Source organism: Chelonoidis abingdonii, chromosome 7 (genome assembly GCF_003597395.2).
Source record: "Chelonoidis abingdonii isolate Lonesome George chromosome 7, CheloAbing_2.0, whole genome shotgun sequence".
NCBI lineage: Eukaryota > Metazoa > Chordata > Testudines > Testudinidae > Chelonoidis > Chelonoidis abingdonii.
In genome coordinates, this window is record NC_133775.1 from 93,815,519 (window position 1) to 93,959,697 (window position 144,179).

A 144,179-nucleotide genomic window follows, 5' to 3' on the forward strand; every position below is an offset into this window, starting at 1 on the left:
AAAATAATGGTCTGTGTAGTGTGGTAGACACCTGCTCCTGCCCTGAGGGGCTTAAAGCCACCCATGGGAGAGGGCTGAGAGAAAAGCTGTGCTGATTGGGAGGCAGCCTCAGCTGGAGGACATGCCCCAAACAGACCCAGCTGGCCCTATAAAGGTCAGGGCAGCCAGGAGTTCAGAAGGCTCTCTCTGGTTGGACAGGGAGCAGGTCCTGGAGGCCAAGCAGAAGGGGTCTAGAAGTGAAGCAGGGCTGGGGAAAGCCCGAGAAGCAGGGGAGCTCCTGGCTGGCAACTTCCCAGGCCGCAAGGCCTGGTTTAAGGCCAAAGGGTACTAGGTGGTAGAGGAAGGCAGCAGGTCCGAACCCCATTGCCTGTGATTAGTGGCTTATACTGCAGTCTGCCCCAGGAAGTAGGGCTAGATGGTGACAGGCAGTAGCCCAGACTGAGGCAAGGTTGGGGGGTGTTCCTCTGGGTGGGGAGACCCAGAACCTGAGATTGTGGGGGTATTGCCAGGGGGGCAGAACACTGAGATAAAGGGGCACTGGGGTCCGAGAGGGACACGGGGGCCAAGTGGCAGCAGAACAACGGCCTGCAGAGGGTGCTCCAGAGGGCTGATGAGCTAATTCCTGTGGATGGCCAGCAGAAGGTGCCACCTAGTGAGTCTGCACCCGCTTGCAGTCTGCTTAAAAAAATTGGTGTTACATGTAGGGTGGACATTGGCTGTGATTTAGGTGTACCACTGCTCAGCTACAGGTTACTTTTACTGGACGACATTGCTTAGAAAAGCTAACACACTTCAACACTGTAGTAACACTGTTACTCATTGTAGTATTTGGGCTGTTACTGTAAAATGTGAACAGCAGAACCTGTCTAATCCATATTTCTCATTTTCTCACACACTATGGTGGTTGCTAAATAGGCATTTAATTCAGAATTGTTAAAACTCAGGAGAATCCTGAACTAAGACATGAGATCCAAACACCCCGATCTCTACAAAACTCTGAATCTGAACTTCGCTTCTTCTTGAATGGGCATAACCAAACCACAAGGACAAGCACCCATCAATCTTAGAGTAGTCAGATCTGGATTTGAATCCAGATAGTATTTTACTGTAAAGGTCCACCTCTTATTAAAATCGTAATTATTTTGTATGAAGATAGGAACTATAATCATTGTAAAAAAGAGGACCATATACTGCACACTCATTCTTCAACACAATTGTAATTCATATTAATTGGAGTCCTGTGTACAGATCAAGAATGTTGTAGTATATAGTCCACAGAGAGTAGTAATCAAACACACAATAGAGCTCTCTCATGTAGATTTGTTTGTGTGTGGTAATATGCAAGGAGATATATATATGTATACACACTTAAGTACATATATTGCTCTTATTGGCCCTGTCACACAGCCAGGGGTGAAAGTAACTTAAAGGACTTACTGGTATGCTGGAGTCCTGAGTAGGGGCATGGCCTCAACCAGAAGAGGTGGGGCCTTTCAAGATTTGAAGGCCCCGGGGCTCCGGTTGTGGCTGTGAGCCCCAGGGCCTTTAAATTGCCCTGGAGCTACCAGCTGCAGAGGCGGCTGAGAGCCTTGTGGCTCAAGGGAGAATTAAAGGGCCCAGGGCTCCAGCTGCTGCAGAGTTCCAGGCCCTTTAAATCACTGCGGGAGCCCTGCTGCCGCTACCCTGGGGTGGCAGGACTCGAGTGGGGATTTAAAGGGCCCAGGGCTCCAGCCTCTGTAAGGAGCCCCGGGCTCTTTAAAGCACCATCAGAGCTCTGGCAGCGGGGCTCGGGCGGCGCTTTAAAGGACCAGGGGCTCCCCCAGGGGCCAGAGCTCAGGCCCTTTAAATCGCCACCCGAGCCCAGCTGCTGGAGCTCCGTCAGAAGGTCCCTTGGGAATCATCATCTGTAGCACATGTTATAGTGACTCCTAGACAGCTGTCAATTTCCCTGCTGCTGAGGCCATATAGAGAATCAGGGAGCCCTAAATCTAACTGCCCCCCCCCTTTTGTTTTTGTATCACTGTGCTGCAGAGAAACCTGCCCCACGTATTATTCCCAGGAAAACTGGACAAAAGTTATTTTCACTCCATGCTTGCTTCTGTCGATATAGCCTAGTTACTAATTCATTGGACCACAGGAGTCAAAAACCGACCTTTTAGTTAAATAACACAAGCTGATTACTATTTTAAGCCCCTTATCATGCAGAAGAATCTCAAGCACAGATGCACACTCACTGTATAGCAGTGAGGTAACTATAAAGGCTCTTTTCCTGCCCTACTGTTTGACAGTGCCTGAGTTTCAGGCAATTAAAATCACTTCAGATGTCTCTAGTGTCCCTGTTCTAGTCTCCCTGCACTCAGACCAACACAATTCAGACATGAAGCAGCAAATGAACTCATGTCTGCAGGAGGGCTCGTGTATGTGTGTGCGCACGTGTCCAGGTTCTTTTGCACAATAAGTGCAGAGTGAACATTTCAGACAGATTAATTTAATTAAATGGCTTGGAGTTAATATGCTGCTTTGGGAAAGTAAAAAAAAAAAAATGTTGCCCCACACTGGTAAATGATGCAGATAAAGTACTTGTTCTTTCTTCTATCCTTTGTAAGAAAGCTGCAGACTTTCCCTCAAGCTTTTCTTGAACCAATTTAGAAAATGCTGAGGATGCTAATCCTTAATTTCAGATTTGGGATGTGCACAGCAGCTGGGTTGGTCCCAACGGCCAAAGAAACCTGCCTACATTTCAGTTGAGGAAGGTAATGTTGATCTGGGCTAATTTAAACTTACATTGCCATTAGTGATAGGCCAAGCAGTAGTTTCAGGCTGTTCTAAGGAGTGAGGTGAATTAGTTCAAATAAGAATTAGTTTTAATTACAAAAGGACTAAATTTTTATAGGTCCTAATTCAGGAGAGTGCTTAAACATATGCTGAACTCCATCGCCGTTCAGCAAAACATTTGAGCATATGCTCATGTCCCACTGCTTTCAGTGAGATTTAAGCCCGTGCTTAACATTAATCATATACTTTAAGTGTTTGCTGAATAGAGATGGAATTCTAGGAGCACTCTCCTGTTCGGGTGACACACAAACCCAGGAACTTTGACAAAATTCAGATTGGATTTGAACCTGAACTTTGTGACTGGCCCTTGTCTGTACAATGGATAAAAATGTCCTGGACTTTGGAAAACTGTGGAGCTGAATCTGACTTTGAACCATGCAACTCAGGCCCATCTCTACTCCCTCTAGGCTAGCTAACTGCAGCGTTTGACTGGCATATCTGGTCTCGAGTGTGAAGTGTGCGGTTTGAGAGGCAAGAAAGAAGCTGATCCTGTGAGTCCCTCATAACACTGTATACTAAACAGCTCAGCCGCTTTCCCACATGTAGCTCTGTTGTCACAGGAACTATATAGATACCTTCTGATAATTTAACTCAAAGTGAATCTATCGCTGTCAAGCACAGATGGAAATATACTTGGGTGAAACATTTAAGTTTGCATTCGGATGCCATTCTCACTGAGCTGTGGCTTTTACTGCAACACCTTGCAAAGGGGAGTTGCAGGAAAGCAGGCTATAAAGCAACAGAAGCATGAATAATCTGTTCGGCATATTCCTCTTGAGAAAAAGATGCCATATTACTGCTTCCCAATGCTGCTCCAAAGATGGATTCAGTGGCAGCCTGGTTGCTAAACTGCTGTTATAAAAAAGACAGAGTGCAGTCTATGATTGAGATGACAGGAAACCCCAGTGACAGACATGATACAACTTGAAAAAGAGAACCTGTACACACACACACACACAAACACACTCTCTCTTTCTCTCTCTCTCTCCACTTTGTTAGTCATTTCCATATTCCCCATAGAAGCAAAATGATACTTTGGTTGCCCATACATCCCTGCAGTGCCACTGAAGATATTTACAACTGAATTATTGTTCTCTGCCTTGCATCCTATATTTTTCTTCTGCTCCTTCCTGCAATTATGCCTTGTTTATTTAATATTGCATTTACTAGACTGCCATGCAAAAAATGCCACAGTATGACTTCTGTAGGATCACCTGGAAGGAATGATGGGAGGGATAAAGTCTGTATTTAAAAAGAGAAGGTGAAATTCATTCCTGGTATAACACCACTAACATCAGCAATACAGTGGAGCAGGGCCGGCTCCAGGCACCAGCGAAAGAAGCAGGTGCTTGGGGTGGCCAATGGAAAGGGATGGAATGTTTGGGTCTTTGGCGGCGGGTCCCTCGCTGCCTCTTGGAGCGAAGGACCTGCCGCCGAATTGCTGCCGAAGAATGAAGTGGCGGCAGTAGCGCTGCTGCCGAAGTGTTGCCGATCGTGGCTTTATCCTTCCCCTCCTCCCACCCCGCTTCGCTGCTTGGAGTGGCAAAAAAGCTGGAGCTGGTCCTTAGCCGGGGTGGAGTTATGCTAGGAATGAATTTGGTCCAGCGGTGTGATGACATGTGAATGGACATTCAGCTAGTTATATGACTTCTTTGCGCTCAGTCAGCTCATCTGGAAAACTGGCTCTAAAAAACCAAGAGAGAATCAAATGGGGTATTTGAGTGGTGCTTCCTGGTGTGAATAAATGAGACCTGCACTCAGAATGACAGTTATGCAACTACTCATGGTTTGCTCTTACAGTGTGAACATACTCTTCTTGGGGGGCGGGGGAGGAAAGGTACCTCATTTTGTTTTAAAAGCCCCTTATTGTTCTAGAAGATCCAGAGGAAAAACGTACCCTTTGTTTCAAACATTCTGTCTCATGCCTTTGTGCTTCATTCTGTTTTTCAGGCAACCTCACCTGTTTGGAGCACAGCTCAAAATGCTGCCATTTGATATTTGTTCTCGCTTTGGGATAAATGCACTGTTCCTCTTTGGTCTATTTCAACAGGAAAAAAGACTTCATGATGCTCTGATACCTGCAGATGCAAAGATTTAAAAATAGGCATGCACCCACCTGCTCTTACTTGTGACCCTTGAGAAAACCAGGATGATTGGGTTAATCTGAGAATTCCTGACATTGATTTTGCTAATTGACAGCAGGTAGGTTCATAATGCATTTAGTAGCGCTTAATTTGGTTTTGAAAATTCAGTCAAGAAGATTCAAAACAAGAGAAAGCAAGCGACCCAGCTGTACAATAGCTAATTTTATGTTGCAATGTAATTTAGATAAATTGCTCCTGTGGGTTCCTAATAAAAGCAAAAAGTTGGTTTATGTCAAAATTAGTGTATGATTCTGATAAGAGGAGCAGCTATTTTTAGTTTTACATTAACCTAGTTCAGTCTTACATTGTTATATTAGAATTAGAAGATACAAATAGGATTCATGCTGGTTATTCATTTGCTTCAAAACATGCCAGAAACATCTCGTCTACTTTGCCTAGTAGGTGAGATAAATCAGTAGCTGGAAGGCAAGTTATTTGTCATGTTTCAAGTATCAATTATCACCTGGCATATTAGTTAACTGGTGTGGTAGCATTAGTTAAAGGAGATGGCTCAAAACAAATAGCTAGTATGGCAGAAGGGTCACAAGTGCACAGAGCAAGGACTTAGCACAGACACAAGATTAGTGAATATATTCCACAACTGAAATTGGCAAGTTTAGTTTGCTGTTCATTGTAGAATCCTATTATTAGCAGTTCACAGGTATTCAAGCAGCCCCATGGCCTTTATGAAAATGTTTGTCAAAGTTCCAATTCTAATCTGATGTGTTCTCACCAGAAGTGAGTGGGCTATGAGCTATTCTTTAGCATCTGTTTTAAAAGTTTCAGTCACCTATACAGTGAGAAGAAACAACCCCTCATACCTGAAGTGACCAGCCACTTGCCAGGAGCAACGAATGATCAAAGTAAAGTATTTTCAGACACTCATATTAGTCCTAATTAGTCTGAAGTTGGCCTACCAAGCATTCTGCGAAATCCTGTATTGAAAGCATTTTAGGGCATGTTCCCAGGGGTTGGCCCATGAACTTGGGTTTCTTGTTTTTCTTGACTTACTGAGTAGCTGAGTGTATAGTATTATTTAACACCACTGGCTGGCAGAATTAATGTGATCTCATTCACAGAATTCAAAGCCAGAAATGACCATTAATAACAAAAACTGAACAACACAGACGATAGACTTTCACCCAGTTACTGTTTGTCTGAGTATTTTATGCTTATCTGCTTATTTAAACCAGCTATATGACCCCTTGAGACTACTGGAGGTGCTGTTGTGTGTTATGGCCCAGGATCTGGCCATGCATGTGCATGTGTGTATGTGTGCATATATACACATATGCACACACATTGTTATAGAGGAGGGAGAGACAAACACTATATTAAAATGAATTTCACTGTCAGCACTTGACTTGTTCATCCATTCTTGTCTGCCGAAGGGAAATGTTTCCTATTTTATTGATATCTCTCATCTGTTCAGTCCTTTTTCCTCCTCTTGTTTTGAAATGTAAATTATGTTTTCTTGCTATAGGAATGAACATTTTGCTTTAGTCCCTTTTGATAAACTTATGCACTGTCATTACCTCCAGCTATGCTGGGAAAGGAGGAAAATAAAACTCACCATTCTAACTTTTTAAGGAAACAATCCACTGGCAAAAAATAGCATTAATCTCAGTGGTTAATTGTGAGACTTATCTATAAAAATAGACATCACTCCACCTTCCCCTTAAGGTAGCACTTGAAAAATGTATTGACAGGGAGAGCTTTGCAGACACACAGATCATGGGTCCCCTCTTACACTGGCACAAACTCATTGGCTTCAAAAGAGCTGCGCTGATCTGACACAGGAGAATATGACTCATCCAGTTAAACCCTGTCTCATTCTGTTCCAAAATGTTGAAACTAGAAGTGTGGACTTGAGAAGAGCTTAGGCTGTTCTAGTGCATCTATCAGTGATCTCTAGCCCCAAGAAATAGGATGGTCATTCTGCTGAGGGTTTGTGTGTTGCCTGCCCTTCTCCTCTAGAATACATGCTGATATCTGGCAGCAGATACTGCAGGGAGTTCTTGCAGCTCCATTCAGGAGCAAAACAACAATTAGAGTTGTTGTTGTGTGCTTCCCCTCAGGCTGTGCTATGCCCGTTAAGTCTGCATCTGCCCTGAGCCTGTAGGTTGCTACGGGACCCTGCATTCAGCTGATATTGCTCTTTCTCTCCTACCTCTAGTGTGGTTTGTATGTTTAATCTGACATACAGAAACCTGAGGTGGAAAAGGCCTTCAGGGCCAGCTAGTTCATTCTCCTGCCAGTGCAAGATTGCCCCTTCATTATGTTTTCTAATGCTTCTTCCAATCCAGTTTGAAATGAGGTTTCAGCCCTTCCTCTGGGAGACACCGCATGGTCTAATAGATTTCACTGCTATTCAAGGATCTTTTTCTGAGATAGTATTTAGATGTAATTGTTACTTTCAGCCCAATACTCTTACTTAACTCCCCCTAGTACCACGCTAAGCAGGAGTGCTACTATTTTGGTGTTTAAACCCGTAATAAAAAGGTATGTGTTACTGAGTATACATCACATATTGTGGAACTGGTCATTTTTATCATAAAAGTATTTTTATTACTTTGCATGATGCAAAATGTCACAGTGCTTCTACTCTTACACAATGGCACTTAAACGCAATGCTGACAATTATTCAGATAGTTGGCAACTGTTACTCAAGTAGCACTGTATCATCACCATTTTCTGGAGCCAAACGTTCTGGTTCTACAGGAAGTATGTGTATATGCAACAAATATATCCTCTTGAGCTCGTTCAAGTAATATATTCAACAGGAGATGAAAGAGAGACGAGTATATTGACATACCTCAAGTTTCCCAATGTCCAACCTCACCCCCCCCTCCAAAAAAAAAGTTCAAATGCAAGCTGGCATCTCAACATAAATAGTATTCACACACTGTATCTAGGATTATGGGTAGCCAAAGAAATTACCTGCTCCATTTAAGATAAACAGAGACACCCATATAAGAGACCTATTCCCTTCCTACTCACAGCAAAATACTAGGATGTGCTTAACGCCAATGAACATTCTAACTGTTCGTTCATTTATGAATGAATAGAAAATTATTTTGTCACAGCTTTATAGAGAAAATAAAATGATCTAAGGCAGTGGTGAGGAACCTGCAGACTGTGGGAGCCCATCAGGGTAATCTGCTGGTGGGCCACGAGACAGTTTGCTTACATTGACCGTCTGCAGGCATGGCCTCCCACAGCTCCCAGTGGCTGCGGTTCAGAGAATCATAGAAGTTTAGGGTTGGAAGAGACCTCCACAGGTCATCTAGTCCAGGCCCCTGCTCAAAGCAGGACCAGCACCAACTAAATCGTCCCAGCAGGGCTTTGTCAAGCCTGACCTTAAAAACCTCTAAGGATGGAGATTTCATCACTTCCATAGGTAACCCATCCCAGTGCTTCACCACCCTCCAAGTGAAATAGTGTTTCCTAATATCCAACCTAGACCTTCCCCACTGCAATTTGAGACCATTCCTCCTTGTTCTGTCATCTGCCACTGCTGAGAACAGCTGAGCTCCATCCTCTTTGGAAACCCCCTTCAGGTAGTTGAAGGCTGCTATCAAATCCCCCCTCACTCTTCTGCAGACTAAACAGGACCAGTTCCCTCACCCTCGCCTCATAAGTCATGTGCCCCAGCCCCCTGATAATTTTCATTGCCTTCCGCTGGACTCTTTCCAATTTGTCCACATCCTTTATGTAGTAGTAGGTCCCGAAACTGGATGCAGTGCTCCAGATGTGACCTCACCAGTGCCAAATAGAGGGGAATAATCATAGAATCATAGAATATCAGGGTTGGAAGGGATCACAGGAGGTCATCTAGTCCAACTCCCTCTCAAAGCAGGACCAATCCCTAACTAAATCATCACTTCTGCTAAAGCTGCCCAATATGCCCTTAGGCTTCTTGGCAACAAGGGCACACTGCTGACTCATATCCAGCTTCTCATCCATTGTAATCCCCAGGTCCTTTTCTGCAGAACTGCTGCTTAGCCAGCTGGTCCCCAGCCTGTAGCGGTGCATGGGATTCTTCCTTCCTAGGTGCAGGACTCTGCACTTGTCCTTGTTGAACCTCATCAGATTTCTTTTGGCCCAGGTCTCCATTTTGTCTAGGTCACTCTGGACCCTATCCCTACCCTCCAGCATATCTACTTCTCCCCCCAGCTTAGTGTCATCTGCGAACTTGCTGAGGGTACAATCCATCCCATCATCCAGATCATTAATAAAGATGTTTAACAAAACTGGCCCTGGGACCAACCCCTGGGGCACTCCGCTTGATACCAGCTGCCAACTAGACATAGAGCCATTGATCACTACCCATTGAGCCTGATAATCTAGCTAGTTTTCTATCCACCTTATAGTCCAGTCATCCAATCCGCAGGGACATGCTGGCTGCTGTTTGCACAGCTCCCATTGGCCGGAGACAGTGAATCATAGCCACTGGGAACTGCGGGCAGCTGTGCTAATGTAAACAAACTGTCCCACGGCATGCCAGTGGTTTACCTCTGGGAGGATTTGAGGACTGGCACTGGCCCTAAGGTAAATTGAATTTGAGACCATCTGCTCTTAAGGAAACAAAATGAGCAGAGAAGATCCATCACACAGTGTTAACTTTGCATAAAGGCTGTAAGGATAGTGTGCTTGGTTCACCCCTTTAAAAACTGATTCCACTCATCTAAGTGTACCTGACATACAGAAACTGCAGCAAAATGAGCAGCCCACCTCTTAATTAAGAATCTATTTTAGCAACATTGATGGTACAAGCATTATACTGTATTTAATGTTACTAAGTAACTTATTACTTGACAGACAAGGAGGATGTGGTAATATCTGTTATTGGACTAATTTCGGTTGGTGAGAGAGAGACACTTTTGAGCTTACACAGAGCTCTTCTTCATCTGACTTGTAATCCCATTAGTGCAATTACATGAGGGAGCTCAGCAACCTGAGCAAGGAACTTGTATTGATGGGACTGCACAGAGGTGTTTATTGACCACTCTCCAGAATGTGATGGTCTGTCCCATTACATGGTAGGCATATGGCATCCCAGTCAGCTCACTGAAGAGCTGCTGATCAGACAGGCTGTTTCTTTTGTGGTGATATGGTTACACAGCAGAAAGTGAATATGCAGGACTGAAGTCTGTTCCCATTGAAGTGGTAGGAATTTTGCCATTGACTTGAATGGACATGGGTTGGTTCCAGAGTATTCACCACATCTATAACTTATGGATGTCCCGTCAATGGAAAGAAGTTTGCGAACAAGAGCAGAATTTGTTTAAAAGATCTAAAGGGAGATTTTCAAAGGCAATCAGGCCAGTTAGACACCCAACTGCCTTTGAAAATCAATTAAAGTTGAGCTCCTAACTCCCATTTATACCTTAGAAAAATTTCCCTGTGAGTTTACTTATAATAAATTTTAATTGTATCATGTTTGTTGTTAATTAGGTAGGGATGAGCAAAACAGTTCTGATTAAAAAATAAATTAAAAAATCTTCGGCCAAAATTCTGACCAACCAAAAGCAAAACTTTCTTTTTTGTCCAGGTACAGTTTTGACCAGAAAAGTGTCTATGAATGTACTTAATAGATCCTTTCATAGTGAGTCTTCCAGGTTACATCACCTCACTCCAGTAGTGTTACTGCTTAGCTTTTGCCTTCTCTCCTTATCTTTTCAAATGCATAATGTTTCCATCCCAACATTCCCTTCAATGATCAGGCATGGAGATGGAAAAGCTTTGGAGAGAAGAAAAATATTGCAGTTTTAAATCAGGTCTGTATAACTACTTCTCTTCCAGAGTAATATATTCCCTTGAAATGTAGTGCTTTAGCCTTCAAAATGTTCATGAGAGTTTGCTGAATTGTTAGGAAGTATGAATCTAACATTTTTTTATAAGGCAGCATTTCATGTGATGGGCATTAGGTATGTTTCATAACACTTGCAATTCTTCTGTTTAAGTTCTGGATTGTCCCAGAAGAGCAGTGACTTATCAGAATCTGATGTGCATGAAAACAGTATATCTAGGTTTTTGTTTTATCATCTCAACTGTTAAAAAAAGAAATGTTCTCATATGAAACTTCATTTTCTCCCAAAGCAACTTAAATAAAGGGAACTCGATATATAGAAAAAATCCAACCAATTGGCCCCTTTCCATAGGGAAATAAGCTTTGTAGCGCTGCTTAGATTTTATATATCAGTTTAATTTTGTTTCAGTGATTCCTTTTCCTGGTTTTGAAGTATAGAGTTGATATCTTATTAAAAGGTAGCTTTTACATGTTTCAATAAGGTTATCAGAATAGTTAATTTGCACGTTTTTGTCGTCATGGGAAAAGTATGACTCTTCCTCATAACTTTAGTGCAATAGTCCAACTATGTAAAAAGTATCTTTAGAAAAATTTGGCCTATGACATTTAGGCTGGATTTACTGCATTGGTGAGCAAATTAAAAATTAGTGTAAGTTCTCATTTTCAATTACTAGGTATCAAAAATGATATTAATGATGTTAAAAAATAGGCCAACCTTTTTTAAAAAGTGAGTTCCTTTTATGTGATTGAACTGAATAAAAATGGGAAAAACTCAGATTACTTCACTTTACTTTTTCTCCCATGAACTGATAAAAAATGTTAACAATTAAATTATCTCATAAAACCAATGGCAATGCTGCCTGAGACTATGCAGTATGCATGTGCTGAGCCTTTCCTTCTTACAAATACGGGGCTAGATTCTGATCTGTTATACCAGTGTAAAGTGGCCTTGTTGAAATAAAATGAGTTACGCCTGATTTACACAAATTTAACTGAGATCATATTCTGCTCCATGAAATACTGTGCTACTGATTAATATACCTTTTTCAAAATCTTAAAGTACAAGTGAATGCAATTCACAAAGCACAAGAATTGAGATGGTTTGGCGTTGCAGTTTGCCTTTGCTTCTGTACTTTCAGGTATTATTTATTCTTTCTATTACTCTAGTAGTGATCAGGGTGGGGGCCCAATTGGGCTAGGTACTATATAAATATATAGGAAGATACAGTACTTGCTCCAAAGAGGTTACAATGTAAGATGACAATAAGCATATGAGGTATGGAGAACACTTACACATGTGCTTAAATTTACTACCACGAGTAATCCCATCAATGGGAGTACTCACAGTAGTTAAATCAAACATGTGCTTAAGTGCTTGCAGGACCAGGGCCAAAATTAGTTTTATTAATTCCTGGAAGATGCCAATAGAACACCTTGAGGATATAGAGTAACGCTGCTTGTAGAAATGATACCACTCAGAAACATGTATTAGTATGCTATTGACTAGCAGTGGAATATTTAGTAGATAATACAAGGAAGGACATGAGTGGAGGGACCCAGAATATAGGGACATTCCTGGAATTCTTTAGGCCTGGAGAATTTTTCTAAGGCTTTTGTGGCTAACTTCAAGAGCTCCTGTATTTGTTAAATATTTTCCCACTGAAAGCCAATATAGCATTGACAATGGAAATGCTCATGTTACATTTGTTCACAAGGCCTTCTTCAGTTCAGCTCCGTTAGAAGAGGTTAAAGCAAAAGTACCTGGAATGAATATAGCAGAATTGGGCTTTTTGCTTCTGCTTCTACTTTCACTCACATATCTCTGCACTAACTCCAGTGAAATCAGGGACATTACACCAGATTTACACACGTTTAACTGGGAGCAGAATCTGGCCCAACTTGCATTTGCCTGTAAAGGGCATGAATGACTTCGAAACTGTGGGCAAAACCCTGGAAGGTGCTGAGCAGCTGGTGAACATTTACAATTCCCAGTAATGTCAATGGGATTTGCACATGCTTAAAGTTGTTATGCATACCTCAGTGTATGGCTTCTCCTTGCCTGTATTGTTATAAAGACCTAGCTCATACCTGTTAGCTTGTCCTCTGAGAATGAGATTCCACACTGGAGACGAGAGCGGAGATAACCCTTTCCAAGTCCTGCAAATGGAGTTGCAACAATATCTCCTATCAAAGACAGCCAAATAGTGTCACATCACCATATTTAATTTTTTAAGGCATGTGTATTTTTCCATTTATAGGATGTTCCATGTTTCACCCTTTTGCATGATATGTTCAGATGGGGATTTCTCCATCTCCTTCTACTGCAGAAAACAAAGATATGCCTTCATTCCAGAAGGGGAGAGAGTTTTAACTGGAATAGAACAGTGTGTGTCAACAGTTTAACAGCTGTGAAGAAAAAAACCCAGAAGAGATGAGAAAATAGCTGATATTAAGTGATGGAATAATCTCTTATCCCATAATAAAAGCCCACCTAGCTTAAAGCAGTTCTCTTCACCCAATATCTGTCAAGTACTAGCAGGAGTGTATGGTGACATTATGAAGTCTCCAGAGATATTTTCATGTCATTTAGCTGATTGGTGTCATTTGATAAATTGCATGTTTGTAAAATCAATATTCATGATGGTATGTTTTCTTCTGAGTGTCAAAGTTCTGTGCTAGAAACAATAATAATAACTCATATAAGCTATCACTTCCCAATAGTAAATCATTGTCTTATTAAAAACCCTCTTGATTTTTCAGCATACTTAATGTTGCTGTAAAAGATATTGATGTGTTGCTTGAAGCTACATAAGCTGTAAATTCAGGTAGCTATTTTCTTAAATGGGAGGAAAAATGGAAAATTAAGTGCTAGACAAAGCAAAGGCATGGAGTTTGATTCTCTCATACCAGTTTAACACTAGTATAAGTCTGCTAATGTTAATGGAAGTGATTATTCCTGCTTTACACTGGAGTGAGAGGAGATTCAGGCCCAGAGACACGGAGACAGGCATAACGTAGATGGAGATTATATAAGCTTCCACACACAGCTGAGCCACAATACCACACTCCAGAACATATTCTGGTTCTTCCAGTGCTGTTTCCCTTGAAAAACTCTACCAGTGCACTTCAATCAGAACCTGCATTATTCCCCTGTTAGTCATTTCTTGGGGCTTCCCTTGAGGTGAGAGACAATCAGTTGTATAAAATTGTGTGTTTAGTTTATGACGCTAATAAATAGTCACTAGTGACTGAGATGATTCCATAAAACTCATCACCCATTGGGACCTAACAGGTAAGATTTGAACCTAGGTCGCCAGAAGTGACAATATATTTGTATAATGTGGCAATCAATGGGACTAATAGATGGGAGAGACAGAGTTAGGAGTTCAGCACCATGTACTAATTAATCTTAGAAAGAATTAGAGATCCAGAAGTGTTGCCTCTCAGCCCTTACCCTTCAAAATGCACTTGAGCCAGTGACTTTTATAATGTCTTTAATACCATGATGATTTTGACTGCTTTGAAAAATTCAGATGAAGCCTTGTAGTCCTGTGTATCACAAGCATAGAGTAAAACTATATAATCTTTGCAGTAAGGAACATTTTTTATTACATTTTCAAGATGTTAATGTCTGTATGTGCATATTTCAGGACAAATGTTGTAAGTTTTTGTTTACATTTCAGAAGTTTCAAGCTCTGATGTTCCACTGGTAAACCATGACTTTAAACATATCTATTGTGAAGCAACAGTAACTTTCCCTTTACTGAGCATCTATTTCAAAGTCATTTAATCTTTCCAGTAGAATATGTATTGTGAAGTTTTATGTAGCCCAGAATAATTTCTTTGTAAATGTACAGAAGACATGCTGTATAATCTACCAAATAAGAGTGCTTTTCTATAAATAACATTCCATTTTAAAGATTAAATATTTCTAGTCTGTGTTGCTTATCTACATGACTGTTTGATTGCTGTGATGGTTCTTACTCAGCTTATTAGAGCAACTACTCATGCTATAAAGTTATTCCCCATCGTACTGATGATAACATAGACACTTTCCCTGATGGTTCATAAAGATGAAACAGGGCCTGGATCCCAGAAGTTTTGAGAACCTCTGGACAAACGCTTCTTCTCAGACTCCCCAGATGGGCTTCAAGGACTCAGAAGTGGAACGATATTCTTCAAACTGAGCATCCTTCACTGAGGCTTGCTGGTCTGAGGCTCCTTGTAGATTTGGTGCCCCATATAGAATCTCTCTGATCTTGGGAAGTAGACTGAAGATGGTCTGAGGACTCAAGCCTGCAAGCTTTATCTCACATGAACAACCTTTACTCATGTGAGTAAGGGTGTGCAGTCCTTAATCTACTTAGTTATTCTGTGATAGCAAGTTATAGTTGTTATTGGTATTACTATAATAACTTGGAGCCCAAGGCATGGACCAGGACCCCATTGTGATAAGCACTATACGAACACAGAACAAAATGATGGTCTTTGCCCCAAAGAGCTTACAAGCTATGTATAAGACTGTCATAACTATAAAGGGAAGGGTAACAACCCTGCTGTATACAATACTATAAAATCCCTCCTGGACAGAGGCACCAAAACCCTTTTACCTGTAAAGGGTTAAGAAGCTCAGGTAACCTGGCTGACACCTGACCCAAAGGACCAGTAAAGGGAGAAGATACTTTCAAATCCTGGAGGAGAGGGGGAGGCTTTTGTTTGTGCTCTTTGTTTTGATGGTGTTTGCTCTTGGGACTGAGAGGGACCGGACATTAATCCATGTTCTCCAAATCTTTCTGAACAAGTCTCTCATATTTCAGACTTGTAAGTAACAGCCAGGCAAGGTGTATTAATTTATCTTTGTTTTCTCAACTTGTGAATATTACCTTTGCTAGAGGGAGGTTTATCCCTGTTTTGTTGTAACTTTGAAACTAAGGCTAGAAGGGGTTTCTCTGAGCTCTTTGAATCTGATTGCCCTGTAAAGTTATTTTCCATCCTGATTTTACAGAGATGATTTTTACATTTTCTTAATCCTTCTTTTAAGGACCTGACTTTTTCCATTGTCCAAAGGCCCATGGGTTTGGGTCTTTGATCACTTTGTAACCAATTGATTAGGATATTATTCTCAAGCCTTCCCAGGAAAGGGGGTGTAATGGCTTAGGGGATATTTTGGGGGAAGAGGAACTCCAAGTGGTCCTTTCCTTGTTTCTTGTTAAATCGCTTGGTGGTGGCAGCGTACCAGGTTTAACCTAAACTGGTAGAAATAAGCTTAGGAGGCTTTCATGTGGGTCCCCACATCTGTACTATAGAGTTCAGAGTGGGGAAGGAACCCTGACAAAGACAAGAGACCACAGATGGATACAGACTGACTGATAGGGAAGTGCAAGGAACCAATGAGATAGTATTAGTAAGCATGATAGACAGTGGTCTCAGCACACCAAGTGCCTAGCTGTTGTTAACTTCTGTTGTAGGCGTCACAGCAAAAGAGAATTTGGAGGAGAGGGTTTTGAAGGTGGATAGAGAATTAGTTTTGCAGCTATTTATAAGGAGCTCCTTCCAAGTGTGAGGAGCAGCCTGGAAGAAACCATGAAGGTGCTTGTTAAAAATTTTTACACGTGGATACAGAGGCCAGCATCCTGGGCTGATTGGAAGTGGGCATCAACATCTCAATAGTGACTGAGAGATGGTAGATGGGGTGGTTATAGACTACAGAGGGGCCTGAAAGTAAAGACAAAGTAGCTTATGTTCAATGAGATAAAGAAGGGTGTGCCAGTGGAGAGATGCAAAGACAGTACTTGTTCTTTCTTCTATCCTTTGTGAAAAAGCTGCAGACTTTCCCTCCAAGCTTTTCTTGAACAGATTTAGAAAATGCTGAGGATGCTAATCCTTAATTTCAGATTTGGGATGTGCACAGCAGCTGGGTTGGTCCCAAAGGCCAAAGAAACCTGCCTACATTTCAGTTGAGGAAAAATTAGGGAAAAAATTGTTTTCAGTCAAGCTTAACATTTTGTTCAACCCAAAATAAAATGTTTTGTTTAGAGTTTGAACATTTTCTTTTTTAGAAATCAAATTAAAGGAAATTTTGAAATGAAAAGTCATTTTGAGTGGAAAAATCAAAATGTTTCATTTTGAAAATGTCAAAACATTTTGATTTTTTTTGGAATTTTTTTTTCAACTGAAAGAATTTGGTGAAATTAACATGAATTTGTTTAATGTTTTGGTGTAATTGAATCTGCACGTCTTGCTGAAAAAAATATTTTGACTGAAAATTTTTGCCCTGCTGTAGTGAAATTGTCAAAGCAATGGGCTAGGAATATGACTTTTGCAGTAGCTGCCTACAACCAGGGGAAGGTTACCTTTGTCAAGGCCAGAGAGCAGGATGTTGCAGGAATCGAGAGGAGAGATGATGAGAGCCAGGATGAGAATTTTAGCTGTAGGGAAGGACAGGAAAGGCCATATTTTAGAGATAATACATAAAAAATCTACAAGATTTAAACATACTGCTCACCATAATGAGAATATTTCTAAGGTGATCAGAGAAAGCTGAAATCTTCGCTAGCTGGTTGTGACCAGTCAGGACACATTTGCTTTCTCATCAATAGCATATTTAACCTAAATGATAACTTACATTCTGTTGCTTTTACACAGAAGAGTGACACTTTTGGACATGTGGCTGCGCTATATCTTAATTGCAGCCTCTGCCATAAAGTTAGATTAGATTATTTGCAGTGAAGCCACAATAGTAGTTTCCACTTCTAGAAAATACCATGTGCTTATTTATTAATTATTGCCTTTATCAGTAATTTTGATAGCTAGTTTCATTCTGTGTTAATATTTGTGTGTGACTGTATATGCAAAAATATATGTAACGTATAATACACATACAGGTAGGAAGAGGTGTGGTTTTGTCTATACAGTACATTGCTGCTTGACCATCTATCTGTCACCTTAAGAGTTCAGTGTGATTAATGGACCATTGGACTATACTGTTTCTGTTATGATAATTCCTATGTTCTTATAATAGCATATGCAGTTGTCACTAGTTGGGATAAAAATTACAATTGCCATAAATCATCATGCCTCAGGGCTTGAGCTGATCACCAGCTTGGGCCAGGGAAATATTTCCAACTCTTGGTATACTTGTGCACAAGTTGCCAAATGCATTATGGGATTTTTTTCATTGCTTTCTTCTAAAGCATCTGTTGTAGCCCACCATCAAAAATATAGGAAATAGATGGACCACTGAGGCTTAGCTATATTCCTAACAACACTATCTTTCTCAATGAATCAAGCTGAGTCTCCAAAAGACTATAGGAAAAACTGTCTTGGCTCTGTATCTGGTAATGACTGGTACATAGAACCTCAGAGTTATGAGCACCTCAGGAATGGAGGTTCTTCATAATTCTGAAATGTTCGTAATTCTGAACAAAACGTTGTGGTTCTTTCTAAAGTTTACAACTGAATGTTGACGTAATACAGCTTTGAGACTTTACTGTGCAGAAGAAAACCGCTGCTTTGCCTTTATTTTTTAGTAGTTTATGTTTAACACAGTACTGTACTATACTGCATTTGCTTTTTTTTGTTGTTGTCTATGCTGCCTGATTGTGTGCTTCCGGTTCCAAATGAGGTGTGTGGTTGACTGGTCAGGTCATAACTCTGGTGTTCATAACTCTGAGGTTCTGCTGTAGCTGGGAATTAAAGCAGACTTTATTAACTAAGGGAGTCTTTTATCTGGAGGCTGGATACACTGAGGACAGAGCCTGGCACAGTGAGTTGCATTTTGTACAATAATACAGCCACCCCAACAGGCATCTCAGTGGTCCATTTGCAGCATGTATGCCCACTGAAACACAAGGGAGCCCCTCTTTAACTGAGTGGAGCTCCTACTGTTTAAGTCTGTAAGTTTCTCATCTAGAAGTTTGCAGCATTAGAATATGTTGCCTTTTTACTACACCATGGCTGCAGTCTACTTCATACCAGAAACCACTTCTGTTATTTTTACTATATTTGCCCAGACAAGTGGTGAGTCTAAAAATGTCAAAATCTTTACAGAATGTCTGAGAATGCTGTCACAAGGTGTTAGCTCAAGTGTGAGTGATTGTTGTTTATAAAAACATTGGAGTGGGTTACATTGAAAGGGTCAAATTCTCCTGATTTGCATCTTATGCATCCTAAATTGGCTTCACTGGGGTTCCAGAGGCTGTAACCCATGGACGAATGTGGGCCACTGTTTGTCTTGTCTTGTGTGTTTTGAGACTGAAGTGTAATTCACTACATAGACGTCAACAGGAAGACCAATATGCCATACATATATTTCAAGAAGTGACCAGTAACTCTTGTCGTAGTGGAAAATCATATAGACAGTTTACCCTTGAAAGACAGTATTGTAATCTGGGGGTTCAGAGCACTTGCTAAAAATTTAAGTAGGCTATATTTCCCTTGGTTTGTCAGTTGACTGAAATATTGTGAGCCCAGTACTGGTCTCTAGACAGGTGTCACAACTCTTATCCATCATAGATCCCAAATAAACTAATCGCGTATTCCGTTCTGCTCTGTCAGCTAAGGTTCTTGCTGGAGTTTGATTTTTCCTGACATCACTTGTATATTGCTGAGTGTTCAAATTCTTGATGACATGAATGCTGCCTCTGTCCACAGGATACTCATGATATTTGTTCTACTGTCCCCTTCTACATACATGTATAGTCCTGAGTACATGTATCTCCTTGTCCACAGAGCTATAATTCTTCTCCTTAGATAAACTCTGAGGTTCTCCAGCTTAATTTTGTAATGGCCCTCAGCATTCAAAGGAGAGGGAGAGCATGCACAAGTGATCTTTCAGATCCCAAGATAAACTGTTTTCATTTGCATTCTCCTTGCAAGTATTTGTTACTATTAGACATTCCGAAACTGATAGAGACTCAAAGCATGTATCAGCCATCACCAACAAGTTACTAGTGGTCTAATACTTTAAGAAGCCCAACTAAGGTAGTTCATTACATCCATCTGTATGATGATTTGCTAATTCTAAACCTCTTCAACATAACCACCAACTTTATCTCACTCTTATTCTTCATTAAATCTATATAACCTTCAAACTGTGGCAGCTTAAGTCTATCTATTTTAGGGTTATGTGTTGGTGCAAGATTAACGCAAGTAAGATTAATGAAACAGTTGCTATGCATTTCTAGCAGAACTCCTTTAATGTTACACCAGCTCTTTAGAAATAGCTTATTCTGACACACTAGTCTCTGAACACCAACCTCTTGCTGTGAGTTTATAGCAGCAGCTAAGATTTGTTTGATAAACAAAGACTAAAACAATACATCTTAATGAACATTAACATGTCATTAGTTGGGGGGGATGAATGGTTCAGAGGGTTAATGATGGGTTACAGATCCGTTTATCTTTAGGCCACTAGAGAATCTAGTCTGGGTCAGTACTGACCAAAATCATTACCATCTGACAGCTGTTCCGCAGCCTTTGTGAAATGAGTTCATGGCCTAAATGCAGTTCCTAGTGGACAGGTATCTATATAACACAAACTAGCATCATAATTGATTCTGCTCTGTACCCTTATTGAGAATCATATCAGTGTCTCAGCTTTCACTGACGCAAGGAAACCAAAAGTAACTCCACTGATGTCAGTGGGATTACGCTAGTATAAAATCAAGCCAGAAGTCTTCCAGTCCTGCTGGTAAAATGAGTGGAGACATAGGAAAATGAACAAAACCTGTATCCAGTGCTTAATTTGTAATGAAACAGGTGCAGGGGCTCAAGCAATTTTTTTTATATTCATAACTGATGTGATAAGCCCAGATATGCCACTGGCCAAGTCCTGGCACAAATTAAGCACTGCCTGTATCCCCGGGTCATATTTTTTGAGACAGAAAATATCTCAGCATTCATTTTCTACTTAGCTTTTCTTGTTGCCTATAAACTTTTTCTTGTATGGGCTTTTTTGCCTTAGGATACAGCAGATCAGTGTTCGGCTCAAAGCTTGCCTATCTGTTTTTTTCTAGTTTCTTATGCAGTAGTGTAAAGACTTGTCTGCTTATGCGGCACAATGTTCTGATTTGTTTTAAAAAAAAAAAAGATATTTTATTGCAAAGTCACACAGTACAACATTTCTGTTAGGTAGCATGTCAGATCATAAATAACTTAGCTATATAAATGTATATTGAGTACTACCTTTAATAAAAAAGGCTCCTTTCTAGGCAGCTAGTGGCTAATTTTCAACAAACCATCAGTTTTGTTTGTTGAGCAATGCTCCACAGCTGAGATAACATAAACAAGTGTTTCTCAAACCGGTTTGTTTACCTGCCCCGTCCACAGGTCCAGCCGATTGCGGCTCCCACAGGCTGCGGTTCACTGCTCCAGGCCAATGGGAGCTGCTGGAAGCGGTGGCCAGTACATCCCTCGGCCTGTGCCGCTTCCAGCAGCTCCCATTGTTCTGGAGCAGAAAGCTGTGGCCAGTGGGAGCCGTGATCAGCTGGGCCTGCGGACGGGGCAGGTAAACAAACAGACCCGGCCCGCCAGGGGCTTTCCCTACACAAGCAGCAACCTCAGTGTGAAAAACACTGACATAAGCTAAAGAATAAGTCAATCATTTCAACATTCAAAATGAATAGACTAGGCACTGTATTGTAATTTAATTGGAGTATTTGAATTTTTCTTTGCCAATCCCAAAAAGGAAGAGGACAGAATGAAAAGTCCAGGAATGATCCATTGGATAATTTACATATTTTATGAATTCATCAACTATTTATTCATCTGTCCAACCCTACAGCTTTTCCTTTCTCCAGCAAACCATAACTTTTTTAAAAGGTTGGCTATGTCCTTTCCACTGTTGGCCTGTAGGAGTGTGGAAGTGGAAAATAAACTAGTCTGTCTTGCTAGTGACCACTACATCTCATCACTGAATCAGAGGAGGCTTGTCAGTCTGTTTTCACAGGAAGGTTAACCTGAAGATATTAAATGAAAATGAACAAAACTCATCTAGTTGACTTGGCTTCAGGGGTTGGCAATGTGTCTGTGGTAAAAATGTTGACGTCCGTGGTAATTTTTCAAAAAATCGAATGACTGAATGACATACCCCTCCCCCCACCCCCTCCATGTCCGTCACTAAGTATAGTAATTTTGTCAAATGTCCATTGCACAACATGGTGGCGCCAACCCCTGCTTGGCTCTTCCTTGGTGAGGCCTTTACATGTGTGTACATACACACACAGCTATTTTTCTTGTAGGTTGGGATGAGAGAGAGAGAGATTGTTGCTGTTACTTCTCAATTATAGAGAGATATTCAGATAGGGATGAGGTCATAAAGGACTTAAGGACATAGAAAGAGAAAAAAAGAAAACAGAAATCTCTAAAGACATTTTGGTTAGATAGCCAAGAGAAAATTACATTCTAGCTTTCAATGTGATATGGTAGCAGAATAGGACAACATGACGATGGGCTGCATAAACAGAGGTATAATGTCAGGGAACAGAAAGGTGGTAGTCTCTCACTCTGTGGGCCTGGTGACACCACATCTAGAAGATGTATTCAGCACTTCAGTCCCAGAAAGATGGAGATAATTAAAAGAGCAACAAAAATGATTAAAGGTCTGGTTGGATTTATGAGGAAGGTCTAAAAGAATTCAATATGTGCAGCTTGGCTAAATGATCACGTAAGGGGAAGTAAAACTTTTTACAAGTATTTGAAGATTGGAAATATCAAGGCTGGGAAGAGTTATTTGGCAGATGTAAAAGGTATAACTACAAGTAAGGGGGTGATATTAAGAAAAGGTAAATTTGCATATACCTGTTTGATCACATGATATTGGAAAATAAAATTTAACTCCTTAAAGGTGAGAGAAACATCTTAGTTTATATAGTGCTTTTCATTTTCAAGGACCCCAAAAACTTTTAATATACATTATGAAATAGCTTTACCTTCTATGCAAAGGCTGGCAACTCTAGGGTGGAACACAGTGAATATTTAACAGCACACAGCAACATTACAAAGAGTTCAGACCAGGAAGTGAAGACTAATAGGATATCCAGTTGCAATAGAATTCTAGCAAATGTAGATGAGTTTTGGTGCAACTGCTTCAATTTATTTACAAGGTCATAGCTCTGTGATACCAGCACTTTATAGTTTTATGAGTTGAAATTGTAACCAATTATTTTATAGGGAGCCTTAATTTTGAAGTTCTCATTAACTTCATTGTTCTACCTCTGATGGGGTGTTCACCCCACACCAGCCCTGAAGGGGTTAAGATGGCACAGATAGGGCCAATTGACTTTATAGACTGCACTTGGGGGAGAGTGGCTTGACTGAAAATTACTAATGGCTGTTAAAGCCCAGCTGGGGGAGAAGCTGGCTAAAGGCATAAATTCAGGAAAGGTTGCAGCAGGAAGGAGCTGCAGTGGGGAAGCTATCAGGTACTCTCTGAGCTTAAGAGGAAACCCAGGGAAGGGAATAAGAGCTAGCCAGCCCTGGATCCTGGTCCTGAGGGAAGGATTTACCCAGAAGGGTGAAGAAGAAGAGCCTGTGGGAGATGGAGTAGGAAGCAGCCCAGGGAAAGAACAGTGAGGCCAGAAGACAGAGATTTGTAGACTTTGGTTGCTGATTGTAGGGTCCCTGGCTGGGAACCTGGAGTAGTGGAGTGGGCCTGGATACCCTTAGCAGCACCGGAGAAGTGGCACAGGATTGTTGGATATGACAGCTGATCCAGAAGGAGTTTAGTATCGCAGAAGGGGGAATTATATAGGGTACGTCTACATAGCAATTGAACACCCATGGCTGCATTGGATCAGCTGACTCTGGCTTTCAGGGCTTGGGCTGTAGGGCTGAAAATTGCCATGCAATCATTTGGGCTCAGGCTGGAGTCAGAGGTCTGGGACTTTGCAGTGTGGGGAGGTTCCCAGAGCCTAGGCTCCACCTGGACTTGAATGTCCACACAACAGTTTTTAGCTGCACAGCCTGAGCCCAAGCCAGTGGAACCAGGCAAGCCACAGCTGTGCCATGTATCTTTTATTTTAGTGTACTAACCTAGCTGGTGGGCTGAGTCATGAAGAGAAAGCACTCCAAGTCACAGAGAGAGGCCATGGGGCAAGTGAACAACAGAAGGGTCACCAGATTGGATGAGACCTGATTCCCCAGACAGCCACAAAGAGGCACCCTAGTGGTGAGTGATCCCCGTGACATGGCTATGGAAATGTGGGGCCTAAACTCTTATTCTTCAGTCTGTAACATCAGGTCCAAACTCTCTCCTTTGTTGGTTCTGTTTTTGGGAGCACTTTAAAGCACCTTGCTAAGATGTGATTTTTGTGATTGTTCTGGATGGATGGTTTTACTTCACAGCTCAATCCCACTGTTCAGTACTGTTTCCCCCCCCCCCCCCCCCGCCATTACAATTTTTCTAATGTTAATAGCTCCTCGTTATTCTAAACTTCCTGCCATTATCATTTTACTTGTCAGTAGCTGGCTGAGTTGGATGTGTTGATGAGATGTTCTCTCATTCTTTCCATTCCAAATAGCTTCACTCTAATTTCTCAAACATTTATTAATATCACTGTTTTGTATTTGTTTAGTATTGATATTAAGGTAGGGCTCTGACAGTAGCCGAGATCAGGTGCCCGTTGCACTAGATGCTGTACAAATAGAAGTGGACGTAGTGCCTACCCCAAAGAGCTTATGTTCTAATCACCCTATTTTGTAGGTTGGTGAAACATTTAGAATAAATATGAGAGAGGTAATCAGCCAGATGTGTTAAGATGGAAAGTGCCCTATCATTTGGCTACAAAAGACTCTGATGTAGGTTGGCTCAGGGCCGGCGCTTCCATTGAGGTGAACTAGGCAATTGCCTAGCATGCCAGGATTTTTGGGGGGTGGTATTTTGCTGGGGCGGGCGGCAGGCGGCTCCGGTGGACCTGCCACAATCGTGCCTGCGGAGGGTCCGTTGGTCCGCGGCTTTGGTGGAGCTGCTGCAGGCATGCCTGCGGACGATCCACTGGTCCCGCACGGCTCCGGTGGACCTCCCACAGGCACAGCTGCGACAGCTCCACCGGAGCCATGGACCAACTGACCCTCCGCAGAAATGGCTGCGGCAGCTCCACTGGAGCCGCAGACCAACAGACCCTCTGCAGAAATGGCTGCGGCAGCTCCACTGGAGCCGCGGGAGCGGTGCGGCGAAATGGCCGTGCTCCTAGGGCGCGAAAAACTCTAGCGCCGGTCCTGGGTTGGCTATGAAATCAATAAAGTATTAATGTGGTGGCAGACATGGGTTTGAGAATCTGTTCACTTACAGTAGCATATTCCAACGAAGTTACTTTCCGATTACTGTAATTCACTTTCACAAAGCACTTTTTATGCTTGACTTGTTTATGGACTTCAGTCAGAGAACTGAAAGTAGAAGAAAATTCTGTTTGTTTTTAACCATGAGCGATGACTCTGAATTCAGCCACATCAGCTAAAGGTCTTTCAGCTCCATAAAATGGATTGAATCCGAGTCATTTCTGAATTATGCCTTAACACAAAATTAAGTGACTGGGAAAGGGAACAGTGGCATTTTCTAATGATCTGGAGCACAGGAATGGAAATCATGAAATCTGAGATCTAGCCTTGGCTCTCCAACACTTGCTGAATTCTTGGACCAGTCAGTTAATCTCCTTGGGTCTCATACTCCATTGCTTTACACCCAGTGTAATAATTTATACCTGTGCAAAGTGCTACAAAATCAGTATTTACCGCTCATTTGCACCAGTAATAACATTTTGCACCTATGTTGCACAGATGTGAAGATTTGCACAAAGTTCAAGGTAGAAGAGAACCAGGAATTCTGCCTCCTTTTTCCAATCTGCTCAACTGAGATGATACCCACCTTTGTAAACTGCACAACTTTGATCTTCAAAGGAAATGTATTTTTGCAAATTATTTGATTACTATATGTTGAAATTACGGTAGGTCCACATAGTTAAGAAAACATGAAATAACCTGTAAGACATTTCCTATAGCATCCATAGGAAGAACCATGCAAGATTTTATGAAAAGTAAGGTTACTTAGTAAGATACTAGATTAAAACATAGCTAGGTTCAGAGACCATTTGGCTCATAGGACTGATAATGGAATGGAAAACCTTTGTAACTAAAAAGGCCAAATTAATTCTTGATGTACTACTGATGGACATATACTCTAATTCCACTATTAATTAATTTGGGTCTATGCTACTAGTTAAAATGCTGTTGATTTTGTTGTGACTGGCAGCTGATTTAGCTGTTTAGCCCTCTCATAACCAATGGCCAGTGATCTAAATGGATGGTCTGTGTTCATTTCTAAGTGAGCAGCTGCCCATTTCAATATTTATACTAACAAGTATCCTTGCTGGCAGTATCATCAGAGAGCCCAAGGATTGAGTGAATACAGTGGATTTGATCTATTCTCCACTGAAGTCAATGGAAGTCTTTCACATTCAAGTCAGTACGAACAACTCCTTTACTCTTAGAGGTTGTTGCTCCAGGACAGGCTCAAGGCATGTTGGCAGGGCAGTACGGGGAAGCAGGCACTATTGTGTTCATCTTACTGATAAAGAGAAGAATTAGTCACTAGAGGAGCTAAGCCAACACCTTTAATAAACTAAGTTTAGGTTAAAAAATGGGGGGAAAAATTAAACTGGTGGTTCCATAACAATGATAACTTTTCCTTTCTCTCTTTAAAAAATGAACCCTTTGTTTCATTGTTCTTTCATTTAGATAGATTTGTCAGCAGCTAACTTTTTGCTCCTATGTTTTTAATGCCATTTTCCTGAACTCCCTTTATAATAGATGCTGGACAGAGACAATGAATCCTTACTGGAAACAGTGTCTCTGACAGCTTCGTTATTGGCAAAGAGGCTATTTAAATGAGAAACTTTTGTGTAAGGGATGAACTAGCTGCCCCCATGTAATGGCAATTGGAAACTGATGAATTTTGCATAGGCAAACAGGTGACCTTTCTGCTTTCCACTCAAATTACGTCCCTGTCAGATGTTTACTTAGAGTGACAGGGTCCCAAGTCCCCAAAGATCTCTGTTTTGTCTTAAAAGATTAAAGGGTGGCAACTACTTTCAGTATGATTATCATCATTATTTCAGGGATATTTTATACTACAGAAGTCAAAGTCATAATAGCTCAGCATACAACAATTATTTGCAAATTGCCTTAATGTATTTTCCAAAAGCACTTTTTGCGCTTGGTAATTTGTTTATTTGCTGAAACCATTAGCGCACTAAAATAACATTTCCATGAACCAATATGAAGCCATTTGCAATACAGTAACTTACCATAGATCTTGCCACTTCCCCCACGCCCTATACCCATACACATTTCGTATTAAAATACATTTTCCCCTTGATTATGTATTTACTGACCTGAAAACAAAGTATCTGTGATATTACAGCTTGAATTAGCTCTATTTTCTGTGACTGTGCACTTGGCATTTAAAAAATATTAACTTGGCCTCTGTTAAAGCCCTTTTTGTGTTTGCTTTCTGTCAGTGTTGTAGAAAATGATCTACTGATGGAACTGTGCATGGAAATACTCAGTTTTAAACAAATATTAGTGAATATTCTCACAAAGAAAGCATTGAAAATCTAAACATGAGTGTTTTCACTGGAGACATGAGTCTGAGAGCCTAATTAATCTAATGAAGGAACAAAAACAATATTGTCAGGTATTGGAATAGAGTAGTATTCCTTTAAATAGTATGGTAGCTGTCCATTGGGTTGTCTTCTTTTCTTGTAGAAACCACCAGATCGTTACAGAGCAGCAGTGTATATACATGTATCTAGGCTTTGTATGCTTGTATATAGCTAGAAAATACAACTATTTAGAACTCAGTTGTGTCTTTATGGCTCTTTTTTATTCTTACTTCTTATATAGAAAGTAGAGACACATGACCTGTGTGTTCAATCAAAATTAACCAACACAGCTTCTGAAATGCTCCATCCTTAGTCAATTAGTTGAATGTACAGACCGTGAATTATTTGCAAATTTTGAATAACAGATAAACTCAAGAAAACTGTAAATGGCTCACAGTTTTAGAACAGAAAAAGGAGGCTCAATTCACTGAATAATTTAATTATCTATAGATTATTCACTCACCTCTAATGTATAGTATGCTGATAAAAGCTTGTGCAAATATAAAAGCTGCTCCACAGCTTTCATTAAAATGTTGCTGCCTATCGTTGGATAGGAGAGAAATGAGGAATCAAAGGGTATTTGCATGATTATAGCACTACGTAAGACTTATCACAGATCTCACTTTTAAAGCATTTCACAAATAACTCCCAACCACCTTGTGAAATAAGGAAGTCTTATTATTCTCATTTTACAATTGGGAAAACAAACATAGCTAGATTTTGGCCCCTCTTGTAGGCCTGCAAGGAATTACTTCCCTTGCCTGATACCCACATCACAGGAAGCAACAGTGGAGTCCGTAGGGGGAAGCAGTTGCCTCGGACTGGATACTCTCTCTTCTACAATGGGGCATAGGGATTTGAATGAGAGGCTCAGCCTCCAATAGCAGTGTGCCAGGGGATGTACAGTGCACCACAGATAAGAACTCGAGCAAGGTATCTCATTCCAGTCCTGCTCCCTGTAGCTGGGGCAAATCTAAACTTTTTGAGTATAGTCTGCTTCTGTAACCCACACAGCTCCTGGGTGTGGTGTTCTGTCCCATCTAGTGGCACTGAGACCCCTTTGAGAGAGATATTGTGTCTGCTCTACAGCCTTAGCTCAGGGCCAGGTGGCTTTTAGCTCATGAGGTAGAGGCTCATGCACTAAGCTCCAGAGACCACAGATTCGATTCCAACGACCGAGGGCTATTGGTGTTACAGTTTCTGTCTGCTCCTAGGGCAGTTCACCTAGGCTCTGCCCCATATGACATGTCTTGTGACAGGCCTTAATTTAGCTCACAGAGAAGTAAAGAGATTTTGCCTAAGGCTGCAGACTGACTCTGGCAGAGGGCAGTCTAAACTTAAGGTTTCGAGATTCCAAACCTGTGCTTAGAACATGACACTGCACTTCTCTCCTTTTGTAGGATCTCCCTTACCACCAGGAATTTTTCATGCTGAGACAAAAAAGCAAAGCAAAACAAAACAACCCAAAGCGAATTTTATGTCGTGCTAAACAAAACGCAGAACAGCAGATGAAACCAGAAAATCAACCCACAAGCCCATTTGACAAAGTCATGCCTAGTAAAAAGGAGTTATTTTTCAAGACCCAGATTAATTGCTTCATCTTCACTGTCTATCGGTGCCATAGAAGACTGCTGTGGTGGCAAAACATTGTTATGCAAGGGCTGACCTTGCCTCATGGGGTCCTACCGTTACCAGAAGAAATGGACACTGTTGTCCAACTGATCCACTATTTTATAAATAGCTCTAGCTTCTTAATAATAAAAAATGGCCTGACCTGTTAATGCAGGGCAAGTAAACATAAAGTACATTTCTGTATTTGATAGAACTCTGCAGAGGTTAAAATAATTTGTAGCTCTTTACAGATTAAAAAAAGCTTATAAAATGTCAATTTAGTATGATTTGTCTATGAATCTCAAACCATAAAATCTTGTCTCTTACTGAACAAGACCAATTTACTGTAAGTCTTTAACTATCAGCAGATTGTTTGATTTGGCCTGGCCAGGTGCCTCAGCCGTGTGTCCTTGAGTGTAGCAGAGACTTGTAATAGTGGGACAGCTTAGAACAAACTACATCCTGTTAATGAAGTTTTAACTAGTATCACTTGGCAACGGTTTATGTACTGTCTTTCTAAATTTTTTAGGCTGCGTTCTACATCCCCTCACTGTTATTTAGAGCCTGAAACATTTACACCATGTCTATGTGCACAGCTATGTGCACAGCTATTGTAAAGAAATCTATAAGTCACTTCCCAGCTAAAGGAAGAGATGGATATAGTACTGTAAGCAGGGTGAGAGGTGGATGTCACTGCTGGTATGTTCCATTGAACAAGTGACATCCTCTGCTCAGTTGGTTTACCAAAAAAAAAAAAGAGGGAAGAGTTTTCCTGTGGTTTGATAAAGTTTGACAAAGCAAAACAAAAATGCAAATATCAGTGTTAACCACAGTGTTTAAGGACTTGGGGTCAAATGCAAAGGGACAAGCTGCTGTCAGTCACAGGCACAAACAAGATACAAATTGTGGGGAGTCAGTTTTTACTGGTACTCTAACCAAACAGGTTACTTCTTTCTCCAGAACAACTCCTCTCAGAATATAGTGCATGAAGTAAGCTTACAGTTGTAATGACCGAAGTCAGTCACTCAGGGGCACTCTAACTGAAACAGTAAGGCTCATGTATATTTCCATACTTACACTGGTAAAATGACCATTTGTCTAACACAGATTGCCTACACTCTGCTGTGAATTTCAGCAAGACAGGGAGGCCCAGTAGGATGGAAAGGGTGTTACCTAGTCAAAGTGTTTTTCAGAGGTTTGGGTTTGGTTTGATTTGATTCACTATCTTCAGTTCTGCTTAATTATTTTGAGGCTGTTTCAAACCCTACCTTGGATTCAAACTTGCCACATTTCCATCAAATTACACTAGCATAAAGAAATTAGAATAAATGTCTTTTCCAGACATGCCTGAAGCCATACAATGAGTGATTTTATTTATATACAAATCTAAATAGATCAGAGTCTTTGTCTCTATGTTCAGGGAGGTTAAATCACAAGCAGCACTGGCAGCAGCACATTGTACACAGAGTTCTTCAGACATAGTGTCATTTCTTTATATTATTATACAATGCAATTGACTCTAAATTACATTTTCTTGTTTTAATTTATTTGCATGAAAAAGATAGCATAACATAAATCATCTTGTGCAGGTTGTCGAGTTATTTGCATGGCAAATATTGTTGGAAAGGAATTTGCAGACTAGGGGCTTTGGAAGACATTTATTTTTAGTGATCGGTGAATCTCAAAAGGTGATGAATGAGGTTCAGTTCAGCTGGGAAAAACATCCCAAAGTTTAGGTGATTAGCAAAAGCTTATCCGAGACGTCATAGGAAACTTTTGGTAGCTCCATCTGTTAGTAGGCTATCTTACACCAACTCTTTCCTCCTCCACCAAATAGCATTGATATGTGACCCTCCCTTATTTATTTTGTTGAAACATCTTTTGGGGGTAGACATATGTCACCCTTGCTTCCTACCCCTTGTTTTCATGGGCTGGCCTAGCAGCTTCTCCGCTAACCATGGTTGATTGCCTTTAGGTGAAGGCCAGGAGGAATAGCTAGCATTTCCATGAGCCAGCCATCCATCCCAAAGATTGTCTCATCCCTTCCCTGCTATCATGCAGCAGGAACTCAGCAATGACACTTTCATTATGGCTCCTGATCCTAATGGCTTCAGATTTCACCCTGAGCTAATAAATACCAGAATGAGATGAGAACTCCTCTTCCCCAACCCATGAGAACTCCTAACGTCATGGGGAAGAGATCGAAGGAAGAAGGTTCTCAGATCCTTCAAGCTTTTCCTGCCCAGGCTGCATTAGGGGTGTAGGTTGTGCCAAAGCATCGGGGGCTTTACAATGTTGAGTGCTCAGATCAGTAGGCCCAGTGGAAGATACTAGAACCAGCAGAGCAGTAGTGGGCAGTTGGGCTGCTTTAGGAGAGATCTAGCATGATGGGGACACAGGTTTTCTGGTCTCTCCCTCTGAAGATAATAGGACTTGGGTTGGTATCATAGAAATGTAGGGCTAGAAGGGACCTTGAGAAGTCACCAAGTCCATCCCCCTGCTCTGAAACAGAACTAAGCAACCCTAGACCATCCCTGTTCTTAAAAACCTCCAATGACGGGAATTTCACAACTTCCCTTGGAAGCCTATTCCAGAACTTAACTACCCAAATAGTATCATAGTGAGCAGTGGGCTGTTTTTTTTTCAGGGATACAGTAGAACCTCCAAGTTACAAACACCTTGGGAATAGTAACTCTGAACAAAATGTTATGGTGGTTCTTTCAAAAGTTTACAGCTGAACATGGACTTAATACAGCTTTGGAACTTTACTATGTAGAAGAAAAATTCTGCTTTCCCTTTATTTTTTTAGTAGTTTAACACAGTACTGTACTGTATTTGGTTTTTCCCCTCTGCTGCTGCCTGATTGTGTACTTCCAGTTCCAAATGATGTGTGTGGTTGAGGGGTTAGTTTGTAACTCTGGTGTTCATAACTCTGAGGTTCTACTGTATATCAGAGTATGTTACTGGGAAAATTGTAGGATTTGTAGGTCATTGTTCTGAAACTGGCAAAGTATGGTAGAAACAGAAATTTGTCACTGAGGGCCTGTCTGAGTAAAATGGTTGATTTCAGTCCACTTCTGAGAGAAAGAAGTTGTTCACAATGCATTTTTTAAAAAAAATTAGCTCGTCATAATTTGCCCCTTTAGCTTTGGGAGCTGAGAGAACAAAGCTACTCTGTACTGCTCTAGCAGTGCAAAGCAACCTTAAAGCCATCTTAACTGGCCTGGTGTGGCAGTTAATTGGCATAAATCCTAGGGGCCATTGAAGCCTGGCATAATTGCGACTTGCCAACCCCAGTCAGTGAGAAGTATCACTAGAGTGCAAACCTGACTCAAAGCCCCACTTCCCTCCCCAAGCACAGCTCTAATGCAGTGGAGATTGTGTTCCGCAAGGGGATGGTGGCAGTCTTGCACTGTATCTCTTCTGGGGGTAAAGAGAGGACTTTTAGGGTATGTCTACACAGCAATTAAACACCTGCAAGTGGCTCAGGTCAGCTGACTTGGGCATGGTCTGTAAGGCTGTAAAATTGCTGTGTAGACATTCAGGCCTGGGTCTGGGACCCTGTGACAGGAAGGCTCCATCCCAAGGCTGAACATCTACATGGCAATTTTACAGCCCTGTAACCTGAGCCCTGAGAGCAGAGGTGCGAGTAGGGTGGTACCCTCCAATACACAGTACCGGCAAGAGATTTTTAGCAGGTACAGGATACTAGAAAGGCTTGGGGGCTAGCCCCCTATCCGGGGGTGAGGGTGGGGTTGAACTCTGCTCCTTAAAGGAGCGGAACACAGCTAAGGAGGACATGCATTCTTCATATGGCTTTAACAGCACAATAATGTGCTAACAAACTTAAATAAAGGCTTTGTTTAAGTTTGTTAGCATATGTATTGTGCTGTTACATTGATCAGAAGTCCTCAAGAGGGGAGGGGTAGGGAGAATGGAAGATGTTTAAACATTTTTTTTTATTCTGTTTCTCCCCATTCGTCTGAATTATCTGTGACATCCATACCGCATCACATCAAGTCCAAATCATTAGAGGAATGTCTCTGCTTGCGCTGACCAGAGGATGTTTGGATTCTGATGTCAGCCCAGTCCTGCAGCCTGATGGGAATCAGGTGTTGTTCCCAATGTACCTAGAATTCTTGTTTGCAGCCAAACTAGTCTAAAATGCATTTTGGTAACTGGAACTGGAGCAGTAAAACAAAGAAAACAAATGCCTTATTTTCCAGCTTTGTGGGTGAGGGAACTGTAAACCCGCTGCCTCAGGAATCTGCCAAGAACCTTGCTAAAAATATGTTCCTCATCTTAGCAACAGAGCAAAGACTTATCACACATCTGCCCACCATTATTCAAATAAAGCGCCTTCTGATCTGACAGCTCAGGCATTGTCAGCTTCATCCAAAACAATTTACAAACTTGGAACCTAATCCCATAAACCCTTAATCATTTGATCAATCCCACTGAAGACAGTGGGACTATTTGCATGACAATGGACCACTTTTGTGGACCGGTAAGAGTTTCAGGAGTCTGTTCCTATAAAAGAGGTTGAATCCCCCGTTGAAATGCAATATTTGGTTACAATACCATAAAGCAGTTTAGAATACAGATCTACTTAAAATTTGTCTTTTAATAAGTCATACATATGCTGAAATGGCTCCTCATCCAACTCCCATATTCCGTATAAACAGATTGAAATACTACATATTTGGGGGGAAAGTGAGTAGTTAAGTGTGTTGATGTTTGTGTATACAAAGGGGGTGACGGAGGGGATGGCAAGAGTGTGGGGGCCCCAGGCTGGGGTGCTATGGGCCGGAGTCATCTGAGGAGGTCACATGCCTCCTTTGTATCCCTTTCATGAGTGCAGTACTGGCAAGAAATGATTTCTACTTGTACCACTGCCTGCGAGCCCAAGTCAGCTGACCTGGGCCAGTTGTGGGTGTGTTTGCTGTGTAGACAGACCCTTAATCTCCAAGCCTGTTGGTCTTGACACTTTTCAGAAGCACTAATTTTGCTTAAAAATAGAATAATTTGAGGCAAGATTTCAGTGCCAAGACTATAGTCTTAGAGGTGTTTGCGGCTAAAATAAAAAAGCTATCGTACTAAGCTTTTATCTGTTCTGCTGTGTAGGAACAACTGAGATCGAGGCTTAAGGAAGCTGCTAATGATTTTTTTTCTTTTCGAGTGTTTTTATTATACCTACAGAGTGAGACAACAATGGGAAGTTACTGTTAGACTTGAGCCAAAGCGAAGAGGTGAAATTCTGCTCTCGGTTATGTTGGTGTAACTCCAGTGAAGTCACCTTGTATTTACAACAGCAGATTCTAGCTCTAGACTTTAAGGGCAGCTGCTGAGCAGTTCAAAGAATGGAGTGGGCTGGATTGCAGTTCAGTGGAGGGAAAAAGCTGCTCTTGTGGAAAGAGCGAGAGAGAGTTGAAAAACTGACACGCCCCTTCTGAAAAGAGAATAATCAGACACAAGGCAGCATATTTTCCCCAGCATTCCCTTCCTGCATTTGCTGTTTGGTTCTCATTAGAATGTTTGTTTAGTAGCATCTGAGGCAGTAAGAAGACTGGGAAACTTTAATGAGCTCTGGAGGTGACTGCTTCCCAATTGAAAATCTGATGAGATGTATCTTAAATCCAACACAACAGAATGAACACAACAGCAGAATAAAATGTATTTTATTGATGAACCAAGGCTGGGCATGAAAGAACCTTTTAAATAATTGAAATGTTAAAATGCATCCTTTCCCTTCAGGAAAGGAAGTATTCATAGGGACAGGGTTGATGAACTGAGTTTATTAAATTGACGTGGCAGCGATGAAAATAGTATTGATGAGAGGACTGTGGTATACTTCAAACACACACTTACTGCAGTAATGAACGTAAAGCCCTGTTCTGGCAAAAAGTTAGAATTGCTTTATGTACTGATGCAGGGTCTTCAGCAGATGGTCATCATCCAGAGAGGAGCACAGTTCAGGAGTCAAAAGCACTATGAAAAAAACAATAACAAGCCTCCTAAAGTGGATTGGAAACTGAAGATCATAAGAGCCAAAGCTACTGCTGGTGTAAGCAGGGGCAACTCAGCTGCACCTAGAGATGAAAGCAACCCATTGGCAGGGCTAGTCCAGTTGCCTGCTGATATGGGAGATAGTGGTTTTGAAAGCACAGTGATGTTGCTCATTCTGCTGTTATGCTTCTAGTGGTTTTATATCCGCTGATTGATTTGAACTATTCACTTATCACTGCACCTTAGTTTGTTTACCTGTAAACTGGATCTACTATCCAATACCTCCCAGGGATATGGTGAGGCTTGTAAAGTACTTTCAGATCCGGGGCTGAAAGGGACTATAAGTGTTGTGACTAAGTTCCTCCTCTACCTTGGTGGGTCCTGCGCTTATTTGGCAGATTTGCTCACCTCAGTGATCTTCCCCACAGTCTGGGTCAGCTTCTCCTGTGTCTGATCAGGAGTTGGGAGGTTTGGGGGGAACCTAGGCCCACCCTCTACTCCGGGTTCCAGCCCAGGGCTCTGTGGATTGCAGCTGGCTATAGTGCCTCCTGTAACAGCTGCATGACAGCTACAACTCCCTGGCTACTTCCCTATGGCTTCGTCCAAACACCTTCTTTATCCTCACCACAGGACCTTCCTCCTGGTGTCTGATAATGCTTGTACTCCTCAGTCCTCCAGCAGCACACCCTCTCACTCTCAGCTCCTTGTGCCTCTTGCTCACAGCTCCTCACACACACTTCCTCTCCTCTGGCTCCCCCTCACCTGACTGGAGTGAGCTCCTTTTTAAACCCAGGTGCCCCGATTAGCCTGCCTTGATTGGCTGCAGGTGTTCTAATCAGCCTGTCTGACTTAATTGGTTCTAGCAGATTCCTGATTATTCTAGTGCAGCCCCTGCTCTGGTCACTCAGGGAACAGAAAACTACTCATCCAGTGACCAATATATTTGCCCTGTACCAGACTCTTGTACGCCACTGGTTTGGATCTGTCACAGTGTGCAATTTTATATATGTTTGCAGTGTTGTTGGTTGCAGGAGATTAGAGAGGTGACGTGGGGGAAGTAATACATTTATTGGACCAACTTCTGTTGGTGAGAGAGACCAGCTTTCAAGCTTACGCAGAGTACCTGAAGAAGAGCTCTGAGTAAGCTCAAAAGTTTCTCTTTCCTTAACAGAAGTTGGTCCATTAAAAGTGTGCGTGTGTTAGAAATTTTGATGGTGCTCCAGTTGTCTGCCACAGGCGTCGCATGCTAAAACTTGCCAAATTGTTTTTCCTTTGAACTGAATATTGCCACACTTGGTTTCTACCTGAAAAAGTTCCCTGGGATTTGGAGTTCCAGCAAGTTGCATTAGTACCAGGGAATGGAATGCATTGCTTTCAGCTGCACTGGCTATTGCTGCCCACCGAGAAACGACTGGAGGAAGTGGGCAGCTTGACTTTTCCACCAGGGAAGCAAGCCCATATGTCTCACCATGCTTTCATGCAGGCTTTCTATGACCTTGCCTTTCGGTGTGGTAGCACTGTACCATTTCCATTGCATTGCAGAGTATTGGCAAGCAGGGGGCAGAGAGGGGGGATTTAGGAATTGAAATGTGTGATTTTTAGGAATTAGATTGGACAACTACTTCATGTGTAATTTTTGGACAATTAAAACTTCTTGGAGTGAGACTTGGTAATTTTAGACTTCCCTAGGCATGGGAATGAATCATTTACAGCACAGGAAACTGGCTTCCTAGGTTTACAGTGGTTCCTATACCTGCTCTTGTTATGCTTATAAAAAGCACACGGGGTTTTTTCAGGGGAAAAGACAATAAGCTGCGTTTATTGAAAATACAACAGTTAGCATATGCATTCAATCACACACGCACACACAGTCCTGCAGATGGTCTTATAGTTACCAGTGTGTCATAGCTCGAGTCAATCTAATGGCCAGTGAGCACGAGTGAGGAGCTGGGCTCTGTGGGTCACAATCCAATGCTCCAAGGCTTTGCAGGACTGAACCCAGATTTCTATTGCAACCTCCCCAGATTTACACTTGTAAATTCCCACTTTAGTGTATGGATTTTGCAATGTCATTTTGTAATCATTAGTCCTTAAGTGGTATTAATCTTGGGGTTTTCCGCTGTTATCTTTTATTTGTCTCGCCTTTGGGGTGGTATTTGCCTCACCACTGAGGTTGTCAATGCTGCTAACTCGTTTAGCATCAGATATAATGGATGTTTTCTGATTGTTTCCTGCTGTCTCTCCAAGTCTCTCACTTCTTCTTGGCCATCTGGACAGTTGTGATGGCTTTCACACTCAATCCTGAACCATGCACACATCCTTTACTCACACCAAACAATTTTACAGAGCATTTCAGACAGGATTACATTTTAGAAAGGGTTATATGGTTACTAAAGGGATTACAAAGGAACCTTACACGACTTCATTTGCAATGCAGATAAGAAACGAGACCTTATAGCAAATACTGTAATGAAAACTTATCCTAAAACAAAAGGTGACCATAATCAGCCATAAGGACTGTTCTGGTCTGTTCCTGCCTTAACATCAGTTCAGACACAGGCAGCCTGTCTGATGTGTTTTTACCAATGGCCCCTTAGGCCGTTCCTTTCTGCTGGTCAAAAAGGGTGGCTGGCAGGATATGGTCAAATCATACATCAGTACATGCTACATTATTTTATCCTTCATTCTAAATTATGCAAAATATAAACATAAAATCTTATTATTGCACTCTGCCTCCTCTGGTAGTGACACAGTTGACTAGGTCAGTGTAATATCTTTTCCTCAGTTCTATGCACTAACTACTTTGAAGTTCTAGTCATGACTGCACCCCTGAGCATAGAGCTTCTCTCTGTATATGAACCAGGCCTTAACACCAGTAGGGCTCATCTTTGACGAGGAAGCTCTTTTATTACTCTTCTTTAGTACTGGTCCTCCAAAGACTGAGAACTACAGAGAAACTGAGATATCTAATTTGCTCTGTTTTGTAAAATGAATTCTTAAATTTGTGAAGGTTTGTCCACTCCCTGTCTGTTACTAAATGCCTTAAAGTTAAAAGGGATTTTTGGTAAATGAGGGGGAAAGAACTAAATGAAACATTTACACTTGAAAGAATTCAGAGCTAGGAGAGTATACTAAATAGGTTAGCTGCCTTGTCATTAATTCAGTTTCATTATGAAATGGCTTTAGAAACCCACACACAAACAGAGATCTTCTAAACTGACTGTTTAAAAGTTTTACCAATGTCATTGTTGCAAGTAAAAATACAGAGATGCAATTTTCTACAGACACAAGATAGGTGAGGTAATATCTTTTATTGGATCCACTTCTGTTCGTGACACAGACAAGGTTTGAAATCAAAAGGGTGTCTCTCTCTCCAGCAGAAGTAGATACATATCAGATTTCATGCTGGGAGATGGGACAATCTGACCCCACTCAAGTAAAAGGCAAAACTCCATCTGAAGGTCCAGTGCACGGAGAACAGAATCGTAGCTACATACCATCAGATATTCAGACAAGCCCCTTAGAAATACATTCAATACTTCTAATACTTGTTTGTTTAATGGTAGGCACAAAGTGTATGTTAAGCATTACTGAAAAGACAATAGGAAACCTACGGAGATTACTTACCAGATAGACCCTTACAAGGCTGAGAGCCCAATGAAAGGTTAGTTGTTTGGGGTCACCCATAGGACCTGTCCATCTCTCTGTTCTTTTTTTTTTTTTTTTTTAAATGGCTGTTACATAAGGTTAATAAGGCCTCAGATAGGGAGGAGACTTCTGGGCCTTTATTGCATGACTAGTATGATTATGCCTGCTGTCCTCTAGAAATGTATTTTAGTGTGGTTAATTAATTAGCAATAGAGCTGCCTCAAACTTTGGTTGTTCATGAACAATAGAGCTGCAACTAGCTTTGTCTGAAGGCTGGTTCAGGTGAGCTGCAGAGGTTTAACATTTTCCCCTTCACTCATTAGTCCCCTGTCCAGATCAGTAACTTTTGCATTGCTTTAAAAAAAAACAATCTTTTTTTTCTGCATCAGAATCCAACAATTTCTTTCTGGCTCCTATTTTTTCCTCAAGATGCTTCTATGAAGGGAGCTGGGGAGAATTTATTGGAAGAAGTTGCGTTAGGCTCATTTCTCAAGATGATCTCTCTTTAGAAAAGAGAGGCAAGAATGTAAATCTGTTCCCTTATGTACAAAAATATGTATGATGCCTTCACCAGCATCTGAGCAAGAGGGACTGGCAATGCCTGGGGAAGCAAGAGCAGGCATATTACTTTGGGAGCCTTCAGGAACTTACTCAGCAGCAGGCGAATCCATTTTTTTAAAACAGAGTTCAGTGTTTTTAAATTTAAATCACTATTGGGAGGACTGAACCACCTATTGAGTTTCGCTGTGGCATCCAGCCCCGCCCCCCCATGAAAGCTTCCAAAGCTATTCTTAAAATGCTGAGTTTCAAGCGCTCTAGAGTGGCTGCTAGGTTTCACCGAACATCTCCATGTGGAGCAGGAGGGCCTATGCTAATGTAGCAGCAAGTACTGTAATATTAAGTAAATCTGTCTGTACTTATGAATGTACAGAATACTTCTCAATTTCCTATCAATTGCCCATGCTGTTTCTGGCATAGGCATGTTATCTTGTGATGCTGTATTAGTGTCGCTGTGAGGATGAGAATGTTACTTTTCTTATTTTTCCACTTGTTTGTATTATTATTAATTATTATTATTTTATTTAATCATGTTTACAATAGTGTCTAAGAGCTAACCAAGAACAGGGCCCTGTTGTGTTGGCCATTGTACAAACACAGACCATTAGATGGTCCTGCTCCGAGCTTACAATCTAAATAGACAAGACAGACACAGCGTGGGAGAAGGGGTAGAACACCTCAGGAGAAAGAATAACTTGATGGCAGAAAACATTGTTAGTTCTATGGTGTTGGGTTTTTTTCATTTTGGCAGAATTAATATTCCCTGAATTGCTGTGTATACATTTTTGTACTCTTTGGTGCCTGGAGTTATTCCACATTAATCTTGGATTTTATTAGATCTTGCAAGCTAAGCTGGTTGGAACCTGGCCAGTACTTGGATGAGAGACCTTCTTAGGAAACTCATGGTACTGAGAGAAATTGTTTGTGATGGGAGATGACATTCTTTCTTTTGAGTCAACACAAACAGATACCCCAGCATGGGCTAGGTTTACTATGAGACTGCATGTGCCCTCTTTCAGAGGAGAGGTCAAATTAAAGTTCCATGAGATTTTTCTCAAGAGTGTTAGTCTGCATATCCTGGTCAACATCTAATTTGTATAATTGTTATTTTAAAATTCCCCAGGAAATATTTCTCTTCACTTCCTCTCCTAACCCATTGTGAATTTTTTCTACGCACAGCTGCAGGAGTCTCTAGAAGGACTGAATGAAATATTCCTGCAGACAGCCCCAGAGTTTCAGCTACTCGCATACATTGGCATATACCTAATTTATTTGTTTTCATATATGCCTACATGAATCAGATATTTGCATGCATCATTGGCCAGTGAGATTCCTCAATAGTGGTGTTGGCATGCAAATTACTAATTGCGCTGGATACTTCTGTGCATGTTAGGTACAAACAAATATGCAAACGCAACTGCCAGAACCTATCGCCCCAGCCCTGCACTAAGCTCCATATATAGGTGTGTCCATGTGAGCATTTGACTTTGTTACTCTGCACCTGTGCAGGTGTGTGGCAGAGCTCCTATTAAAAGGGCTGACCATCATACTGGAATGTACTGCAGGACTCAGAAGATGCTGTGCAGAACAGAATGCTGCCTGCTCAGCGAGAACTGACTTTGAACAATAGATTTCTTGTGTTAAGGTGTGGAGCTCACTTTGGAAATGTAGCTGTAATTTTTAAAGCATTTGTGGCTCTTTAGCTACACTCAGCAAATGCACTCGGATGCCAACTAATACGCTAACCCTCTTACTCACATTGAGAAGTAATTACTCATGTGAGTAATCCTATTGACTCCAGTTGGTCATTTGCTGCAGTTATAATTCAGCCACTCAGCAAAGAACTCTTTTGTTGTTCGGAATACAAATGCTGCTGGGGCTAACTTTCTAGTTCATTAAACAAAGCATTCTGAGAATTATCAATTGCTTAAACAAGTCCAGGAAAAGTCAGCTTTCAAACACAAAGAACCCCACTCCAGTGAAAAAAATGTTATTTATATTTATTTGCTGTTTATTTGAAGAAACACACATTTGACCAGGACATACTAAGTTTTCTGTGACTTTGCAGTAAAAAGAATATTTCATATGGAAAGGATAATGTATTTTTAATTCAGGCTTGCAAATCTCTCATGAGAGTTTGCTAGCACCGGCAAAAACTCTGTTCATTACTACGATGAGGCTGATATTGGAAAAAACAGATTTTACTTGCCCATCAAAATAATGTCACAAGCTCAGGGTGAGGAGAATTTTGTAAAGTTATTTTAGTGGATAGTTGGCTGTATAAGCCTTCTATTGTACCAATAGCTCAGATGAAGGAACTTTTTTATTTTAACTATCAAATAAATCTTGAACCTCTCCTTTATTCCAGCCAACTTTACGAAATGTAATATTTTACCATACCTGTCAGGCATGTTTCCTGTGTTGGTTCTTATTTCCAAATATTCCGGAGCTAAACAGCAGAAGTTCTTCACTTTTTCACTTACAGTCCATTCCTTGTGATTCCATTAACTGTGTGGCTTCTGGCGGAATCAGGTGGTGCCTCTCTTTTAATTAAGAGTCAGGAAAATCATCTTGATGGGAAAGAAAGTAGGAAAGGAGCTTTTAAAATTTTAGTCCTAAAAAGCCCAATCTAAACCCCATTGAAATCAATAGAATTCCTTCCATTGATTTCAATGAATTTTTGCACTGGGCCCTGAGTGATTTGTAAATTGATATTGGGGGCTTTCTACTTAACTCACTGATTTTTTTAGAAATCCTCACCCAGCTACCTAACTTCCAGCCCTGCAAAATCATCTTGGAGTCACAATTCAAGTTGGGATTCTTTCTGAACTGAGCAGCATCAGACCTCCTTCCCTCCTTTTCCAATTCATGTATGTCTTTTGCTATTTTATTACTGTAACTCCTCACCCTAAAGTGCCATGTGTATGAAGTATTGTCTGGTTTTGCAGCTTTGAGTAGTCAAATAGCATAATTCTACTGGACATCCTGTGAAGCAGGCAGACAACACAAACAAGCTGTTAAGTCCTTCACCTTTCTGTATTTTTCATCACTTGTTTCTTTGTGATTGATTAATTTATTGATTTTTATAAACTCTCCAAACAATAATATTCCACAGTTGGAACTTGGTTAACGATTCTATTGAACATGGAGGATGCACAATAGAATCCAGCTTGCTCTTCAGATCTGTATTCAGGATTACTGGCATTAAAAAGAGAAGCTCATTTTAGTCATAAAGTAGCAGATAAAACTCCAGCCAGTCACTTAAGACTGTCCATTCAGCAAGAAGGGACTATTTTTACACAGATGCTTTTCAGAGTAGAACAGAAAGTTTACATTCAATAGCAAAGTTTTAATCAAAAACATTATATATTTTTCAGTGCTTCTTTGGAAGTAGTTAGAGAACAGAGTCCTGGCCTAATTCCAGTTTGGGTAATTATATTCCACCTCCCTAAATTTCCTCTGCAGTTTCAGTTGGATCAGACATCCTTCTTCATTTCTTGTCCTTGGTAGTTATGTAATATTGCTGTGTGCTGTCAAACTGCTGCTGTGCTGCATTCCAGGGGAACGTGAAATGAGTCTTGGGTATATAAAGTTTGTAGAGTGCTTTGGAATCCTGCAGGATGCTGAAACACTCAACATTGTTGTCATGGACTAGAATGGCAATCTGGACAGGGCCAAACTAGTTTTGCCTGGTTTTGAACTCAACTGAATGTCGTGGGTTTAAAAGTTTGGATCAGACCTGAAAGTAGTGGAGATGGGGTCAGGGGAAGGAACATAGGGTAGTATTCTCAGGTCTATTGCAATGATTTTGTGCTGGTCTTCCAAGGTATGTCTACACCGCAATAAAACATCCTCAGCTTAGGGTGACTATTTTCCCAAAGGGAAAATGGGACATGGCACGGAGCCAGCCTAAGCACGTCCTCCACATGGGTGCGAGCCCACCTTTTTCCATGCCTCATGTCTGAGGCCCTTCTTTCTCGCCTGTGTGAGTCCAGCACGAGCTCCCCTGCTCCTGCTGCCGGCATGGGGCCAGCCTGAGGCCTCTCTCCCTGCCTCCACGTGGAGCAGACCCAAGGCCCTCCTGCCGCCCGCCCGTGGGGCTGGTCTGAGATGAGAATGAGCCCCACGGCCAGTGCTGGGCCAGCCTGAGGCTGCCTTCTTTCTCCCTGCTCACAGGGCCTGCCAAGACCCCCTGCTGCCCACCTGCACGGAGCTGGCCTGGCCCAAGCCGCTCTCCCGATCCCTCCGTCCTGCACAGGGCTGGCATTGCCACTCCCCCTGCACGTTTCTCCATGCCTCACTAGGAGGTCACGCCTCAGTTTTTTGGTAAAACTGGGCATTTGTCCCAGTTGCTCTTGCCAACTAAGAGCAAACGGGACAAATGCCCAGTTTTGCCAAAAAGGTCAGGATAGCCGGGACAGGGCTTAAAAAAGGGACCGTTCTGGCCAAAACAGGATGTATGGTCACCCTCCCTCAGCGGGCCTACATCAGCTGACTTGGGCTGCTGGGCTATAAAATTGCAGTGTTGACATCTGGCTTTTGGAGTTAAAAAAAAAAAAAATTCTAGAAGATTGAATTGGTTTAAATAATGGGGAAATCCCCAACCCCAATTATACAGCATCCTTTTGTCCTGAAGAAACCCAGTTCAACTGTGATCCATGGCACAGAATCCCCATGTGCTAGGTGTAGATGGCGAAAAAAGAAAATCTCTGTAGCAAAGCAGGAAGGAAAAGAAACTGAGGCCTTGACAGATTGATGGCCACTTCCTCTGCCTAAATCTTTGTAGATTAGCACATCTGTTTTCTTTCCACAGATATATTTGTTAGCACTGCATCATCAAACCCAATCTGTAAGGGAAGGATATATAGCCTAGCACTACTGGGCAGTCATATTGTTCACTTGTCATCAAGAATAATGGGAAGGATGGGTAAGATAATTTCAACTGTATTAAGGGCTAACAGATGACCATGAACATGCCAGTAATAGGACACAGGGATATGTTAAAGCAGCAAAGAATCCTGTGGCACTTTATAGATTAACAGACGTTTTGGAGCATGAGCTTTCGTGGGTGAATACCCACTTCGTCGGATGCACCCTGTCCTGTTGCATCCGACGAAGTGGGTATTCACCCACAAAAGCTCATGCTCCAAAACGTCTGTTAGTCTATAAGGTGCCACAGAATTCTTTGCTGCTTTTACAGATCCAGACTAACACGTCTACCGCTCTGATTCTTGACAGGGATATGTTGTTAGTCTCAGCTTAAAGCACAATTAGACTGAATCCCCACACATAATGTGAATAAGTAAAATGCATAAATTGATTATTTTGTGGAAAAACCTCCTTTTTACATTTTCTCTCTGCAGTCCAGTTGCAAGAGGGTGGGTGCCCAGGACCGCTCAGGACAGGGAGTAAGTTACAGTCCTAGCTCAGTCACTACAACTTCTGTTTCCCCATCTTAATACTCTTCTATATCACAGGGATGTTGTGTGGTTTCGTTAATTCATGTTTGTTGAGCGCTTTGAGATCCTCTGATGAAAGATTCTTTGCAGATGTAAAGTTATTGTTTTGATTTAATGACACTATATCTTTCTTTCTGACACACCATACATTTCTCTCTTTTAACTGTCAAAACACCCAGTTTTACGTTTGTATTGAGCTACTCCAGGGAGATATGTGCGACAGATACACTGAGCTGAGGTTTTTATTGAACAGGTCTCTTGTGGGTTTATTCAGGGAGCATTAACTTAAGATCCTAGTTTTATGGGAACTGTGCTTCTACTAGAATATTTTGGCTTAGATTATTTATAGGCTAGGGAGAATTTCTTAGACCTAGAGTCTCATAAGACCGATTTACATAGGAGAGAAGAGACAACTTCTAGAACAAATTCAAAATATCTTTTAAAGATTTGCTACCGCATTTTAAGAAAACCCTAATCCGATGCATATTTGAGTTATTTTTTTATTTGCTGGCCATCATGGTTCACTTTAAAATCAACCTAAGAAAACCCTAATCCGATGCATATTTGAGTTATTTTTTTATTTGCTGGCCATCATGTTTCACTTTAAAATCAACCTGAGTAGTCTCAGGTGCTGATGTAACAGTAGAATGAGGTTCGAAATGAAAATGGAAGAGACTGGAATGTTGTCGGTCTCAGAGCTATACCTACATCTCAGTGCTCCTTCAGATAGGCCCAGTCTTAGCCCATTGTTACACTAAGACAATGTGGTAGAGATTTTCAAAGGCAAGGACAGTTAAGCAACGAACTCTCATTGACTTTCAATGGGAATTTGGATACCTAACTGCCCTTCCCACCTTTGCCAAACTTGCAGCATTACCTTGAGCCCTAGATCTCTAATTCTCTGTAGTCCCTCCTACAGTAAAGAGACTACGAAGCCCACAACAGAGCTGGTGAAGCTTTGGAATGAGACCATTCACCAACAATTAGCAGTGCACTTTTAACCTTTGTAGACTCCAAGATCTTTTATGTCGTAGACTTTACACACCAGTAACTAGTCAGGACAGATTCCAGGACCAAAGATGAGACTGGGCTTCAAAGAATCATTCCCGGGTTTTATGCTTAGACCAGTATATGTGTGGACAAGATCTTATTAGTCAGTTTTGTGTGATACTTGATCTGAGTCACACATGATCAATCAATATCTCACCACAAAGGCTCAGAACCTTATTTTAAGCAGCTCCCAGCAACCGTGGCAAAATGGGATCACTTCATTTTTCTTTATGAAGCTGAGGAGTTAAAGGACTATCCCTTTTCCAGTCTTCCTTTAGGGTGCTGACTACTGACTTCAGTGGGAATAGGAAGAAAGTCCTGCTGACTTCCATGTGCCGAATCAGAGCCTAGCCTCCATCGAGATGCACAAATTAAATTAACAGGGGCATTGTGGGTGGGGAAACTGACTGAGGAAAGGGTGTGAAGTACCTGTTTGCCTTTGCAACCCGCTGGTGAATGTGTGTTGCATCCCCCTCGGTGCTGATCCATGGAGCACATGAGTTATCACCGCTCCTGATTACAGAGCATTGGCTCTTTTAGCTCAAGCTGAAGCAGATCCTGTAGAGGTTCCCCAATTCAGTCCCCAGTGCATTGGCCAACAGGGTGACTGACGTATGCAGTTTATGGCGTTAGCCACAGTTATTCAATCTTCTTTCTCTGAGCACCTGCAATAATTCAATATCTTTTAAATCATAGAAAATGCCCCGTTCCCTGCCTGGTCAACCTCTTCCCCCACCTGTCTTCATAATGAGGTTCTACTTAATCTCCTATTAGGTAATCCCTCCTCTGTTTCAAAGGCATAATAGTCTAAAACAAACTATCAACTTTGTGCTGATTGTGAGTAAACAAATTACTTAAGGCAAATGTGTTTCTAATTACTCAATTACCTTTAAATGTAATGTTTGCAAATACTAACTTAAGATGTAAGCAAATGCCTTGTGAAGAATTAATTTGCTAACTAATTCTGATGCATGTGATTGTTTTAAAATGAGAGGTGCTGGAAATACTCCAGAGCTAGTAAGAAAACACTTTAAAGTAATTGTGTAAATAAAAAATAGCAGGTAGTGGAGTTTGTTTAGATGACTGTATAAGGCCATCTGATTTTAGTCATGCAAGAAATAAACTACTTAGAAGGCTTGTCATACTGAAAGGGATTGTGTGCAGGATCTCAAAGAAACTTGTGGTGCTACTGGAAATGGTGCTGCTGAAGTCAGTGGCACTTCTGACTTGAATAGGGCAAGGAGCATTTGTCCCTCAGTAGGACAGTAGAACTCTTTATAATAAGAAGTAAACTTTATTTATTATTTGGTAATTAGTGCTCAGAGGTCCCAGCTGAGATTCATGTCCCATTATTTTAGGTGCTGCACAAACCTAGTCCTTGCCCTGAAGAACTTGCAAACTACACAGATAAGATAGAAAATGAATAGGGTTGGAAACAGAGGCTCAGCGAGATTGTTACTTGCTCAAGGTCCCACAGAAGTCAGTGTCAGAGCTGTGACTAGAACTCCTGTCTCCTGACTTCCAGTGCCCTAGCCATTGTAATCAAGGCAGTGTCTCTTTAAAAAATAAAAAAAATAGGACAATTAATCTTGGGCAAACTTCAAACTGAGTAAAGGCTTGTAATGTAACTTTATAACTTCAAAGTGTATCTCTATTGAGTTAAATTCCATGTGGAGCTTTTGAAACTGGACTTTTAAAGTTATTTTGTGTTTGTACTTTGATGTAGAAGTTGTCAATACTTTTGCCTCACAACATTTTTAAAAAGTCCTTATGAAACTGAATTTCATCTTCCATATCTGTATGTGCAAACAAAAAATGATTATGAATCACTTCCAGTTGATGTAAGGAATTTATTTGTCCATTTATTTTATTAGAATGTCAGCTGAAATTGAAGTTCTTGATTAATGATCTATGGGAGGGAACACTTGTGAAATCTGCTGTTGCAACCATAAAAAAAAATTACCAAGGGACTTAATAGATTATATAATATATGGGTCCTAACTGAGTGCAAGAAGATACATTGTATTTATGTGAATGGACAAAACATCATGTAATGGTAATGCTCACCCACAACCCTAAAGTTCCCCTCTTTCCATCTATTTATATGGAAATATGCCCAATAAAGTTGTTGAGTAATTGAGTCGTCAGAAATAACCTTTAAAGTAATGCTGCCAGATGTAAAATTAACTCTAGATTACAGGAATAACTTTCAGTCTAGCTTAGTAGAGGAGTTTGCTTTTAATCACTAGCAGCTTCCCTCCCTAAATAAAATTGAGGAGCTGGGGCCAGTGATGAGTTTTATTTTCAGTGAGGAGAATAATAGGAAGAAAGAGAGGAAAAGCAGCTGGAAATTAACCTTTATGAACATGATATGCGACAAACCTGTAGCTCATTCTGCTAAAGTGGAAGTTGTAGATATGCAAGTCATGTTAGGAAAAATAAAAAACAAAAACTCAAGCAATTTTATAGCTGCTGGATGATCCAGGAAAGGACAACTGCCAAGATCATGCCAGGCACTAAAACTTGATTCTCCTAGGCTGAAATCCTTGCTAATTTTTTATTTTGGCTCCGATCCTCAAAGGTATTTAGGCACCTAACTCCAATTGTTCTTAATGGGAGTTTAGTGCCTAAATAACTTTGAGGATTTGGGTCTCCATTCTTAGGCAAAACTCGAATGGAACTGAAGACTGCCTAATAAATTCTAGGTCACGATTATAAAAAAGAATTGTCTTATTTATGGAGAAATTTTTATGAAAATGCAGAAAATAAATAATGATGAATACTTCATCTCGCTCTTCATTATTGATACAAATCACACTAACTTGAGTCTTATTTGCATAGAAGTTTGCACGCAGATATAATAAATCTTAGGTGAACTAAGGAATCCTCATTGCCTCATAGCTCAATGACTTGCCACATCTTTTGTTCTGTGGATCAGTATGTCAGATTCTTTTAATGCCCCAGCCCTCCAATATTTAGCTCTCAAAATATTCTGTGGTCCATGGGGAAGGACTCCACCAACTGGTAATTGTACATAGACCATACTTTGAGAACCAGCTCTATAGCCCTTTTATTGAAGTCCCTAATTAGTTTTTAATTGTACTCAATAATCCCTTTTTTCGTTGGTTTAAAAAAAGGCTTACACATTTTGAGCTTGCCTCTTGCAGTTGCAAAGTATCTGACTACCTGCATAAGCACTTGCATATACAGTAGGTAAGTACATATGAAAACTGGTTGTTAGGCATACAATTACATATCCATGCATATACCTGTTTGCACAGACAAGTAATTGTTTGCATGCGTAAGTGCAAGAAGAATAAGGAAGAAGACTCAGGCTCTCATGGTTGAGCCACCATGCATGGCTTTCCACAAGGACAGTCACCTTCAGGTCTCACCCCAAGTTCTTCCCTAAGGCATTCTCCAACTTTCATATCAACCAAGCTATTCATCTCCTTGTCATCTTCCTAAATCACACTCCTCTGTGAACAAAATGAGACTTCACTCATTGGATGTTGTAAGAACCTTGTTGTCTTATTTGGACAGGACTAAGCACATTAGTTGCTCCTGCAGTTGAAAATTTGGCTCAGAACATTTCTGTTGCATAGCAAATTTAACATCTGAAAATTCCCATGCATGGTATCACACTGTGTAAAGATGGCACATTTCACTATCCAAAGTTATTTAATCTTGTTAAGGAGGGTAGTTTCATTGATATTTATCTTTGATCACTGGGAACTGAGATGGAGTAACCTTAAAACTCTGATCCTACATAAGGCAACTATAAAGCAATTTGGCAATTTCCAGTTTCATGAGTCTGACTTTAATGAGAGCAAGGTTAGGTCCATTTAATGTACCTGGAAAATGAACAATTTTTACCTGTGATGATAATTATGTAGTCTATCTAAATCGAGTCCAGATATATGGATTAGAGCTGATTGAAAAATGGGGTTGTTTTCTGCAGAAAACTTTCATTTTAAAGTGGCAATTTGAATATGAAATATTTTTATTTGAAAATGCTACTATGGTGCCTCATGGGTGCTGCAGTTTGAGTGCCTCAAGCACTCATTCCCCTATGTAGGTCAACTAGGGAGTCCAGCCTATAACTCCCATGATGCACCTTTACCTTTATCAACTCTCATCAATAAAAATAAATTCTTAGTTTGACAGGATCCATTTTCCGCAAATCCATGTTGATTGGCATTAACTATACTATCCTCCTTTAATTCTTTATTGAGTTACATATCAGCTGTTCCATTATCTTGCCTAGGATCATGTCAGACTGACAGGCCTATAATTACCCAGTTTGTCCCATTTAATCTTTTTAAAATATTGGCACAACATTAGCTTTCTCCTGGAACTTCCCCTATGTTCCAAGAATAATTGAAATTAAACAATAGTGGTCCAGCATGTGCCTCAGTCATCTATTTTAAAACTCTTGGATGCTGGTTATCTGGACCTGCTGATTTCTAAAATATCTGACTTAAATAGCAACTGTTTACCATCTCCTTGAATTTACTGTTGAAATGGAAAGTTTCATTATCATATGATATGACTACATTCTCCCAATTAAGTTTTTTATCCAAACACAGAACAAATATGTATTGAACACTTCTTCCTTTTCTATATTATTGACTATTCTACTATTTCCATCTAGTAATGTCCCAATTCCATTGTTAGGATTCTTTTTTTATTCCTAGTATACTTTAAAAACCACCTCCTTATTGTTGTTAACTCTGCTAGCCATAGATGTTTTCTTGTGTCCTTTTGCTCCCTTTATCAATTTTCTACAATTCCTAGCTTCTAATTTATACTCATTACTATCATTTCCCTATCTTCCTCTTGTTTTTTGTCACTTAATTTTTATTGTTGACCATTCCCTTCCCTTCCCTTCTGAGCCAGTTTAGGTTTTTAGCCAGTGTGGCTTGCTTTCTTAGTTATAGCTTTTGTAGTATCTAGTGAAGTATTCTTAAACCATTCCCAATTATCATTCACATTTTTCTATTTCCCAGATGATCTGGCTCATAATTGTTTTCAGATTTGTGAATCTGGCCTTTTAAAACCTATATATATAAAATACTAGTTTTTTACCAGTGCTGCCTACCTGGTGAAATGACTCCTCCATATTCTGTAATGCATATAATAGCCTATTTGTCTATTTCCTGAGGTTGCAACCATTCTGGTTGAGCAGGTCCTGTGATGTCAAGGCAATGCTATGTGAGGAACTTTTACAGAGTTCGAGATAACTTACTCTATTAAAATTTCTGTCAAAGATATCCTATAGCAAGACAACAACAAAATTAACGTATGCATGAAAGAATGAGAAACACTCGGGTGTCTGCTGGCTTGCAGCTTGAATATGGTCCCTTTGCACAACAGTGATTAAACTCACTTCCTGTTGGTGTCATGGTATTTCAGGGGCAGGGCTGGGGAAAGGAGCTATGGTTGTAGCATTGCGGCACTCGGACAATTCCCGTTGACAGAACTGCTGCTGGTGGGCTGTGGCAGCTGGACTTAAAGTAGCTCTAAACTACTTTAAGTTTTGCTGGGGACCAATCTCCTTCTTGGCCAGCCCAAACTGAGGCCTGGGCTTAGATTATTCAGGTTCTATAGTCTGGAACTATTTCAATAGACACCATGGAAATAGTGCCATTGTTGGGTGGGGCCATCAGAACACCATGCTCTTTTGATCCATAGGCACTGGAATCTATCCACCTGGGAAGGAATAAAGGATTCTTTATTCCAGGTCTGAACTTCCTGAAACATTAAGTGTGAATAGGATGGTTTGTAACACTTGAGGATGACTAAGAACTATTGTCTGTCAAAATAGCTGTGCTCAAACCTTAGCCACTTCAACTTTAAAACTATGAGGCTAGAAAGGAGGATAAGTGGCAAGAATGTTTCTAAAATAGTAAAGATTGTAAACAAACAAACGCCACTTTTCCTATTACAAGTGGCTGGGCAGCTAGAGAATTTTTAAAAAGTCATTTTTGGGTAGACAACAGGTGTTTGAACATTGGGATTTTATAATGTAAACTATTTTGAAACTTCAAGTACAGCAGTCACTGCTCCTCAGTATATGAAAACAAACTCTTGTTCTATTTAAACACGTGTGTGTGCGCACATATATTTTAGATTAAAGTTGAGAGTTAAGGAGCAGACATATGGTGGTGGGCATATTTACATATCTCTACTGCACAGCTATCACTTACCTACATATCTGAAACAATTTTGCTGAAGTTATAACCATGCAAGCTGTATAACTAGGAAAACTAGAATATATCTGATGTGTATGAGCTATACCCGATTCCAAATGAACAACTGCAAGGAGAATATACATAATAAGAGGTTGTGGAATGCTATCATAGTTTTTGGCTGAATGTGTATAATTTAATCTTCAATCAATTTAAAATATAAATAATACAGCACCTGCTAATGGGGCTTTTGGTTGGTCAAGTGTCAAGCCAGATTGCACAACACAGTCATCATAAAGAGTCGTGAGGAACAACTTGCTTAGTTATGTAAGTCTGTTGTATTATAAATAAAAGATTTTCTCTTACTGCCAACTGTTTTTTTCCTATTCTAAGCTTTCTGCAGTTGAACTTCCTTGTAATTTAAAATATGCCAGCAGTTTAAAAGCAGCCTCAGTCTCTTAAACAAAAAGTAGCTAACTTATGCTTTCCATTCAACTTTTTTTAATGTTAAAAAAACCCTATGAATTCTGAGGAAGAAGCATAATTTAAGAATAAAATCTTTACTTTCAACCAATGATACAGATTCCCAATAAACATCTACTTAGAGTAACAGTTCATTAACTTTCATTTCCAAAATGCTGAGAGCCACACAAAGCTTCTTTGAATGTTTTATTTCACCAAATGAATTGTTTTCCTCTATGCAAGATTTTGACAACTTCTTTCCCCCAAAGTATTTTACATTTTTCATCCCAATAGCATGTATTGCCACAAAATTATTTTCATACATTTGTGCTCTGGAATGATACCATAAATAATGCAGCTGCATGGTCTTGCAGATGTCCCAGTGCACTGAATGGTATATTTCCTAAATTTCTGAAGCTCTGCAGAGTTTTAGTCCCTTTGCACCCATTAAAGTCAACAGCAACACTGAAATCATGCAAAATACTTTGAATTTGTAATTTGCTCAAGTAAGCATCTATACTAAATATATATAGCCAAGAATTCTGATCTCTTTATGTGAGAGACAAGGTGTGTGAGATAATATCTTGTATTGGACCACCCACAGCTGCTACCTTCCTCCAGGACTTGGGGGTGCTCAATACTCCACTCTGCCCCAAGCCCTGCCCCCACCGCACCCCTTCCCCTAAGCCCCCATATCTGCCACGCCTCTTCCTGCTCTCCCACCCCACCTCTTCCCACCCAGTTCTGCCCCCTCCCCTCAGAGTGTCCCATCCCTATTCCTCCCTTTGGCGCCCCAGCGCCTCCTGTATGCCTCAGAACAGCTGATTGTAGCAGGCAGGAGGCACTGGGGGGCGGGGATGAGTTGATTGGGGCCACAGACAGGCAAGAGGTGCTGGAGGGAAGAGAGGAAGGTGGCTGCTGGTGGGTACTAAGCACCCACTAATTTTTTTTCTGTGGATGCTGCAGCCCTGGACCATCTATGGAGTCGAAGCTTATGGGACCACCTTCTGTTGGTGAGAGAGAAAAGCTTACACAGAGCTCTTCTTCTGGTCTCTCTAATATCCTGGGACCAGAACAGCTACAGCATACGTATCCCTTTATTTAGCAAGCTAATCTATTCTCCTCTAGCTTTCTCCTTCTACTACTTGGATTTCTGTATCAAACTTAACCCCATCAATAGCTGAGAGAGACTCCCCAGAAAGGGGCAAACCTGACAAAATTAGGGATTGAGATTGGCAGCCAGTCAAAGGTTTGGTGAACCCAAACCTGACTGCAAGCTGCATTGTCATGTGATAATGGTGGGTGCCTTGAAATGTTATCAGAATCTATGTTTTTATTAAATAACAAGGATACCAGGACTTCTGAGCAAGAATCTAGTAGCCATTATTTCATTTACATCTGGATCACCTGGGATGGAGTTTGCAATATCTGTGATCCCTTTTGGTGGTTCTACGCATGCTCGACCCTTAGGAGTTTGCATTGCTGTATTTTGTTTTCAAACCAGGTTTAGGGTAGCTTAGTTTGTGTTGGCAATATAATATATCCTGGCTGAGATTTTTCAGAACTGCCGAAGAGGTTTGGATACCCCATTCCTCTTTGAAAAAGCCATCCTCTAAGTACTTTGAGTAACGTTTTGGCCCCATGAAAGTCTATGGGCATTTGCCATTGAATTCAGTGGGACCAAGGTTTCTCTCTTACTAGCAAATAAATAAAATCATGGAAATTAATGGAAATTTTTTGTACTTACTAGAAGAGTGGCTTCTTGATTTCTTCCCCTCCATGCCCCCGTGGAGCCCAGCTGCCCTTATTAAGTTTCTTATGCACAAAAAGAATTACTTTGATGCTAGGCAGAGAGTGTTCTGAATAATTAAAAATTCAGCATATTTTTTTTTAAACAAACAGATGTTGCCCACAGGTTTCAACCTACAACAGAACTGATTAAGAGTGAGGAGAAGGTAAGCCTATCTCTGGGTGTCCACAAACAACCCAATTAAATAGAAGTCAATAGTAATGAAATACTACATGCATTTTTTTAAATGCAGGGATCCTTTTTATAATGAATTTTTTTCATGCCCGAACATCCTTTAGTTGCAGTATCAGGAAAACATATGTAATTTCCATAGTCCAACCTTTGTCTCATTAAGATAATGATTACAGTTAGGGTAGCATTTTGATCCCACGATGGACTGAGCTAGTAGATGATTTTCTCCCCATCTCTTTCCCTCCCTAGCCGCCTTCCAATTTCTATTCTTATACGGCTGAGAAGCAATTTCAAGCAATAGGCTAGTCCTGACCTCAGCAGTGTTCCTCACTTTATCTTCCACTAGATAAATTAGTCATGAAGTAAATAAATGATGGCGAGAGTGTAAAAGGTAGAGGGATGAAACATTTTTCTTTATCCGTTGATTGCCGCATTAGTGGAACAGTCAGCGTGTATGGCGTAGTAGCTCTTGTTGGCAAAAGGAAATGCAGCAAGGTTAAAGATGGAATAAAATTAGAGCTCCTTTCCTACCAATCACCGTCTCCACCATTACCTGGGTTTGTAACCAAACCTTCTATCACCTTCTGAAAGGCTTTTGTAGAGATAAATACACTTACTACTCTTTTGGTCCAGCTGGTGGGACTGGGATAGGAAGTGTCAAAATCACTATGTATGCAGTTTTGTGATAGCCATATCAGCACCAGGATATTACAGAGACAAGGTGGGTGAGGTAATGTCTTTCTCACCTACAGAAAAGGTAAGCTTTCAAGCTACCCAGAACTCTTTAGACCTGAAGTACAAGAGCTTTGGGTAGCTCAAAAGCTTCTCTCACCAACAGAAGTTGGTCCAATAAAAGATATTACCTCACCCACCTTGTCTTTAATATTACTATGTGGCAAGTGGTGTTTGCAAGTGTTTCCAATAGAGAAATTATTAGGAATTTCATTCGGAAGCTTACTTTCATGAGACTTCCAATCTAATTTTGCAGACTACCGTGTTTTGGACAACCAACATCACAAAAGCCATTATTTTTCAGGATGCATATTTGAACCAAACTCCAATTTTTGAGGCTCAGAATTCAGGACTAAGCATGTAAAACTGTTTACTCAAAAATCTATGTTTGTGGTTTCTTTTGACTATATGTGTAGTGCTAATGATCTAGACTGAACTTTTAGAGGATCATTCTCCGTACAATATAGGCTATCTTTGACTGATGCAAAGTATATCTTGAAGTAACCAGAGTTTGCTGGCAGGGTAGACTGAAAAGATACCTGTGGTAGATTTTCTGGCTGGGAGCTTTGAGCTTTGCAATTTTTCTTGCATCAGACTGAAAATCCTGTTATGAAGCAAGAAAAGTGTGAAATATTCTCCTTTGGTCTCTACACAGGACCACATTTGAGATTATTTTTTCTGAGATTCTACATAAGATCACTGACACACGTTGGGTGTGTCACACCTTTTTTTATTATTATTATTTCAAGGTAGAGGGTAAAATGACAATAGATGCTCATTTAAAATAAATATTCATCTGATCATTGTGCAAAGAGGATGCCATGTGATATGCAACTCAGACAAATCGAAAGATGCCAAACTTTTAAAATGTATTTTTTTCTGAACCAGAGGTTAGAAATCACTTCCTGCCACTATTTAATAAATTGGCATGATCATGTAGAAGAAAAATATATCTATGGCCCTAATCAAGTGTAATTTACCAGGATGACAGAGACACTCTATAATTAAGTTTTATTATCTAAATATGGTTGAATAGGAGAGAGGAGATGGCTCTGGGAATTGTTAATGGGAGATATAGCATTCTGATTCTGTACCATCAGTTTAAATCTGGTCTGGGTTGCTGGGGATCTGTTTAATCAGTTGAGGTGTTGGTGTCAGTCTCGTTCCTAGCATTCACATCACTACATAAGTGGCATTATTGCCATTCTGGATGGTAGTTACAGAATGGCAGAGAACTGAAGGGCCCAGAGAGGTTAAACTGCGTTTTCACCTCTGGGTGTGGTCTTTCATTTTCAAAGTAGTTTAGCTTAATTATATTTGTTTTGCACTTACAATGTGATCAGTTTTGTACAAGATGCAAATGAGACTCTTTGCCTTAAAGAGTGTATAATCTTAAAGAGTACCCCAAGAATACAAGCCACAATGAGAAACTCAGAGGAAGGAAAAACTTGGATGGTGGATTTTTTCTATTATGGGCATTTTGGAAGGAATGAGTCAAAATATCGAAGGAGCAGAACGTGATGGCTTGATGAGATTTGGGTAGTTCTGGAGGGGTTGGCATACAAGAAGTTTACAGCTGAGGCCTCAGTTTGGCAAAATTTGTAAGCAGGCTGAAATTCATCCCTATTCAGCAAAATGCTTAAAGTTTAGAGTTGGGATTTGTGTGATATAATGTGGAAAATTCTGCATTGAATGTCTCGTGAAATACACATGAGAATTTTTTAACAATCTCTATACACTTGGATAATGTGGGAGGAAAATTAATTGAAAAAAAAATATTGCAGAATTCATCAAATAATTTATTGGACAGATATTTAACCAGCTTTATCCATGTTGTACCTTTTTTTCCCCCATAATCTTTCTGATTCAGCATCTTTATTCATAGATTCCTAGGTCAGAAGACTCCTTTGTGATCATCTAGTCTGACCTCTTGGATAATACAGGCCATAGCACTTCACCAAAGCAATTCTTGGAGTACAATTTAGGAAAAGACATCCAATGTTGATTTTAAAAATTGTCAGTGAAGCAGAATCAACCGTGATCCTTCATAAATTGTTCCAATTATTAATTACTGTCAGTATTAAAAAAAAGTCTTATTTCTAATCTCAATTTGCCTAGCTTCAACCTCCAGCCGTTGGATCATGTTATACCTTTCTCTGCTAAATTGGAGACGATTATTAAATATTTGTCCTCCCATGTAGATTCTTACAGCTTGGAATCAAGATTCCAGCTCCTTAAAGACATCATCATAAGGCAGGTTCTCTAATTCTTTTAACTGTTCTTGTGGCTCATCTCTGAATCCTCTCCAATTTTTCAACATCCTTCTTGAACTGTGGACACCAGAACTGGACACAATATTCCAGCAGCGGTTGCACCAGTGCCAAATACAGAGGTAAAATAACCTCTGCTTGAGATTCCTACTATTTATGCATCCAAGGATCATGTTAGGCCTCGTGGCCAAAACGGTAAATGCACTCATATGCCTTTAAAATAAATAAAAGCCCTATCCTAATTTCATGGTAACTCAATAATCTTTCCAAAACCTCTGTTAGTCTATAAGGTGCCACAGGATTCTCTGCTGCTTTCAATAATCTTTATTTTTGTGGTAGAGAATTTTACAGAATTTTCCTCTACAATCCAAAGGGGGCAGGTAATCCTTTGCAAATAGAATTACATTTAAACTTAAAATGTGATCTGTTTCATTCTTGTAAAATACTGTTTTTGTTTCACTGCCTTACGTTTCACTAATGGCAAGCTTCAGTGGCTACAGCAGTTATAAGTGAAAGAGCACTATAAGGGTGCTCTTCTTATGTACTTTTTCCTGGTGTTTTCGGTTCCCAACAAGAGACTACTGGAGACAAATACAGTCTAAGGGTCATTGAACCTTTTCTCTGTTCTGATTAAGATCTTCTTAACAAAGGGTTTTGCACGAAGCCCTTGTTCCCCTTAGAATTTTTTTTAAAATGTTCTTCACTTTGGGCCTCATCCTCCTGAGTATCCTCAACCCATAACTTCTCTAGGCGTGATGCTTAGCATCTCTTATGAGGTGCCCAGAACTTCCCAGGATTGAGTGCTCAGGTCTTGGGCTGTGCACAGTCGCATGTCCCCAAAGGTATTACACCAGGGCTCAAGGTCTAGTTCAGCTTTGCTTTCCTTTTTTTTCACCAATGCAGTTTCTTAATTTTAGTAAAGACCGCATTCAGAGACATGCAGATCCAAATCTGCCATCTTCTCAGCAGGCCTTTAATAATTCATTTGTCATTGTGACTGTTTTGCTGTTTAATGAGAACCCTACATGAAGAAGCAATATAATCCCTGTTGGATACAGGCAAAAGTCGAGTAACACTAATGAAAACTGTAAGGGTGGTAAGCTGTTTTAGAAGCACCGCTAGACTTTAAAAATGTAATTTCCCCTCCCTTCCTTTCCTGCCTATTGCAAACTTAGAACTGGCATAAAAAATGGAGATACTGTACGTCTATGGAGAGCAGTGTTCCCTCGAATTTTTCCCACACACGTGTAGAATGAATTATGTGCACCGATATGGACTCTCCCCAGCTCTTTCTCCCCACAGCAGCACCTGGGCTGGTGGGGGGGGTGATGCGCTTCTCCCCGCTGCGGCAGTTCCAGGGCTAGGGTAGCAGGATAGACACTTCTCCCCTCACTGTGGCAGGTTGGGGCTGGAGGAGGCATGCCTCTCCTCCTGGTCATGGCAAGTTTGGGACTGAAATGGGTTAGGGCAGGCAGGGAGAGGCATCTCTTCTCCCGGCCGCAGCAGGTCCTCCAGGACTGGGCCTCTTACTGGCACAGCCTGACCGCCTGTGTGGCTGTGCAGCTTAGAAGGCACTTAGATGGAGAGTACCCTGTATTTTTGGAGAATCGAGGATAATATTTTTAGAAAGATTTGGGATCCACATTATATACACATGGGATATGGCTATGGCTTGTTTCCCATTGGCATTTATTCTAAAATGAAATGCTGACACTAAGTATTATTAGGTATTATGGTAGTGACTGACAGTATTTTATGTATTTAGTAACAAATTAGGGTTAACAATTTAAAATAAAAAAAGTGTATAATAATAATGAGTCTAATTCTGATCTTACTTACACTGCTGTAAAGCAGGAGTAACTCCACTAAGACTATGGAATTAAGCTCATATAATCAGTGTGACATCAGAATCAGGCCTAGTAATTAATGAAAGTACAGTAAATTATTCATGCTACTAACTTACCATTATAAATCCTTATTTTATTTATATAAAAAAATAAAAAAAAAATTCCTCTCTCACCCCTATGGGTGGTATGTGTCTTCCTCAACCTCGGGTCCTCTACCAGAGGCCTGGGAGTTTGAGGGTTCTGCGCAGTATCTTAGCTGTTCCTAGCACTGCACTCTTCTGGACAGATGCTGTTCCTGCCTGCATCTTACATCCTGCCACTATGTGTTGGACTGTCTCTGAGGCCTCTCTGCACAGTCTGCACCTTGGTCCTCTCTAGTGTGGTAGACCCCTGCTTCAATGGATCTGGTGCTCAGTGCCTGTTCCTGTGCTGCTATGATCAGTGCCTCAGTGCTGTCTTTTAGTCCAGCCCTTTCCAGCCACTGGTAGGATTTCCCAATGTCAGCCACCTCAGCTATCTGTCGATGGTACATCCCATGCAGGGTCTTGTCTTGCCATGGCACTTCTTCTGCTTGGTCTTCCTCCCATGTCTGCTGCTGCCTCAGGCATTCTCTCAGCAGCTCATCTTTGGGGGCCATCTTACTGATGTACTCCTGGATGTTCCGGGTTTCATCCAGGACAGTGGCTTTGACGCTCACCAAGCCCCGCCCGCCTTCTTTCCGGCTGGTATACAGTCTCTGGGTGTTGGACTTGGGGTGGAAACCTCCGTGCATTGTGAGGAGCTTCCGGGTTTTCACATCGGCAGCCTCCATGTCCCTTTGGCCAGCTCACTATACCGGCAGGGTATCTGATGACCGGCAGGGCGTATCCGTTGATGGCGTGGATCTTGTTCTTCCCACTGAGCTGGCTCTTCAGGACCTGTCTTATCCTTTGGTGATACTTGGATGTTGCTGTCTTCCTTGCCTCCTCATCGTGGTTTCCATGTGACTGCGGGATGCCAAGGTACTTGTAGCTGGTCTGTATGTCTGCTATGTGGCCCGCTGGTAGTTCCACCCCATCAGTCTTGACTACCTTCCCTCTCTTCACTACCATCCGGCCACACTTCTCCAGTCCGAATGACATCCCGATATCCTCACTGTAGATCCGCGTCAGGTGGATTAGCGAGTCGATGTCTCGTTCATTCTTAGCATACAGCTTGATGTCATCCATGTAGAGGAGGTGGCTGATGGTAGTTCCACTCCTGAACCTGTACCCGTATCCAGTCCTTGTGATTATCTGGCTGAGGGGGTTTAAGCCTATGCAGAACAGCAGCGGGGACAGTGCATCACTTGGTATATGCCACACTTGATGGCCACTTGTGCAAGCTGCCTTGAGTTGACTTCTAGTGTTGTCTTCCATAGTCCCATTGAGTTCTTGAGGAAGGTCCTTAGTGTCCTGTTGACTTTGTATAGCGCCAGACATTCACAGATCCACGTGTGCGGCATTGAGTCATAGGCTTTCCTGTAGTCAATCCAGGCTGTGCTCAGATTGGTCTGTCTAGACCTTGAGTCTTGGGCGACTGCTCTATCTATGAGCAACTGGTGTTTTGAGCCTCTGGTGTTGTTCCCAATGCCCTTCTGAGCTGTGCTCATGTACTGGCCCATGTGGTCCTGTAGCTTGGCAGCTATGATGCCTGATAGGACTTTCCATGTTGTGGGGAGGCAGGTTATTGCCGGTAGTTGGCCGGTTCTGTCCCTTGCAGGGGTCTTTCATGATCAGCACTGTCCTTCCTTGTGTTAGCCAGTTTGGGTGGGAGCCTGCTGCTAGCAGCTGGTTCATCTGTGCTGCTAGGCGTTCATGCACTGCTGTTAGTTTCTTTAGCCAGTAGGTGTGGATCATGTCTGGTCCAGGTGCTGTCCAGCTCTTCATGTTTTTGACCCGCTGCTGGATGTCTTCTACTGTGATGGTGACTGGTTTCTGTTCTGGGAGATTGCTGTGCTCTGTTCTCAGGTCCTGCAGCCACTTTGCACTGGTGTTATGAGTCTTCTCTTTCTCCCATATGTTCTTCCAGTACTGTTCAGTTTCTGCTGCTGGTGGCTCTGCTGTTATTGTGTTGTTGCACTGCAGTTGGGAGTACACCTTGGATGGTTCCTTGGAGAACAGGGCATTTACTTTTTTGGCCTCTGCTTCTCTAGTGTATCTCCTTAGCCTGGTAGCCAGTGCTGTGAGCCTTTGTTTAGCAGTCTCTAGGGCTTCAGATGGAGTCAGGCCCTTGTATTTTTTCAGTAGCCGAGTCTTATCCTTAATCTCTACACCCTTCTGTAGTTCCACCAGCTGACTAACTTCTCTCCGAGTCGCCTTGATCTTATCCTCCAACCTCATTTTCCAGGGTGGGTACATACTGTTGTTCTTCTTGATCGTGTAGCCAAGCATCTCCAGGATTACAGAGGCTGTAGCGTATACCAGTTCATTGGTTTGAGTTATGGTGGTAGTAGGGATTGTGATGAGGGCTCTATTGGCATCTTCTAACATACTATCTGATGGTACTTCTCCACTGAGCCTTGGTAATCGGTCTCGAGGATTGACTGTAGCTAGTTTTCCATGATCTTATGCCTCATATCAGCTGCTGTGCTCTGCAATGGAGGGGGTGACAGTGAAGTTTCAGCTTCAGGTGTGGGCTGCACATCCACCTTGTTCTTCCAAGTCTTCTTGAGTCTGGGATGTAATGTGGAGTTGGTCTATCTCAAGCTGTGAGAGCAGCTTCCTCTCTTACTATGTTGAAGCGTTGGGTAACTAGCTGTTTCTCAGTAAGTGTGGATGTAGGTCTTTTGTCCATCCACAGTCCCTCATACGTTTCATATATCCCCTCTCATTAGGTCTACTGTTGTAGTAGCATTCCATCAATTCCAGGTTCTCTTGTCTCATCCATGAATGGTTTGTTCCAGTAGCCCACTTATCGTCAGATTGTCCTGGTTCCTCAACATCTGGCGCGGACCTTGTTAATCCAGGCGACGTCCGAGCCGGCATGACTCTCCTAGTTCGTGTCACTCTCATATTTATATATCTCATATATATATCTCCCTAAATGTGCATGGCACTTTATAAACAATTAAGACAATAGTCCTATCTGCCACAAATCATTATTTTACACAATGACAGACCAAGAGCATGTGAGGCAACTCAGTGATCTGCTCTCAAAAAAGGAGCTACATTTGTGAAATAATGTACAATGAATAGTTCAGTCAGATTTAGTGCGAAGAGTGTCACAGGCAGAAACCAGGGGTAGAAAAACATAGAAGCAATGAGCTGAACTGCTGTGTTAGACTACCACCACCACCATTATAAATGATTTTTCCAGCTACTATTCCAAATTGCAACACTATCAGCAGCTTGGTGTGTGTGTTTTCTTTCCCAGTTTCCAAGATATTTAGAGGAAGGATGTATCCATTCAGCCTCTTACGGAAACACAGAAGCTTATTTAAATAGTCTCTGTGGTGATTGATCAATGTTTTACACTGGAGGTCTGCAACAGTTTAAACTGTCGCTTTTCAGACCTGACACTAAATCTGTGGAAATAAATCACTTCAGAAAGTCCATTATTTCTTAATTACAGGACGTATTATTGTCTAGCTTTAGAAAATCCCCAGTGGGTTAAAGGAACGTTTGGTTAGAGGGGAGTTTTCACTTAACCTTCCTGCTGTGTCAAACATCAGTGGAACATAATTATCAGTTAGAAAAAAAGAGAGAGGGAAACATAAGGACTAAAGAGAGTGACAGAGCATTCCTCAGGATTACTGACTGGGGGAATGGCCATGGGAGTTGGAATGGGAAATTTAGAGATGTCTTCCAAGGAGAAAAGGTAAAAGGAAGGGCACGAATTAAGTAAGGGGAAAAGTAAGGTGGCTGACGATTCCCTTGAGGCTCTGACCATCTTAACTCCAGTTTCTACTCCCAACCATCTGCACATTCCCATTCTGTGGGTCTAATCCATTGAAGTTCCCATTAATGACAATGGGAATTTTGTTGCGCAGGGGCTGCAGGATCAGGACTGTTTATACTTTTACATTATCCAAGATAAAATGCTTTCCTCCCTGCCACTTGGGAATTCTGTGCTCCTTCCTCTGCACTTATTCCTTTCCTAATTTATCCTCTGCTTTCTGAGGATAACATCCCTTATGTGACAATAGGTAACATACTCGTGGCCGGATACCATACCACAGTGGTGAGGTCCGTCTTTGTAAATACAGAGAAGGAAAGAGGAGTATAGTGGGGCGAGTTAAAAGCAGCCCTGGAGAGGGCTGTGGCTGGGATAGAGGAGTAGAAGCAGCAAAAGTAGGCTGATCAGAGAAGCAGCCACAGCTGTGACTGTGCCCAATCAGGGCCCAGCTGGCCCTGATAAGAGGGCTGGAGGACAGGGAGACAGAGAAGTCTTTCTCCAGCCTCACTTAAAATCACTACAAGTATCTCAAAGCAATTAGCTGTGCACAGATCCTGCTGACTATGCCACTGTGACGGGTTGGTCAAGTATTAACAGATGGAACAAAGTGAATTACCAAGAAAAATAAAATAAAACACGCAAGTCTAAGCCTAGTACAGTAAGAAAACTGAATACAGATAAAACCTCACCCTCAGATGTTTCAATAAGCTTCTATCACAGACTGGATGCCTTCCTAGTCTGGGCACAATCCTTTCCCCTGGTACAGCCCTTGTTCCAGCTCAGGTGGTAGCTAGAGGATTTCTCATGATTACATCCCCCTTTGTTCTGTTCCACCCATTTATATATCTTTTGCACTAGGCAAGAATCCTTTGTCCCTCTCTGGGTTCCCACCCCTCCTTCTCAATGGAAAGACACCAGGTTAAAGATGGATTCCAGTTCAGGTGACATGATCACATGTCACTGTAAGACTTCATTACCCACTTACCAGCACACGCGAATACAGGAAGACTTACAAGTCATATTTCTAGTTTCATATGCAAGAATGACATATTCATACAAATAGGATGAACACATTCAGTAGATTATAAGGTTTGTAATGATACCTTACAAGAGACCTTTTGCATGAAGTATATTTCAGTTACATTATATTCACACTCATTAGCATATTTTTGTAAAATCATATAGGGTGCAGTAATCACTGTAGCACAGTAATCACAAGCATGTGTGTATTCCCCCTCTGCCTCTTTGTTCAACTGAAATTATAATCTGTGTTCTCCCTTCCTTTGCTATCAAGCACTTCACATTAATTCAACAACATCCCACAATGTATATTTGTCATATGAATAGTCACTTGACAGTCCAGCTCATGAAATGCATTTTGTTTGTGTTCTATGACTTTCACAGCGTTTACAGTTTTGTTTTACTCTATAAGTATTTGTTTAGAATATTTGTCTTTGCTCTGAAGAATTTTCCATCAGACTGCTTCATGTTGTGCTTAGTTGTTTGTGGCCTAAGCATATTACTAAGAGAAAGAGAACACAGGCAATGAATCTCCACTGAGAAAACAGATGGTATATGGGGTGTTTAAAAAAAAATGCAATAAATCTTAATACAGGAGACTTGAAGCATTGACAGGAAAAAAGCCATTAACATACATTTTTAGGTTAGGTACATCAGAGTTCCAAATCAATGAAGGATTAAAAGGCATAGATGGGCTCACTTATGTGCATGTGTAATGTATTGCACTGGATGGAATATGTCCCATGTTGTCCCACGGGGAGAGGCAGTGTGGTCAGAGCTGGTGCAAGCATGTTTTGCACCCTAGGTGAAACTTCCACCTTGTGCCCTCCCCCACAGCGCCCCTGGCCCTGAGATCCGCCCCCCCTCACGGCAGCTCCCTCCCTCCACCCTGAGGCACCCTCCTTGCGGCAGCTCCCCACCCTCCACTCTGAGGCACTCCCCCCAGCCCCAGCTCACCCCTGCTCCGTGTACGAGCACAAGCACCTGCTTCACTTCTCCCGCCTCCCAGGCATGCGGCACCAATCAGCTTAGGCGCCGCATGCCAAGTCTGGGAGGCGGGAGAAGTGAAGCAGCTCACCCCTGCCCCGCCTTCTCCCCAAGCACACCGTTGCTGCTTCACTTCTCCCGCCTCCCAGGCTTGCGGAGCCAATCAGCTTAGGCATCACAAACCTCAGAGGTGGGAGAAGTGAAGCAGCCACGGCGTGCTTGGGGAGGAGGCGGGGCAGGGGTGAGCTGGGCCAGGGAGTTCCCCTGCGTCCTGTTCCCCCGCCCTTACTTGCTGCAGGCGGCCCTCCCCGCACTTCTTAGCTCCCTCTGCCTAAATGCCAGTGGCGACCGGGGCAGCCAAAGATCCAGCCACTGTGGTCGCTGCTGAAGAAAATGGCGCCCCCCAAATCCTAGTGTCCTAAGCGACTGCCTAGGTCGCCTAAATGGTTGAACCAGCCCTGCGTGTGGTCTAATATATTGAGCTTGGGACTAGGGGACAGTAACTTTAGTTTTAATTTTATCTCTGCTCCTGACTTGAGACCAAACTGAAAGGAGTCTATGTGGAAACTGGGGACTGGTCCTGTTTTGAGCAGGGGGTTGAACTAGATGACCTCCTGAGGTCCCTTTGAACCCTGATATTCTATGATTCTATGAAACTAAGGGACTCTAAGTGAGCATAATGGACACCATCTTCTGACCATCTGGATTTATAATTTAGACTCTCATGTTCATTTAGTTTCACACCCATTTGTGTGATTTGCACCTCATATACGGGATTTGTGTCTAAGGGACTCTTGAGTTGCTACAATTTAGATGCTGAAGAACTGGAAGGAAGTGTGACTGATTTAACCATGCACCTCCTTTACATCCTCCTGTTAGTAACATTTTCTGCTATGGCTCTCTCATCCAGCACTATGGCGTAGGGCACCCTATTTTACACTCCCTTAAATTCCTAATCCTAAACTCTTGGGCCTAATTTAAGGAGTGTAAACTGCACATTGGCAGGAGGTTTGACTCAAAGGGAGCCTGATTTACAAATTGAAGGAACCAGAAGAAGGTGTGAGTTACAGTAGCTAAGTTCTTACATTCACTTAAATGCACCTTTGTATTGGTTTCATCTCTGAGACCTTCAGCAAACCACTTAGTCTCAGAACCACAAAGGGAGTTAGACCCAGATTTAGATTCCTAAATTCCAATTTTAGGCACCACTGCAATCCACACAACCCCCACTTGGCTGCCACCTAACTTTGTAGACACTCAAACTCACTAGGCCCCTCAATTTTCACTCAGAACGTCCCCTAAGTGCCTAAGCTGCTGCCTCAGGCTATGTTTGCTGCCTCAGGCCAGCGGCCGGATGTATGTCTCTCCCCAATATGATCCTCAAATTAGGGGAAGATTGTCATTCATCTGCAGGACCTGATATTAGAGGTGTGATCTGAGCATGCTTAACTCCACACAAAATGGACATGGGTGAGGAGGATTCCTGTAACTTTTAGCTCAGGGATGTGGGAGACCCTGGTTCAATTCCCACTCTGCCTGATGAAACACCAGTGTTTAAACAGAGATTTCCCACTTCTCAGACGAGTGCCTTCTACCACGGGACAACAGAGTGATTCTCACGCTGTCTGGCCCATTGAATATTTAATTGCTTACACAAAGGGAACAGCTTCAACAGGAGAGATTCGAAATGACTTGCATCAGAATATCCCACAGTCCAGTCGTTAGGGCAGTGCAGAAGTCCCTTTCTGGATTTAGGCCTTAACCTCGCTGTGTGTTTCACCATTTGTAAACTAGGTATCATTAAAGGGGTGGTGTAACAGTGTAATATTTTTATGTGCTTTGACACTATAGGGTCAAAATAATGTCTGGTTTAACTTCATTAAAATCAATGACATTATACTAAGGATGAATTTGGCTCAGTAAAGAGCTAAGCATTATTCTTCCATTTCCCCCTGCTGACTGAGGTAGTAGAGCACTTTGTTGAGTTGACCAGACAGACCCCCAGGCCTGTGTTTGATATTCAGCTCCAAAAATTATATTTTTGAGTGCTTTTATAGATTTGAACATTCATTTGTTCTTCAGGTTCTCCTTCCCTTTAGAACAAGCACATTAGAAGAATTCTCTGTGCTTATTCTAAAGGGAACACCTTCTAATTTCACTGTAGGTGCCCCAAGATACAGCCAGGCAAAATGTCTTTTCTGCAATGTTCTATTAACAGGCAAGAATGTTGTCAAACCGTAAACACCAAGAAAAATTCAGCATTAATTGCTGAAAGCCACCTCATGCCATCACTGAAAATCAGGGAGAATTTTGGTGTGCTAATCTACAGCAGGATTCAACCTTTCAGGTGTGTTGTAGATGCCAGTTCAATTTAGATGCCTTTCTGGCAGGGGCGCCATTTCATATTTTGGTGGGGAGTGGGCAACATGATTCCAAGGGCTTCTTAGACACCTGAAAACTATCGGGGTGTTTTGTTTTTGTTTTTTGCTGATAACTTAGAAATTTAGCTGATAGGAGCATTGCATTTAATTCCTATATTCAAAAATTAATAAATATTAGACCCACTCACTCTAATACCTGTTCTCACATCTTGTGTCAAGTTACTTAAGGGACATTAAAATTTGAAACCTAACCAGTATATATTCTTTGTTACTAACTCTTGAATACAACAATTGTAGAAAAATCTAGATTACTTTCTATCACTTTTTTGCAGTTCATCAAACCTGGAATAGATCATTTAACTTTAGAAACATCCTACCAGGGCAAGGCCCCATGATTTTGTACTGCACCTGCCTGGGGCTCTAGACAAGTAATAGACTAGAAATGAACCTTAACCAGGAGTTTCACAGTATTGCCAATCCCAGATGTTCAGAAATCATGAATCAGGCTCACCAAAAATCATGAAATTGGCTTTAAAATAATGAGATTATGTAAAAATAACAGATTTGGGGTTCTTTTTATTTTCCTTCTGGTTTTTGAGCCTTTAGGGTGCATTGTGGTGACATTTTGAAGCTTTCTCCACAGCCACAAGGACTAGAAACTTAATTTTTCTTTAAGAATGAAGGCTGAAATCATCACATATCTACTTGACTCCAGGAGGTGGGGCTTCAAGGAAAATGATTATCATGAGACTCATGACAAAATCATGAGTTGGCAACACCGCTTTTACTTCTGTTTAAAGGCTAGTTGCTTTCCAGAAGACTCTTAAATGCAACACAGCACTACAATAATTGAGTTACAGCTCTCACAGGAGAATATTTAAAACCAAACACCAAGAAAAATCTGTTTTAAAGTTGAGGAAAAAAATGGAGTCTTCAAGTAAAACTTCTATTGCCATCGGTGCCTCCATTCAAAGATATAAACTTCACAGAGAACATGTGATAACTTGTGGTCCATAACCATGAGCTTCATAATTAAATATCTAAGCCATCTTATCCAGAGTTACACATCTTATATGCATTGGCTCAGGGACTGGATTTTCTGGCATATTCTGAACAGTGCTGAGCACACAGATGGTGCCCAGTGAACAATGACATTCATGACAATAATCATAGATGCCGAGTTTCTAATCTGCTGGAGGTGCTTCCCTGCCCCTCCAGGCCTTGCCCAGGCCCTGCCCCCACTCCACCCCTTCCCCCAGTGCCCCACCCCTATCCTACTTCTTCCCACCCCCACTTCTTCATGTCCCCACCCCAACTCTTCATGTCCAGTTCCACCCTCTTCCCCAGGCACTGTGCCCTCACTCCTCCTCCCTTCCCCCAGTGCCTCCTGATGCCATGAAACAGCTGATCTGCTGTAGCTGCTGGGAGGGAGGGGCATTAATTGGCAGGGCCCGCTGATGGGAGGGAGAGATGTTGACAGGGGGCTGCTGGTGAGTGCTCCAGCCCCAGAGCACCCACAGAATCGGTGCCTATGACAATAATCTTCAGCTCTGTGGATGCAGTTTCTGTTCTTTGTTCTGGAATTGGTCTGAATACAGCTTAAACACTAAGAATTTGAGGCAGGAACACATCTGATACTCGTACAACACTCTCATTCCTTCCTTTTCTCAAACTCGAAACAAAAAATGACTGAACAAAATGGTTTTCAGTTAAAATGTAAAATTGCACAGTAACTATTGCTGTACGACCCAGCCTGGGGCTGAACCTGCCACCCCTTGAGAGTTAAGTGATCTCCTCTCATCTGACTCTCATTCTCCAGCCTTCCTAATTTCTGTGCTTCTTTTCATGCTGTCAGCTATGACCTCCATCCAGGGACCATGTGCTGGAGTCTCAGAGAACTGGCTGCCAGAGGCTGGATTGCTGGATAGAGAGCTAGCCCTGAAAGACATGGATTCTACTCCCCCCATGGACTTCCTGTCTGACCTCAGGCAGTGCTTTAAGGACAGAATTTCAAAGGTTTTTAGGCACCCAAAGATGCAGCTAGTTATCTAGTGGGTTTTACAAGGAACCTAACCTAAGTGCATTTGAAAATCTCACTAGGTGCCTAAATACCTTTGAAAATCTGGCCTTTAGTCTGTGTGTGCCTCAGTGCCCCATCTGTACCATGGGGATAACAGCACTGCTCTATCTCACCTAGGAGGAGAAATAGGTTAGACGTTGTGAGGTTCAGCCTCAGATACTATGGTGATGGGGCACATAAGTACCACAGGTAGAGTGGGAACTTCTCTATACACTGCTAGCCTTTCCCTGGGTTTGACCCCTTCTTTTCACCTATGCCCCCAAATCTCCCCCTTTTCTGAATGTAACCTTGACTCAGTGCTTAGCTATATTTGTTCTGAGTCCCCTGTGTTCTTTCTAAGGGTATGTCTACTGCTGCACTGTGACATGGGCAGTGTAGTCACGCTTTATCAGCGGCGGAGAGCTCTCCCAGTGATAAAAAATAACCTCTCCGAGTGAGAGGTGGTAGCTTTATCGCTAGCAGCATGGCTCCCAGTGATAAAGCGCTGTCTATAGTGGCACATTTCAGAGCTAAAACTTTTGTTGCTCAGGGGTGTGTGTGTGTGTTTTCATACCCCTGAACGAGTAAAGTTTTAGCACTGAAAGTGGCAGTGGAGACAGCCTCAAACAACTCCTCCCTTTCCCCACTCCACAGAGGGATTGCTCTTTTATAGGGTAAACTTCCATATCCTAAATTTAATTACCAGCTCTTTCTTATCTTAATCGTCCTGCCTCTGTTTGTAAACAAAATACTGATCCACTGCCCCAGGGGCACCTCTCCTCTGCAGAACTTACATTTCACACTAATGCTGTGCTGTAGTTAAGAGCTCCACCTGGGAGCTTGCACACCTCCTGTATGAAACTAAGGCCTCGGCTACACTTGAGAGTTACAGTGCTGTTGGTGGCTTTATAGCTCTGTAACTCACTCCCCGTCCACACTGGCAAGGCACATACAGCACTGTATCTCCCTGGCTACAGCGCTGCTTGTACTCCACCTCCATGAGAGGAATAAAGAGTATAGCGCTGCTGCTGCAGCGCTGGGGTGCCAATGTAAACAGGGAATGATCTTAGTATGCTGTAACTGACCTCCGGAAGCTTCCCATAATCCTTTTAAGTAAGGATTACTCTCTTTGTTTTGGTGTGATGCCTCTCTTTGTTTTGTTGTGAACTCTGGGCTCCTGGAGCTGCTTATCAAAAAAACAAACACAGCTACTGTTTGCTGTGAATGAGCAGAGATAGGCAGGGGGCTCCCTTTGGAACGCCCACAGCTAGCGTTTGCTTGAAGAGAGGGGGAGGGAAGGGGCTTGAGGAGAGAAGCAGCACGGCATGTGGGAGAGAGGGAGTGGGGGGGTCCGTTTCGGGGAGGCTGCTTGTCAGCTGCGTTTGCTTTCAGTGAGTGAGAGAGGGGTGGGGAAGGAGGTCGGAACTTGCAAGGCAGCTGTTGACACAGTGTCGGCTCCAAAAATCCAGACTCTCTCTCTCCCCCATGCTCCCTGTCACACTCCACCCCATCTCCCCCTTTTGAAAAGCACGTTGCAGCCACTTGAATGCTGGGATAGCTGCCCATAATGCACCGCTCCCAATGCCACTGCAGATGCTGCAAATGTGGCCACAACAGTGCGCTGTCAGCTGGCAATGTGGACAGACTGCAGGGCTTTCCCTGCTCAGCTGTACAAAGACAGGTTTAACTCCCAGCGCTGTACAGCTGCAAGTGTAGCCATACCCTAAGGGTGGCTCCTGCCCCTGACTCCTCCTAATTGGCATCCTTGCTTTCTGGTTTCCACCAATCTTTCCTTAAACTTTATTCTTTTAAGTTTCACATTCCAAAGAAGAAAGGAGGTGTAACTATGAGAAGCCCTCTTTGTAGTCCTGTGAAATTTTGGCTTTACTCACCAGATGTATAACAGTGACTTATTTTTTTAATTCCCCAAAAGACCTGATAGATGTAGGCCACGGAGATATTTGTCCCAAACCTCAACTGCTAGAGAAAGGCAATGCCATACTGAACAGATCATCTCCCCTCTTTTCAGGTTGGTAATATCCTAAGCCCTTGAGAACAGCTTTGTCTCATGAATTGTCTCTTTCCCTAGATGACATATATGCAGAGACTCATCCACTACTTTAAAGTGCCTGTCACTGGATCAACTTGGTAAAGGTTGATTATTTATTATACCTAATGCGTAGCATGGCTCGTATGAAAATGCTGTTTGGTCTTGGTTTTAGACCTCCCTTACTTTATCAGTGATTAAGCAATGGTGGAATGTTAAATACCCTTGATTCAAGCAGAGAAGGTCAATGGGTCCCACTTGAGAAAACAAACATTATGATCTGTATGGTCTTCCCACACAGTAATTAGCATTAGGGTAACCTTAATGAAAATGGGAGACCTGACTTTCAATAATGAGGTTATTGACATGCTCAAGAGGAGCTGAATGTAACAGAAATCAATGGGAACTACGACCCATTTCACTTCTTTGTTAATCAAACTTTAAAGGCTGATTCCAATTTATATCAATATTGTGGATTTGTTCTTTCTCATTCTATTCAGAGGAGGTTGTGTACAGTAACTGATTCACTCTCCATCTCTTGAAAGCGTGGTGCATTCTATTTTATTTTTCTCTGCAAATTGATATATGCAAAGGATCAGACAATATTAGTTATTTAGAGGATATTTGACCTTGGACTTCATTTGCTTTACCTCTTGGGCTCTGTCTGCATAGTGAACTGATTTCCACTTAAGTTGAAGGGGATGTGTGGGCCCAGTTACTGACCTGAATGCTGTTCATCTTAAAGAGTAAAGAGGTCAGTTACAATGCTTAGCAGATAATTTGAAATTATTAATGAATATTATTGGGCCGCATCCTCAGCTGGGCAGAATTTAACCTCAGCACAGGCAAGGAGAGCAGGGGGATAGTGACATTTAAAACTACCTTTCTGTTCATTCAACCTTGGGCCAAAATGGCCTCTGGCTTAATTTACAGAAGCCTAAGGGCTGTTGTAAATTACAGTGGTGGCAACAGTCCCGTAGGGACATCTGCGGTGACTGAAGGATGGCTACACTTGCAGATGTAGAGCGCTTTGAGTTAAACCAGCCTTTGTAGAGCGCAGTAGGGAAAGCGCTGCAGTCTGTCCACACTGACAGCTGCAAGCGCACTGGTGTGGCCGCATTTGCAACACTTGCAGTGGCCACAGAGAGCAGTGCATTGTGGTAGCTAGCCCAGAATGCAAGTGGCTGCAATGTGCTTTTCAAATGGGGTTGTGGGGTGGAGTGTGACAGGGAATGTGACAGATAGTGCGTATGTTGGGGGAGAGAGTGGGTTTTGGGGGGGCTGAGAGCACGTCAGCATGCTGTCTTGTAAGTTCAGACAGCAGCAGATCCCCCCTCTCTCCCCCCTACACCTCTCTGTCACACACGAAATTCCACAGTAATGGTTTGCTTTGATATCCATATTCCTGCAGTGATTCCAAAACAATGATAAGAGTGGCCACTTGACTTAAGGGGATTATGGGACATTTCTGGGAGCCGATCAGAGGGCAATAATGCAACACCTCGTTCACACTGATGCCTGGATGTTTCACCTGAGGCACACCAAGCATTATGCTTCTTGCTGAGATGGATTACCAGGATCGCTCTAGCCACGGAGTCAGAGCGCTCTAAGTGCCTTGCCAGTGTGGACCTGTTGAGTTAAGGTGCCCGGTGCTGCTTTAATGCGCTCTAACTCGCAAGTGTAGCCAAGCCCTTAGGAACTGGTGAAATACTGTGAACTCCGTCCCCTGCCTCCTGCTCATGGTATGCACCCTATTTGTCCCTAACTACCCTTATAATACCCCTACGTGGATGGTATGGACAGGTGCTATAGAGCTCTATGCCACCCATGGATTGTTCTGGGTTGGGAGTAGAGCTATTTGGCATATACATTTTTTTTCCTCCTTTCCATGGTGAGAAATTATGACGAAAAGTTTCTTTTGTTCTTTGTCTGTTTTCCTGTGAAATTTTTCTGGTTGTCCTCAAGACTGAAAATGCAGAAACAGGGGTTGGGGGAGGTTGACTTTCAGTATTCAGCAGTGAGTCAGGTAGCTGAAACATTTTCAGGATTCTTATGTAAAGTTAGTCAGAGGGGTGGAAATTCCACAGAAATTTCAATTTAATTGAAAAGTCATTTTCTGTTGAGAGGAAAGAACGTTGCCTGGAAAATTTCAGACAGCTCTAGTCAGGAGGAATCCTTGACTGCCCCCTTTAGGTACACATCTTTCTTTTCATCTGTCATCTTATTTTTGTTGCAGTTGTAATGAATGAATACTGTAACTTAATCAAGGTAATTGAGAGTATTTCATTGGGAAAGGTTAGGATAGATTTAATCAAGTGTGGAGTGTTGTCTACTTTGGTATTAAACTGGGTATTCATTTATTGGGCAGACTGGAAGATTTAGTGTGAATTAATATGGAGCACATTTCTCCCTTTTTCCACAGAAAGTGTTTGATAAACATTATTTGTCTTGGATTCAGAACTTAATTATATGGCATGCAAATAATTCTTCAAACAATAAAGCTCAGATATTTGATGCAGATGAGCGTACAAAAGATTAGAGGGATGGTAATTTTCCTGAAGTGGCAGGTGCAATAAGCAAAAGGACTTCAACACTCGAGTACCTGTGTTATCCAAGGGCACGCAATTTTATTTGGTAAGAATATTCCTTTATTTAAAAAATAAAACTGCATAGCCTTTTGGTGTGCTAAGAAAGTGCTTTGTTTTATCTCCTTTCCTAGTGTGAGACACTTCAGGAGGTCTGGCCTTATTTCAGGATGTGCTAGAGAACAGCTGATGTGCTGACAATCCCTACGTTTGACTATTTGGGCAGTGGTAGATCCTTGATAATGGAATTCTCCCATTTTTCCAACAGTACTTGATTCTATTCGGATTCATTTCATGATTCAGTGCCTATCTGTTTATGTTCTTTGCCTTCATACAGATGGGTAGGAAAGGTGGGCTTTTTTATGTAACTGGCTGGGGATGGGTTTTTTTTGTCTATTCTCTTGTGATATGTTGACTGTTAAAGATGTGAGGATTGTCTTTTGATGCAATCGGTTGTTGGTCGTATGAGCTGAACAGCTTTATTAACTGTGCTTTTATTGATGTAAGTGCATCCAGAGACTTGTTCTTTATAAACCTAAAAGTGAAAGCACCACAAGTTCAGGACAAAGAGTAACAGTGTAATTGCCCCAACAATGTGCTTCAGTACTGACAGGGAGAGACCACATCATTTATTATATTGCAGAAGTTCCTAGAGGCTCCAAATGAGACTGAATCTCCACTGAGGCCTGTCACAGGTTAGCTGTCACTCTGGGGCAACTTGGGGCTAGTATTCCCCCTCATCTATCAACTTAGTGGTAATCTGTGATCCCATCTGGGTGCTTAATTAGAACACTGACCCCAGCTGTGGAGGACTACGTAAACAGAGATGCAGTCTGTAAGAGGAAGAAGACCCAGGAACAAGGAGACCTCCCACTCTCTGGAAAGACAGGCTGAAAAAAAGCCACAAAAACAGAATTAATCTCTATGGTGCACCTTAGAAAGGGGGGAAAGACATAGAGAGGTAGTCCTTTCTCTGCTAGAATGCTGACTGGCTGGGAGGAGGACCTAAGGAGAAGCCGGTTGCTTGAGAACCAGAAGAAAGGCTGTGTTATGCACAGACTGCAGGAAAGCAGCACAAAGAGCTTGGATGTAAGTGGCAGCTAGGGAAATAACAGTGCATGTGAAGAAGCAGACTTAGCAACTTAATACAAGGTCCCTGGGCTGGAACCCAGAGCAAAAGTTGAACCTGCGTTTTCCCCCTACCAGCCCTCAGGAAGAGGCATACAAACCCAACATAAGGATTATTGAGCCCTAGGTATTTGCCCTTCTCCTTGCCAACCTGGCAAGACTTTGCTTTGCGTTCCAAGATTTTTTTGCGATCCTTGTCCAGTTTTAGCCTAGTGATCACCACCTTGCTAGGATGGATTCCAACATGGACTGTTGTGCCGTTGGCCTTCTCACGCTGTACGCGTTCAATGTAGATGATGAATTTTTTTCTGTATACCTGGACTACCTTGCCGATTTGGTGACCTTTATAATGTCCCCGGACAACCTAGGTGTGGCTGAAGATTGACCCAAAATGACAAGCTGGGAAATGGCTTAAGAGGGATAGGGCCAGCTCTAGGCACCAGCAAACCAAGCACGTGCTTGGAGTGGCACAATTTCAGGGGTGGCATTCCAGGAGGTCTTTTTTTTTTTTTTTTTGCTTTGGCAGTTGCACTCTTGGAGGTTGTTTTGTTTTTTTTCTTGGGGCAGCAAAAAACTTAGAGCCGGCCCTGAAGAGGGAGCAGAAGGATCTTTTGTTCTGAGATGGTTTGGGACTACATTTAGCTGTAGTTTTGTAACTATGGAAGGGGACCGAATTTTTCTGGAGGGCAAGGTCACAGAAGATCCTGACAGTGACAGGCCAGCGAGGGGCCAAGAAAGCTGTTATTAGAGGGTGCCAAAATTAGGGCCCCTGGCAGTGCAGCACCCTGATAAGAAGGGGTACTATGGCAGTAAGAGCAGCCACTTAAATCGCCCCATTGTGCTAGGCACTTACACACCTGCATAGAGAGTCCCTGCCAAGAAGAGCTTTATGGTTATGGCTTAGAAGGCAGTTCAGTCTCCATGCCCAATCACCATTTGGGCTCCATGTAAAAAGAATGCCAACAAGAATTCATTGATAGGAATTTGTCTTCTGGGAACTGAACTGAGAATTGTTTTCTACATAGAATATAAAACATATCCAACAGTAATGATATTTGGTTCCTGGGCAGGCAGGAATAGCAATATATAGCACTATGCTGCTAATCCCTTTGAGTTCCAGTCTCAACTCACTGATTTTTACAATGTTGTCCTCAGTTCCTTTCAGAAACTAGATGTTTGTGGCTTGAATTTTTGCAGCATTCAGATGCATAAATGCCCATTTCTAAACTGGTGATTGCATATTGTTTTTCAACTCATGCTCAGTTTTGTTCACATCAAATATGGCTTATGTTGTTATGATTATACTTCCATAAACATTCCCAGGAAAATTAGCTGACTATTTATCAAATGGACTCTTCTTTCTGTGTGTGTGACTTTAAAAATGGAGCCATAGATTTTTATCAAAAATTTTGTAGTTTAGTGACTGGGTTTCAACTCCTTTTGGAACACTAAAATATTACAACACATTGGATGCGGGAACATATAGTAACAAATGGGTTTTCTCCTGTACATTTTCTTGCTATTTGTTTGTGAATGGACTTGCTGAAATGCAGTGGGAAGGGGAAAGTGGAGGGTGCCACAAAGCCCATTGTTCGAAGCCACCCTTACAAAGATATTGGGGCTGAAATATTCGGTAGCCACTGGAATGAGGCTAGCTCTTGCTCTTTGACCTAGCCCTTGTCACTAATCAAGGATGATATAGCCCAACTTCTAGTTGGAATCAGAACTGTTGAGAACATCCATTTCTTTCAGTGAGGAGTGGTCATGGGTTTCCACCCCAGAATGAGCCCCCCAGCTGCATAGAAGTGACTCATTGCCTGATACCCCCCTTATGGCTGGGTGTGGGGTTGCTGAGCCTTCCTCTTGTTTGCCACCTCCATCTGGGTCTTCTGTGGCGTAGCCCTCCAGCCAGGTCACTTAAACTTCAGTCCCTTTCTGGGGTATCCAAGTCCAGCTATAACTGGTCAGGGACCAAGCTGGCTTCCCGCAGCTAGCCTCTTCTTCATCCCTTCACCCAGTTCTCCATGGGTGAGCATCAAAGTCCTTCCAGCTTTCCACAGGACTCAACAAAAATCGCATGCTTCTTTCTGGAGTAGCAGACCCCAGTGCTCCTTCCTGGGCCCTTCAGTAGAGCTCAAAACTATGAAAAACAATAAAACACAATGGAAGAATCTTCTGCCCATTCCTGGGCCTGAGCCTCTCATCCCACTTCAGGAGACACTTTCCCAGCCCTCTTCCTGGAGTGGACTTGTGCCTCAGATGGTTTCTCCTTACATAGGACTCCGCAGTTAGTTAGCTGTAGATCCTTAGCTAGCTCCTCCCTCAGCTGACCCCTTTTCCCAGTTAGATCTCAGGTGGAGATAGGGTGACCAGATGTCCTGATTTTATAGGAACAGTCCCAATATTTGGGGCTTTGTCTTATATAGGTGCCTATTACCCCCCACCCCCCTCTCCTGATTTTTCACACTTTCTGTCTGATCACCCTAGGTGGAGAGCACTCAGAGTGGCATTCTCCTGTTATTATCTACCCTTCTAAGAAGTAGGCAGTAGCATTTATGCTGGTCCTCTTCTCCCAGTTTATCCCCAATGGATTATGTGAGAGGGGAGTCTTGCCTTCCTGGCACCAGGCCTTTAAAGATACAGTGATGGGATTTCTCTCAAATCTCACAAAGCACCACTTATTCCTGGGACTGCTTCCTATCACTAATCCCTTTGTCCCTGCATATTGGACCTTTCAAAATCTTAAAACTACATGCCATAGGAGGGTGGGCTGACCACTAGTCACCGCTACTTTTAAGGGCAGACAACTCTGTCAAAGGACTAAAATTGGAGCCTTTAAAGTGTGTTCACTGAATGAAGATGAATAAGAGGACTACAGTCCTGCTATGGTCTGATTATCGGTATGGGCAATAAAATGATTTTAGAAATCACAGGTATCAGCTTTTACTGGTTTATAAACTCCACTGAAAGATGAAGTTAGGGGAAGAGGATGATCCTTCAGTGTGTCATTTTGAGGAATTATAAGGGCAGTAGGAAGAAAACCAGGAGTGGACAGAGTCATGGAAGCCAACGGAGGACAATATTTCAAGAAGAGGAGTATGGCTGATGGTGTCAAAGGCAGCTCACAAGTCAAGGAGGATGAGGATGGAGTGTTAGTTCTGTTGAAGCTTTGTGTAGGAAGAGGGCATTGGAGATGTTGGAGAGAATGACTTCAGTGGAGTACAAGAGTCAGAAGCTGGACTGGAGAGGGTCTAATTTCAGACAGTCACTGGAAAGAGTGTTCCATGAATTTAGAGACGAAAAAGAGAAAGGAATTGGGGCGGTAGCTGGAGAGGGAAGTAAGGGGTCAAGAATTAAGTTTTTGAGAAGAGGGATACTGAAGCATGCTTGTATTGTGAGCTGAAGGAGTCATAGGAAAGTGAGCAGTTGAGGAGAAGAGCAAGGGAGAGGATGAGAGTGCAGCTGCCTCATTCTCCAGTCTATTTAGAGATGGTTGAGTGATCTTGGTTCAGGAATATGAATGAGGTATCTGTTCCCTGTGCCGTCCATAAGTGTAGCTCCCATGATATTAATGGAAACACACCTTAAAAAGTAGATTCCTATGTGGCTTCTAGTGGAGCGGATACTGTTATACATTACAGGTGGTAAAAACACATGAAGAAACTTTTTCATTTCCCCACCCGCACCTTTTCTTGGTGTGTGAAAGTATCAACTTAAAAAAAAAGATTCTGACCAAAATGTTTGGGTTCAGTGTGCAGTGTGGGTGACGACTACAGCCAAGTTAAGCCCCATTGTCAAGTTCATAATTAATGCCATTCCCTACCTAAAGAACTTACAATCTAGCCCATATTATGGCTGATTTATCAAGGTCTCCTAAAACACCAAGTACATACACAGCATTTTGTTCAAATTTACTTCTTGCTAGACATTGTCTTTATTATTAACTTAAATGGCAGCAAAACACAGACCACTGCCTAAACTTTCTCCTTAACATAGCTGTTCTTTCCTGAAAAACTCCTCTTTTCCTGCCCTCTTGCTCCTTTTGGTGGAACATAATAGGACTGCATTTGGTCTGGAAGCCAAGGCAGAGTCTGTGAAATAACTGCTTTTCCATATAGATGACTTGCATCTAACATCAAGCTGAGTCAGCAAAAGAGCTCTGCAAATCTAGGAAGGGTTCTAGAGCCTGACATACTGTTACACTATCCTTATTTAGTCTCCACAGTTCAGAGCTTTAGAAGATTTCACTAGCAACATGTTGTAATTGCAACTGCTGCATAGTGACACTAATTTTTTTTAAAATCCTGTTCCTCCCAGCTGTTGGGCGCATGAACAGTCAAATCTAGAACAGGTTTTAGCAGCACATTTTCTTCAGTTGTCACATGAAATAAGTCTGATTATGGTAAAATCTTTCAAACCTCTAAACTGAATTGAAATGTGTTTATCAATGCTCATTTTCAGCTCTCAAAGTACTAATCCACTAATGGCCAAAAACATCTCTTACTGGGGATGAGAGCAGTTTATCAGTTTACATCACCAGTGCCGCAGAGAATTCAAACACTGGAATTTATTTTTTTCATTAGGATACTTGAATCATTATCACCTGAGTGAAAGGCAACAAAATAGGCAATCTTTTGCAAATCAGTGTAATTCAACGCAAATCAGAATTTCAATGTGCTGCAGAAAATGAAGAGAGATGACAAATTAAGGCAAGCAGCGCGCAGGGGTAAAGCAATTCACAAGTATCTGCTGTTGCTTTGATCCTGGTAGACTAGATGACTTCAAGAGTTTATCATTTTGCATATAATCTTAACTCATGCCACTCCCAGGCTGTGGTTGTGGTGTAGCAGCTGGATTGGATTAGAGCAGTGGCTGCTCATGCTGTGACCATCAAGACAACCTCTTCATTTCTTTGTAAATAAGAAGCTTCATTCTGGTGTTGCTGAATTGTGTTCTGGAATAAGTTATTTAAATGGCTATGATCCATCTTCAGCCTAGCAGTAAAGATATAAAGACTATGCTTCTTTTCTTTTACTATGAATAGTATTTGATTACAATACTATGTACAGGTAGGCAACATTTCTTCTACATGAGGAGGAGACTCAAAAAACAGAGCTTGGAGGAATCCATTTGAGCGTATCAGTTTAAAATGCATAAGAGTGGGCATACTGCTTCAGATATAAATAACTGATCTGAGCCTTCCCTCAACTCGTACTGAATCTCAACAGAATATTTGTGGGTTTGACAATATTCAGAAATTCTAAACATTTTCCCCCTCAATGTTTTCACATTTCAGCTGTGTCTGGAGAGCAACAGGAGAAGAAACGAAACAAAATATGGACTCTTGGTATTTTAAGCCTGGCTAGGAGTAGATTATGCTGCAAATTGTAAACCACATCCTCTGAGATGGGCAAACAGATTTCTCAAATTGCTGGCAATTCTGAAAAAAATCAAATTTTTGAGGGTTGAACTCATGGCAATTCTATGTAAAGTAGGATCTAGTTCTACAAAGCAATTCACTTCAGGTATGATAGCTGTTCAAGGCATTAACATTTTAGGACAGGAAGTGAACAAATCTATCTTCTAGCTGAAACTAGAGAAGGAGAAATAGATAGCAGGAACTAAATCCTGAACTGGGGAATAGACTTACCAGCTAGAGCTGCTGACTTCAACATTGCTGAATTTGATCTGTTTGCCTAATAGAAGGCATTGATCATAAGTTCAGTATGAATAAATGGACATGTTGGGTACTCAGTAAGAAAAGCAAGAAACCTGGCTTTTGTTAGTCTTTCAGATACAGCCTGTGCAAATCCTCCCTTCTCATTCCGTTTTTTTATGATGCTTTCCAAGATCATCAATAACGTCATTCTGTGATTATAGATCTAAAAAGAAAATCCCTCCTTTTATATTTCTTTGTATTACCTAACCTGGCACATTCCCTATACTTGGGGTTTTCTGGCATATCTTCAAATATCGAAACAAGTATTTAATAAGTATGAGTAGAAAATACATATAAAAACTTTACTCATGTTGGAAATTCTGAGCAGCTAAAGAGATTTATTTCTCCTGAGAGGGCATCCACTACCCTTTCCCTGAATTCCTCTGGGATTTTTGTATATGATCTTCTGAGAAAGAAGTAAAAAGTAAACCACCTTTAAGAAGTGGGGCTAGCTATTGACTTAACACTATGAAAGATAGCTTACAGAATGAGAACAATATCTCAGTAAAATCATTAAAAAAGGCACTACGTGCTTTGGACAGAAAAAAAAAATACCTGTCATGGCCAACACTTTGAAACTTGTTGGCTTGATTTTCAGAGATGCTGAGTACCTACCATTCTCACTTGTGTTGATGGGGAGCTTCTGGACTCAGCACTTCTGAAAGCATCACCACTTACTTAGAGGTGCAGGGTACATAGGATTTCAGGAGTAGAAATTTTAAAATGCTCTTAAGTCTGTTTTTAGACACTTAGGCTCATGGGGCGGGGTTTCCAAACTTTAGATATCTCGGAGGAGATTTGCAAAAGCAGGAAGGGCGGTTGTGGTGAGTACACTACGTTACTGCACCCTTATACAGCTACCTGGTGTGATGCTGCAAGGAGTCCTGTCTCCTGGAAGCCATCTCTCTCTCCCTATCTCTTGCTTGTCTCAGCCCTCTGGCCAAGTCACATAAAGTTCAGTTCCCTTCCAGGGAAAGAAGGTGGTTCAACGGCAAGCTCACAAAACATCTCAATGCAAGAGAGCCTTTGGCTCCCACTCTTGGGCTATTCCTTGGCCCATCTTGTGGGGGTCAGTAGTCAGCACACTCACACCCTGTCCCCCCCCAGTTCAATATTCCTTCAGTTGGGCTTGCATGCCCATTCCTCAAGGGTTGGTAGGGGAGCCCAAGCCCATCCTATATCTTGGGTTCTGGCCCAAGGACCCTCTATTAAATAATTAAGTCTGCTTCTTTAGATGTGCTACTGTTTCTTTGGGCTGCTTTCAACCTCTAAGCCCCCTCATTCTGTTCCCTCACAGCTCATGCTTAACTTGGCCTCCCTTTGGTTCCCAGGTCTCTGACTTCTCCCTAGAGCTTCCCAGCTTCTCCTTTTTCTCTTGAACTAAGGCCTCTTCTGCCCCTCTTGAGTTCCACTGAAGTAATTTTAATTGACCCAATCTCAAGGCTTCCCCTGCAGAACCCTAATCTGCTCCCTGTGGATCCCTCTACCTAGCCCTTACACAAGTAAGAAGCTATCTCTGGGCTCCCCCCAGAGCCTAACTTGGTCTTTGTTGATTTCTCTTTCCAGGAGAATCCTATCTGCTCTTGAGTCTGTCCCCTTCAGGGTCCTTATAATGCCTAGTTGCCTAATGATCCTTACCTAACTGTGCCCCTTCTGGCCAGGAAGAAATCAGTGCATCCATCACAGGTGCACTAATTGGCCCTTCTGGTCATGGCTAACAGGTGATGGGAGTAAGTCCCATCACAGGTGCCCAACCCCATTGCTGTCTTTGAAAATCTCCCCCTAGTTTGGCAATCTTTGCCTAAGGTGCCTAACATAATCCTACAAGTTTGATAATTTTGGTCCCAGTGTGGAATTTTCAAGAGCACTATATTTGTCCTCATTGCCACCCATGCTAAAACTTCTGTTGACTTCAAAAATAGCAGAGTTAAGGCAAAACTGATTGCTTTTGAAACTCTGCCTTATGTGTTTAATAGACTATTCTTCTTGATTGTTAATGGAGCATCAGAAAGTTTAAAACTGTTTTCCGTTGGCAGATTGAGGTCTTCCTAGGAGCCCTGCAGGGCTGGTTGAAAAGATATTTGCTATGTGTATTTCTCTTTCCTCAAAATCATCTTGACATAAAGTTAATTCTCGGTCTCATAAACAGTCCTGACTGAAAAGTCACAAAAGAAAACATTTAGTGCATACAAATTGTTGAGAGAGATAATTGGACAGTGACCAATGCACTTAGCTAGCTTAATGGGAAGGCTGAATAATGTCCAAGTTTTGGAGTACTGAACTACAAAGTGCCTTTTTAAAAAGTCTTCTCATTTAAAGCAGCTATTATGTTCTGCTCTAAGCACTTCTGACAAAGTCAGGATAACTAAGGTTGCCTTGGAAGTGTACATGAGCTCACCAGATGCTTTAACTATATATTTAAAGACACTAGAATACAGCGTTCTCTAGATCTTCCAGTCAACAAGGGTCCAGGTGGTATGGGGCCTGGCTGGAAGAAGGACAGGATATCTTTAGGGAGCCCTCAAATGAGATTTCTAAATGAGAGAAGTAAATACGCAAGGTGCACTCTCAACCTTGTCAGAGGTGTATGTCATTGTATTACTAGAGGAGAAGTTGCATTTAATTGAGGAAATTAGGAGAAATGAGACAAACTTTTCTTTTAATGTGGGGCAAGACACCACTTTTGCCTTGCTGAGTTCAGCATTGTCCTTTCTGGCAGTGGGGAAGAAGCTTGGAGTAGATCAGTTTCATTCCAGAAAGGTTTTATTGTTTGATCTTTATAAGGTGGACCTCAGGGTCGGCCTAAGGAGTACTTTTCAGCCAAACTGAAAAAACAAATTCATGGGCACACACACTTTCCCCGTCCTCTTTCTGGGATATTGCCTTGTTATGTATGGCCTGGGGTGCCAGTCATTCCCCCCCAAAAGCAGTTAACTTGATTGTGTCCCGTATCCCAAGAACTGCAGCCTTTCCTCCTTTTTCTCCCTTTTAACACTAGCCCTGCTGCAGTGTCTCTCCTCATTCTCTCTCACCAGAAGGGGGGTTTTCAAAGGTCACAGACAGCCCTTAATTGAACTCGGATGTCCCTAGTTGACCAGAGGTAACCTCATTTCAGCTCATGGGGAGGGTGGGGGGCAAAGGGCCTTTACCATTCTAGGGCTGACTGTCATAAGTAGATAGGTAAGGTAAGGGTTAAGTTTCTTTTACCTGGAAAGGGTAACCAAACACCTGACCAGAGGACCAATCAGAGAACTGGATTGTTTAAAGTCAGGGGCGGGAATTTGTATACTCGGGGTCTTTTTTGTTTTCTCGGCTGTGAGTAAACAAGGTTTCCTCCTAACTCCTTCTTATTTCACATATTATAAACTCAAAGTTGTGAGTACAAAGGAACCCCCAAAGCAATTCGGCTATGAGGAGCTTTGGGTGAACGAATAGATGTGGATGGCTGTGCTTTTGTTGTTTTCTCGGCTGTGAGTTAACAAGCTTCCTCCTAACTGCATCTTATCTCCAAGTGTCTCCTACACATCTGTGAGTAACAAAGGAACCCCCAAGCATTCGGCTATGAGGAGCTTTGGGTTGTATTTACATGTATGTGGATTGGTTGGACTGGTTTTTAATCGGGCTATCTTTTAAATCAGGACTGTTTCTTCATATTTTCTTATAAGCAAGAGCCTGTATTGAGTTTCTTAATGCAAGATTATTGTTTTATTATTTTCTTGTCTTTTTCTTGATAAGTTTTCTTTTTAAAACTGTGAAAGTTTCTTTTCTAGTGAGGCAGAGGGGGGAGGGAAACGCCCAAACTCGGTGCCTCACCTCCCTATTGTCCCAAGGGCGGGAAAGGCTATAGGACAAAGGGAGGGGGAATTTCTTGTGTGAGCTGACTAGGTAAATACCTAGCCTCGGGGAAGCTAGATTGTTTCTCCGGTTGCATTCAAGGAGTGAAGCATATCATTGCACCAGCTAACCCAGGAAAGGGGGGGAAGCTGGGAGAGGAGGGAGAGAGAGACCCAGGGCTCTGGGTCTTGGGGGCTCCCCAAAGGAAGGGTTGGGGACACCAGAGGAAAAAGGGGAGGATCCGGCCCTATAATTCCGGACCTGGTGGCAGCGAGAATATCCAAGCTGGTAGTGAGCTTGGGGGAGTTTCAGGTAAGCCCCCAGATTTTGGACGCTAAAGTCCAGGTTTGGGACAGGTCCAGATTGTGGACTCTAAAGTCCAGGTCTGGGACTGGGAGGCTATTACCACACTGACATACCTGCCTTCTATCCAGAGGAGATGCGTAGAAGGGCCAGGGTCTTCTAAGCCAGTGTTTTCTTCCCAGATCTGACTGACAGCACTGACTGTGGAGTGCTCTGGGACGGACTCTGGACGGTCAGCGTGGGCGACCAAGACCAACTGAAGCCACCTCTTGCTCTAGCCAAATTCTCGGAAGCCCGCCATCTCATGCCCACTAACAAATCACTCTCTTAAAGCTGTCCAGCATTACTTTGTCACAGATGGGTCCTTTTGCTTTGACATGATCTCAGCTAGCAGAGAGAAGCAATGTTATGATGCTGACCTTGAAGAACTCCCTGATGGAGGCAACTATTATATTGAAAAGTAACACTTGACACTTGCACAGTGGGAGGAGAATAATAATATTGGGTACTTCTCATGAGTGCTAGACAGTATCTGCAAATCTCAACATGCCGTATAGAGAAGTACCATCATACCCATTTTTAAAGGTGGGAAAACTGAAGCAGGAGGGTTAAGTTGTGACTTGTTAAACTCATTGGCAGAACCAGGAAGAGAACTTAGGTCTTTTGAGACTCATTCCCATACCTGCTCTGCTTGTGATGAATCTGTTGAATGGTGATCCTGATTTAAAGTGCCTGGGTATTTAAAGCCCCCACCTCTTCTGGTAGAGGCCACACCTCTTCCGGTTGAGCCCCTCTCCCTCCTAAGAACTCCAGAGTACCGGTAAGTCCTTTGAGTTACTTTCACCACTGGCTTTATTTCTCTCTTTCTTTCATTCATTCATTGCAGCTAATAGGCCAGGTTCTCAAATGATTGCTCAGAATCTGGCCACAAATGGTCAGCTGGGAATTCTCTGGGTCTAGAAGAAATCTGCTGCCATAAAGCTGACACAGCTTGGTCCTCAGCTTGGCTAGTCACTCCATCACCAAACACCTGGGGAATGTGGTAAGATGTTAGAGAGTTAAAGTGAAATTCAATCTACTTTTCCTTTTCCTCTCTCAAATCTTAAAGTCAGAGGCATGGTAAAACAGAACTCAGAGAAACGATTCTGTTTATAAACCCCTCTAAATATTTCAACATAGCTGAAAGTTCTTGAAACTATTTTTTCCCAACCTCTCTAGGCCTCAGTTGAACCATCGGGTAACATCCTTTGCTATACAATATCCCACGATGGTTCCAAAGTTGGAGTTATACTTGACTCTGGCCTCTTACAAATGTTCTCTTCATTAGACTGAGCTAAAACAGATGTTAAAATAAAAATAAGGATTTCCTTAAGCTCAGTATTTTGCAGACACTGGCATTCTCTTGGTCTATGATACAAAACTTCTGTGATTATCAACAGGCATGCTATCTTGAAGTGTGGGACTGGAAGGGACCAATGTTGCCTCTAATTTTTTTCAACCATGTGCAGAATAAATTTTGTTGTGGGCATCAATATCAAGGTGATGTGCGCCACCAGTAGAAACAAAAAACGTATATAATATATTTAAAAAGTTACTATAGGGATAATTACTCCAGCTAGGACAGGTTAGGCATTTTAGAACTTACTATTCAAAGAATTACATTTAAACATGAGAGGAACAAAAATTATGAAATGCATAGACCAATCAAAAAACTAAAATAACAGCACTTTGAAAGAATATATGTGCATTTCCGGAAGTAGCAAGAAGTAACAACAACATAAGTATGTTTTGAGAGGTTAGTGTGAAAGAGACTGTGTATGTGTGAGAGAGAGAGACACACACACACACACACAGAGACAGTGTAGTGTGTATGTGTGTGTGTGTGTGCTCGTTGCTGGGGAAGTCTGAGAGACCATGCACTGTCTCTTTAAGGCATTCACCAGAAGGCTCCTTTAGACTGCAGCAGCTCCATCCTGCTCCTGAGCCCTCTCCCTCCTCCCCCGCTCTGTGGAGATGGGGTACATAGGTGTAGGGGAGAGGTACACTCTAACATCAGTGCACCACCTACCCCCTCATTCTGCACAGCAAACAGAAAGGTCCCAGAAGCAGCTGGCCAGGGGCTCCAATGCAGAGGGCAGGAGCAACGCAGCTGCAGAGCAGCGGGAGTGAGGGGTACCTGAATGCACACCACTGGATGTACGCAGCTCTTCTAATCAAGTTCACAGTACTTGATTGAATCTTGGGTGGCCACGCAACTGCGCAGCTTAGAGAGAACACAGGAAGGGACTGTTCAATCTAGTTCAGTCCCCCGTATTCAAGGCAGGACTAATTAATAACTAGACCATTCCTCGCAGGTGTTTGTCTAATCTGTTCTTAAAAACCTCCAGTGACCGAGACTCCACAACCTCCCTAGGCAATTTGTTCTAGTGCTTAACTCCCCAGACTATCAGGAAGTTTTTCCTAATTTCCAGCCTTGCTACAATTTAAGCCCATTGCTGCTTATCCTATTCTCAGAGGTTAAGGAGAACCATTTTTTTTTCACCCTCCTGATTGTAATAACATTTTACGTACTTGAAAACTGTTATGTCCCCCTCAATCTTCTCTTCTGCAGGTCAAACAAACCCAGTGTTTTCAATCTTTCCTCATGTTTTCTGTACCTTCAATCATTTTTGTTGCTCAGGACTTTCTCCAATTTGTCCACATCTTTCCTGAAATATGGCACCTGGAACTGGACACACTGCTCCAGTTGAGGCCTTATCAGAGTGGAATACAGCAGAAGAATTACTGCTCGTGTCTTGCTGACAACACTCCTGCTGATAAATCCCAGAACAATGATCACTTTTTTTGCAACAGTGTTACACTATTGACTCCTATTTAGCTTGTGATTCACTATGATCCCCAGATCCCTTTCCACAGTACTACTTTCTAGGCAGTCATTCCCATTTTGTGTGTCTGCAATTGATTGTTGCTTCGTAAGTGGAGTACTAATCTTTATTGAATTTCATTCTATTTACTTCAGACTATTTTCCAGTTTGCCAGCATCATTTTAAAATTTCAATCTTATCTTCCAGCACACTTGCAGTCCTTTCTAGCTTGGTATCATCTGCAGACTTTATAAGTGTACTCTCCCTATGCCATTATCTAAATAATTTATGAAGATACTGAATAGAACTGGACCCAGGATCTATCCCTGTGGGACTCCACTTGTTATGCCCTTCCAGCTTGACAGTGAACCACTGATAACTACTCTCTGGGAACAGTTTTCTAACCAGTTACCCACTTTTATAATAGCTCCATCTAGGCTATATTACCCTAGTTTGTTCATGAGGCAGTCATATGGGACAGTATCAAAAGCCTTACTAAAGTCAAGATATGCCATATCTACCAATCCTCCCCCCCTAATCCATAAGGCTTATTATCCTGTCAAAGAAAGCTGTTGGGTTGGTTTAACTTGATTTGTTCTTGATAAATCCATGTTGACAGTTACTTATCACCTTATTATCTTCCAGATGTTTGCTAATTGATTATTTGGTCCATCTTTCCCGGTACTGAAGTTAAGCTGACCGGTCTGTAATTACCCAGGTTGTCCTTATTCCCCTTTTTATAGATGGGCACTGTATTTGTCTCTTCAAGTCCTCTGGAATCTCTCCTGTCTTCCATGAGTTTTCAAAGATAATTGCTAATGGCTCAGATATTTCCTCAATCAGCAACTTGAGTGTTCTAGGATGTATTTAATTAGGTCCTACGTAATGACATCCAACTTGTCTAAGTAACTTGTTCTTTCCCTGTTTTAGCCTCAGATCCTAACTCATTTTTAGTAGCGTACACTTTAGAAGTCAGATTGCAACTAACCTTTTTGGTGAAAACTGAACCAAAAAAGGCACTTCCACATTTTCTGTTGTCATCTTCCCCCCGTTATTAAGTTATGGGCCTATCCTGTCATTGGTCTTCTTTTTGCTTCTAATATATTTGTAAAATGTTTTCTTGTTGCCCTTTATTTCTCTAGCTAGTTTAATCTCATTTTGTGCCTTGGAGCATGAAAGCGAATGTATTTATGTCAAGATAAGAGGTTAACAATGTAGCAAGTTACCACCTCTTCATATCAATACACTGAAATGGCTAAGTTAAAGTCTATGACCTAGATACTTTTATTACTTTTGCCATTCTCTATTAGTTTATCAGTGCTGGGGAACAGAAACATGCTTTTGCTGTTGAGATATTGGTATCTGAAGCCCATCTTGTTTGTCAAGGAACTCTGACCCGATTAAATTTAAGTGCAACTGAATCCAATTTACGGAGAAGAGTTAAAAATCGAAGGATTCAAATAAACTCTTGTTACACTTCAGACATTTTTTTAAATTTTCTAGTATCTTAGAGACGATTAGCAGCTATTTAGAGAGAGGTGTTGTTAACTAGCATATCACAGTGAAAAATGGTTCTGTAGTGTATAGAGTTGCAATTATCCAACAGATTTAAATTCAAACAAACTAGTATCCCTATTGAATTGAGCTGATATCACAGGTCCAAAACTTTAGAGAGGACACTAAAAGAAAATGTTTGGAATAAACTTTGCCATTCTGGCTAAGTGACCATGTGAATTCTCAGACCAGTCACTTGCCCTACAGAGTAGTAATGCAAATGAAATTAACATACATGGTAGTGTTTTAGAGACAATTTCAAACTGGAGCTGGTTCTGGATCTGAAAATCACTTATAGTTGGATGGTTCAAATTTGGGTCTTTGGTTTCATCTCATCTCTACTTCTTCTACTTAAATGGTGAGCTGATTACATTTTTGAAAGAAGTATGGGTAATCCAAGGCTTTTATATATTATCTATAAACCTTGAGATATACAAATAATGGACCACTCCTACTATCTAAAATGTTCTACAGTTCTGTGGCTCATGACTAATATCCAGATGTCAAATAGTTAAGCAGATCTTAGCATGATCATAATTTTGATATTGCATCAAACGTTAAAGCAGTAATTCCAATAGAGCTTGGGCATCTAAGATTGGCACTTGAAAAATGCACTAGTTTACAAAATAGTGATCACTGCCCCATGGAAGCTTTACACCAGTAACTGTATATATTGACTCCCCTATTTGGAAGGAGGGCAAAAGGAACTGCCTCAGTAGCCAAGCTGCTGTCCTTGCTAGTGTATGACATCTACGAACATTTGTATTTTATTTGATCTTACACTCAGCTGAAAATGGAAAGCTGCCATAGGAAAAAATCAACAGCACAAATTGTGACTAATATGAAATAACTAATTAGACCAACCCCCTTGAGAAAGCACTAAGGCTTAGAGATAAGAGAAGCACAAATCTTTTGGTTTGTTCTTGTTAAATGAAGGACTACTACTGTTTAAATTTCTTCTTATTAGTATGCTACATTGACTGTAGTGAGATTTTTCTCCCTTCATTTTGTTTTCAAAGTTTAAAAGGGGTGACCTTTCAAGTTATTTAATGAATATGCCAGATATGTAAATATCAATCAAATGTTTCCCTTTATAAAACATTAGTTTTAATTTATCTTGCCTTATGCAAAGAAAAATTATCAATCCACTCAATAGGTGGTACTGGAGGTAATTAGGACATTTCTAAGACTGTACTGTTTTACCAGAACACAGAGCTGGATATGTAATTGCAATCCTACAACAATTAGGCTGACTTATATTGTGATTCTCTCCCCCACCCCCTGCCGCCCCTGTGTGCATGTGTGCACACACCTCTTATTTCAAATGAAAAAATCACAAAACTGTGAGTGGGTGAGAGGAAGTATAGCCTCAAGGCAGTGGTCTGAGACTCAGGAGACCTGGGTCCATTTCTGTCTGCCCCAAACTTCCTATGTGACTCTGAACAAGTCACTCAATCTGTCTGAGATTCAGTTCCTTGGGTGTGACGTGAGAATAACAACACTTGCTTTTTCTTCGCCCTTTGCCTCATTTATTTTAGATTGTAAGCTCCTCAGGGCAGATACTGTCTCTTAGTATGTGTTCATGCAGTACTCAACACAACAGAGTCCATATCTTGGTTCGGGTCTTCAGGCAGGACTGCAGTACAACTAATGAATAATAATTTAAGCACAGCAACACCACTACTACACACACATTTTGCTAGGTTTCTTAAACAACTGAGGTTGTAAACGCCATAAAACAATGCTAGGAAAGACAAGAGAAGAAACCTGTCCATAGGAAATATGTATGGTCTTGCTAGAGGATTCATGTGTCAGTTCCAATAAAAATAAATAAAAACATTAAAAAACCCCAAGGCCATGAAGTCATAACCTTTCACCCTGAAATAGGAAAAGGATATAATACTGCTGCTTGTATTATAGACGGGGAGAGAAATCAGTTTCCAACTCACTGGAGGTTGGCAAGTTCTAGTATTTCAAATGGGGAAAAGATTTGCATAAGTTTATGGTCCATTGCAATCCTTCTTTCAAAGTTTATGCCACTAGTAGCTAGAACAATGGGCCAGATACCCTAATATTGTAGGTTTCAGAGTAGCAGCCATGTTAGTCTGTATCTGTAAAAAGAACAGGAGTACTTGTGGCACCTTAGAGACTAACATCTGATGAAGTGGGCTGTAGCCCACGAAAGCTTATGCTCAAATAACTTTGTTAGGCTCTAAAGTGCCAAATGTTATAAGGTCCAGCATGGAATCTTACATACATTTAGCCGTGTGTGTGTGTGTAATATAATATATGCAGGTATATCAAACTGTATGTGAAACCTATCTTGGTTGCTGTATTTACTTTTCAGATAAAACTCAGTTAATTAAGTTGTATGTATGTGTGTGTGTGTGTGTGTGTTCGTGTTTGTTCCTGAATGGTGAACAGCTTTCTATGCTTTTTGTTTAAAGGATGATTTAAGGGAAAAATTTCCTGGTATAGACATTTTTTGGGGGTGAGGCTCTGGATAACATGTCTAGAAATTCCCTAACTTTCATCAGCGGCTCTACTTATTTTTCAAGTTATTGCTGTGAAATGTGTTACAAGACTAGAGTTACTTCAAGGTTACTGAGCAAATATGGAGGTAGATAAAGCCCCACTGTCATGTGGAGAGTACCTTTGGCTCCTTATTAGTGAACCATATATTGAGAATAAAATGACATTACTCTTAGAAGCAAAAAGTCAAGTCAGTAGGAAAGTCAAACGTTTTATTATTCAGAAATAACCTATTTGTAAATGTATCAAGCTCCATCTTCAACCACTATTCCACAGTCCCTTCTTTCCCATTTTACTACATACTAGACAGAGGTGGCCTCCGTAGTGGAAATCCATCTATCTGCTGGATGCCTCAGGTGCTAGAACAGTCCACTGCTTCTTTGATTAAACTCAGCTAAAGCATAATGAGCTGGAATGCCTCATTATTTTCTTGGCAACACTCACGGTAGCTTTCATCCAGGGAAGCCTTTTATCAGGGCATTAGAGCCACACACAACACATGCTAGATGAAGGAAATTACCAGCCTTAGGACAGAAGAATATTGGAACCGCCTCCACCTTTCTTTGCCTATAGGAAAACAACCACATTTTGGCTTCTGCACCCAGCTCTGACAGTAGACTTCGGCTTCATTATGTTTTAGTTGTTTTCCCCTTCATGTATAGTCAAATCAATGCATTCTGCCACAGATTCTGCACAACTATGGGTAGAGTTGGGAGAGAACTCCTTCTATAAAATCTTCTGCTTCACTGGGAGGAGGCAGACTCCTCACAGCACTCAGAGTGAGTCTATCCTATTTTAATTCAGTACATTTATGATCATTACTACTCATTGGCCACAGGTGCACCTTTGTGTATCAATTTTGCGTAACTGGTTTCAGGTGTCACCAACTGTTCGTGCCCTTGGGGAGTCGGGGGGAAGGGGGGGAGAGAATAGGGGAGGAGGTATCCATTTGCAGAGTCTGTTCCTTTCAGTGCTAGCTTTGCTGTTTTTTACTCAGATTTCTGCAATATGGTTATAGTAGCAAAACAACTTTCGATGTGACATTATCTCCTGGCAATCCGTAGCTGAGACTTTCTCCAAACATGGAACAGAAGGAGAACTGTCATGTTAACATTTCAGCTGACTTCATCCTCCTCCTTTTTTTCAGTGTTGTGCTTGAAATCTGCCTTCTCTTTCTGTTCTGTCAGGATGTGAACACATGCCTTTCTGTCAGTTGACGCTGCTGCCTATACTTCTTCTTTGTAATATGTTAAACCCTCTGCTTTTCACAGGGAGGGTTTAATTCACAGAATGTCAATATATATAAAATATAGGACAATTGGTGAATCAGTCTGATTACTGTGTGCATCAAAAAAAAATCCCCTTTCCTCAGCTCGAAGTGCTGATTTTGATTTCAAACCGTGTAACTCAGAAATAACTCAGTTTAAATCAATGGCCTTAGTCTCTTGTGAAGTAGGTCAGTACTAGTGATGTTCCAACAGCCAAATTTCAACACTTGGTTTCTAGTCAAGGATAGTAGGAAGTAACTGAGTTTGACGTGTGACTGTGTTTATTCCAAAGAACGCTTCATTTGCCCATGAATACAGAAAGGAAATTCTCCTTGTAGGCAAATTTCTACTTTTCATAATGTAGCAGGTTGAATTATCCAAGACACCATTTCACTTGCCTTTTATTCAGAAAGTTTTAATGGCCAAATCCTCTACTGTTACACATAGCCAAGTAAATGGCTTTGGTCAGAGGTGTTCTGGAGGAGCATTTAGGGGTAGAATCCTTCTTAAGTCTCACAGTTATCCAATGATGCTATCCAATAAGCTGTAACAACATGTATGACCACTGTGCCCCCTTATGCAGGGGCTATGGCCTATGTGTCCATGTAGTGATGGATCTAATCTCCATGTCCTTGCTTTCAGCTTCCCATGAATGGTGATATGGATTGACCCCACAGAGGGCAATCTTTTGCTATCCATAGAGACACAGACCTCTCTTTCTGTGCTCTCTCCCGGTCTATAACAGAACCATACCAGCCTCAGAAACACATTTCTAAAAGTGTGTAGGTGCCTAACTCACACTGAAATTAGTGGTAGGTGCCTAAATACCTTCAAAAATCCATGCATCAGTGCATAGTGGGCTCTCTGTTCACTTGGAAGAGGTTGGGGAGGGAGAAGGTAGATATCAGTAGCTATCCAGAGACTTTCAGTTCATATCATCGATATCTAAGCCAAAGAGGAAGTCACAAATAATCACAAGGCTGCTCTGTCTCTGAGCTGTAAACAAATTCTCAGGCATAGTCATATCTGCCATTTACAGACAGCAAAATAGAAGAGCTCACGAAATAGCAATGAACAGACACAATTCTTGTATCAGTAATTTATACAACTTCTTACCGTGTGGCTCAGAATACATCTAATGAAATGTGCAGAGAGTTTATGGCTTCCCAGGACAAGTAACTGAGGTAGATGTTAGAAAGGTAGAAGTTTTAAGCCATCATCAGACATAATTCCGGCTCCAAAATCAAATTATTTAACAGTGAGCGCTCTAGCCCATTCATTCTTAGCAGTTATGTAATGCAGCTCCACCTGGTAGCTATCATCTATCATTGGAAAATCTATCAAATGAGGTAGAACAAAAGAAGTATTGTCATGGCTTTATGCCCAGAGCAGATGCCTGGAAATCCCTGTGCCCTCACTGTTTGTTACCAGGGCTTCACACTGTAAGCAGAGCAAGGAGCAATCACACTGTAGCACATTCCTCTAAGAATCAGTCACAAGTCTAGGTCAAATTATCAGCTAGTGTAAACTGGCATCATTCCAGTGCTGTCAATGGAGCTACACTAATTCAATGAAGCAATTCCAATTGACATCAGATGAGAGTCTGTCCCTGTTCTTTGTGATCTATGCCTGCACCACCTCCAAACTATGGAGATATGCTTGGGCTAGCTAGCTCTATGCTAGGTGGCAGGGGTGGGGAGAAGCCAGGCAGCACTGTGTCAAGGCAGCTCATCCAGTAGTAGAGGCAGAATAGTCCTTCTGGCATTTGGACTTGCTTGAAGGTAACATTAATCAGAAACTCTGCATGGTGAGCCAACTGAGCTCTCTGGAACCTCTGTCCCTATGTTGGCAAGTTTTACTGCAGAAAGATGCAAAAAGATATTTAACATGCAAAAATAAAACTTTTACAGCTGCTTCCCCTTGCCACTACATGCATATGTATATTTTTTTATTTGTAGGACCCTTTCAGTTTTTGCTAAAATTAGAGAGTGGTGGCTAATCTGGTCCTCAGCACTATCCTTGGCTGCTGATCGCAAGGAAAGGAAGCAGTCTGGAGCCAGGCAATGGACCTAATTTGCTCACAGAGTGATACCCAGGGGCAGCTCTAGACATTTCGTCGCCCTAAGCACTGCCGGTCGCTGGTCCCGCGGCTCCAGTGGACCTCCCGCAGGTGTGCCTGCGGAGGGTCCTCTGGTCCTGCGGCTTCCGTGGAGCCGCAGGACCAGAGGACCCTCCGCAGGCATGCCGACAAAGACGGCCTGCTTGCCGCCCCCCCCCCCGGCGGCCGGCAGAGCCCCCCCCACAGCATGCTGCTCCAAGCACGCGCTTAGCGTGCTGGGGCCTGGAGCCACCCCTGGTGATACCATTAAGGCAATGGATAAATATCAGGAAGTTTCATGATAACTTTGAATTTGTGTTTGCAGGAGGCCAATAATGTTATGAATTATTTACAGAATGTGATTGTGAAATGCTGGTTGTAATAACCAAATTAGTAGACAATCTGTGGTATACAAATAATTAAAAATGCCTATCATAGCTTATCATAGTTGAGGTTTGCTCAGTTTATTATCGCTTTCCTTTTGATCAAAGAATATCCCTCAGGTGCACTTGCTTAATGTCCTGCAATTGTGGATACACGCCAGCAGTCCTACAATAAAACTTGCCGGATATTTTGTTCCTTTATTGCTCATAGCCATGAAAGTTAGCAGAGCCAGTGAAAAGTACAAAATAGTGCTGGCAAATATTTTGTGTTCCAAACAGGTGTCAGCTTAACTAAGCTTATGCTCTCTGTTATTTACATTTGCAAACATTGCTCCCAATGGGTTTTTGTTCACAGGAGTATTGGAGTTGTATTTGAATGATTACACTCGTGTGAACAAGTCTATTCACTATTTGTTATTCATGTGTAGTTGTTAAGGTTTACCATAAAAACAGGCAGCAGAAACAATGTTAAGTGATGTAGATGACCAATCGCACACCTCAGATAGTCAGAAATGGTTTGCTGAAATTTTGTTAACATGAGCTTTTCAGCGAGCACTGATGACTACATTCAGAGAAATCAAGATTAGTTCATGACAAAAAATGGTGGGTAGTGTGTGTGTGTGTGTGTGTATTTGGGGGGGGATTGGAGAGAGAAATAAATAATAGCAGATATTGCAACACATACTCTCACCAGCTCTAAAAATCAGATTTTGCTTCAAGGTCTGTTCTTGATAGTTTTGCTGCTGTAAAGTTGCTGATTGACTGGCCCATGGTGCTCTCATAAAGTCTCCCAGAGTTGGTGGGATCCATCAGTAGCAATAATCCAGATATCTGAAACACAGGAGCAAGATGCAGGATTCCAACCCCTCCTGTGTTTATGGACACCAACCCAAATCAAACCTGTGCTGACACACGACCATATTATTAATATTATACATGTTAGAAGAAAATGTAAGGCCTCATTTTCTGAATTACATGTGCAAAAACACCTGTGGAATGATGTGCCAAATTTGCATATGAATTTGCTACAATTGCATGAGCAAATTGTGTGATGCCATCTCTATATAAATTTGTGTGCACAATTTTCCTGTTTGCATGCACGATTGTGGTAATAGTGCTTATATACTAGGCATACAGGTATGTGTGCACATACAGTTCTGAAAATCTATCCCACATTGTGTGGGGAGTGGGGGAAGAATTGGAGGATGGATCCAATCTTATTTGGATTCTGTTTGGCTTTTACTATTAACCTGGCAGATTTTCTTTAAAAATGCCTTTAGTAGCCTCTGGAACACATGTTGCTGCTCCTTGCTGGAGACATTCTCATTACCCTTTATACAAACTGGTTTTGTTCAGACTTGATTTTTATTTCACATTTAGAAAGCATGCCTTGTCAATTTCATTTTGCTTTAATGGTTTGATGAGGTTAATTCCATCAAGTTTCCCCATCCAAACTCAAATTTTCTCCAGCTTTTTGGCATGGCTTAAATCTTTGACATTTTGGCACTCTCTCTTCCCTTCCAGCAGAGGAATTGTGTTATGACAATCACTGCATGTTAGTATAGGCAGAGAGTTTAACAAGTGGACTGGCACTAATAGAGCTCCCACCAACTTTGATTTATAGAAAAAGTATCAGCCGTACACAGCATGGTCAGAATGATTAGAACCGTGATTTTTTTATCTATAGCATCGCAGGTGCCTTCAGGTTTAAAAGGTTTCTCACAGTGAATGTTATTTGAAAGTACTTAGGAAACTGTACCCTATCATTTGCATTAGATTCTCTTATCAATACAATGTAGCAGGTGATTAGCATTATTCTCTGTAGCTATAGCAATTGTTTTTTTAAATAACTCCCTAACACCATAACCCAACCCATATGCTACAGTATTATTCTATTTAGCGGATAGGAAGAGAAGGACTATCCTAATTTTTTTATGTTCCCAGGCCTGTTATATATTGATCTACATGTGGCTACTACTTAGTGTAGCAACTTCACTGTATTATTCCACTCTAAGTAGCATCAGTGTATATAGTTTTTTCCAAGATACTTTGAGCCAACATATTGTGGTCTCTCTCTCATGCCTTTTGAAGCTGCCTTTGTGTTTGCTTTCTTTGCTTTGCTCTCATCCAAGCAACTGAGCAACATTTAGCAGGTGATGGCTGCCCCTGGGTTTTAAGTAGCATCCCCATAGATTCCCTTTAAATCTTTTCTCTCCCCTCTTTCCTCTCCCCCCGGCCCCCAAACTGGGCTTGATGCTATAAAGCAAGCAGTTGCTATTCCTCTCTTTTTGCAGCCACCCTGTCTATCTAAACACTACAGAGGCAACAAGCCCTCAGATGCTCCCTTTATAATCCTTAAGATACTAGAGAGAGAGAGAGTGAGACTAGATAACAGCTTGAAAAATAAAACAATTAGGAAAGAACAGAAAATATGCAGGTGAACAAGTGGCTGTTGTGACAGCCAAGACATTAAATACATGTAATAGGCAGACAGAAACAAACCATAAGCACTTATTCAACAGCTTCTTTTAAACTGTTTAAAATCTGGGAAGATTAGAATAATTTTTTCCGCTTTCCTTTTCTCATTTGCAAACAGAGATTGGTTCTGGGTGTAAAATTCAAATCCAGATTTCAAACACTAAAATGCAAGGCAGGATCTGGGATGTGATATTCAGGGTTTTTTTTTTTTAATTAAACAGATTAGCAGCTCTCCTGACCTTCATTTTTATATCTGTAAAAAGATAGGTGGTTGTTGTTTATAATCCCACTGTGATGGGTATGTTCTCTTGAAGAATATATACCAGGAATTGTCCACCCTTGAATGGACTGAGGATATCAAAGGAGAGGACCCTTTTTAAAGGAGATATACAGAGGTGACTTCACCCATCCCTGGAATGCAACCTCTTCTGTGCTGAAAGGTGGAAATTTGAAATGGAACAGAGCAATGTTATACAACTCTTCAAGATAGAAAGTGAGAACACTATTCATTTGAAACCACAAGGGAAAGTTATGTAGAAAGAATGTAACTGCCCGCTTAGAATTTTTCCAGGACACTGTTTATAATACGCCTACCTTTGCAAAAAGTGCCCTGGGATTTTTAATGATTGCAAGATCAGGGTGTCAGTATTATGTCTCATTGGAAGACAGCTTTTCTGACAGCACCATGCTCCCTAATAGCACATTGGGCCACTAGTGTAATACCACTGGTATCTCAGTTGCTTCCAGTTTCTTAAAACAATTGTTCATCTTTTTCACAGAAAAAGTGAAAAAATTTGGTGCATAGGGATTATCACTCTCTAACCACGGAGAAGCAAGTTACCCCAGAGATAACCCTAACCACTTTTTTTTCATTCTTCTAGAAGAAAACTTTGTTCTCATGAGATAAGTAGCCCTCACTGACCAGGCACACAGAGTAACTTCCTGCCCTACACTTCATATTAAAAAAAAAGTTTATGTGGATTCAAAAAAGGAAATATAGATACAGTGTGAATTCTAATTATACCCATTATACTACAATGTGGTGAATGTACCACTCCATTTCATTCATCTTGGTACGGTATGTAGAGTACAGCACAAAACAACAGCTTATGCCACTGATAGTGCAAAAATAACAAGCATTTTATTAACGTTGTTATGGCTGGGGTTGGTCAATCACATCGCCTCCTTGAAACTGTTGGGCATGACAGTCACCTTCCAGTCAGTCTAAATGAGGGAATGAGTTTTGTTTAGTGAAAATGAAATAGCAGAAAACCCCCACATGAAGACTAGACCACATGCAAGTTGCCCGGTAGCTGGACCATGCACTCCAAGGGGTTTTCCAAGGGCCTGATGATAAAGGTGTGTGTGGTGGGGGGGATTGATTTGATTGCACTTGTGTGTCTGGGAGAGAAGCAGCAGCAGCACCAGAGAAGCTAACAAAGATGCAGCCAAAGGCCAAGGCGAGAGCTAGAATAAGCAATGGAAGTACAGCCCTTAGAAAAATCCGAGAGAGCATTTTGGATAAAGTGCTGGCTGAACAAGGCTTGAAACTGTGAGCAAAGAAACGATCACCTGCTATTTGATCCCACTGTGCTCAGGCAAACAGGATTAAGTACATTCTTTGTAAATAAACAGGATTGCAATGAAGAAACTTATGACTCCATCATCAATTTCTCCTCCTAATGGAAACACCATGCAAGACCCCAAATATTGACTAACCAATCAGGGGAGAAATGGAGGTAACAATATGAACAAAATGGTTGAAAGCTCATTAGAGTCACCAGACAAACAGATCAGCCTGATGGCAAGAGGCAGAATAAATACAACAGTAAACATATGAATGCTAAGAGGTGTATTAGACACACAGAAATATCCTAACTCTAGAAGCCTTATATCAACCACATGGTGTGGTCAGCTCTACATAGGTCTGCATGAAGTAGCTCTCCTGCTTGCTATGCTTACCATATATCTTTGAGCCTAGAAAACAAAGAAAATTCTATTTAAAGGATCCTTCCCATTCCAGTCAGCCCCTATTATGGGAGAAGGACTAGACATCACCAGTTCAACCTTCAGCATAGGAATCTACCTGACTTTCTCTGACCTCCATAAGACAGGGAACAAATCCAAACTATAAAGTGCTAGAAAAATGGCCACCAGTCCAAAATAAGGGGTTCTGCTGTCCTAAAGTGGCAAGAGTTGAAAGAAGAAATCCCCAGCACCCAGCAGGCAGGGCAGTCACCATGAGAGCCAGGTGAAACGTCTTGACCAAAACTTACTTTGGTGAAAAATGCAAATTCTGTCTTAGAGTGCCATGATCCCATTGTCCTCTTCTAACACACAATAGATTGCATGCATTAGTCTAAGCATTTCATGTTAAGTCTCTAGGATTTTTGGAGTGCATCCTATTAGCAAAAGCATAGCATGCATTCCCACAGATGGGTGGTGATTCAGAGAAGCATTGACTCATAAAAGGCTCAGCTTTTCCCTCACGGATGTAGCGCTAATAGTTTTAATGGATGAACATAGCCATTTCCTGTGAGCAATAGGGTGCAGGAACCAAATTTTGTTCATGAGACAGTTAAAAGCAAAAAATCACTATTGTAAATTATTCAATATTTTTAGATGAAGAAAAAAAAGACTTAAAAATCTAAGGCCCTTAATGTTGCCTTCCATGTCAAAACTGAAGATGTTTGTTTTCATGAAAGAATTTTTTGAAAAGGGGAGCACAATTAAAAAGAAATAACAGAAAGAAAATGTCTTCTGTCCAACTTTCATACTTGTTCCATGTCATTCATTGGGCACAATAAGGTTCCAGTTCCAATATAAACTGATCACTCTAAATTTTGAACAGTGTCATTATTTTAAAGTATAATTTGTTTTTTTTTTAAGTCCTCCATAAAATGACTTTTGTTGCTCCATAATTCTTCTCAGTAATGCTCTTACCCTGTTTGCTCAGTGCTTTCAGTTCTATATATCTTCACTAGCAAGAAAAATTCTAGGATTTGTGCTTAGTTGCTAGTTTTGGTGATGGTCAATGAGGCAAAGAAGACTATGGCTTGATTTCCCCCTAACAGGGCACAATGGTCCTCTGATATTCACCTCAGCTAGCAGGCAGTGATACTATAGTTTGTGCTATAATCCCTTACATAGATGAAGCACTGTGGTAACAGGAAGCTCAGCAATGAAAATATATGAAGTGTAAGGAAATATTGCCATCCTACCCAATCTTAATTGATTTCCCATCAGGGCCTGCAGTTTTCCCCATCCCTCTGTTCCCTAAGAAAAGCTGCACTCAAGTGTCTCACTGTAAAATCTTCTTGCAGGGATTTGTCTTTGTATATGTTTTTCCAGCACAAACATTGATGACAGAAGGTTGTTTTTTTTTAAATTGTTCTCAAGGGAACCAAGAGTTTCTGTCAGAAGAACATGTGGAGGAATCAGAAAACCATTGAGTTATTTTCCATCTCATTAACGTAATGAATGACCTGGAATTAATATTTGTCACAGTCCCTGGAAGAACGGTGCCTCTGCCCACACCATGGCTGCTTTGAGGGCACCCAACCTAGGTCTCAGGCCTTTAGCTGTCATCTTTCTTGGCACAGAATCCCACAATTTACTCCCTCTAGTCCTGGGCCTCAAAATGCAGAATCCTGCAATCCACTGTAATCACCTCAGGAGATATGACTTCAGCTCAGCACCTGCAGTCCGGTTCTCTCAGGGACAACAACAACTTTAACCAGTAACCAGACCACTCTCATAAAGCAAAGGACTATTTATTCAGAGCAAAAGCATTACAGAGAGGACATAAAAACAATATATAGCCAATTTTCAGCTCTGTCTTTTATCAGGTACTTAGCAGTCTTCCATATGAAGTTCCTGACAGGATTAAAATACTTTAGGCTCTTTCTACAGGGCCTGCCTCTCATGGTCATAATTTCATGACAGTTGTTGGACTGAGTGAGAAGGACCCTTCTCCCGGATCAGGACTATCTCTTTGTATAGTTTGGAGTTCTTTGTTTGCCGGACCTCTCTAACCAGGCCAACTCAGTATATGCTATTTCACCTCAAGGAGTTAAACTTCTACAGATGTTTTACCTGCATTATGGATTAGCATTAATTATCCCCGGGTAATTTTAATTCCTACAGAAAACATATTTTAGATCACCCTCTGAGCCTGGAATATAATCACTAACCAGCCCATAAAGATACATATAACCTTTATAAAGTTGATACAATAATCTTGGAATATTCCATGTAGCCATAGCATCTGTTGCATCTCAACATAATAGTCTTTGACTTCCAGAACATTGGATCTGTTACAACAGTGTTTCCCAAACTTGGGATGTCTCATGTGTAGTGAAAGCCCCTGGGGGGCCGGGCCTGTTTGTTTACCTGCTGCGTCTGCAGGTCCGGCTGATCATGGTGCCCACTGGCCAATGGGAGCTGTTGGAAGTGGCGCAGGCCAAGGGATGTGCTGGCCGCCACTTCCAGCAGCTCCTATTGCCCTGGAGCAGAGAACCACGGCCAGTGGAAGCCACGATTGGCCGGACCTGCGGACGCGGCAGGTAAACAAACTGGCCCAGCCTGCCAGGGGCTTTCCATATACAAGCGGCGTCCCAAGTTTGGGCAACACTGTGTTACAATATTCATGTTGAATTAGCATCTCAGGGATCTTAGTACCACAATAAAACATACATGAAAAGGCCACTTTTTTGTTTGTTTGTTTCATGTGGAAGCTGCAAACTACAAGGACATTGTGCATTCATTCTCCCTCATTTCATACCTTCCAAAAAAGCACAATTAGCATTATTCATTTGCATACTATTTTGCCTACATTCAGGGACATTAATTATCATCATATATTGTAATTAGGTGATGGAGCAATGAGCTATGATGTGGAACTCTAGTACGGTTAAGACATAATGATGAAACCTGCTAAAATGAAAGCCATTTATAAAGTGATCAAAAACACTGGTTAGGCTATGCAAATGACTTACTGGATACCAGAAGATAGTTAGCTACTCACCATATGGGGACTAATGGAGCGCAGTGAGTGTAATTTTGGAATGTGTTCATATAATCCATTTTTCTGAATGGGGAATATACACCATTCTCCCTTTTGGGGATGTTTGTGCAGAGGAATAATGCTGTGGCCTTTGTTTTCATATGTTTGATGTCTATTATTTATTTATTATATTTTCCCCCTCCTGAATTAGCAATATCACACTCAGAAGCAAAGCTTTCTTCTGCAATAAATGTTGCTGTTTTATTTAAGTAACCTTGAGTATTATTGGGAAGTTACACCTATCAACAAAGGTGTGTGCTTATGAGATTCACGTAAAATAGGCTGATGAGGTATCCTCTTCCTCCACCCACCTCCCCTGTGCAAATAAGAAATGCACATAGATTAATCACAACCAAGTGCTGTTTGTAGGGACTGAACATAAATCTAAATAGCTTTGCATATATTGTTTAATCACTAATGGCTAACAAAGAACACATTTTATAGCAATTAATGACTGTCTGGGTATGGGTCCTGAACCCAGCTGGTCATTAATTATCTGAAAATGTCATATACACAGGTCATTATCTCTATTATAAACCTTATAGAACAATTTGTATTCTGAATGGTGTTGCAGATAAGCTTTTGTTCTCCATATTTTCCTGCCCTCAATGACCATCCTGTTAACCAATCTGTATAGCAATGGAAGGGACAAGACACTTTATTCAGGGTATTTTGCTGTGCCCCTTACCCTGGTATCTAAGCAACTTTCCTGTTGAGCAGTAAGAGATGTGACTAGCACTTGTCATTATGGTTCTTTCTCTCATCTGCTGCCTAGAGAAGAATTTACATTTAAATAACCATTTTATTTTATTTGTGTGCTGTGCTCTGTTTCTAGTGGTGAAGGCAAGGTCAAAGAAGCGCACCATGCAGTGGCAGGTGGGGAGATTTGTAGTGGTTCTTGTAGCCCGCAGAAGCTAAGCCTGGTATTCTTTTCAGCTGTTTTACCTTTTTTATTGAGTATTAGAGCTGACCTCATATGGATTGTTTTGTGGGACGAAAACTCCCAAGTGGTTGAGGGCCAAAACTATCCAGCTGCCCATTCTACCATTGCCAACCCTTGGCCTTGGCTCTCAATAGGCCCTTCCTCAGTTGCCAAGTTCTCCAAACAGCCATTATCTTTCTCATTCAGGGCTGGTGCTACCATTAAGGCAAACTAGGCAGTTGCCTAGGGTGGCAAGATTTGGGGGAGCCAAAAAGTGGTGCCCCCAATTTTTTTTTACAGTATTCCTGAGCTGGGCTGCCGGAGGTGCGCTGACATGTGTGGCTCAGACTTCCTCTCCCAGTGCAGCGGCCGCTCCACTTTTCCCGCCTCCCAGGCTTGCGGCGCCAATCAGCTGTTTGGCACCGCAAGCCTGGGAGGGGAGGAGAATTAGAGCGGGGGCGGCATGCTCGGGGAGGAGGCAGAGCAGAGGTGAACTGGGGTGGGGAGCTGCCGCATGGCTCCCCAGCAGGGGAGCTGCTGCAGGCGGCGCCTCAGGGCAGAGAGCGGGGCGCTGCCGCAGGGCTGGGGGAGGGCGGCACAAGTTTCGCCTCGGGAACGAAACTTCCTTGTGCTGGCCCTGTTCTCATTTCCTATGACTTCCATTCAGTCATGAGGAATTGTGGCTATATCTTTGAGTCAGGAATCTACAAGAGCTGGATGAAAGAGCAGGTCTTGGAATAAAGACCTAGTACACACGCATATTTTCACAGATGTACCTGCTTGCGCACACACCCAGAGGAATGCTCTGCTGTTGCCCAACATAGAGAATTAGACTGTAAGTTCTCCATGGCAAAGACCAACTTTTACTCTGCGTATGTACAGCACCTAATGTAATGGGGCCCTGACCCTGATTGTGGCCTCTAGGTGCTACTGTAATATAAATTATCCTCTTTCAAAGTAAGCTGGGATTTCTGAACTGGGCAACAAGTCACAGATACTGTATGTCTGGCTGTCTGATGAAAGGTGTAGAGAAGGAATGAGGTGGGGTATTTGTGTGGTTACAGAGGATGGAGCTAAGATAACTTGCAATCAGGAGGAGCATGAGGTATCCTTACAAATGTTTTTGGTAAAGAAGAAGCCTGAGGTTAAGTTTCAAAGAGGGATTGGACGTTTACATGGATAGTGAGATATTCTAGAGATGTTACAGTTAACAATAACAAGCATTTTGGAAGGGATATTGAATCTCAGACTTCAAGGTTTAAACCAGTCTCTAACTAGAGGTCAAGATGGGACTGTAAGGAAGTAGCTTATCTCACATCTGCCTCCTGTGGAGTCCTACACTTTCTTGTAAAGCATCTGGTGTTGGCCACTGTTGGAGATGGGCTGTTGGGCATGATGAACCTCAGGGTGGATCTGGCCAGGTAATTCCTGTTACTGGGTTGAATCTTCTTTTTTCAGGAGCCATTTCAGCCAAAAAGACATTTCCTCTTTCATGCCTAGGTGCATCAACTTGTAAAGCTAAGTGAAGATCTGGAACTAATCATTGCTTTTGAGTTGAGTTGGTTAAAAAAATACTAATACGAAATAAGTGGCTTTCTGCAGATTGCTGTGGATATCTGAGAAGTTTCCTCAATAAATACCTGTGCTGAGACAAGCATAAGGAAATTCAGACACGATATTAGCAGCCTGTCCTCTCCCTGACAGAGAGACTCACTTTGGGACAATGTTTAGGACAACATAATTTCTGCTTTACAGTAGGGAGAGGACATAAGTTTTGCAGGTGCATTAAGCTGGCATAGTCAAATGCCATACTTGCCATTAATTCCAGCTCATAAACTCCTGGCATTACAGAAAATAATAATGGAGACAAACAGCAATGAAAGAAAATGACTCTCTGAGTGTTCAAGAAAATAAATGTAGCACTGATCATAATCACAACCACCAGGAAATAAAGCACTAACATCAAGAAGTACAGTAGTGTGAAAAGACATTTCCTTAATAATATCAGTAATTCTGGGTATATAGAGAGGTGGGTAAATATCTGGAAAAATGCCAGTTGCATGTCATTTAAGTGAATCACTTTTAGCAGATCAATGAGTATAAGTCTATTAATTTAGTTGTATGCAAAGTGCCTAGCATGCTTTTGGTTGCTATTTAAATAATAATTATTTGGAAGCTCCAATTTTAGTCAGCTGCTTATCATCACAGTCATTACACTAGAGTTGCAGGTAAGCAGTCCAATAGATTAGTGGCCTGTCCTGTTCCTGCTGAAGTCAAGGGGAGGTTTGTCATTAGCTTTAATGCAAACAGGATCAGGCCATTAATATATATCCCTTTGGGAGTGTGGAGTTGTTGGCACAGGTTCAAAAGGTGGTCTCGGAAAGTGTGGTGAGGTTTATTGGCTTTCTCAGCCCATTTTGTGCTGTAATGTCTTTTTTGATGACGTGTAATGCTTTTGTTTATATCCTGTGGGCAGCAGCTCTGTGCCTTAGTAATGATTCAATCAGAGAGACTTTGGAGGTGAATATACTTTACTTAGGCCAGGTCTACACTAGCCCTTATGTCGTCAAAATTTTTGTTGCTCGGGGGTGTTAAAACACTCCCCAAGAGACATACGTTTTGCCAGCATAAGTGCTTGTGTGGACAGTGATATGTCTATGGGAGACATTCTACCGCCGCTGTTGAGCTGGTTTTATTATATCGTCGGGAGAGCTCTCTCTCATTGGCATAAAGTGGCTACATGAGCACTCTTAGAGCGGCGTAGCTGTATCAGTACAACTGTGCCACTGTAAGCTTGTGAGTTGGGACAAGGTTTAGCTTCCAAAAAGAATTGTACCATAACTGACAACAAGCGTTTCTCCAAAATCTAATTGCCATACTTATTCAGTTCAATGCAACTTGTTAGTCCATCTGTAATAGCACCAGCTGGTAATTCCCAGTAATATGGTGTTTGTGACACTGGCAGACCAGGTGCCAGCACTTACTAAGGGTTTCTGCCTCAGCTGACCACTGACAAATTCATTGCTGGAAACCAGTTTGTTTCACCTGTGTGTTAGTATGGTTAAGATGAGTATTGGTATAACAGCAAAGAGTCCTGTGGTACCTTATAGACTAACAGACGTATTGGAGCATGAGCTTTCGTGGGTGAGTACTCACTTCGTCAGATGTTCACCCACGAAAGCTCATGCTCCAATACGTCTGTTAGTCTATAAGGTGCCACAGGACTCTTTGCTGCTTTTACAGATCCAGACTAACACAGCTACCCCTCTGATAATTGGTATAACAGTGTGTTTAGATTTTATGAAATGTTTGTAAATTGCTGCATGCATTCATCTCATGTATAATATCTTTATCACATGCTATAAGGTAATATTTAAGTTTTGCTTTGTAACTGTAAAAATGTTTGCTCAAACTGTGAACTCAGTCAGGAGGGACCATTGCCTGCCCATCAAGAAGGCTATCAAAACTAAATGGGCCATTGTGGGACATCACAGTACAAAGACTTTGTTAATTAAAAGAAACATTTTCCTCTCTCTTTTGCTGTTTGGACTCTGATGGGGCTGGGGCTAAGAAACAAAAGCAGAGACCCCCCCAGGGTTAATCTGAGTTAGCCCTAAAAGACATTCAGACTGACAAATTAGTAGAACATTGTCACCTTTTGAAACCATAGATTGTAACTCATTTGTGTATATATGTTTGTCTGCTTTAGCCTTGTAATATCTTTTTCATTTCTTTTCTTAGTTAATAAATCCTTAGATAGTTTACTATAGGATTGGCTACAAGTATTGTCTTTGGTATGAGATCTAAGGTACAAACTGACCTGGAGTAAGTGACTGGTCTCTTGGGCCTGAGAACGACCTGAATATTTTGTGATCTTTGGTGTATAGAAACCATCTATCACTAAATCCAGCTTGCCTGGGTGGCAAGATAGACTGGGGGTTTGGCTACACTTGCAGCTGTACAGCGCTGGGAGTTAAAGCTGTCTTCGTACAGCTGTGTAGGGAAAGCGCTGCAGTGTGGCCACACTGACGGCTACCAGCGCTGCAGTGTGGCCACATTTGCACCATTTGCAGCGGTGTTTGGAGCAGTGCATTATGGGCAGCTATCTCAGTGTTCCAGTGGCTGCAACGTGCTTTTCAAAAGAGGGGGGTGGAGTGGAGTGTGACAGGGAGCATGGGGCGACAGGAGAGAGTGGGATTTTGGAGCTGACACTGTGTCAGCTCCCTTGCCTGTTGCAAGTTCTAAGGACTTGAAGATACACAGCACCAATCTTCAATCATTTTAAAAGTTTGGACCCCTTCCCTCACCCCTTCTCATTCACTAAAATGCATGTATAGCCTTCAGACAGATAAGGCAGCTGCTCCAAACAGACTCCTCCGCCCTCCCTCCGGGCTGCTGTCTCTCCTCGAAGCGAACACTAGCGGGACCATCGATCTCCGGCCTGCCTCTGCTTGAGCAAAGAGTAGCTGTGTTTGTTTTTTAGATAAGCAGCTCCGGGAGCCGAGTTCACATACCAAAATAAGAGAGGCTCACAGCAACTCACCGGATGTTCATCTTTACTTTAAAAAGGCATTATGGGAAGGTTCCGGAGGTCAGTTACAGCATAGTAAGATTAATCGCTGTTTACACTGGCACCCCAGCGCTGCAAGAGCAGCGCTATAGTCATTATTCCCCAGGCCGAGGTGGAGTACAGCCAGCGCTGTAGCCAGGGAGATACAGCGCTGTATGTGCCTTGCCAGTGGGGATGGGGAGTAAGTTACAGCACTGTAAAGCCACTACCAGTGCTGTAACTCTCAAGTGTAGCCAAACTCTAGAATGCCCAAGGGGACCATTTGTGATTCCATGATAGGAGGGATAGCTCAGTGGTTTGAGCATTGGTCTGCTAAACCCAGGGTTGTGATTTAATCCTTGAGGGGGCCACTTAGGGATCTGGGGCAAAATCAGTAGTTGGTCCTCCTAGTGAAGGCAGGGGGCTGGACTCGATGACCTTTCCAGTTCTATGAGATAGGTATATCTTCACATTTTTTTAAATTTTTTTTTACTGGGTTGGTGAAATCTAATTACAGAACACACAACCAGTTTGGAGATCTGCCCTGCTTCTTGACTGTCTGCCTTGAAGTTGGCACTCACAGTCATGAGCCACGACAGACACCATGAAAATGTTTTCAGTCAGTTTCCATTTTTGGTTGATAGAAGGAAATAAGGACCTAATCCTCAAAGTTGTTGAATGGTCTCGGCATCCTCAGAGTCTATTTTTCCTTGATACCTTCCAATGGTGCTAGTGTGAGTTATATGCAGATATCAAGAGGAAAGGAAAACAATGAAATATGACTCAATTTTTTAACTTAAGAAAAAAATAAGAAAAATGACTAAACTGTTCTGCTGTCCTATCTTTCACTTATAATATTGCAGCTGACAAGTGATCCTGAGGTTAATTAAATTCATTTAAAGAGAACTCTTTTGCCCTCTGTTAATTAACCTTCCTATTAGAGGTGATTTCCCCCCTAACATTCAGCATTGCAATTGTTGCATGATTTGGATTGAAATCCCTCACACTTCTCTGGTAAGAAAAAAGGTACAATTTGCCATTTACTCCAATACAGAGGATGCAAAGATTAGTTATTTAGTTGAAGGATCATGCTGTGTAGAGAATATTCTCGCACATTCAATGTCTCATTCTTATATCATGCATGTGATTTTTTTGCATATTTGCATTGAGTCATTTAGTATGACGTGAACCATTAACAACCCACTAGAAGTTGGATTTTTGTTTTACATGTCAACTCCTCCCTCCAACATCCCCCCAAAAAGAGAAAAAAACAAACCAAGCCCTACATTTACTTCATGGTGAGGATTCAAATACAACTTAGAAACCCATTTCATTTTCATCCTATTGGATTTCCTTTTAAAAAATTGTTTTCCAAGGTGTACAGCATAGTCTAGCCTAATCAATAATTGGGGTGCGGAAGGAAAAAAATTCTGATTTCATTCAACTGGGGAAAAAATCTGAATGGATGATCTTGCCAATCATTTTTATTTAGTTTGCAGTTCAATAGTCTTTACCTTATTTCCATAGAAATCTGACTGTTATTTTCCCTCTGGTTTCACAATGCAAATTTGCATCCACTATGCATTCTCTGAGATCTTCGCAGTGATGAAGCTGACATCGCTTCTTTGAATTAAACACCATATGCTTAGTTTTATGTTTGTTCTCTTGTCCCCAAAACACTTCTAGATAATCTCACTGGCTGGGTACCTGACAAAGTGTTGGAAAGAGGTTTAATGCACAAACAAAATGCTGACATTCTTAGGGAAGAAAAGGTGATCAACAATTTACTTGTGGTAAGAAATAGGTAACATTTTATTTTGAAAACCCCATTGACAAATGACAGTAATTGTTAACATACCTCTCCTTGTAGGGATAAGAAAGCAGTCTAGTGAAGAGGATAGTAAATATTTGCCTTTAAGTAGTTTTTTTTGTATGTTTAGACATTGCTATAAATTACTAAAAGCCAGATTTTCAAAAGGTATTTAGGTGCCTAAAGATAAAGATATATGCTTAGTGGAATTTTCGGAAGTGCCTGTGTGAGTTAGGTACCTAACTCCCATTCAGTGAAAGACCATGGGAGTTTGGCGCCTAACCTGCTTGGAACTTAAGAGAAGTGCTTTTACGTATAGACATAAATGAATGGTTATTTGTTTGTTTTTTAGAATGCACAAATAACAATTAAAAACCAAAAAAGAATGTCATGTGAAAGCCAAAATATGTTTTAAAATAAACATCCTCCCCTATATTTCTATGGCTGGGATTTTTCTGAACACTTTCTGCTGTTCTTAAAGATATTTGTGGTTTTGGAATCTGGGTTCATTTCATTTTATTTTTATGGTTAGATTCCTTTTCTGAATTTCCTCTCTGAAAATGTAGGCTGGACATATGATTAGAAGCAACAGCCTCCTGAGATTTTGGTCATCAATTGCTTTTGACTGTGCGGGCTTTCTTGTAATATTTTGGTACTTTTAGATCCAGGAAATGAATAGAACTGTGAATATGACATAAACGCTCATCCCACTCCTCATAACATCTGCTTTATCAGCTCTTGCCATCTGTCCCTTTGGCAGGTTGCAGTGGTGCCAGTAGCACTTCACATTTAGAATGGCAAAGAGTTCACGTTGGAGCAAATTACTCTCAGTCGCTCCCCTTGTCTGCTGCAGAACTTTTTATGTATGGATGTTTCTGCAGTTTGCTGAATTGTATCAGTTTACTGCTTACTGACTCAAAATGCCATCCGGATGTTAAATTCGTAATACTAACTGTGGGCCAAAGCCTGCAGTCCTTACACTTGACTCCAGTTGTAGGGAAAGGTTGGTTTGCTTGAATAAGGACAGGATGATTTGACTTCTACATATGAAACACTTACTAAAGGACACCTCTAATGGTAACCCCCTGTTTAAGTGAGTGCCTTAAAGCACCCTCAAGGTTCCCAGTAAAGTTCTGTTTGAACTTTAGTTAAAAGGGTTGGGTTGGGTTGAGTTAATGGTTTTTTTTTTTGCTGATCCATTTAAAGACATTCCACTACATGCACATATAACTATATACATACTGCTAATATCAAAATGTACTGTACCTTCCAATTTACTGCTCTCTCCTTATCTCCAGACATGAGGAAGTTGTTTCCCTGTTGCATATTACCGCATACAAAGGAATCACCAGGCCTTCATACCACACATGTAGGCTTAAGAGTCTGAGGGACCATTGAACAATATGAATATTGCACAGTGTATTGAAATTATGGAAACAAATGATAAATTACCTTTTACAAATCCACTGTGAAAGTTTCACAATGAACATTAGGCCCCAGAATATCTTGAGCTTCCTATGATGCCTTTTGAGCTTCCATATAAATCATGGGAGGAACAATGGGAGGGACATGTCACTAAGAGAATGTGAAAAGATTCCTCTTTATTTTTGTGAAATTTCTAGTTCATTTAAACCCCAAAGTGCAAACATAATGAGTAGCTTGACTGTTAATTACCTGAGTTCACTATTGACAGAAGACTTGTACATTTCATTGAATTACAACTTCACTTGCAGAGGGGCTGTCTTTCTCTATTTATCAAAATTCACTGGCGTACCATTGACACTTCTCACTCTTTAGCTAGGGACGGCATTTGTGCAGGACCGGCGCTAGGGGTTTGAGCGCCCTAGGCAGATAGCAATGTCGCCGCCCGGCGCGCTGGTCCTGCGGCTCCGGTGGAGCTGCCGCAGTGGTGCCTGTGGAGGGTCTGGTGCTCCGCGGCTCCAGTGGAGCTACCGCAGTCATGCCTGCGGGCAGTCCACCAGAGCTGCGCTGAGGAGCCGATCGTCCACAGGCACGACTGCGGCACCTCCACCGGAGCCGCAGAGCACTGGACCCTCCGCAGGCACCACTGCGGCAGCTCCACCGGAGCTGCCTGCTGCCCCCTCTGGCAAAATGCCGCCCACCAATTATTCTGGTGCCGTAGGCGATTGGCTAGGCTGCCTAAATGGTAGCGCTGGCCCTGCATTTGTGGTCACAGTGTAAGCCTTTAATTTTGCTGATTGCAAATAATTAAAATCCTTCCCTGGACAAATGATAGGAAATATCGTACTAATGCTACTTGGGCAAAAGGTAACATTGCAAGATTGTGATTGATCTACTGAATGTGCATGATTGTGAATTTAATATCAGGCCAAAATGTTTACATCTATTGACTGGAGGCCTCTCACAGAGGATAATCAGCCTTAATACTAGTGATTAGTGATTCAGCTTTAGCTCAAGAGGTGCAGTCATGAGTTTTTGGAGCAGGAGTCTTGAATGCTAGTCCTAGCGCTGTATGTGTGTGACGTAGCTGGTGACAATATTGTCTTTGTATGTATAGCCAATGATAGATTAGTTGTTTTTTCCTTCCCTGCACCAGGATGATAAATGTGCCTTCCCTCACTTCCCCAGACTGCTCCACTTAAGAGTTGGAAGTCAAAACAACTTGCCTTCATATATAAACCACCTTGGGTATTGGGGCCAAATTCAGCGCAAAGGCAAAACATCAAGTATGGGCAATTATGCACACAGTGTCCAAATTGTCAGAGACACTCATCCAGGTCAGACTGAAAACAAAAATTAGGAAAATGTTATGAAAAATCATCTAACCGTTCTCTCTCTCTTTTGGTAGCTCCATGTAGCACCTCCCCTGTTGCCAGGGGCCCTAGCCCAATCAGCCAATAGGCAACTACATCACTGTTGGATTCTTTAAAATCTACTTGTTAGAATAGGAAAATATTTACTCATTAGCTTCTATATTAGCAGTAGTTATTCAGCTAAGGTTTTTTTATAAGAGTTCTGTTTACCTGTGTATGGATAGGTGGTAGTGTATAGATAGATAAAGTCTGGCCAATTATGAGTTAAACCTCAAAACATTCTCTTGTGTGGAGGTTCTGTGCATTCAGATGTTCTCCAAATTTACTGAATTGGTTCAAGCCAACATTAATTCTTAACTTCTGGAGAATGTTAGCCCATATTCAACCCTGTTTGGGCAAAGTGCTTTAAGTAGAAAAACAATTACTGGCTTCACACCATAGGTCTAGTGCTGACTTTCCCCATACAGTTTCTCTCCAGAAAAATAACAATCCTTGTTTTCCTATTTTGCAGCTGGTTGCCATTGAATAAAATTGATAGTCCCCTTGTAAACTCTGCACTGTCATTTCACTTGCTGAGTAGATTAAACTAACTCAACTCACTGAGATCTCTTTTGGCAGTGGTTACTTTTATTTCTGTATGCTTTAGCTCTGAATTTTCACACGATATTATCCCAGCTCTGCCATCTGAGGTTAAACTGTCTAATGAGGAATATAGTCAGTGATACCAGCTTTAAGTGGAAATCAGATTTTTTTAACCTCTCTGTTTCTATGTTCCACTTTAATTCTAGGATCTCCAACTGCATACTCCATGTTCACTATAGTCATCTACATTTTATGAAGAATGACAGTGCTTCTACTTGCCTAAGTGCCTCTCTTTTATTTAATTTATATATATAATCATCTCCACACACACATATTTGTGTCCCAATGTAATGAAGCATTATGTTGTCATGGATCTCCATGCCTCTTCAGGTGCAGCTAATTAAAGGGTCGTTATTGTTCAAGTGGAATATACTGTAAAGCACTTGGGCCAGAGCAAATCTTGTTATCCATCCTCTGTTACAACTGAAAGTCAAGAGACAGGAGACTGTTGTCAAAATACTTATGGATTAGATAAATTGAAACCACAATCCACTGGGTCTCTATAAAGATGTGAACCTACACAGGAATCTGAATATATCGAAGCATCTGCTATTGTATTACCTACTCTTTTTTGTGGTGCGGGGATTATCACATCTTCACAGCAAATAAATTATCAACTTCCAGCATTCCTGCAGAAATTTGTTCAGTACTTTCTCACACACCGACTATGGAAATAAAAATGAGTACTAAACTGAACAACGGCCTCAAGACTTGGCCAAGAGATTTTACTTCCAATTGTCCCACCTTCTTTCACAAAAATGAGCCAGCAAATCTGAGCCAAAATAAGCTGAAAATCTTTCACTCTTGGATAGCTTTTCCTTTCCCTCCTTGGGTCCCACCTAGGGATGATCAGATGGTAGTTTCACAAAAACAGTTGGAGCTGGGTGATAGGTTCACAGTCTGGGCCTCTTACTCATTATAATCAATGTATCTACCTGTGTGAGTGACAGCTCACCATTAAAAATAAAGTGTTCACAATCTGGCCTTGAATTCAGTGTGACCTTGGTCACTGCTGCCCATCCCAAATGGATTGGTGCTGTGTTTGCACCACACGCCTGCTTATAAAAAGGGAGATCCATTGCCTGGCTGCACTGCTTTGCCACAGTCCTCTGGGAATATTTCTTTCAATGGATAATGGGGGAAAATGCTACTTAATATGCCTTCCTAATATGAACAGACACTGTAAAAATGACATTGTGGGGTTCTGTGTTTCTCTCCACTGTTGATTTCCATGGCTGTTGATATATGTTTAATTGTTGTTTCTCATTGCCAGCCCAGCAAACTCAACCTAGGAGATGAGATACAAACTTGGTTCTTTCTTTATCATGTCTCATCATCGGTAACATATATCTTGCAGGACAAATTATGCCCTCAGATGCACCTGCATAACATATCTATCTTGGTGAAATCTTCACAACATCATTATCTTCAAGTTACTCCCTGTAACAGCAGCTGTGCAACCCGGTTACTTTGATTGTGTTTGCACAGGAGTAATTGACTAGAACTTGGCCAATGATTCTGATGAGAGTGGACAAGGAGGAATAGAATCCAGCTCTTAGCTGTGCTGGCTTTTCAGGGCTAACACATTTAAAAGCAGTAAAAAGTGTATTTTTATCACTCACGTCAGCAGATCTCATTTTAAATACACTGAGGGAACAGATCTGTTGACTATAATACTGCCAGTACCATTTTTATATGGTCACTTTGGGAAGTACAATCTCTATTTAAGTGTTTTGTGAAGTTTCTTACAGTAATGGATTTCCCGTCTCAGCCAAAGCTAAATGAAGCAACGGGCGTATGACATGTTCATCTGATGACTCAGCACTCAGAAGTAATGCACACACTTCTGTGCATCCCTAGCAGATAGATGTTTCAGTTTATATTTGCTGGCTAGTTGGAGAGTGGTCAGATATTTTTGTGGAATCACCCACAATTATTTCACAGAGAGTAATTCAATCCTCCTTGTCTGCTCCATGTGAAGATAGACCCAGAGTGGTATGTTATACAACAGGGCAGTAAGAGCATTGTGTTTCAGGGAAGTTTTAAAGGGAGGTTGTCAGGATAAAAAAAATACATATAATTTTATCCTGACAACCTCCCTTTAAAACATTTATACATATAATCTTTGTTACCAATAACATTTGAGATGATTAAAGCTGGTAGAATTTTAAAAATTGAATGTAGATTTCAGTATTTATGGTTTTTACTCTGCAGTGTGACAACTACCCACTCTCTGCTAACTTGCTGGGGGTGCTGCAGTTCACTGGTGCAGCCCACAAGGTGGTCAAGGCACAATATAGAAGAGATGAGACCACTGAGAACCTACAAGATGCTTAATGTGCGATTCTAGTATGAACATCTAGGAATGTCTCCCAAATGAACTCTAGCGAGCCCTCACCAGAGTTAAATACCTTTGATTATGGGCAAAATTTCCAGTTGATACACATGCTAAGTGAATTTGCCCTGGATAGTGCTCTCCTTGCTCCTGGCTCTTAAGAGAAGATCTAGCTATTTATATGTTCCACCACATTCCATAATGGTTCTAATAAGCCAGACTGATCTCCCAGTGATAGTGCTTTACTGGCATGTAGGAGATTTGAGTTCTTCTGGTCTCTGGATTCCCTGGCTGGCATCAATTATGGGAAAATCCTCTAGAAACTGATAAAAAATCATGGAGCTATGACAATTTATACCAGCTGAGGATCTGTCTCCTTGTGTTGGCAAACATTTCATAAATATGCAATATTAAGGGTTAAAATGAAATTGTTGTTCATCCTTGTTCTAGATTTTTCACTTCCACAATTTTCAATAGTTCTGCAGAGTCGAGGAGCTCTGAAAACCACACTGTATAATGCCCTCTTCTACATCTACCTTTGTCCATCTCCTTTCTATTCACCACCAAACATAAGCTTTTCCAGGTGAGATGGGCAGCTGCATTACTTGGATGACCATGGAACTGATACCACTGAATTTCTGCACTAAGAGATCATTTCAGATAGGAAGAGATTGTTCTCAAAATTGTTTTAGATACTAACGGACTCTAAGGTAAAGGCAAATATCTCTTCTAACATTTTATTTTCTAGCAGAGTAGCATAGTAAGAATTTTTCTGTTCCTGAAGTTGCTCAGTCATAGGAGCAGAGTTATGTAAGGAATTCTGTATGGAAATATGTGCCATTTTATTTCATGTCATTTTACTCCTCATCCTCACAATTTTACTTAATTCCCAATTTTGACAAATTGTCATTTTCCCCCTCAGCAAACTTGTAAAATCTATGTATCTTCGTTCTTTATTCAAAAGCCATATTCCCTCAAAAATTAGACTCATTTTGGCTTGCAAGTAGACTTGATGTTTTTGAAAACAGCCTATTTTCACTTAAAATCTGGCAAGAAGTTCTGCAAAAACTGATTCATTTTTACGCATCTAGTTCAAATGGCTCAGGCTTGTATTTTTGGAAGTGGACTCTAGGGTTGCTGTCCTGGCTTCCCAGATGGGTGTGCGCTTGGGTATTTATTTAGAAATTGTGTTTGTTGCTTGCAGCACAAGGTTTTAATACATCTTCCAGTTCCAGAGTGTTGGAGTTCTTACTTTAGGTTATGTTTAGGCAAACAGTTTTTTTTCCTGCACATATAAGGTTCTAATGTGCAGTCTAGAAAAGCCATCTGGAAACAAAACATAATGCCTGCAAGAGAAGAAAAGATATTACAATGGAAACCCTATCTTACTCCTTTGAAGTGCTGGGTATAGCAGATTTTACAAATGTCTCCCAGCAGGAAAGTTGTATTTTTCAGTTATCACCGCTGTAGGGCCTTTCCTGAAAGAACAGGCTTTGCTCATAAGTTGTACATGTTACCTCTGATATATTTTTGTCAGGATAGTTGCTTTTATCAAGCAGATAGTATGCTGATCCTTTAAGGAGCCAACAGGTGAGGCATGGCCTTAGCCCAGGTGCAGCCCACAACAAGAGAATTCTGGGAGTTGTAGGCAAGGCAGCAATGCATGCTGGAGAAGGGGGCAGGGAAATAAAAGAACTTCCTATCCCTCACTGAGAGAGATTGAGAAGGAGCAGGATTATCTGTAATTCTTCTCCTGGAAGAGTCTGGAAAAGTTGGGTTAAGCTCTGTTACAGAGCCCAGGCAGGAATATAGCATTTGAGTTATTGTTTACTGAACAAAAGAGACAGAAGGCAAGGGCTCTATATTCCTTCATAAATAAAACCACCAAGAGGAGTAATCTATGTAACAGTGTAGGATACCTATAGAAATCAACTGGGAAGGAGTGTATGAAGAAGCCTGAGCCCAGGCTGGCAAGGAAGTGACGTTGGGCTTTGAAGCAGAGCTTGCAGTACACCTATGGTGAGTTACTGCTAGACAGGGTCAGGACTTTCGGAAGGGGAGGGAGAAGGAAATTCCCTTTACCCATTCTCCAGTACTGTTGGGTTTGAGCTGGTCATTACAGATGAGGGATAATATCTAGCTAGAAGAAAAAATGTGGTGTATTCTGCCACTAAGTGGGGAAGGTCTGAACAGTTGACCAGAGCCAGTGCTTCCTTTGGAGTTTTCAGTAGAGTCTTGTTTACCCTATAAGAGAAAGAGTTTTAAAATTGCCCAAGCACCTTGGTATTAGGGGGACATTGCTGACTAGAGCGGAAACTGAGACGCTGCCACATCTGTAGCTTCAGAGATGAGGTTGTGCTGTGGTAGGCTAATACTATGACTTGTTTTTTGCCTCTCGCCAGTAAGTTCTGTGTGAATTTACCTCCCTAGAGCTTTGTTTGTTTTGTTTTTGGCTTTTTAAAGACTACTATGGAAGGGACAAAAAGGTAGGAGGGACATCATTGTGCACAACTAATTTACCTGCAAAGCATTTAGATACTTCAGGATTGGACAGTATAGACAAGCACAAGATCCTGATTCAGGAAAATGCCCCTAATCAAGAATGTCACTTAAACATGTGCTGGGACTGCAGAGATCAGGGTTCTATTCCCAGCTTTGCCACTGGCCTACTGGGTGACCTTTGGCAAGTTGCATCACTTCTCTGTGCCTCAGTTGCCCCATCTGTAAAATGGGAATAATGATACTGCCCTTCTTTGTAAAGGGCTTTCAGATCTATTGATAGAAAGCACGATAGAAGAATATTTATTAGCAGTAGGAGTAATATTGTTCTAAAGGTTAGTGCACATGCTTAAGCATGTCCCTGAAAGAAGACTCCAGATAGAACTATCTCTGGTTATTTAACTCTGCTATCTCTCATTATTTAACTTCACCATGGTCATTGAGGCTACTGAGTGGCATCTCGTAACAAGATATTTTACCATCTTGTCAACACCTGATTCCTTCAGAAATCAAGGTGGATTTAGATTCTAGTCTGACATGTGAACAGGCAATTCAAGTGCAGCAGTGTTCATAAACTCCTTGGCCCTTTTTCTACCTCCTTCAAGAGCCCTTCTAAGCCTCAGTGCCCTTCTCCCCCTCTGTGTAGCCTTGAGCTTAGGCTATGGGAATCAGTAAGAAGCCAGAGACTTATACCCACACAATGCCATTCTGAGTTGAATTAAGTTCTAAAAAGTCCATTGTTACACAAGATTATCTCCTATCAATGTTGTAGGGAATGATATAAAAGTGAGACATGAGTCCAAGCCACGAGGTATTTGAAATCCAGGTCTGAATCTGAACTTTATAGGTTAGGGCCACTCACTACTAAAATCATGTTTATTGCTTCACAATGGCTGCTGTGAAGATACTCCAGAGCCCACTGATTGCTCAGTTGGCATCTCTAGTTATCTCCTCTCTATTCTTTCCTCATAAGAGTATTCAGCATTTTCTTCAGTGGTTACATTTTAGAAGACTGGCATCTGTTCTATGTGTCTGCAATGTACTACATCAGGAGTAATTGTATCATTGTTAAAGTAGGATGCAGCACTGTATAAAGTACTTCAAGTGGATCTAACCAGTGCCTTACGCTGCAAGAAAACATCCTCCTTTGATTGATATAGTATTTCTTGTAGCAATAAAATCAGACATTTTATCTGTATTTTCTTTTTTGCTGCAGCTGCGCATGGATTGAAGACTTTATGAATTTCTCTACAATAACTCCCCAATCGCTCTCCTCATAAGCATACATTTTTTTCCATTCAGCTGACGCTCATTCAGTTTATTCTCCATTTTGCAAGGCTAGTTTATCCTGTGTTTGCCATCAGCCACTCTGGATGTTTAAACATTAGCTGATATTGATTAGGACTCTTCTATAGGTATTTCTTGGGCTTTCCACGTCTTTAAAATTCTTTCTCCATCAGTCTAGATCCTGGTCTTAATTAAATGGCTGCTGTCTTCATATGTAAAGATGGTAGTTAGGGAAAGGTTTTGCTTCTGCTGTGAGTTTAATTCCCCTTTCTAAGCTTGTGAAGGAAGACATGTTTTGTTGTTGTTGTTAGTGTGTACAGAGTTGAAAGGCATCTTGCCAGCTGAGATGTTCTCTCTTATTTGATGATCATTTTCTTTTCCTTATCTATTTTTCACCTACTAGCGTTTTATAATTTACTCAGCCTTCCAACTACCAGTTATTTTGTACTACTTGCTTTTCACTACACTTTTTTTTTGGAATTAAAAAACACAGTGATTTTTGCCTTTAGCTGCTGTTTATTTGCATGCTTGGATTGCATTTTTACTCTCTTCCTCCCCCCATTTCCTATTTTAGTGCATATTTGTAGATCGTTTACACTAGTGGGTTTTTTTTTCTTTTGTGGACACATAATTTTCTCTTGCTTTACATTCACCCACTCCAGCTGGTCTCAAAATTCTTTTGTTCATGTATGAAATCTAAAGTACTTACCTGAGATCTGCATGTGAGAAGGAGAGCAGGAAGGCAGGGAAGAGGAAGTGAGAGTAAGTGATGTGCAAACACCTGCAAAATTAAATAATAAATAAGCGCCCACTCCACCCCCACATCATTTTGCTTCCAGGCTGAAGGTTGATGCTGCAACCAGTGCTAGCAGCTGTTGGATCTTAGCTTCTTCTATTTCCTTCAAAGGCAGAAATCAGGCTGATAGGATGCCACAAGACCCCTGCTAGTGAGCAAATCAGTGAAGTGTGGAGGCAGTGAGGTTTGTCTTGGGGTCCTCATACCATCCCCTCAATGTTTCTTTTTTTCTGCATATAGCCTTGATTCTTTTACAAGTCTTATGGGATTCAGCCCTCACTTAAGGGTCTGATCTTATTCTTGATTAAATTAATGGGATGGGAGGCTTCTCATTTATTTCAAGAGGCCATTCTTGGGCCATTGCGAATATGAAATAGTGTTTCTTGCTGGAAAAAGCTTTCAGTCATCCAGACGCTCAGATGTTTTGCTTGTCATGGGTCTAGTGAAAACCCAATGGCATGAATTCATCATTGATTTCAGTGGGTTCACTTCAGGGAGGTACTTTGCTTAGTGTCTTCATAGTTTTGCAAGTAATGGGTGCCATTGATTTTTATTTTTACACTCACTCCTCCTCTGTCTCTGCCCTGCACTTCCTTGGAAGGGCCAGAGGATAAGCCACCCTTACAAAAACATATAACATTACACTATTCAGCAGTGTCGTTACAAAACACTTCACTTGCCGACAGTGCTGCTGGAGTGATGTGGGCCATTTTGGAATAGTCTGTTCAATGACAAGTGTGAATAACAAAATTCACTTACTTCCACTCCCTGCAGTGATGTTTAAGGTGTGGACGATCACAGTTGATCCTTAGGCTGAAACTGAGAACCTGTTTTGGGAATATAAACTAGCGTGTGACTGCTCAAGATGTTAAGTTCTTGTGTGCACATGTCAGTATCACTTATTTAATTCTTTTCTTTTTCTATTTCCTCTATTTCACTCTCATATTGCCACTTGATCCTCTTTACACTGTCTGTACTGATAAAAGCAGGTTGCATGTGGTTTGTTTGGAAACAACTCTCTTTATACAGCTCTGTATTTCTGTGAAAATCCACATTTGAACGCTTCAGAAGCTGGCTGTACGTCTTCCTCATTGCCTCTTTTATTTGATGTCAACTTGTTTTTGCCCCATACTATGAACTAATAAGTAGAGCTGTGAGAATAATTGACTTTTTGGGTCACTAACTGTTTCAAAAGATTGTGGGAGGGGGAAGAGGCGAAATCATTTGGGGGTCAAACAGAATGCTTCATTTCTGAGCTTTTTTTTAATGTTTTTTTATAATTACATTGAAATAAACTTCAAAATAAAGTACTCTGAATAGAAAAAGCAAGACATATCTTTTCAAAAATGTTGAAATAAAACATTAATTTTTTTAACTGAAAAAAATTTGATTTAAGTGTGAATTTGCAAAATGTTGAATCAACCCAGATCTGCTCTTTTTTCTGCTTTCTCCTTATTCCAAACAATTTCCACTGTAGTAGCTAGCCAAAGGCTGCATATTTCACATAATATGCATACATAATTTAAAATAAAATATCTAAAATATTGTGTTACCAGTTGTGAAATTTAACTACCAATGTAAAAATAAGGTTTCATATGCTTATTTTCTGGACCAGTTATTTTGACATCTGGTGCTTAATACAAATAAACAAAGGTACTTGATCTCTAAAATTGGTCACAAATAAATGGTACGTTAGGGCCAGTTTGACAGCAGGATAGCAATTTTCTAAGCTATGTAGAACAGTAGAGTTTGATCCTGATGCTAGACTCTTACACCCTTGGATGGTAAAATCTAATATATAGGTCCTATGAATGGTCATCAGTGGAGATTGAAACCAGAACCATCAGTAGTAAAACAACATGATCGAAAGGAGAACTCTCCTAGGTACGTGAAAATAGTAGGCTATTATCTAGTGTCTAGCCACTAGATTGAATCATTCTCTTGCACACTACCAGTGTCTAACACTGAAGCTTGTGTGCTCAGCCCGTGAGAAAAAGGTCCTTTGATTTATTCAGTGAGGAACTTTCTGGCCTGTTAAACAGAAGCACAGAACTATTTCATCCAAAATCTCTTCCTGGAGAAGATAGCATTCCAATTCGAGTCTGAGCCAAATCACCCTTTCATGTCAATGGCAGTTCTATTTAGGAGTGATTTCCAGGTTGGATGTGTGTGCTTGAAGATGGAGAGAACAAATTAAATGGGGAGAGGGAAGGGAAGGGAGAATCACCCTAATGAAATAAAGAACAATACAGCCATTGGAAAATCCACAACTCGTGTTGTTGCAAGTCTAACTCTGCAACTGCTTTTCTCCACTGTAGTTTTCCTGGGGAAGTGACAGTGATATAGTGCTTGGAGAGGTTTTATTCCCATACCTTTGTCAAAAGCCCAATGAACTGAACTGTCTAGTGGGAAAAGAACAAGCTTTTCCAGAACTTTCTGCCTGAGTTCTAATCTTGTCTATATAGCTTTAACTCCATTATTCTTTCAATAAATTAATAGGCATTGTTTAAAGCAAAGCTTGGAATATGGGGAGAGGGACTCGAACAGCAAAATAGCTCTTACTTCTCTTTTCCCTCCCCTGCTAAACAGGGCCAGCTTTAGGAAGTGCGGGGCCCAATTCGAACATTTTCAGTGGGGCTCTGGCAGGGATGACTTAAAAAAAAAGTGGAAAAAAAAGCCTCTCATTTCTTTCATGTATTATTTACTTTCCATAACTATATGAATAATAAAATTATATACATTGCATCATATATGCTGCTGATTGGCTATTATGACCGCCAATTCACATGTGTGGGTCCCCGCCACTCCCTGGGGGTGTGCACGTGTTGGTCCCAGCTGCTCCCTGCCCCCTCATTGAAGCAGATGTGCAGGGTTAATGCACTGGAAACTTCAGGGCAGCAGTGGACATGGGGCTGGCTGGAGGCAGGGCAGGGGCTGACTGGAGGTAGGGTCTGGCTGCAGGCAGGGCAAGGGATGTGGAGCTGGTTGGAGACAAGGGGTGTGGGGCAGGCTGGCCTTCAGGCAACGTGGGTGCAGCCGGGTTGACTGGAGACAGGGGCAAGGCGGGACTGCTGGCTGGCAGAGTGTTTCAGGCGCTGGTAGCGGTGGCAGCAGAAATAGAATAGAATGGGGGGCTGGCTGGCTTTGGCAGCTGCACGGGTGTGTGCAGAGGTTGGGCTGAGACAGGACAGGGGGTTTGGCCAGGGCGGTGGCTGTCGGGGCAACGCGGTGCAAGCAGCCTGGCTGCGGCAGGGGGGGCCGGATTGTAGTAGTGGGGTGCAGGTCACGGGTTGCAGCAGAGGCGGCTGGACCCCAAGCCCCTTTTAAGTCGCCCCCAAGAACCCCCTTTCTACCCCGAGGACCTTTTAAATAGCCGGGGCAGCGCTGTGGAATGCATGGAGAGGGCGAGGGGCTCCGGCGGCATTTTACGCACCGGCCATCGGTGGATAGAGGCAAGCTGGAGCCCCAGGCCTTTAATAAGCCCCCCTCCCGCAGGCCCTTCCACTGCTCCCCAGGGACTCAGACGGGCGTCTATTTAACGGGCCCTAGAGCCTCAGCCAGCGTCCGCGGGGCTTGCCGTTCTGCGCTGGAGCTCCAGCCGGGAGCGGAAAGTCGCAGGGGCTCGCCTGTACCCAGCCGGGAAAGCCGCCGGCCAAGAAGGCCGGCGAAGCCCCGCCGCCCTGCTCTCCTGGCCGAAGCGCCGCAAAGCCCCACCGCCCCGCTGTCCCGGCTGGAGCCCCGGCAGGAGCGCGGCAAGCCCCGCCGCCCTGGCTGGAGCTCTAGCTGGGAGAGCGAGGCCATGCCGCGCTCCCGCCGGCACTTCACTCAAAGGCGTGGGACTATGGAGGAGACCGCAGCCGGGGACCGGGGTAAGTTTAAAAAAAAAAAAATTAAAAAGGTGCCTAAGGCGCGGGGCCCTCTTAGGCGCGGGGCCCGATTCCCCGGAATCGGCCGAATCAGCCTAAAGCCGGACCTGCTGCTGAATTTCTGTGGCTCATGTTGTCTACTGTGTGAAATATCCATGGGTTAGAGGAACTTGACTGCACGAGCGATAAATAGTGTATTTCATTAATCCCATTAAATCCGCCTTTTGACTCTTCAGCAAATGCTACCATGCGTTTCGTTCCTGGATTCTGTCTTTTGACATCAATATCTCTCATTGAGCATGACGCATTCCTCTTGTTGCTTTATTATATACAAGTAAGGCACTTTCCCAGCACAGCAACAAATACATTGAAGGGTCATGATGAGGCACAAGCATGATCTGCCAACAGTTAAAAGAAAAATAAAAGTACCATGGATGAAGTTTCTTTTTCTGTGATAAGACCTACTCACAGTACTGTAGATGGATTTGAATCTCCCTTTCCCTTCTCCACTCTAAAAGATCCCATTCCAAATGGAGCAAAGCTTCAAGAATGGCAGTAAATTAAAACCCTCAAAACAGGGCCGGCTTTAGGAAATGCAGGGCCCCGGCAGGGATGACTGTATATAAAAGAAAAAAATGTAAAAAACACATGGGGCTTGTACTCACTGGGCAGTGCTCCGAGTCTTCGGTGGCGGGTCCTTCACTTGCTCCAGGTCTTCAGTGGCACTGAAGGACCCACCACCGAAGTGTCGCCGAAGACCTGGAGCGCCGCCAGGTAAGTAAAAATTAAAAAGGCACCTCTAGCCAGGGAAGAGATTCTCACTGGGCATGGGGCCCTCTTAGGTGCAGGGCCCGATTCAGGGGAATTGGTGGAATTGGCCTAAAGCCGGCCTTGCCTCAAAATAATTTGGCTATTGTCCATTCATTGTGGAGTCAAATCATAAGTAAAGCTGATTGGTTATGAGCCTCACAATAGAAAAAACGTTCTCTATTTGAAAATGGAGAAAATAATTGGCAAACCGTCGCTGATCTTGTCAGGCCAAGCCATAGGCAGTCTAATAGGGACTGATAATTATCGTATTTTTTTAAAACGTACAGTGCATCAAGTGTTGACATAAATTAGCTCTCTGGTAATTGACTTTTTTTGTAAAGGCTGACAGCATTAGCAATAGAACGCACTGTCTATTAACCATGCAGTTACTTGCAATCTCTGTTTCCTCCTGTCATCTAAGTTTCCCCTTTTTAATTCCTCCCCTACTGTTTGTAGTAGGTTATGTTTGACAGGCGCAATAGGAGAATGTCCACTGTGTTGCTGTCTCAAGCTGGGAAATTAGCATCTATACCATTGGTCTGTAGTCATCATCTAAAATCCAGTAGGGCTCCGACTGTTCACAGTGCCGTCCTATTTGATTGTGATAATAAGTGTTTAATAGGTAGGTTGTGTACAGATTTTTTTCTTTTTACTTACAAAAGCAAATGTAAAGAGGCAAGTAACATTGTAATCTATTGTCCTTTTGCTTCATTAAAGAGGTAGCTAGGAAATTCAATAAGTCTATTGCATGCTATGAGCGAATGTGAAGTAACAAATAAAAAATACAGCACACGTTTCTTTAGAATGGAAACTGGAGATGCTTCTCTTAGAATGAGATGCAACCTACATTCCTGATGGCTGGGCAGTATATCTAGGACTTCTTAAAGGCAGCTAATTGAATGTCTCATAAACATAGCTGTTCTTATAGATTTGTGATTATTTTCAGAAACAAAAGTTCAGGTTACTGTGGTTTATAGGATTATATTATCTGTTGCTTGCCAGTGTTTGGACAACCTCCAGGTATTTGTGAAAATGTTTGTAATAACCTCCCATGTTGGTCGCCAATATGGTTTGAACCTAGGCCCTTCAGCACTGCAGCACAGAACTCTACCACTTGAGCTAAAAGAGTAATTCCATTAAGTGATGACCATGGAAGACGGTTATGCTTTAGTGGACCTGCCTCTAGAGCAGGAGTGGGCAAACGTTTTGGTGTGAGGGCCACGTCTGGGTATGGAAATTGTATGGCATGCCATGAATGCTCACAAAATTGGAGATTGGAGGGCGTGAGGGCTCCAGCAGGTGGTGTGGGCTCTCAGGCGAGACTGGCGATGAGGGGTTGGGGTTGCATGAGGATCCTCCAGGTAGGAGCTAGAGGGGGGACATGACACTGTTTCTGGAAGCCATGCGGAGCGGGGCAAGCCCCGGACCCCACTTCCCAGTGGGAGATTGAGGGTTGTATTAAAATGTCTGGAGGGCCAGATGTGGCCCCTGGGCTGTAGTTTGCCCACCACTGTTCTAGAAGGTAACATAACATACACTTTGCCACTGTGTTGCAATCTCAGGTGTTTCACACATTAACAGGGGCGGCTCCAGGCACCAGCACGTGCTGGGGCAGCAAGCCACGGGGGGCGCTCTGCTGGTCGCTGTGAGGGCAGCAGGCAGGTTGCCTTCTGTGGCATGCCTGCGGAGGGTCCACTGGTCCCACAGCTTCGGCGGACCTCCCGCAGGCGTGCCGCCGAATCTGCGGGACTGGGGACTTCCCGCAGGCAAGCCACCGAAGGCAGCCTGCCTGCTGTGCTTGGGGCGTCAAAATACCTAGAGCCACCCCTGCACATTAACATAATTATTCTTCTGAAAATGCACACTGGGAAGTATTTTCCTATTTTGAAAGTGTATCCTTTAGCTAAGCAGAAATGATGCCATGTAACCAATCTCATCTAGGAAATAGGAAAGTGAATAATTCACATACAAATCCATCAGCTGAAATGTATTTCTCCATGTCAGTCAGTGTAGAAAGCTTAGGCTAGGTCTGCAAAGGATTTAATAACAAAAAAAAATCTAGATTGAATTATTTGTTGTTAGTAGTGGTAACAACCAGCTCCATGTATGAGTGTCAGGTAATATTCAGTAGCCTGAATATTACCTGGTGCAAAATAGGTTTCCTATTTTTTGATGAAAGCAACTCTTGTGGCTTTTAATTTATATGTCAGCTCTGCTTATATGGAATGAAACTTTTTGATAGCTACAAATAGGATAACTAGCACATTTCAAGTTGGAAACTCAAGTCTAAAAGGCATTGTTTGTTTCTCCTAAACTTTCCCAGGACAGGTTGACAGAATGTTCAAAGAGAAATCCAGAGAACCTATTAGGAGAAATCCAAAGAGAATATAGTCTTCATGGTTAGTTTTTTTACAAGGTTGAACTGTGACCTCCTTTTCAAAAGCTGTGCTGTCTGGAGCCAGCACTTCTAAGAGAGAAGGAAAAATACACACACACATTTCCCATCAGGTAGGTGCAAGACAGGATGGGATAAATAGTTCTTAAGAAATGGAGCAAGCTCTTGGTTGGCTTATTTTGGTATAATTACTGCATGTGGTTCCATACTCCTAAGTAGTAAGGCCTTTCTGATGTAAAGAGAGAAGAAAGCATTACTCAGATGCCAATTTAGGGGCTATTCCGAAACACACAGAAGTGAAAGGGAGAAATCTTCTCTAACTTCCCGTGGCCAGAACCATCCCATTGCCTCTTCTTTTGGGTAAGGTTAGGTAAACTCATTGCTTTGATATACCTTACGGAGAGAAATAAATATGGTGCAAATGACATAAATGACTCTTTCTAAGCAGCCATGGTCTACCACCCCAGCAAATGCATCTTCATCTTCCCTCTTGTCACAGCTGAAGCCACTACAGAGAGAAGGAGGTGAGAAGAGCTGTAGTCCGAAATTGCTGAAGAGAGGCTTTTAGTTTAGAAATATATGGCCTACATTTTCAGAAGGAACAAGGCAATCTGAATTCCTCCATTTTTGGCTGTGCAGACTGAGACATCTTCAAATAACCTGTTTTTTCAGAACACTTTTAATGCAAGTCTCAAAACTGGCAGAATGTTATAGGTGTCATATGACATGCGGCAATAATGTCAACTTTGAAGCTTTCCATTTAGAAGGTGGCTGACCTTCCCGTGGCTTTGTTTTAGCGCAGCACCTGCTTCTGAGAAGTGCTTATTTTATTTTTCAGAACACCCACCTAGGTAAATTGAATAACATCCAATAGGAGGTACATACGTTTCCTCCAAGAGCAAGCGGTTAACAATTGCGAGCTGTGCAATTTCCACAGTGCAAATAGAAAAGCGCCACCACTCAAATACGTTTGTATGTTCCTGACTCCGGACTCTTTTCTACAGCATGTTGACCCACCACCATATGCTCTGTCTGAACTCTTGCAGCTGTTGGGGACTGGGACAATGAAAACACATATTTTTTTCACTTTCATTACTCTTCCTAGGCAAACTGTGTCTTTCTTTTAACTGCCCTACCCCTCCCAGGTGCTAATCACAATGTGGAATTGTTAGTTGCTTTTTAATGTTTGGGTGGACAGGGAACAGGGGAAAAGGGTATATGCAAGTAAGTATACTGCAGACATAGTTAGTAAATGGAAGCCTAACTGATGACCTGAGAGCCTTTAAATGCATCTAGTAAATCTCTTGTAAGCATATTATGTATAAACATTTAGGTACACGTTACTTTGTTTTACTTGACATCCCTGAATATTAAAGCATAGGTAAGTTGATTCAAAGTAGGCCAGAAGATCTCTGAGATTTCATTTCTTCTGTGCTGCTGACAGGTTCTACAAATTTAACTAGTACTGGGGAATGTGCCTTGGTTCTAAACGATCTATTTTCCACCCACTGGTGAGACACGTCCACAATGTTTATGTTCTCCTGGATCACAGGACATAGAATCTGAGAAGAGAAGGATCTATATTTTCAGTCAAGACTACAGACTATCAAAAAACAAACAAAACCCTTCCACTGTCATGTGCAGTGTTCTTGTAGCTGTGTTGATCCCAGGATATTAGAGAGACAGGGTAGGAGAGGTTATATATTTTATTGGACAAACAAAGAGCTCTGTTTAGCACGAAAGCTCATCTCTCTCTTGCCATCAGAAGTTGGCCCAATGAAAGATATTACCTCATCCACCTTGTCTCTCCAGTTTTAAAAACAAGTGAATAATGTCTCTATGCAGAACAGATATTTGTATATTTCTCTGTAATTTATAAATGCATATAAAAAGGTATCTTTACTTTATTTTGGCTGTTGCATACTCTTATTCCAGTGCAAAGATTTGCAACTGGTTTTGATTCTTCCTTTTTATTAGTGTGTCTTTGTTTTTGTATCTTGTTGTTACTGCATTACAAGAATGTTTGTTTTCAACTGTGGAGTTTTTATTTTGTACCATTAACCTTGGAGTTCAGTACCTGTAAAGTTTAAGAGTCTGGATCCTAATCTGTGTCTGAGCTCTGTATGAGCTCTCTGAACACATCTGTATTTGGATGTGAATTTGTTTATGTACTATAGGCTTATAGGATAAGCCATTTAACATTACTGTTGCACAGAGGTGCCAATTCTCGTCATTTTGTCGCAAGTCTTGTGATATTTAGTGTTTCTTCTAAGAACCTGGATTTGTATCACTGTGTGGGAATCGCACTTCATTTTTTAAAGTTAATTTTCTAGCTCTCGTGGTTTCAGAGAAAAGCTTTGAAAGAGTGGCCCATATGCATCTCCTTCTGTGCTTGAGTAGAATCCATTGCCTTTTCTGGAGGTCAGAAGGCAAATTTTTTGCAGTCATGTTCCCCATTGTAACCTTAGCTTTTAGGTGATTCCAACTAGTATTTTTAAAAATAAGGAATAAAACCAAACTGAATTCTCTAAGGTTCAAGTCTCCAGGACAGTTATAGATAGTTTAACTTGGTGGAGGATTATGAATAACATAATGAGCAATAAAATTAAAAACGTTATTTAATATAAAATAGTTAAGAAAACAGGCATCACACTATAGCCATACACTGCACTTATCTTCATATTTTTATGATGCATTCAGAGATGATCCATCTCAAAATGAGGAGAATTGGTATAATCCTATCTCTAATGGTGCCTTGATGGTGGATGGGCACGCCTAATCTAAAATTAGCATGCCACTCTTTTCATAATCAATTATAATAATGCCTCTTCATTAATGAACATTAAATCCATCCTTTTTACCGTAACTAAATATTTTCTGTTTTCTTATTGATGATTTAATATTGTGTCATTTTAATTAACATATGTGCAAATACCCTACCAATAACTACCAATATAAGATAACTTTTTCTTAAATATTAACATTTTATCTAAAACACCTGTAAGATAAAAAACAGCTAGGGCCAAAACATGTATAGCCAGAGGTCACATTGTAATGTCCTCACTTATCTTCAACTTGCCTCTGAATTGTCTATCTTCACTTCACTCAGATTTCACCAGGTCTCACTTGACTATTATCAAGCAGATTTTTAAGAAATAGATTTTTTTGAGGGGCCTACTTACATTTCTGTATAAACACAAGCAAGCATTATCTCCAAAGGTACATCCTCCTTGCCAACCTTTTTGCCGTCCTTTAGCATAAAGTTTAATTTAAAATTTAAGCTTTCGAATCATAATGACTAGAGATGGCAGGGCCACTTTTTCTGAAGTGTGTAAATTTCTGCAAAGAGTTCACAAGTAGTAGAGCACTTCAAGCTTACAGCAGTAAGGACCAGGACATGAAAGAATAGTTACATTCAGCCCTGGCCAAGAACCTGCTGAAATGAGGTCGCTGATGGACAAGACATAATTGCACATTGGGGACTTCTTTCTTGTGTTGACACCTAATAGGTATTCAGTATAGCTGTTTTATTTTTTTTTAAGAGCTACATTATTTTTGAAGGGCATTAAATGGAAATGAGCTGCAAAACCTGTGATTTCTTTTGGCTTTGATTTAGCACTGTTTTCTGGGTTCTCTTGTAGAACAGTTCGATTAGTCAAAGCACAATGTGAAATGTCAAATTTCATGTTATAAAACGGGTTAGTAGATTTTGTTTTTTTCTCTCCAGAAACTTTTTTGCGTTGAAACTAAATACTGTTTTGGAAGTTGTTTCTATAGCTTGTGCTGTCTTCTAAATGCCGGTGACAAAAAAGGCAACATGTTTATGCATTAAACTTTAAATATCAGTTGCAGCTAACATTCAGTATACATATCTCTGATGTAGAACTGAAAGTGTAAGATGCACAAGTCAGGCTGAAGGGTGAAGGTTTTTAATGCTCTAGGGCTGGATTCTGATTGATACTGTACAGCTGTGTGAGAGAATAACTTCTATTATCTCATGTGGGTTCCTTGGACTTAGAGTCCAGGCACAAGGGAGTACATGGGGTTTCCTCACCTGTTTGCTTCCTTCCAAAGCATGGATGGAGAATGAGCAGAGCCTCGTCTCATTCCCTTTCTCTCCCCCGAATCTCTGTTCACTGGCCATAGTAGATGAGCCAGCACCAGAAAGGAGAGGGATAGCAATTTGCTGCTAGCTTATGCCAGCAGATTATTTTTTACTGTTCTACCAGAACTCAGAGAATAGGACAAGACTTGGTGAGTCCACAAAAGGATTTAAACTCTGTGAATTTGTGATGAGTTATCCATGATGCTGAGAAGTCCAACAGTGAAACAAATACTCTCCTTACCACTCTTCAGTCTCCTGTGTGCCTGATATTGTCTGCGTTATGGCATAACTGAATGTATGACATCCTGATTGCTTTCTTGATGTTAATTTTTGAATCACAATAAGCTGGGCCTTGGTATCATGGATGCTTCCTCTTCGTTCAAATTTTCAAACATACCTCTAAGTTAGAATCTTGATTTAGACCTCCAAATCAGCAATTGATGTTGGGCCTCATTAGAAGGTCAAAAATGTGAACTAAATAAAACCAATCATAGAAGCTGTCTGCTTTCCACAGAAAATTTTGAGTGTCTGTCAAATGGAATGCCTGAAAGCCAAGACAGTTTTTTGGCACAAAACTAGAATATTTATTTTTTATTTTGAAATGCTGTCATGGTATCTCATGGGAGTTGTAGTTTGTCCCCCACACTCTGAACTTTAGGGTACAGATGTGGGAACCTGCGTGAATAACCCCTGAGCTTATTTTTACCAGCTTAGGCAAAACAGTCGCTGCCACCACCAAATGTTTTAAAAAAACATTTGAGGGAGAGCCATTTGGGAACTCTGCCTTCCTCCCACCAATTCCTGGTGAGTCCAGATCTAAAATCCTTGGATCTTAAAACAAGGAAAAATCAATCAGGTTCTTAAATGAAGACTTTTATTTAAAGAAAACTGGTGAAAGGAATACCTCTGTGAGATTAGAAAGCAAGATGATCTCACAGACAACGGATTCAAAACACAGGGGATTTCTCTCTGAGCAAAACCTTAAAGATACATAAAAACACAATTTGATTCTCCCTCTGTTTGCAAAAGAAATGACCAAGAGAAAAATAAAGAAATTTATCACATTCTTATTTTCTTATTGGTCCTTCTGGTCAGGTGTCAGCTAGGTTATGTGAGCTTCTTAACCCTTAGGTAAAAGAGGTAAAAGAGGAATTAACCCGTAACTGTCTATTTATGACAGAAGCATCCTACTTCCATTGTCCTTTATGGGCCAGGCTATCAAGAACTTCAAAAAATATTTTTTTCTTTAGGTTTTGGGAGTTCCATTTTGACAAACTTGATATTTTTGTTGGAGGGAAGAGTTTCAACCAATTCTGCTATTAACTGCCAATTTTCACATGGAGATGTGGGACTGGCTGCCCTCTTTGTATGCCTACGTTTGGAAACTGGATCTACAAAGCAAGGCTTGGTTGTGCATTAATATACTTGAATGTGTGCACACATGCATTACACAATGACAGTCTTCATGTGGAAAGAGTATCAAAGCATGTTGCCCAGTGGATGGACCGGAAAGATTATAAAGTTCTTAACTAGCAGATTCACCCTTGGCTTGACTGCATGTTTTTTGTTTGTCACGCTGGGATTCCATCCCTAATGCAGCATTTTTGAAGTGTTGTTGACAACAGTCATTTGTCTGCAGTCACCAATTTATGTTGTATACAAACAGAAAGCTTCTGTTTACACACACATAGTTTGAGAAGCAGCAATAATGAGACCAAAAAAAAAATGCTTGACAGTTTAATGGAGATTTTTGATAAAATGTATTTTCTAAATTTTTTTTGGAGAGCAGCTGAGGGTCTCTAAAGATTTCAGAAGTAGCTTTCATTGTAAAAGGAGCTGAATGTTGCTGTCAGTTTCTAACTGCACTGACAGTTTCAGACATTATGGGCCTGATTCCTCTTTTTTACATCAGTGTAAACAGTGCCAAGGGGCTTTAAAGCCAGTGACGTTAAACCTGTGTAAAGATTGAATAGGCGTGATCAGTACCAGAAAGTCTTTACTTGAATAACATTCTAGTGGGTTTATTTTTACACATTCCTTTCCCAGTCTTGCAATGATCTAGAACTGTGTTTTTAATTTAAACCTTCCCCTCAAGAATCTGCCAAATGTGAATCCAAACAAGTTAGTTTGGATCTAACTTTTTTAGAAGTCTTGTCATTGCATCTGGATTTTTAATTCCCAAGTTGCAAATCTCCCATATTAGGTTTTGGTTCTGGTCACTCTAGGCCAGGGGTGGGCAAACTTTTTGGCCTGAGGGCTGCATCTCAGTATGGCAGTTGTATGGTGAGCCACGAATACCTGATGGGGAAGGGGGACTCTATGGGGCGTAGCATGGGGAGGCTCTATAAGGGCTGTTACCGAGGTGAGGTGAGGGGGATTCATGGGGTATGGCGCAGGGGGTGGGCTATACAGAGGCAGTACTAGGGACTCATAGGGATCCTGCTGGCAGTGATACCAAGGTGGCCGTACCAGGCACCGCCACGGGCGGAGGCACTCTAGCTGGGACAGGTGCAGCCCCAGGCAGTTTCGAGGCTCTCGAGGGTGATGCCATAGGAGATCAGGAGGGGACTGGCTGTGCTGCCGTGTAGGGGCAGGGCTGGCACGTAGGGCAGGGTTCCAATCCTGGAAACAGCGTGACGAAGTTGTGCCTGCATAGGGTAGCTCTGTGAGCTGTACGATGGTGCTCATCAAGGGAATTAAGAGTCAGGCTGGGGAGCGCCGGGCGGGTGGAGCAGGGCAAGCTCCCAACCCCACTCCCTGGTGGGAGCTCAAGGGCCAGATAAAAATGTCTGATAGGCCAGAAGAGGCCCATGGGCCATAGTTTTCCCATCCCTGTTCTAGAGAAACACATTTTGGATCCAGTCCCGTCTTCATGGTCAGAGTTATTGTAAAGTTATCTGTAAAATATAACTCTGTTTATAACAATCCTTCCCTCTTTCCCCTTCAGATGACTTCATTATTTGCAAACATTCCTCCAATAGGCTGCATTTTGTTCATAACAGTTATCTTTGTAGATGTTTTAATTATTCATGTCTGACTGTGGTGGAGTGTGATTGGTTGCCTAAGTCACATGGTATATTCTGCTCTCCCATTAGATAAATGAAAATTTTAAACAGGGAATAATTAACAATACTAAAAGAATAATGCATATCCCACCATGAATTTTCAGACAAACATCCAGGCTAAACCTTGATACCCCAGGATAAATACACTTTCATGAATAAAGAAGCAGTAATCCCAACACGTGTAATCAAGAAATAGTGATCCCACCAAAAATACTGGAGTGAAAACCCACATGATTCCTACAAATATCCATCAATTGCTTTTGGCACTTCTTGACCAGGTCTGATAATAAAACACATTAAGTTCTACTTCAGATCATGTCAACGTTGTTTTAGCTAGGCCTTTGGAGATAAACATAGTCTGTTTTTTCCAGGTGTATTTATCCTTCATACTCCTGCTGTGAGCTATGAAGCAATTATAACAGCACTTTTACAGCCTGTAAATGACATAGAAGGATGTGCAGGTGGCTCTGTAAATGAAATTTCTCTGACAGTGCTCTTTGCACAGGGAGTTTGATTTAGAAGCACAATATTACAGTCTCTGAGACACAAATGAACTCAGTGTAGCTGCACTCTGAAACAGATTTTAATATTAACTAGGTCAACCATTATCTAAGGATTGAAAGAAACATTCAGAATAACTGAAACAGCTCTGTGCTTTTAAAATTTAAAAGTGCTTGTTTTGGGGTAGAACCATTCACATTCTAAAGAAGAGTAATCCCCCGCTTTTATATATATTAGGCTTTCAAAAATGACTAGTGGTTTTGGGTGCCTCAAACTGTGCATGACCATCTGGAGAAATCATAAAAAAGGGCTAATATTCAGGAGATGGGTGCTTCACACTTTCATTTTAGGCCCTTTTAAGTTGTCTAAATTGGGTGCCCAAAATTGCTAGCCACTTCTGAAAATCTTGGCCCAAATTTTTTTCTTTTGACTAGAGCTGGATAATGAGTACAAAGGGATTCTTGAATATCTTCATGAATAGATACAGCGTTATTCTTTGCTATTGTAGTGCCAATCGGTGGTGGTTGCAAACTACGAACTTGTTTATGAAAATGTTTGCAAATCCCAACAACTTAATGAATTTAAGCCCAAATAATTGATCATCCAAACTACATATTTGAGTGTGTATTTATTATTTGCCATTAGTTACTATTATTTATTGGCATTGTGATAGCACCTTGAAGCCCCAATCAGGATTAAGACCCCATTGTGCTAGGCTCTGTACAGACTGTATCACAGGCAGTCTCCGATTCAAACAGCTGTTCATTGTTTTCCTGTTCAAAATGTCATGTCATAGTATTCTATATTTGCTAAGCTCAATGGATCTCTGACCAGGTTGACATCTAGATGTTAAATAATTAAATCTGAAAGCAGAAATGCCTGTGATTTATTTAAAGTAGAAAACAGTTTTCCTATCCCATGAAAATGTTAGAGATTTTAAAAATGTTCCATTCCACCCTGGGACAAACTCAAGATCTTTTGAAATTTGAGACAGACACATTCACTCCTAACCTGAAATAGCCAAAGGCTTGGTGGTTAAGGCACTCACCTGCTTGATTTCAACTTGGCTTTCCTGCATCCCATGTAAATCCCAAGCTATTGGGTATTCTAGGGTGGGGTCTCTCTTTCTCTTGTTTTGACCAGAAATTTGATGCTGGGTTTGAGAAGCCTTCTTACTGATATGATACACTCCAGCAAAAAATTCATTCATTCGGTTGGTATTAGAACGTCTGTGTCAAGGTTCCTTCCCCACTCTGAACTTTAGGGTACAAAAGCTATTGGGTATTCTAGGGTGGGGTCTCTCTTTCTCTTGTTTTGACCAGAAATTTGATGCTGGGTTTGAGAAGCCTTCTTACTGATATGATACACTCCAGCAAAAAATTCATTCATTCGGTTGGTATTAGAACGTCTGTTCAATTCCTCCCCCACTCTGAAACTTATAGGGTACAAATGTGGGACCTGCAATGACACTTCTAAGGCTGATTACTAGCTGGCTTATTAAACCTGCCACCATCCAGAAATTTCAGGGTCTGGATCACTGCTGTTCCCCCCAAACCTTTCCCTCCCTGGCAGCCTTAGAGCTTCACCAATTCCCTGGTGAACACAGATCCAACCCTTTGATCTTAAAACAGGAGACAAAAATAACCAGCCGCCTCCTTTCCCCCACCAATCCTGGTGAGCCAGACCAATCCCCTGGATCTTTTAAAACAAGGGAAAAATCAATCAGTTATAAAAAGAAGTTTTATTGAAAGAGAAAACTAAAAAATATCTCTTTAAAATCAAGAGTGAAATACTTTATAGGTAAATCAGATTCATATAGCCCAAGAAACCCCTTCTAGCCGTATGTTCAAAGTTACGCAGCAGAGTAATCCTCAGCAAAAACGAACATTTACAAGTTGAGAAAAAACAAAAATAAACTAATCCGCTTGCCTGCTTTTTTTTGTTTTGGTTTTTCTTGTTTCTTTTTTTTGGTTTTTTACGTTACAATTTTAAAACATGAGAGATGATTCAGAAAGATTTGGAAAGCCTGGATTGACGTTCTGCCCCTCTTAGTCCCAAGAGCAAACAACCCCCAAAACAAAGAGCACAAACAAAAGACTTCCCTCCACCAAGATTTGAAAGTATCTTGTCCCCCTGTTGGTCCTCTGGTCAGGTGTCAGCCAGGTTTACTGAGCTTCTTAACCCTTTACGGGTAAAAGAGGTATTAACCCTTAACTATCTGTTTATGACAGTCTGATTCACTTGAGAGGTCCCGGTCTCTTTACTATTATTATGCTGCTGGTTTATGTCTTTTAATATCAATTATTAATCATTAAATGAGTTTTAAAATTAATGAGAATCAAAATTAATTTTAAAGGCATAGCAGGCCTACTGTAGTTATGAAACTTACCAAATTGTTGAAAATGAGCCAGCCGGTGCTTTTATTTGTGTTTGTTTTTAAAAGAGCAAAAAACTGAAGTCTCTTTTCATGCCTCCCCTCCCCCGGGAACCTCATGCATCCCCTCCCCACTGCCCAGTTTGTGTACTCCTGCTGTAATGTATTCCTTGCTCATCAAGGGCCATCCTGCATCATTAAAGTCAATGGGAGTTTTGCCATTGACTTCAACAGGGAGATGGATTAAGCCTTGACTACGTATTCAGTCTACCCATGAAAAGAACAGTGACCTAAATGTGTTGAATATAACTTATTTGCAACAGAAAATGCAATAGCTCTGCTTCTGAGTCAATTGACTGCCTGGCAAGAAAACTTTGCTTGATGGCATAGGATCTGTAGGCACTTGCTAGAGTTGTGTGAATTTGTGGGTGGTAGGGAAGAGATGATAATTGTCTGTCAAACGTTCTTCCCACCTTTCTTTACTATACTATGATTTGTCAAAGGTTCTCCATTCACAGTGAAATCACTCACTAGACCAATTGTAGCACAAAAGCAATTGGCTGTACAGTTCCCATCTTCTCTATTTGATTACTTACCTGTGTATAGTCCCTAGGCAGGATTTGCTCTCAGTGATTTGTTCAACTGTATTTGCTTTAATTGGTTGGTAGGCAGCTGTCGCTGGGATGATAGTTAAAATTATGCATGACAGTTGCAGGATATTAACATTTAAATGTATGGGTTACTAAATTAAAGTGTCCTTAGTGTGTCACTACTGTAATTCAAACTCTGGTGTCCTATTTAAACAGAATATGTTTGAGCTTGGTTGACAAAAGATTAGGGAGTTTGATAGTGACTAATGTGTAAAGGTTCAGTGCAGAGGGGAAATGTGTCTGCATTGGAAATGTGAACAAACTGAGCAGCTATGAATGCTTAGAAGGCTATATAAATATAATTTAGTTTATTTCCAGACAAATTAAGGGCTAACAGGCCAATACCATATTAGATAACAGTTCCAAGGTGATAATGTGGAGGTGGTTCTAAGTTATATGTCAATGTCTTGGAGACTCCTGGTTTTCCTCAGTGAAGCTGAAGTTTTTCTCCTAACTGTGTTTAATATATTAAGTCATTCCAGCAGACTGGTTTCTTCAGTATTAGGACTGGATACTCGTCATTTTACTCTAATAACAAAAAGCATTTATGCTGCTATAGTCTTTCTATTAGTTAAGTTAGTGCTTACAGGTAGTCAGTTGGGAATTTTTCAGCTGAACACTTTTTCATCAGAAAATGCTGATTTGTTGAAACTGAAATATTTTGTGGAAATATCAGTTTCAATACAACTTTCGTTGGAAAGATTTCTCAGGTCTGGGAGAAAGCCAGCCATGTCAGAATAGCCAATGTCCCAGAGGCTAGGGCACTCAACTGAGATATGGAAGACCCAGGTTCAAATTCCTCTTTGCCCTGCCTGATTCAGAGCAGGGATTAGAACCTGGTGTTCACGTTCCAGGTGCGTGCCCTAACTACTGGCTTATTGGCTATTCGGGAGTGAAGCACTCTTCCCTTTGTTGTTTTTTTCCTTCACAGAAAAGTTCAAAAGGTCTCTGTTTCATCCCAATGCAGAATGGGAACAGTTTTTGAAATCCTGAAAATTTTGATGGGTTAGGAAAACTGTTTCTCACCTAGGTCTACGAATGGAGGTGAAGTTAACCCATTTGTACTACTTAAGTTCCACTTTTTGATCCTTGTATGTACAGCACCTAGCATGATGGGGTCTTGGTCTATGGCCAGGTCTATGGCCAGGCTCCTAGTCAATATAGTAATACAAATAATAAATCATACATTTTCTGCTGCTCCCACTTGACTACCTAGGAAAACGTCTCAAAGGTGTGTTTCTTAGATGCTTGCTACAGTTTAGAGACTGAAGACTCCCTGAAGACCCCGGTAGAGCGTGGTTGTTCCTATAAGATTACTCAGTCTTGTTTGTTATAGGACCAATCTTTCTTAACTTCTAGAATTACAACTTAGACTAAAAAAACTCCCCTCCATTTTAGACCAGAACCATTAGGGACAAAGGCATCTTGTTACTTAACTGTGGGTTCCCTGTTGGTTGACTGTTGACTATTTTCTTGCAAATATAATAAACCTCCTGGGGAGGTGGGAGTAGTTTTTCTTTGTAAAAGAAGGAAATGTTCTGCAATCGGAGGATGAATTTTTTTGCTTTTGTTGCTTTATTGTCTATGTTGATCTTCCTTCAGAATACTATTGTGTTAATACTTTCTCTGATGGATTTAAGCTGCAGCTGGCCTTCAAACCATTCCTCTCTTATAAAATATGCTCTTATTTTTTTGTCAAATGGCTTCTAGCTTTTAAAATAACCATGATGGTCAGATCCTCAACTGGTGTAAAATGGTGTGGCTCTATTGCATCCAGTGGAGCTGTACTGATTGATAGAAGCTGAAATTCAGGCCCAGTGTTTGAAGTATATTTGGATATCATTCTTAACAGGTGCATATTGGGTGTGTAGCTTGGATAAATAATGACTAAGTAGGGAAAATAACCATCTACAAGCATGTGAAGGGTGTAAAACACCAAGGAAGGAAATGCACCAGGTCATGAATCTGACGAAGTGGGTATTCACCCACGAAAGCTCATGCTCCAAAATGTCTGTTAGTCTATAAGGTGCCACAGGATTCTTTGCTGCTTTTACAGATCCAGACTAACACGGCTAACCCTCTGATACAAGGAAGGAGAAGAATTGGTAAAGGTGATCCAAGGAGCTAAGAAGGAGTAATAGGTTGAAATTAAGGCAAGGAAACAGGTAGAATTATTGCATCCTTCTAAGGCAAATATACTGAGTACACACTGGTTTACTCTCTGGAGTTTCAGTAATTAGATCTTCACAATCAAACTATCTGAATAACAAAAATCCCATGACATTATTTTTAAAAAAATTATTTTCCCTGTTCAACATCCCCCCTCCCCATCCCTGTCTGTGGGATGGATTTTCCATGGTTTTATTGCAGGCCAGTAAAATAAAACCTCAATAGCAGCAGAGGATGAGTGCTTCAGAATGTGATGAGTTGGTGAAATCCTAGTGTTCTAGAACATTGACTAGAGCTGCAGTCATTGGTTACTGTGACTAGAGTCCTAAACACAGATGTAGCAGAACCTGGCTTAACCACACAGTGTATAAGGTTTACCAGTAAATTGTAGCATGTCTGCCCCTCACGTGTGAAAAGTTTTAATGGCATTGAGGGGAGGTCTCCTACTACTAAGACTTCATTATTTCTTTGCAAAAACATACAGCAGTATATTTGCTAATATATTGTTATCATAAATAATTGAGTCAACTGTAGCTGTCAAATTAAACAAAGTACATGCGGTGATGCATTGCTCTGTCTTTTTTTTAAATTGTGAATTTTTGCAAGCAAGTGTATACTGATACACAATGGGTCTGTAAGTCATTAGTGCAAAGAAGAACATTTCAAGAGAAGTCAAGTGAACATACATTTAACAGACTTTAGGATCAGGCCCCTATGTTGCCTGGACTACTTTTGTGTTTTCCCAGCTGGTCTATCATAATAGTGGCTTGCACTTTGTGCAACCCTATTAAACTGAATAACTGTGCTCTGATCTACTATTCTAGTCATTTTTCAGCATGCAATCATTCATCATAAATGCACATAAACCTGAAATTCAATTAATCAACTCACACAATGAGCCCGTCGCTTGCTATTTTTTCCTAATATATTTTTTCTTTGAATAAAAATGTAATTGTCACCGGAAAATATCAAACCAGAGCCACATAACAAATAGCTCTGGATTTGTAATTAAACCTAATAAAACTTAAGATGAAGTTTAAAAGGCAGAGAGCTAAAATCCATTTAAAACTTATTATGAGAAATACAATGCCAGGTTTCTTTCGGATAGAGCACAACATACTCTGGTTAGTAACAAAACACTGTTATTGGTTTTGATAATGAAATCCAAAGTATGATTCAGTGGCCATGGAGTAAATAGCTAATGGCAAGAAAAGACTGTGAAATATTAGCAAGGCCTGGAAACAGACCCGTTATCTTCTATTATAATCAGCAGCTAGGTTAGTTTTTTCCCCCTCTATATGTGATGCCACTTGGCTCTAAAGAAGCAACTTATTATTTCTTGTTACCGAGGGTGCCATGTGATATTACTTGCAATTTTTATTTTTAGGAGAGGTGAAGGCTATTCATTACAAAAAAAAGCTTATACTGTTGGTGCAAGTTGGTAAGTATGATGAGTGAACAGATGCCCCAATAGCCCAGAGAAACAATGTATTTTAAAAGGGAGAGGGTTAGACTCAATGAGCCAGATCTCCAGAATATTGGGATTCCTCCTGCTATACTTTTTTCAGCTTTAAGAGTCAATCTTGTAAACATCCCTGGCTAATAATTCTTTTCATGAGCCCTAGTTCAGGTAGTAAAGGTGGGCTCCACTAAAGCATCTAAACCCAGATTTAAGTGGGGGTCTCTTGAATAAAATCCAACTGTTTATTCAGTCATTTATTTTGTTAATACCTTTCAACACTCTTTCTAATTTCATTTTTTCATATTAATCCATACAGTATTTTCATCAGTTCAGCCCCCAGCAGAACTGAGAACTAATGAATCTACCACACATGAATCTAGCACACAACAGGAGGTATAAAATTGACCTTAAGGTCAGCTAATGTGAGAGTGATGGAGATGCATCCTCCCACATCATTATACTGACTTGTTGATATCCTCCATTATGTGTCTGTAGGATCAATGCACTTTCATTCTAAAGCTGTGCACCTGGCAACATTTTGATGTGCTTGAACCTCTGCTATTGACTCCCCTGGCTAACCTTTAAGAGATTCAGCCTTGGTAGCCATTCCAAAAGCTCAATATGGCTTACAGTTCAGCTCACAGAAATGGAAGAAATGGGATTTGAGCACAAGGGAAGAGGACTTGGCTGAAGGATGAAAGGGTTTGGATGTATGATGTGGATAATAGAAAGCAATGGAGAATCCATTTGCCTTCAGTATAGACCTGGTGAAGAATCAGTCATTGAAACTATTCAGGGTGAGGAAGAATCTAGGTGATTAGCAGATCTTATGGGACTGGAGGAAGGGATCTCGAATGCCTGGTGATTTGACAGTCCAGCACTGAAGTGTAAGGTCCAGAGTAATGCTAAATTTGCAAGCTTAGCAAGACTCAGTGCAAAGGTAGCTGAGGAGCACTACATCAGATTGCAGAGAGAGTCAGATGGCTGAACGCAGCCTGAATTGGGGTGGACCAGTTTGCGAGGTTGTGATAGGATGCTGGAATGGGGAACAGACTCACAGATCACTGCCTGAATATGAGACAGAATGCTGTAGTTGGGAGTAGCTTCAGTAATTACGATTTTCAAGCAATTTCATTTGTGTTCTTCAGCTCATGTATTCAAATGTTGTGTGGTGACACTGAGCACTACTAAACAGCTGCCACATGGCTGAATTTCAGTAAAAGTATTGCATTTGAACTAGTTAGCACCACTCAGTATCTACTGTCACAGGCCCAAGGACTCCCTCCTTCAGGGTGTCCCATAAAAAGGCAAATCAGCATTGTATATTGCTAAAAGTGTAAGTAAGTGTGGAATGGAAGATTCCTTTGCAAGTCGCGAGAGGCCAGAGGGGGGAAAAGGAGGAGAGCAGAGAACAGGTTAACTCAACACTGTAGCTAGCTAGTTCAGTCCAATGATAAGATGCTACACTGGCCCCAGTCGAAGGTCACGGAAATCTGCAGCAGTGTTTATCTCTCACTCAGCCACAGACAGCCATGAGAAAAGAAGAAGTACAATGAGCTAGTGCTGCAGAGATGGAAAACACAGGCAAGATGATGGGGGGACGGGGAGGCGGATTAACAGAGCTGTGTGTCCTTGGAGCTGGTGTCTTTTGGGGAAAGCTGAG